Source organism: Apium graveolens, chromosome 6, assembly GCF_009905375.1.
Source record: "Apium graveolens cultivar Ventura chromosome 6, ASM990537v1, whole genome shotgun sequence".
NCBI classification, from domain to species: domain Eukaryota; kingdom Viridiplantae; phylum Streptophyta; class Magnoliopsida; order Apiales; family Apiaceae; genus Apium; species Apium graveolens.
In genome coordinates, this window is record NC_133652.1 from 80,407,257 (window position 1) to 80,551,435 (window position 144,179).

Below are 144,179 nucleotides of genomic sequence, written 5' to 3' on the forward strand. Positions count from 1 at the left end.
TACAACAGCTTTCTTTCCAAGGAAGAACCAAAGAAGGTAGAAGAAGCTTTGTTGGATCCTGATTGGATTTTAGCTATGCCGGAGGAGCTAAACCAATTTGAAAGGAATAATGTATGGAAGCTGGTGCCCAAGCCTAAAAGAAAGATTCCAATAGACACTAAATGGGTATTCAGAAACAAGATGGATGAGAATGGCATAGTAGTCAGGAACAAAGCCAAATTAGTTGCTAAAGGCTATTGTCAACAAGAAGGAATAGATTTTAATGAAACGTTTGCTCCTGTTGCAAGACTTGAAGCCATCAGAATCTTCTTAGCTATGCAGCCCATGCCAATTTCAAGGTCTATCAAATGAATGTCAAAAGTGCCTTTCTGAATGGAGATTTGGAGGAGGAAGTCTATGTCAGTCAACCTCCTGGTTTTGAAGATCCAAATTTTCCAGAACATGTCTATTATCTTTTGAAAGCACTTTATGGATTGAAGCAAGCACCTAGAGCCTGGTATGACACCTGATCAAAGTTCCTTTTGGAAAATCATTTCACAAGAGGTACTGTAGATAAAACTTTATTATTTAGAAATGTAAATGGCTCTAGTATACTTGTTCAAATTTATGTAGATGACATTATTTTTGGCTCTACAGATGAGACACTTTGTAAAAAGTTTTCCAAATTGATGCAAAGTAAGTATGAAATGAGTATGATGGGAGAACTAACTTACTTTCTTGGTTTGCAAGTTAAGCAAGTTAGTGATGGAATATTCATTAGTCAAACTAAATATATTTTTGATCTTTTAAAGAAGTTTGATCTAATGGATTGCACATCTGCAAAAACTCCCATGGCCACTACAACTAAACTTGAATTAAACACTACTAAAAAGTCTGTGGATATTTCAAGTTATAGGGGCATGGTTGGCTCACTTCTGTACTTAACAGCTAGTAGGCCAGATATAATGTTTGCTACATGTTTATGTGCTAGATTTCAGGCTGATCCTAGAGAATCTCACTTAGTAGCTATTAAGAGAATTTTCAGATATCCCAAAGGAATACCAAAACTTGGCATTTGGTACCCTAGAGATTCTGGTTTTGATCTAACTAGTTATTCAGATGCAGATTATGCAGGTTATAGAATTGATAGAAAAAGTACAACAAGAACCTGTCAATTTCTAGGAAACAAGCTTGTGTCATGGTTCAGTAAAAAGTAAAATTCAGTTTCTACTTCTACAGCTAAGTTGAATACATTGATGCTGGCAGTTGCTGTGCACAGATTTTATGGATGAAAAATCAATTGCTAAATTATGGTCTGCAAGTTGAAACGATTCCTATTTTATGTGATAACACAAGTGCAATTTCCATCACTGAAAATCCAGGACAACATTCAAGGATAAAGCACATAGACATCAAGTACCATTTCATAAGAGAACATGTAATGAATGGTACTGTGGAACTACATTTTGTGCCAAGTGAGAAGCAACTTGCGGATATTTTTACCAAACCACTAGATGAATACACCTTTTCAAGGTTGGTAAGTGAATTAGGTATGCTCAATTATTCTTAAATCTTTATGAGATAATTTGCAAGTTGTAATGCATCCAAAAATTTAATTTATTTTTCAGTCGTGGATGAAATTTTGGCTAAGTCAACATTTACATCTCGACAAATGATCGTTATCCATCGAGTTTGATCATCCGTAGGTATACAATTTGCTAATAAAAATAAATTATTTTTCTGGAATATTTTATGACTCGACGGATAACAGTTTATCCTCATCCGTCGAATTGTCTTAATCTTAGCCGTTAATTCCCTGAACATTATCCATCGAGTATACTTACAGTTTGTAAGCATAACACGACGGATAATGGGTGGAATTTTTATAGTTTATTTTTAAACGGCTATTTTAGGCAATTTTCATTGGTTACTTTATTTTACTTTATTATTTTTAACAGTTATTTTTGAGATAGTATAAAAGCTTATTTCAGTTCCATTGCTTTTATTTTATCATTATTAAATCAACTGCTCAAATTTCTTTCTCTTTCAAAGCACTTACTCTTTCTCTTCAAGCTCTTATTCTCTAACAATGGCGCCCGTTGTCAAGATTATGTCTCAAACTGGGTTTATTTATGAGAAGAACAATTTCACTGCACTAGTAAGCAAGGGGATTCAGCAATCTGGTGACTATCACAAGATGATGGACTTTGTGAAGAATTGCAAGCTTAGCTATGCCATGCTGGAATCACCCAAAATCTTTTGTGAAGTTGTTGAAGAGATGTGGACCACTGCTACATACAACTCAACAGATAAGACAATCACACTCACTCATTAAAGGTAAGGAATTCTGTATCAATAGTGATGTTATAAAAGCATGTTTCAAGATTCCTGATAACACTGTGACCTCACCACACACTGACACTGACATAATCAATATGCTTAATTCCATGAACTATGCTCTTTCTACTTCTAAGTTAAGTGACATTAGGAGATTGGGTATTAGGAAAGAATGGAGTTTTATGTGTGATGTAGTGACAAAGGTCTTTTCAGGCAAAATCAGTAATTTTGATTCAGTCAATATCTCCATGCTTAACATGCTAGTTACAGATAAGTTCTATAATTTTAGTGACCTTGTTTTATTTGAGTTGGGATTCAAACAAGGAGAGTTAAATAAGAGAGGTAAGAATGTGTAATATGCTAGATTCTTTATGATGTTAGCTAACCACCTCTCTGAGGGAATTATGCTTGAGAACCCTAACAACAAATTAGATTGTTGGGTTCAAGAGAGAAGGATCATTGCAAATTTGAACAGGGCCAATCATCACAAGGAGGTGCCACTGTTCTATTTCCCTACAATGGAAGCACCTCAGGTAAGTGAGGTAAGTTCATCTATCCCTGCTATTCCAACCCCACAAGTTTGTTTGAGTTCCAGTGTAACTATGGCAACTGTGTCAATGACCCAACAGTTGCCTACCCAAGCTACCAAACCAGCAAAAATTTCTAAATCCAAATCAAAGAAAAACCCCTCTGGTATCTCTCAAAAGATGCCAGTTACAAAATCCACCAAAACCAAAGAAGGGAGTGTGCAAGTGGGTAAGGCAGGTGAGGGAGGGGGTAAAAATAAAAGAAACCTTAAGGATAAGGATGGAGAGTTGAGTGGTTCCCAGCCTAGCCACACTGCAGTTTCCCAACAAACTGTAGTGCTTAAAAAGGATAAAAGCTCATTTCTAGCGGCATCCTCCCAAAAGGATGTAGCTATTGAACAAAGATCTCAACCAAGAGCACAGGTCAAGAGGGTTAGGGACACAAGCTCACCCCAAACTTATGCTAGAAAGAAGAAATCTAAAACCCTTGGGGATGCACAGGGTACACACATTGTGCAAACTGGTGCTAAAAACACAGTCACCTTACCTTCACAAATTCAGTTTGATGTGGCTCCAATAAATGTGGAGTCACAGCCAAAATCTCTAGTAATAGAAGCACCTCAAACACCAAACTCACCCATAAACTCCCTGGATGTGGATATGATAAACACATCAATTCCTGATTCCCCTTCTTTAACTTTATTGGGGAAGCCAAAATCTAGTGCAAGTGAGCATCATCTTTTAGATGATTTGTTGGCTCACTTGCCAATTCTTTCAGGAACTGTTGAATCATCTGTGCCCAAAATATCATCAATCAGCACAGAGTCCACAATATTTTCTATTCCAAGTTCATTCATTTCTACTCTCTCGATGGATATTGCTCATCCGTCGAGGAGTGACTGTATCCCGACGGATAAGCTTAACAGCAGTTATCCGTCGGTTAGCAAAATCACTAAACCGATGGATATTCCTTATCCGTCAAGTGTCTCTGCACCACCTCAAACTTCATTTATTTCAAGTGCTGAAGAATTAGTGGTTGTATAGTCACTATTAGAGAATAGTGTTTTGAGTGAGAGTCTGGGTTGCTCCCAGGAAAAAAGAGAGGAAATGAGTGAAACTATGCAATCCATTTCTTCAGGAATGGCAAAAGAGAGTGAGAGGAGTCCCACCTTAGATGGTGAAGGTGAGGGTGTGAAGGTGGGGAGCCAGGGTGAGACCCTGATGCAACAAAAGAGAGAAAACGAGAGAAATGTAGGTACTTGGAGCTATAAGGATGGATGTCATTGCTAGTGAGTCAATGAATGTCCAGGATGCAGACAGGGAGGGACTATCTCAGCAACCTCAAGCTGTTATAGATTCCACCTCCCTTGATGCTGAGGCATTTACTCACCCTGTTCCAGCTTATCAACTTCTAGCTGAACAGGGCAATGACAATGTAGAAAGGATGCTCAATCTGGTGCATACCACACAGTCTATGCTAAGAGCTAAGGATGCCATCACAGCTTTGCCCTCTACAGCTGGTGATGTGGATTATGAGACTAGTGGTTCAGCTGATTTCTTTGGTGATGGAAGTGGGGATAGTGAAGATGAAGCAATGGACATAGGGGGAGAAGTAGGTTCAAGTTCAAGATCAGGTATGCCATCATGGGCATTTTCTAAGCATTGTGATGAGCACTACTTCAAGACAACCCTGATCCAACTAATCAATCAGACAAATATTGCTCTTCAAACCACTACAAATGCCAGCACCAACATGTTAGGGATGTAAACACCATCAAAGGTGATATTGAAGAGATGAAGAAGGCCATTTCAGACAAGATGGATTCTAAGCTTCCAGAAGCTACAATGCTTGACATCAAGAGGAAAATAAGGAAAAATTCTGATCTTACAACCAAGATAGATTCCTTGGATATAAGAATGTCAGCTATGGAAGCATTTTTAACAGCCATTCATCTTCATCAAGCCCAAAAGACATATTTGCTTCAAAAACTGGTGGTTGCTCAAACCTCCTCCTCTACTCAACTTGATGATAACAAAAAGGGGGAGAAAAGACCAAGTGAGGGGGAGAGGCTTCAAATTCAAATCAGTAAAGTAATTGTGCCTTTAATTACTATCTCAAAGCCACCAGTTACAGAAAGTATAGATCTGATAAATGCAGCAGCAGCCAACATTAGAGCAGCTGAAATGAAGCAGTTGAAACCAATCAACTGGGAGAAGATTGATGAGGATATACAAAGGAATTTTGGGCTAGTAAAGGATCCAGAAAAGTCAGCCATCCATCACTCTCAAATCAAGCAGTTTTGTGAATGAGATGAGCATGAACTATCTGGAAAGGGGACAGCCATCCTGCATCAAATGTCCAAAGGCTGAAATAATTCTGAAACCAAGGGTGAACTATCCAAAATCATCATTGAAGAACCCTTTGGATACTGTGTATGAGACACCTAAGCCTGATGAGAAGAAACTTCTGTCAAGGTCAATTACCTTCTACAGGGATCTAGCTGATTCAGCTTTAAAAAGAAGAATTGCTATATTTTTCAGGAATGGGAAAGAAATCTATGTGGTGGCTGGACATCCTCAATTTGCTCAAGCAAAGAGAGAAGAAAAGGCAAGATTGAAGCAAGAAAAGAAGCAAGCTATTCTAGATGCCAAAAAGGCTAAGTAAAAGATAGAGCAAACTGCTATCTTGGCCAAGCTACAAGCTGTGAAACCAACACAACAGATTCCTTCTCAGCCATCTGGAATCACTGAATCTCAAGATCCACAGAAGCAAGTTCAACAAGAACAGAAGAAATCTCCAAGAATCAAGGAATTGGCTAAAAGAACCAAAAGGAAACTGCACTTTCTTGATAAGGAATTGGAGAATCAGTTTCCCAAGGAATCCACTCCAACTACAACTCAAGCATCAAAACCCTATGTGGTATTTGAAGATATAAAGGTGGTGGATCCTTACAGGAACATTCATGGTGAACCTATTGTGCCTAAGGATGAACCAATAGAATGGGAGAACATACCAATTCCTGACTTCAATTTGACAATCCTTAACAAGCCAAAGAGAACAAAGTCAAGAGCGGTCAAGAAAGTGAAGTTGTCACCTCTCAAATACAAATCTTTAGTGAAAGCTCAATCTAAAGTCAATAAGGGAGATTACATGTACTTGTGTGACATCAAGGAATTCTCTGATCTAAATGTCTATCTAGATGAACTAGAAGAAGTAAGAGGGATTGATGCATACAAAAACCTACCTGAAAGGTTAGTGTTCAAGTACAAGGGAGGAAATGAGATTCAATGGCCACTTCACAGGATCCTTCAAGAAAGCCAAGCTGTACTGATTAAGGTTTATTCATCTTTCAAGAAGAACTTTGGGTTCAATGTTACTGCAAGAAGATTGGTTCTAAAGAAGATTGAAGAACTAAGGAGTGTTAGAGCTAAAGATACACTCCCCAAGACTCTAATTATCCCTTACATAGGGAGAAGAGTGCATCTAAGGCCCTACTGGCTGATGGAGTTCATGGATGACAAATGAGTGAGAAGATTTTTCAGATTAGAAGACCAATTGAGCATCTCTGGCAATGAGACTCTCTTGGAAATGCAAGAAATGCTAAATCTCTCAGAATCTGATGAACTGGAATTCCACAGGTAGCTCCAAAATCAGATAGAAGAAAACAACAGAAAGCTTGGAAAGAGATCCAGACCTTCAAGGAACTAGATAAATCTGCTCAGGCTAGAGGAGCACCTTGAAAATGACTGTGAGCTAAACTTTGTACATTTTGTTAATCGAAGCACTTTACGGTTTTATTTATCTACTTTCAAAGTTGTATTTTTAGAGTGTTTTGTTATCATCAAGTATCTCTTAATTTATGGCTACAATTCTAGTAGACATAAATTGGGGGAGATTGTTGTGTATATGTTGTGAACTTGATGATTTCATTAACAAAACACCTTGGTAGGTTTTACTTAGTGAAAATGTAGCACTCGATGGATAAGGATTATAGTCCCGACGGATGACTCAATATAATCCCGACGGATGATGATTTATTATCCATCGAGTGAGTAGCTTATGTAACAATAAGTCTGTAGCACTTTTCTGCATACACATTATTTAGAATCTGTAGTAGTACTTAAGTCATGTTGACTTTAACTAGATATGCAGAATAGGTTGTTTATTGTACATAGATGATGTCTTGTAATTTTGCATAAATGAAATGAAGTCTAGTGCATGATTGCTACCCGACGGATAAACAACAATGAATTCGACGGATGATCAACAACCCGACGGATGATCATTAACTCGACAGATGATCTTGAACCCGACGGATAAAGAATTCAAATATCTGTTGACAGTGACAACACAGTCACATGCGTCGAGTGTATGCAAATGGAATGTGGTAGCCTATTCAACCAAGTTTTCGAGAACAAAGAAGCATTGCCATTTCCATGCTATTATGAAGATATTCAAAGATGTTGGAATAGAGTAATGAAGTAGCATTGTAATAGACTCGATAGGTTTTGTTTTATTATCTTGTCTTATTGCTTTGTAATCTTGGTGATATATAAACCAAGAAGCAGCAAATAGAACAACTAACCAACTAAGAAACTAAGCAACCAAGAGAGAAACATTTGTAAGCTGAATTCTCAGTATTTCTCTGTATTCTTAGTTGTTCATTTGTAAGCAGCTGTGAGCTTTTTGCACAAAGAGTTCTCTCGATATATATTATATATCTCTGGTGGAATCATTCAAATCCACCAGAAAGTTTTTAAATACTCTTATTTTTAATTACTTGTGTTTTGATTCATTTCAAGTGATTATTCCGCATTCTGCTAATCAATTCACACTGATATATATAATTGAGTTAGGACAATTTTTATTCAAGAAAAAGTTTCAAGAATTCCATTCAACCCCCTTCTGTAATTCTTGTTATATTGTTAAGGGACCAACAGTTCCTAAACATTCTTGGAAATTTCTCCAAAATCTTGAATTGAATCGTGGATCTCGATCAGATACAATAGACACGGGAACTCCATGACGAACTACTATCTCCTTCAAATACATGTGAACTAACTTGTCTAATGAAAATCTCTCATTAATAGGCAGAAAATGAGCCGACTTGGTTAGTCTGTCTACTATAACCCAAATAGCGTCGTGGTTCGCTTTCATCCTTGGTAATCCAACTATAAAATCTATAGCAATATGCTCCCACTTCCACTCCAGAATCTCTAATGGTTGCAATAATCCACTTGGTCGTTGATGCTTCGCTTTAATTCTCTGACAGGTATAACATTTTCTAACCCATTCCGCAATTTCTCTTTTCATATCTAGCCACCAATAGTACTCTTTTAAATCTCTGTACAACTTGGTACTCCCTGGATGGATTGAATACTTAAAATTATGAGTTTCTTCTAGAATTTCATTCTTCAACTCTATCACTGGTGGAATCCAAATTCTGAAAGAAAATTTGAGAATACCTTGAGCATCTTTCTGAGTGCATAACTCTTCTTCTACTAAACGATTGATATCCTGGTCCATTATTTCCTCTTGACATTTCTTTATCTTTTCTAACAACTCTGGCTGAAAAATCATATTATACATCTCTGCTTCTGTAGGCTTACAAATCCTGACTTCCAATTCCAACTTCTGAAATTCCTTATATAACTCTTCTAGTACTGTCAACACATTCAATCTCTCCTTCCTGCTTAACGTGTCTACCACTACATTTGCTTTTCCCGGGTGATAGCATGCAATCATAGTCCTTGATCAACTCCAACCATCTTCGTTGTCTCATTTTAAGTTCATTCTGTGTGAATTTTTATTTCAAACTCTTATGGTCCGTATAAATCTCACATCTTTCTCCATATAGATAATGTCTTCAAATCTTCAGGGCGAATACCATTGCTGCTAGTTCCAAGTCATGAGTAGGATACTTCTGCTCATGAGGTTTCAGTTGTCTAGACGCATGTGCAATAACTTTATCGTGTTGCATCAAAACACAACCTAATCCCTTATGAGAAGCAGCACTATAGATTACCTGGAAGTGATAAAACAGGTGTCGTGATGAATCTCTTCTTCAACTCATGAAAACTTTATTCACATTTCTCGTTCCATATAAATTCTCATTTTTCCTAGTAAGCTTTGTTAGAGGTGTCGCAATCTTCCAGAAATCTTGAACAAATCTTCGATAATATCCTGCCAATCCTTAAAAAATTCTTACTTCTATTGGTGTTTTTGGCTTTTCCCAATTCATAATAGCTTCAAGTTGGGTCCACTTTGATCCCTTTGTTACTGACTATGTGTCCTAAGAATTGAACTTCCTATAACCAAAACTCACACTTTGAAAACTTAGCATACAACTTCTCTTTTCTCAAAATTCCCAAAGATATCCTTAAGTGCTCCACATGGTCTTCTGTTGACTTCGAGTAAATCAAAATATCATCTATAAAAACAATTACAAACTTGTCCAAATATTCCTTAAAAATTATGTTCATCAAATCTATAAATGTTGATGGGGCATTGTTCAATCCAAAAGACATCACTAAGAATTCATATTGACCGTACCTTATTTTGAAAGCTGTCTTCGGTACGTTTCAGGTTTAATCTTCAGTTGGTGATATCCGAATCTCAGATCAATCTTGGAAAAATATTTTGGTCCTTTTAGTTGATCAAAAAAATTGTCGATTCGAGGTAATGGATACTTGTTCTTGATAGTAAGCTTGTTGAGCTCCCGATAGTCGATATATAATCTCATGCTTCCATCCTTCTTCTTGACAAATAACATCAGTGTATCCCATCGGGACACATTGGGTCTAATCACTCCTTTTTCTAGCAACTCTTGCAATTGCTTTGCTAACTCCTTCATTTCAACTGGCGCCATTCTGTACGGAGCCTTGGACACTGGTTTCGTTCCATGTGCTAAGTCAATAGCAAACTCAATTTCTCCATCTGGAGGAAGTCCTGGTAACTCATCAGGGAACACTTCTGGAAATTCATTGACTACTGGAATATCTTCAATTTTTGCTGGCTCATGACTTCTATCTATTATATATGCCATATAATGCTCGCACCCTTGTCGTAGTAACTTTTTATCTTGAATCATCGTCAAGAACTTCTTTACTTGCCTCTGACCTCTAAACGTTACCACTTTCTCATCCGGCCTCTTCAAAATTATCTTCTTGTTACGATAGTCTATCTGAGCATCATGCTTAGATAGTCAGTCCATTTCTAGAATAACGTCAAATTCTCCTAACTTAAATAGTATCAAATCAGCACAAAACTTGTTGCCAGAAATCTCAATCTCATAATCAGTACACACTTGGTTAACAGATACACGCTCTTGATTTGCTAATTCTACAATCATAATCTCATTTAACAATTCAATTAGGAAATTCAACTTATCAATAAAATCTTGAGAAATGAATGATCGAGTTGTTCCCGAATCTACTAATACTTTAGCACATAATGAATTCACAGTAAGCGTAACTGTCACAACATCCGTATCCTGAATAGCATCCTTCACCGACATATCATAAACTCTAGCTCTCGGAGGCTCAGTCACCATTGGTGTAGATCCCATGATTCTCAGTGCATTACTGACTAGAACTGGTGTTTTACAATCCCTTGCTATATGTCCTGGCTTTCCACACTTGAAACATGTAAATCCAATTGCTGGAACCTTGCCTTCCTGATTCCTGGGAGGTTTATCCTTATTGGCTTGCTCTCTGGCTGGTTGATTCTGGCACTCCCTTTAATAGTGCCCCTTCTGGTTGCATCTGTATATACCACATTCAACTTATTACAAACTCCTCTGTGTTTCTTTCTACATACTTGACATTCTGGTAAAGCTAGCCTTTGTTGATTCGGCTGATTTCCAATGGTTGGATGGTTTCCTTGTCCTCCTTTTCCCACATTTAGCTTCTTGAAGTTAAAATTCCTTCTCGCCCGAAACTTTCCTTTCTTCTAATTAAAATTTGGAAACTTCCATGCTTGCGTTTGTCCTTCACTTCCTTCAAACTTCCTTTTCTTACTCTCCTTCTCCTTCTGTGACATTTCACTTTCTGTCTCCGCAATCATAGCTTTCTGTACTACTCCTGTATACGTATCCAACTCAAATATAACTACCTTCCCTCTGGTCTATGGCTTAAGACCTTGCTGGAATTGCTTGGCTTTCTTCCTGTCAGTATCTATATATGATGGTCAAACCTGGATAATTCTTCAAACTTTCATAGTCTGCTACTGACATATTCCCCTTTTTTAACTCTAAAAACTTTAATTTCATTTGATCCTGAACAAACTGAGGAAAATACTTCTCTAAGAACAACTCCTTGAATCTATCCCAAGCAATAACATCCGCACCTTCCAATGTCTTAACAGTTTCTCACCAATATGTGGTTTCATTATTCAATTAATTACTTGCAAACTCTATTTTCTGCTCCTCTCTCACCTTGACTAAAGCAAATGACTTCTCAATCTCCTTCAACCAAACTCTTGCTTCAATTGGATTTAAAGAACCTTTGAACTCCGGTGGATTCACCTCCTGAAAACTCTTAAAAGTTAGCTGGGGATTAGCATGTCTCTGCTGTTGTTGAGTTAGGTTAATAGATTGTTGAGCCAAGATCAGAAGAATCTGGGCTACAGTTGTATCTATAGGACCTGGATTTGCATTCTGGTTATTGTTGTCTTGGTTGTTGTTGTTTGTTTCTTCATTCTGGGTGGTAAAACTGGTATTTCTTCTGGGAGGCATCTTCTGTAAAGAATCATATAACTTATTTAGCTTTTTAATCAAATCTTTTTTACAAAAAAAATTATAAAACAGAAGTATTTCTTTTTAAAAATATTTTCAATTGTTGAACTAAGTAAATTGCATGCTTATTTACAGAATGTAAATAATCAAGGGAAAGGGTACATGTTATCACAAGAGTTTATAACTGGTGCAGTAAACAAAGTATGATAAAAACAGTTACAGTAATATAAATGACAATGCTGGAAAAAGGAAAGGTACATATATATATGTGCGTGTGTGTGTGTGTCAAAGTTTGGTGGTACAAGCGTGAAAATGATTCAACAAAAACAAAAGGGTACAACAAGCCTACACACTAGTCAGCAAGTCTAGTATATATATACACACAAACCAAAAATATGTTGATACACACTACAGACTAATATACATATAACAATTGTCACAGCAGCTCTGTCATCTAGCTCCATGGAAACTCTAGTCCTCCAAGCCTCGCAAGCTCCTCTAACATCTCTATGGCCCACTCCAAAAGAGCACCTGGGGCCGCATACTCACAAGTAGCTCCATGTAGTCTAGCCTCAGCTACCCTTCGGGTCACAGGAATCTCACTCCGAAGCTCCCTTGCACTCCTGTCAACATCTATGGTCTTCACAATGAGCTGTAGCTCCTGAATCTGTGCCAAAAGCGTCTCTCGCTCCAAAAAAAGAGCCTCAAACTGACGGTATAGAACATGACGGGGAGTAAACTGAAAAGATGAACCCATAACTGAATATCCGGTAGAGTCGGAACCAGCAGGTGGGGGTTCTCCAATAGTTGGTCTCACATCAGGGGGTGGCGGAATAGCTCGAAGAGGTGCAGCTGTCACAACGGGAGATAGTATGGCTAACACTGGTGGAAGATCAGGGTGTGGATCAGATCTAGGTGGAGATGATGATCCTCAAACCGAAGGCTCTGAATAATAGGATATGTCATCGCTGCTATCTGAAAACCAATATCGCAAGATAAGATTCTCAAATCACAACACTAATTATAATAAAAATCTACTATACCGCCGCACTCAACCTCTCGATGTCCTAACTTTCTATTGCTCATTCCTAATCCTAACCCTCTACCTATCTTTGTTTGGTGGAGATTTTTGAATTCCAATCGCGATAATTTAGGCTTGTGGCAATGACTTATAACATGTAGCTCTGATACCAAACCTGTGATGCCCTCCAAACTTGGGTCAGAAGTTTGGGGTTCACAAAACATACACATACAATATATAAACCTGTTTTCACGGATCGCAACAGGTTAAAGTATAAACACAAGCCCCTACCATAATTACATTACATCGTACCAAATCTCAACTAGTTTAACTTACATCTGACTAACAAACATTATTACAAACTTCCAAACTCAAACTAAAATAAAAGTCTCTAGCTAGCTCGATCCAACTCAACCTGGAATCCTAGCTCGCACACTGTTCTTGGGATCCTCGCTACCAATAACTTCTTTCTTAACTGGAAAATAACATAAACAGAATCGCAAGAGTGAGCTAACTAGCTCAGCAAGTCACAATGACAATAATAAGATTAAACAATGACCAAATAAAATGATTTAAAAGGATCAAGTTCTCATTAAGCAATGATTAAAATTAAATATTCACCTTTATATTAAAAACCAAGGTTAGGCTGCTAATCAATCACGCTCTAACCCCGAGCAAGGCACAAAGCTCTGCTCTATATACTGGATCCAAGGCACATATTGGCCTAATACGAACATGAATCTGGTATGACCACGAATCTGGTCCACATTAAGAATACTATCCAATTTTATAATTACAAAAAAATAAACAAATGTAATTCAATAAATAGAATCATAAGCAACAGTGAAAAGATATTTGTCTCAAGCATAGGGTAATTCTTGGGCACCATAAAGGTATAACTAGGTATTATAGAAGGTATGAAGGTTTGTACGTTAAACAAATCCATTTCGGTAATCGATATATGATATACATATATATATGGTTCGTATCTGGGAACAATCAATGGTTTACAAAGAATAAGGCTTACGGCTCAAAGATCAATTGTGGTGATCAAGATTCAATGAAAAGTAATTTAAAACACTTACAATATAAAACAGAACTATTCTGAATATATATCACAAGAAAGTTCAGAGATACTTGCCTTATCTCAACTGACTTCTCTTTCATTTGCACTCGTCTATCAGTTCTATTAACTGACCACTTGCTTTCCCTTTCTATGCCTCACTTCCTCTGCCAGACATTACAAATATCTATCGATACTTATTCTCATCTTATTTCACGTAGACGTTATAAGATTCTATATACCCTTCGTTTCACCCAAATCCGACTTACGGATTGAAAGTTATGACGAAAACCGTCAAACAATGAATATACAGGCATATAACACATCAATTAGATTACACATAGCACATAGCACATAAGGTATTCGATAAAAATAACTTTTCAAACAATGTTCGGAGTTAAAATTATTTTTCGGGTATTTAATACGAAATTTTTTTGAACATTTTTCGGAATTAAAACAAGTAAAAGAATCATTTTATAAATATATAACAAGGTTCGAATACCCGAATCTGACTTTAAAATCACTTAATAATAATTAATCGAGCCTTGAACATAATTTAAAATAATATTTTAAAGCTCGAAACTATTTTTCAGAATTTTTAAATTAAACGAAATAATTAAATCTAATTAAATAATTAATTAAAACTAATTAATAACTAATTAAATCAATTTATCAATTAATATTTAAATTAATTGACCAATTAAATAATTAAATATTAACTAAAATAATTAATTAATTTTGATTTATTTTTAAATTAAAAATAATTTTTGGAATTAAAATAATAATTTTTGAAATTTTTAAATATTAAAATCAATTTTCTGAAATTAAAATAAATAGTAAATATAATTTTTGAAAATTTTGGAAACAGGAATCCTCTTTTTTCAAAGTTTGCAAACTATAGGGATCTCTTTGTAATGTTTTTTACAAATATGGGGGCAAAGTAGTAATTTACCACCGTCCCCCTCCTCTCGCCGGCGGTCGCCATTAACGGCGACCCCGAGCTTTTCCAGCCACATGTAATACTGCACAGAATCACACCAAATTAACAGGACATGTTCTTCTCGATACCAGATACACATTTGCACGATTATCTTCGACAAACAACAGGGATTTTGATTGAAAAATCCGATCAAAATTTCGCCGCCAGCGAGTTTCAAAACTCCGGCGAGCTCGAACCCGTTATCCTTCGGTCTCCAAACTAGTACCAATCGATTCCTCTTTAAATGATCTATTTACTGGTATAAATCAATTCAACTAATAACCCTTAAATCAAAAACACCCAAATTCAATTAAGCACAATTATAAACCCTAATTTTAATTATCTAGAATCAAACCCAATTTTGAACATGTTATTGAACTCCAAATCACTATTATGATATACGAAAATGTTCATAATTCAACCCTCTATAACATGCAAGCATCAACTCATACAAACAACATCAAACTCAAAAATTCCTCATTTAATTCAAATTAATTCGAATTTAAATAAAATCCCAAAAATTATCCTGTGATTTCTGCAGTGGTATGGGTTTTGGAAATGGATTCTACTTGACAAGACCTTCATTTTGGTTACTCGTACGCTCCAATCTGAGTTCGCCAACGCCTTTGTTTGATGGTCTGATTATGAAGAACACCTTGAATAATTACGTTTTCACTGGATAATTATCTGTTTTTACTGGTTAGTTATGTTTATCTGTACAAAATAAAATACGGTAAGGGCTATTTATATTTACTGAATATTGGTATCCCGTTGAATCATATCAGATATAAATATAGATTACTTAATCGTTAAGTATTAATAAAACTGATCCAATTCGGTACCGGTTTTAGGATAATTATCAAAACCGGGCTTTTTGCAAATACGGTCTTGGTCAGCGCTTTGGTTACACGAATTACGAGATGATAATATAATAGTTTAATAAAATTATCATGTTTCTCGAAAATACGGATTTTATCGGTTTACCGAAACAAAAATAGTATCGTAAAATTTGTACCGGGAACTGTACAGATAAAATCGTACTCCGGATCAAAAAAGTCAAACTACGGAAAATGCTCGGAATAATCAAATTAGGTTAGAAAGGAGTTTTCTGGAGACTTCCGGTTAGTAAAAAAGTAAAAATATTTGAAGTTGGACGATTCCCTATTATTCAAAATGATTTATAATTAATCTGAAAAATAATTTATTAAATTTATAAATCCTTTATCAAATCATATAACAAAATATAAATTACTAGAAAATATTGAAATTATCTATACTTTATTTTTAACATGTAAAAGATAAAATTTTCAAGTTTCACCATATATAAACACCCAAACACAGACACCAATTAACAGATAACACAGACACCAATTAACAGATAATTCACCAAAATTCATATTTTGGTGATAAGGGAAATCAGTCAGGCAGAAGATCTCAGATCACAAGTTACTGTAACTGCTGACATGAAGCTTAAAGGAAAAGAGAAGATAGGAGACAAGTCAAAGATTTTAAAGTCCAAAGCCAAAGCTGTTGCAAAGAAGAAAACAATATCTAAGGAAACTAAATCTCAAATGCTAATAGATCCAATCTATACAGTAGTTCAGGCTTATGATACTGAATAAAAATGTGAAGAAGAAGAAATCATCCAAGATCACCAAAGAAGGAAGATTTATGGAGCTTTATAAGCTGAAGAACAGGAATTAACCGCTGACATTGCTCAAGTTAAAGAAACAGTTCAGAAGGAAGAGTAAAGTCTGATATTCACTGAAGAAAGATTGAATATGCATACTTGATTCCTGCATTTAGATAGTGTTGACATCATCAATTGGAACTTGTTTATATTTCCATAATGAAGGAGATTGTTAGGAGCAATTGATGATATCAAGCAGAAATCATCAGAAGTTCACATCAGAACTTATATCAACGGATGATGATAACATCGACGGATGATGATATCGACAGATAATGATATGGACGGATGATTATATCAACGGATGATGTAATCAGTATTTCTCAAATCAGTTGATCTTCGATAAGGAAAAGGAAACAGGAACTCAAGGCGGTGATGGACTTTATCTCAGAGGTATTGTATAGGATTCCTTGTTATTTATATAATAGGATTCCTTATACATTATGTAGTTGTGCTCTATATAAAGCACATATTAGGTTTATGTTATATGTATTACGATATTGTTATATCTTTCGCATAACCTAGCAGCTCTCAAGGATATTTGTTCATCCTTTCGAGAGAGTACGTTTGTAATAAGTTTTTATCAATTAAAAAAAATTGTTGATTCTGTTGAAGCTTTATCGAATTGATTGTATTAACTGTATTCACCCCCTCTACAGTTGATTAAGGGCCTAACAAGAACGTCTGAATCAAACACTTTTGAAGAGAGCTAAGTGCATGCTCTCTAATGCTGGACTAATTAGAAGATTCTGAGCAGAAGCGGTTAGTTCAACGTGTTATTTGATATATAGTGGACCTCACACAGGTATTCATCTCAAAACTCATATTGAAAAATGGTTTAGTAAGCCTTCTGATTACTCCAATTTAATAGTTTTGGTTGTACTATTTATTATCATGTAAATGAGGGTAAATTATAGCCACGAGCTAAAAAGGGAGTATTTGTTGTCTATGGGGACGGGTTAAAGGTTATAGAATTTGGTTTCCATATGAAAATAGGGTCATGCTGAGTAAAATTGTAGTCTTTGATAAAAAATTTATGTTTAACTCTATTGTGAAATCTCCTGTTATTTTAGAAAGTGGTGGTGTTGGGAAACAGGTGGAGCAGGGAATCACCCAATATGAGAGTGAAACACAACAAGAAGTTCAATTATCACAATCAGAATTAAAATCATCAGTTTCATCATTACCAATATTGAATCAGCACAGTTTGGCTCTTGATCGATCGAGGAGAGCTATTTTTGTGGTGCCTCCAAAAAAATATGGTTTTGAAGATGTGGTGGCATATGTACTACAAATTGCTGAAGAGGTGGATCTTAGCTCTGATGAGCCATCCACTTACAAAGAAGTAGTTACATGTACTGAGTCTAAAAAATAATTTGCTGCAATGGGAGATAAAATGGAGTCATTTCAGAAGAATAAGACTTGGGAATTAGTCAAACAGCCTCGAGACAAAAAAAATGTCACTTGTAAATAGGTCTACAAAAAGAGGGAAGGAGAAACATATGTTGAGGGTATCAAAAATAAAGCTCAAATAGTAGCTCGAGGGTTCACTCAAAAGAGGGAACATACTACAATGAGATTTTTTCACTAGTGGTCAGACACACTTCCATCAGAGTGCTACTAGCAATAGTTGCACATCAAAATTTAGAGTTTGAACAACTTGACGTGAAGACATCTTTTCTGCATGGAGAGATGGAAGAGGAGATATCCATGACTCAACCAAATGATTTTCAGTTTCCTGGTACAGAAGAATATGTTTACAAGTTGTTAAAGTCCTTGTATGGACTAAAGCAGTCTCCGAGACAGTGGTACAAGAAATTCGACTGCTATATGATAGGTATTGGCTACCCAAGGAGTTCGTATAATTGATGTGTTAATTATAGTAAGATAGTAAATGGTTCTTTGATTATCTGGTCCTGTATGTAGATGATATATTGATAGCGGCAGAGAACAAATCTAATCTTCAGAAGTTGAAGGGTCTCCCTAGTGCTAAGTTTGAAATGAAATATTTGAGCGCGGCTCGGAAAATTCTGGGAATTGAGATTATAGGGATAGAAGCAAAATAAGACTCTTCTTGTCACAAAAGGGATACATTTAGAAGAAGGTTTGGCATGTCTGCAGCAAAACCCATAAATACTCCAAGTGCTGTAAATGTACATCTTTTTGTCACTTATGCCCTAAGTCTATTAAAGAGAAGGAGTACATGTCTCGAGTTCCCTATGCTAGTGCCGTAGGAAGCTTGATGTATATAATGGTCTGCACTAGTTCTGATCTTGTACAATCTATCAGTGTTGTTAGTAGGTTTATGGGTGATCCAGGTAAGGAGCATTGACAAGCTGTGAAGAGGGTTTTTCGGTACTTAAAAGGTACGTCTGATGTTGGTCTTATTTATGGAAGTGATACATAGTATTTGTGACATGGTTTTCAGACTCTGATTTTGCTGAAGATGTTGACAGTTAAAGATCTATGATTGGTTATGCTTTCACTCTAGGTGGTTCAGTTGTCAATTGTAAAGCTCCTTTATAATTTACGGTGACTTTTCTACTACTAAAGAAGAATACATGGCATTAACATAAACAACAAAAGAAGGAATTTGGTTGAAAGGTTTGGTCAGTAATTTGGGTCTACATCATGATCAGGCTATATTATAATGTGACAGTCTCAATGCAATCTGTTTATCCAAGGATCAAGTCCATCATGAACGGACTAAGCACATAGATGTAAGATATCATTTTTGAAGAAGTGAGAAGAGAATTTAGGTGAACAAAGTGGGCACTGCTGATTACCCAGTTGATACGCTCACCAATCTGGTTCCACATAGCAAGTTTCAACATTGTTTCAACTTGCTAAATGTTTGGAGTTCTTGATTGCACCTTTAGTGCAAAATCTGAGGCATGAGAGTTTTTCTGGTACATTTGGCATTCTTATGGTGCATCTAGTACATATATTTTTGTGAGAGGATTCAAGTGAAGGTGGAGATTTGTTTGAATATGTCTTGAATCGGTGAATGCCCCAAAGTTGGGATTTCGGGGGTCTCCCTTTACTGGGCTTTTCCCTAACCACCTAGATTTACATCTGGCATTATTATGGTGCATCTTGTACATCTGTTTTTGTGAGAGGATTCAAGTCAAGGTGGAGATTTGTTAGAATATATCTTGAATCGGTGAATGCCCCAAAAGCTGGGACTTGGGGCGTTTCGTTTTACTGGGATTTTCTGTAACCGCCTTGATAGTATTATATAAACTCTCTAAGGCATAAACTAAATGTATACTGTAATTTGTATCCTCAGGATCAATAAAACTTTTTTTCCTACCTATTTATGTTCTCTCTTTACATTTATTATAATTTTTCTTACTTTTGTTATAATAACTGTTGACGGAGGAATTTGGGAGCAACAAAGTTTGAGGTTCGTAGCCAGAAATAAGATCTGTGATGCTGGTTCTTCGTTAGAAAATGTGAACAGTAATCGTCGGATTTTATGAACAGTGTTCATCGAGAAGTGTGAACAGTGTTTGGTGGTGGTGATTATTGGTGGCTGAGTTTGCTTAGAGTTAGTGGTGGCTCCTTTGCGCTCTCGATCTGACCCCTTGCAATTTGCCTACGTATCCCTATTTATAAGGAAACAAGCCAACGTAGTTCTTGGGGAACAACAAACCTAATGGGCTTAGATCTCTTGTCCCGAGGCCCAGTAGGAAACCTACTAGAAATCGTCTTCTACTAGCTTTAGGAATGTCCGCCGATGAGGCCCAACCATAAAGGCCCAAGGCTCGTCCACGGCTTCGAGATTACACGGATAAGGCATATCCCTGGCCAAGGATAACCCTCCGCTACCAGCTGTTTCTCTAGTCCATGGACGCAGGTATAGCCGTGGTTCACCCCAAATGTTGGACGCAACCTTGTCCCCCGGATAAGGAGCCCCTACTAGATTACATGACAAGTGATCCCAAGCTTTTGGGTGTAAAGTGCAGGATACTCTGAAGTCTCCCAACGAGGACACCCGTTGACTACAGAGATAGAGCTCCCAAAGCACACACCAGAATTTACCCCAAATCCCCAATAAGGAAACTCACTGACTATAGGAAGAGGCCTTCCGTCTAGGCATACCCCTGGAAGTCTCTGACCACGGACACCCCCTTTATGTGGTTGCATTACACAAATGAGTTCTTCAATAGAGTACCTGCAGCAAATATGTTAATAATAATCATCTTCATCTTCTTTGAATCCTCCAGAAAACCTGTCCAAATAACTAAGCTAATATCTCATCAAGCCATACTTAGGGAGCGCCCTACTACTAACATCTGCTCAAGGAATCTTCTTAAAATCTTCTTACAAAATAGGGTGCGCCTTCCACTTCTCATGAGGGTGTGCCCTTTAATATCCCTGGTTTACATTCAATTAACAGCCTCTTTACTTATCTCACACATAGGGCGCGCATTTCCTTATTTAAAGGGCGCACCTAATCTCTTGTCATAAAGGTAGCTTACCTTGGTTTATCCTTAATTATAGGCATTTATATATCAATTTTGACCACATTATCTGATTTTGACCCAAATAGGGTTTATACCAGATTTCAGGCATAACAACTACCCCCCAAATTCCATATGCTATTATAAATGGGATTGGAATTTTTACCTGTCTTTATCAGGATTTGTATAAACTCATGTACCATTAATATTATTTTACAGGGAACGCCTTCAATAAGGCACGCCTTGGAATATATCATTATCTTATTCAAAATTCAGATTTCCACAATAATCAAAGAGGGTGCGCCTTCACGAGGACGCGTCTTTATAATTTTGAACGGTTTTTAAAATGGTTCCCCTTATTTCTCGGGAATCATGATCGACGTGATGGAAGTGATTGACGGTTCATTACATGCCCTTTCATCTATAAATACCAGTCATAATCAGTTTTTTTACTTTTTACTTTATTCTCTCTCTTACTTTACCTTTCTTCCTAAAACCACCATACCGGCGGGACTGTTTTTTCTCAGAATCAGCCTTCTCTGTTATCATTTCCCAAACCTTTTCCCGTCAATCTCATTGTCAACTAAAAAGGTACATAAAACTTTTGTCCTTTTCAAGTTTTATTGAGTAGATCATAGTGCATGTAGTTAAATTCTGTTCATCTTTTATTCTTGATATATATGATAAAATGGGGTGTATATTTGTGTATGTATATCCGTATATATTCAAATTCTATAAGTTAGATCCATAATTAATAGGTTATGAATTCAAATTTGTGTTTCTAAGAATTTCAATCGTTATTGTTCCATTCCCAATTTAGATCCACGACGAATTTATCGTATTGTAAAATTTGCTTAAGGCGAGCCAACAACTTAGGGCGCGTCCTCCCGTTTATCTGGGGCACCCATCCCACTTTATTATCAATAGTGTATTTAGATTCTAAACTTTAGACATACCTTCCCGGTTAATGCGCGCCTTATTCATTAATCCTTCAGTATTTTAACGTTTAATCCTTATAACAGAATGCATGGGTCTTATCCTTGTCAGGGTGTGCCTTCTTAGCGTAGGGCGCACCTTCTTAGCGTAGGGCGCGCCTTTGAAGATTATTAAGATAGCCTAAATCAACATGCGTAATTTCTGAATGGGGGCATTCTATCTTCTCAAGGCATGCCTTCCACTATTTGTTTTTCATATTTTCTTCTCCCTTTTTCTGAATTGGACGCGCCCTCAATATTTTTTGCTTTTCTTTTGACAGCTAGAAGACGAGGGCGCGTTTTCTCCTTTTCACCCTTTCAAGGAATTTCTCTCAAACCTCGGAATTTACTCTCCTCCTAATACTTATTTCAAACCTCAACCTCCAAACGCTCACTACACTCCTGAGTTTTTAAACCGGGTGGCGCGTTTGTTCAAAATTCCAAAGAAGGCAACTTAATGGAAAATTCTTCAAACAGTTCCTCCAAAGACAACATCCCTTTATCCCGGAGACATGGAAAACAAAAATTGGTTCAAAAAGAGAGATCCCTTGCTCCTGTTGAGACAGAATTTGATGACGATGATTGGCTGGAGTCTTTAAACGCAAACAGATATAGGAGTATAGAGATTGGGGTCAACGTTGGTGCAGGCCCATCCAAAGTCCTTTATAGGGTGATTTACTCCAGTCCATCTTAAGGCACGCCTACTTCCCCTAACTCAGAGGGCGCGCCTGAGGAGAACTTATCACCTCTTCGTGATGAAATGAATTTTTTCAATGAGGATACCCTCCAGTTATGTGCCTCTCCAGCCCCTTCACCCACGCCATTTGTTCACTGGGAAGTTTCTGATAGTGAATTAGATTTTTACAGGAGTAAGTATGAAGTTTGCACAGAGGCCGTGAAGAAACGTTTCAGAAAGGAACAAGGGAACCTATTCTGTGTGGGGCTTTCATCTAATTGTTCAGATGAACAATTAGAATGGGTAATGGAGTATTATGATATGGAAGGGATATGGGTGCGCCCTCTGAGCATGATGTTCCCCCATCTCTTCAACTATGGCAGGAATTTTAGAATTCCAAGGATGTTTACCAGTCCAAAGCCAGTATCCTTAGGTGTGGGCGTGCCTCTCCATCCCTACTTGAGGGATGTGATTGAGCTATATGATTTGCCCCCTCTCCAACTATCCCCCAATAGTTACAAGCTTGTCCTAGCTCTGTACATCATGTACATGGACTTGGGATTCCCTACCCCTACCATGGAGGAAGTTAATCACTTCTTCAGTCTATGAAAATCTGATCATGGCTACTACTATCTGGTGGTAGACAAACAACATAACAAGAAGGGCTTCTCATCAGGCAAAGTCAGCCACGAGAAAAGATGGAAGGAGAACTTTTTCTATTTGTATGACGTTCCCAGAGTCAAAATCCAGTTAAACACAGATCCAAGTAAGGGCGCGCCCTACTTACTTTTCTTTATTTCCAACTTTTTTTCTTTTTCTCATTTTGTTCTTCCCTTCTGCACCAGAAAAATCTTTTATGTGGGAACTTGAGGGCGCGCCCAAATAAAAGGCGGAAGCCATACTCAAGATTGTTGCAGATAGATAGAATTTGAAGACACTCGTCACAGAGTCCAACCTAATCCGAGTTGGTATTCTATCTGATCGTGTTGGGACCAAGAGTAGATACACAGAGTTTAGGAAAGGCGTTCCTATTACTCATGTTGTAAAAATTGACAGTGATGAGGAAGAAGATGAAGAACATGAAGATAGTACCGCTTAAAGTGAACCCCCATTAGGTTTGAACAACTGATAGTATGTGTGAGGGCACGCCTTCCTGTTAGGACGTGCCCTATCTATATTTTATCTTGCTATCACCTTAGCTTCTTTATTCGTATATTGCACATTATACTTTATTCTCTTTGCATTTATCTTTACCTGCTGCTTCTACTTTTGTATATCATAACCACATGTATTTCCTTTTTTAACAATTTTAATCTGATTTGGGCGAGCCTCATATATTAGACGCGCCCTTTACTATTTTTACTAATCCCTTTAACATTTTTTATTGCAGAAATGGCTCCTCCTAGAATTCCCAAATCTTTCAGGGTGAGCCATGTGACAAATCTAAACCCAAGGCAACAAAGAAAGATGCTCCAAAAGTTCAACCATCAATTCCTGCTCCTCCCTCAGTTCTCCAACCCAGTCTTGTCAAAAGGACGTTGGTAGATTTATGTTAGGGCGAAAATATGCGCTAAAATTCACGCAAGTATACGCGTTCACAAGTAGTATAAGATATAAATCAGATTCGTTCCCACAGAGACTGGTTTATGTTAAGTTCAATTTATGCACCTATGCAACAATGTATGGTTATCGCTCAATGCTAAGATAAATAACAAATTGGGTTTTGATTAAACTAAGAATTAAACTAACAATTATAACTAAGAGAACAAGAATGGTTGAATTAATATATATGACAAACATGGGATCCTAACTTCATTAAATACTTTATTCAATAGCCTTTTTGTTCTTAACCTTAGCATGTAATGGTGATGACACTAATCAGATAACACGAAACTAGTAAATGCCAACTTTCATTGTACGAATACCCTACTACCAAGCATCCACAAAAGAGATAGAAGTTGAATATATACCATTTATGCTTAGTCCTTATATGTCTATAAGAATTGAAAACATAACGGTTTAATGCACAAGTTATCTATCGTGATTACATAGGGCAAGTAAGATGGTTAAAATTACCTACAAATCATGCATAACAAATACATGAACATATGCTAGCATGACAAGTTCTAAACCTCTATATTCACTATTGCTTCAATAGAGATTAACACGCTATCTTATATGTTAGCTACGCACATAAGACGAATAAGCACAACCAATACTAGGTTATCATAAAATCACCACACACTAAGGTATCGAAACAAATTAACTAAAGAAATCCATAATTAAATCCGCTAGAACCCCACTATAACGATTATTTCATAATCAAACTCATCGTCACCATGGGTTCCAATGAAAGCATGATAATAAACAATTAAGAGTGCTAGGCTTCAAAGACAAATCGAAAACAAGCATCCAAGTATCAACTATATTGAAAAAAATAAGAGTCTTCTTCTCCGTAGCCTTCTCGTGCTCTTTAGGTCTTCTTATTGCTCTCCCAGGCCTCCTTGTTGTTAAAAACATCTTTTTATGGATATATATAGGCTCCAGGATGACCAGGACTCTCAAAATCTTCAATTTCGACTAAAATCAGGATTCTGGGGCAGAAACCGGGCGCGGCCGCGCTGACATTCTGGAATTTTTCTGACAAATCTTGTTTTGGCCATATCTTGAGTTCTGCTTGTCAGAATTAGGCGATTCAACTGCCCACGCGAAGGTAATGAGATTCTCTTCAACTTGAGAATAGCCTAGGCTTCCAATTCTGATCTTTTTCAGGATAATTCTTTAAAAAGCTTCTTTCTTCCGTTAACTGATGCCTGAAATGCAATAACACAAAAACACATTAAAAATACCAACAACTTGAGTCCAAAACACCAACTTGAGCCTGTAATGAAGCATTTCAAGTAGATATAAACTCCACTTATCACACCCCCAAACTTGAATCGATGCTTGTCCTCAAGATAAACAGACTCAAAACTACAAAACAAACCTAAAGCATAAATGCAACTACGTGAATGCAACTAAATGACAATGCAATCGATCCCCTCAGAATAACCATAACCAATCAAAAAGCAATGCCTCTAAGAATGAAATGACTTAAAATAGAGCTCGAATAAATCCCACAAACCAACTCACAAACCAAAAACGTGCGTGTGTTGATGCTTAACGGATTTACCCTCGACACTAGATCAATAATCATAACTTATCTGCCATCAAAACAATCACAAGTTTATAACTAAAATAGACATTAAACGCATATTGACTCATAACACCTTCATTCTACTAGAGTTATTCAAGGATTCACGCTATTATTGAACACATAACAAAGATGCTTACTTGACCATGCAATGAATGAGGTCCCAAAAGACTTATGCAATAATACCCATGTAGCGAGCGTTAGGTTAGTGGATCCCAGACTATAAAAGCCTTAGGTCACTAGGCACAAAGTCCCCTAGAACTTAATAACTCGAGTATTAAAGAGCTCACTCTTGATCAATTATGCATAAACACATACCTTTTTTTCTTTTTTTCTTTTTTCTTTTTTTTTCTTTTTTTTCAACAATTTCTGAATGAGTGCGTTTCACTCCATCTCATTCAACCCTAGGCTACTCATAAAACTATGAGCCGGCTACTAGCCATTTGACGCCTAGCCTTACAACAACTAGAAATAAAATCCAAGTTTTTCTCCAGATAAAAAAAATCAGTGTTTTTACGTCATTACGAGAATATCACAAATTCTAAATATAACCAAGTGATTAAATCTCAACAAAAAACAAGTATGATCATGATCTAGATCAAAAGCAACCCAATAAGACTTTGTGAAATTTTTTGTTTCTGGCATGCAAATCAATTCATTAAGACTTAAACATCTCTCTATTCGTCATCACCACACTCAAATCAACATCAACCAATCAATCAGAAATAGTTCATCTTAAGGGATCATGCTAAATATGCATGCAAATGCAACTACATGAAATCATATAAAAAATAAATATATATATCCTATATGAACAATCATGCAACACTACGAATGAAATACAACTATATGCAACATGAATCTATATGAACTCACACACAAACTAAACCTTACATTATCACCCCCAAACTTAAAATTTTCAATGTCCTCATTGAAGGCAATAATAAGGATTTCAGGCAAACCTAGTTGTCAGAAAGATCACCCTCTTCGGGTGGAGGATCAGGTGGCCAATCAACCTCGACATCAGTGACTCGAGAAATAGTACCGAGAGCATGTGTCAAATCCGCAGCAAAATGACGGTAAATGTCGTGCATGGCCTCCAAACTCCTAGTCAATCGCATGTGCTTCCCATCACCAACACCAGTCCTATCAACTGCCTGGTGCGCATGACAAGAACCCTCAATAGGCACTAGAGGATCCGTTCAGCTACCCTCTACATCATCAAAAATATATCCCAAGCCCTTGTCATGGGGTGCACCTAAGAATGCATAACTCAAGTGACCTGGTAGTGGGTTGAGCTCAAGTGTGGGAGCATCTTCAATAGATGGCTCGAGACGCTCCAGAGAAATTTCCAGCTCTGCTAACCCAAGAGAATCAAATGGCATATCCAACTTCCTCTTCTATAAAGGTGCATTCAAAACATGCAGTTGCCCTGCTCCTTCTTCAGCTTCAATAACGGATTCCCCTATTAAAGCTTTCTCTAAGGTATTTGACTTTGGCAATTGTTCAAGCTCCGAATTCATGACAGAGTCGACCCACTCTACTTTAAAGCACTCCTCTTTAGTTGTGGGTAACTTTATTGCCTTGAACACATTAAAAGTGACCTTTTGATCATGAATCTTCATCGTAAGCTCTCCTTTTTGCACATCGATCATAGTTCGGCCTGTAGCCAAGAATGGTCTTCCCAAGATGATGGGAATCTTCTTATCTTCCTCAAAATCAAGAATTACAAAGTCAGCAGGAAAGATAAGTTTATCCATCTTGACCAACGCATCCTCCAAAATGCCTCATGGATATGTAATAGAACGATCGGCCAACTACAAGGACATATATGTCGGCTTCGGATCAGGTAGACCCAACTTTTTGAAGATAGACAACGACATCAGATTGATGCTAGCTCCCAAATCACATAAACACTTGTGAAACGATAAGTTTCCGATGGTGCAAGGAATAGTGAAGCTTTCAGGATCCTTAAGCTTCGGAGGCAACTTTTGTTACAGCACAACACTGCATTCCTCCGTTAGAGAAATGGTCTATAAGTCATCGAGCTTCACTTTCCGAGAGAGAATACCTTTCATAAACCTCGCATAGCTAGGCATCTGTTCAAGAGCTTCAGCGAAAGGTATGTTGATATGAAGTTTCTTGAACACCTCCAGAAACTTCTCAAACTGCTTATCTAGCTTCTGCTTCTGCAGCCTTTTAAGAAAAGGAGGTGGAGGATAGACATGTTTCTCCCCTATATTACCCTCAGGAGGAGTGTGCTCAACAGTAGTCTTCCTTGGTTCCAATTCTGCTTCCTTCTGCACATCTTCCTCAGCTAAAACTTCTGATTCTGGAACTTGAGATTTTTCAGGGCTTGCAAGCTTCCCAGACCTCAATGTAATTGCCTTAACCTGCTCTTCGACTTCCCTCTTGCCCGTAACTTCTATATCACTAGAAAGTGTTCCCGGTAGTCGATTCAATAAGGCATTAGCAATTTGTCCTATCTGGTTCTCCAGAGTCTTGATAGAAACAGCCTGGCTTTGGCATATAAGAGCCTGGCTTTTGCACATAAGCCCCAACTCCTCCAATTCAGATTTTTCATTCGAAGATTGACTTGCATCATGAGTTTTTTGTTGAAGTTAGAGTTATTGTCTTGGTGTAAATTGTTGCTGAAAACCAGGAGGATTAAATTGATTGGATCCAAATTGTTGATAAGGCTATTTTACCGCATTCTGATTGTTGCTCCAGTTGAAGTTAGGATGATTCCAGTTGTCAAGATGATAAGTTTCTGGAACTGGTTGCTGTGATCTCTGAAAGTTGCTCACAAACTGAGCTGATTCACTAGATATATCGCATTGCTCCGTCGCATGCGAACCTGCACATAGCTCAAAAATACTGGTTATCTGATTAACACCATAGTTAGCCAGAGAATCGATCTTTATAGACAACTCCTTTAGTTGAGCAGTAATAGCCGTAGTTGTATCCACTTGAAGAACTCCTGCTACCTTGCCCTATGGCAATCTTTGTGTTGGATACTGATATTCATTAGCAGCCATCAGTTCAATTAGATCATAAGCTTCCTCATAGCTCTTTGCCCATAATGCTCCACCTGATGCTGCATCAAGCATAGGTCTGGATTGTGCTCCCAAACCATTATAAAAATAATTGATGATCATCCAATCAGGCATTCCATGATGAGGACACTTCCTAAGCATTTCCTTGTAGCGCTCCCAAGCTTCACACAAAGATTCTCCCGTTTGTTGCATAAATTGAGTAAGAGAATTCCTGATTGCATCTGTCTTTGCCATAGGGAAGAATTTTGTGAGAAACTTTTGATTAAGATCTTCCCAAGTAGTAATCGAACCAGCTGGTAGAGAGTGTAACCAGCTCTTAGCTTTCTCCCTCAAAGAGAATGGGAATAGTCTCAGCTTCACAGCATCTTCAGAAATACCGTTGAACTTAAAGGTGTCACAGATCTCAATAAAATCCCTAATGTGCATATTGGGATCTTCAGTTGGAGAACCCCCAAACTGGATTGAATTCTGCACCTATTGAATTATGCCAGGCTTGATCTCAAAGGTATTAGTTGTGATAGCTGGCCTGACAATGCTAGATTGAATGTCATTGATCTTGGGTTGAGAGAATTCCATCAAGGCTTTTGTTCGTGCTGCTGGATCACCCATTATTATGAGTACCTGAAACACAACAAGTAATCATGAAAGTAAAAGAGTCCGAGTCAGTGAATTTTAACGACCACTGATGACAAGCACATAAACTAAAAATTAACACCGAGTCCCCGGCAGCGGCGCCAAAAACTTGTTAGGGAGAAAAGATGCGTTAAAATTCATGCAAGTATATGTGTTCGCAAGTAGTATAAGATATAAATCAGATTCGTTCCCACAGAGACTAGTTTAGTTTAGTTCGCAAGTAGTATAAGAGATAAAAGTTGAATAGACACCAATTATGCTTAGTTCTTATATGTTTATAAGAATTGAAAATATAACGGTTTAATGCACAAGTTATCTATCGTGATTATATAGGGCAAGTACGATGGTTAAAATTACCTACAAATCATGCATAACAAATACATAAACCTATGCTAGCATGGCAAGTTCTAAACCTCTATATTCATTGTCGCTTCAATAGAGATTAACACGCTATCTTATATGTTAGCTACGCACATAAGATGAATAATCACAACCAACACTATGTTATCATAAAATCACCACACACTAAGGTATCGAAATAAATTAACTAAAGAAATCCATAATTAAATCCGTTAGAACCCCACGATAACGATTAGTTCATAATCGAACTCATCTTCACCATGGGTTCCAATGAAAGCATGAGAATAAACAATATAAGAGTGTTAGGGTTTAAAGACAAATCGAAAACAAGCATCCAAGTATCAACTATATTGAAGAAAATAAGAGTCTTTTTCTCTGTAGCCTTCTCGTGCTCTCTAGGTCTTCTTATTGCTCTCCCAGGCCTCCTTGTTGTTAAAAACGTCTTTTTATGGGTATATATAGGCTCCAGGATGACCAGGACTCTCAAAATCTTCAATTTCGACTAAAATCAGGATTCTCGGGCAGAAATCGGGCGCGGTCGCGCGGCCTTCGGGCGCGGCCTTCGGGCGCGGCCGCGCTGACATTCTGGAATTTTTCTGATAAATCTTGTTTTGGCCATATCTTGAGTTCTGCTCGTCAGTATTAGGCGATTCAACTGCCCACGTGAAGCTAACGAGATTCTCTACAACTTTAGAATAGCCTAGGCTTCCAATTTTGATCTTTTTTTAGGATAATTCTTTGAAAAGCTTTTTTCTTCCTTTAACTGATGCCTGAAATGCAATAACACAAAAACACATAAAAAATACCAACAACTTGAGTCCAAAACACCAGCTTGAGCCTGTAATGAAGCATTCCAAGTAGATATAAAATCCAATTATCAATTTAACCGAGCAACAGGGCGCGTCCAAGAAGCTTCGAGCGGAGGGCGCGCCGTCCTACTCTTCTTCCACACTTAACACGCTTGGTCCTGTAGGATCCCTTTATGTGTCTGATAAAGAGGTTGGGAAGTGGCAGGAAATGAGCCTGGAAGAATCAATCAGAACTTCAGTCAAAGCCTCCTGCCAGCTCGTGGTCCACTCTGCTCAAGCTGTGGACATATTTTTAGAGGAGAGGGCGAGCCTGGAGAGGCTCTAAGAAGATAATAACATTCTCCATAATACTCTTAAGAACAAAGATTTCATTCACTCCAAGGACATCAAGGCCAAGGACTCTGAGATTTCCTTTCTCAAAACTGAAGTTGCAAACTTGACTTCTCAGCTTGACATAGCCAACCAGAAAGCTGAATTTCTCCGTACAGAGTTGGCTGAGGCAAAAGCGAGGGTGGAGTACCTTGAAGATCAGGAGAAGAATGGTTGGATGGAGGAGAGGAGAATGATAACAGATGATGCCTTTGCCAATGGTTTCCACTTCTACAGGATTGGGTTTGTAGCGAATGATCTTGAGTATATCTTCGAGAAATTTGGTGAAGAAATTGTTGCTGAAATGGCAGAGTTTAAGAGGGAGTTTTCCAAAGAGATTCGAGAGAAGAGGGTTGAGCTTAGCCTAGATGAGGAAGAAGGCGCACCCATTGATGAATACACCAAGGACGCGCCTGAGGTTGATCCCTCAGTTCCTCTCCAATCGATTCCTCCAACTGGTGACTCTCAGGGTGCGCCCTGATTTATTGCTATGTTTAAATTTCATTTGAAGTGAATCCTTTAATACTTGAGGAGTCAGCCCTCTTTTGATGATGTGGAAAGTTGTAAGACTAAATACTTTGCTACTTCTCATTTTGCATTATGATAATTAACTGGGCTTTACTCCTTTTTATTATATTTTTTTTTACAGTTATGCCCTTTAATAAGTATATAGGGGCAAAAACTTATGTTTGCAAGCAAAAAATTCTAAGTACCATATGTAGGGGGCACCTTCGTGGTTAAGGCGCGCCTTATAGCTTTATAGTTTATAGAACTCCTCTCCGTAAGGCATGTGCCATCATAAATAACAAATATTGGGTTTATAAGTAATCTTTGTGATGGAAATTTTCCAAGATAAATATGTCAAGGCGCATCTACCGTTAGGGCGCGCCTTATAATGCTTTATTGTGACAATCTCATGCTTTTTCATTTTTGTTCTGACAAGATTTTCTAAGTATAGAATCTTGAGGTGCTTCCTACTATAAAAGCGCGTCTTGATATCTTGACCATAGGTTAACTTAGAACATAATATTTTTTCAAAGTCAATTTAGAAAGGTAAGCCTCCTTATTTTCCCAAATCACATTGATGTCACTATTCTGTTTTATCTTATAGTTCTAACTCTGGATTTTGGTCAGAATGTTAGATCATGGTGCATTTTCTTTTAGGGCGCGCCTCCAACCCCAGTAGATATTTAATTTAAGATTCTTTCCAACCTCTAATATAGAGGGGCGTCCCTTAGTATATATATATGGAATTCAACTGTTATAAATGAAATATCACATCATAGATATCTTTTTCTTGTGTAGTATAAATAACTTTTTCCAAATTATCTTCGTTACGGTTCTTCCATATCAGGGCGCGCCCTATCTTTTTAAGAGCATAAATACCCAACAATTAAAAAATTGAAGCAACTATTCTCTTTTATTGATAATACGCTCTAGTGTGAAAATTACACCAGTCCCATGGCTACTATGCTCTATGGGGAAATTATTTGAAATTTTATCATTCAACTAGTTCTAAGGTTCATAGTCATATATACTACCTCTTAGGCTGGGAGGTTTTTATTTTCTACTAGTCTATTACATAAAAATCAATTATAGAAATGAGGGGACCAAGGTTGCACCCTACTGATAATAGTTTCGCAAGTGCTCTGCATTCCATACTCGAGGGATGAGTTTTTCATCTAAGACTTCCAAGCGATAAGTTCCCCTCCAAAGTATAGATTTGACCCTGTATGATCCTGCCCAATTGGCTCCAAGCACCCCGTGCTAAGTTATCTTAATATTTGGCATGACTTTTCGCAACATAAGATCTCCTACCTTATGGGGCACAGACTTCACTTTTTTATTGAAATACCTTGCAATTCTCTGCTAATATGCAACAAGTTTCAACTGAGAATTCATTTTAGCTTCATCCAGCAAATCCAAGTGGAGCCTTTGATTAACCTCTGCATCTTCCTCGATGAACAAATCCCTTCGCAATAATCCAGCTCCCTCTTCCATAGGAATCATAGCTTCATATCCAAAGATTAACATAAAAGGGGACTCGCCCGTAGTCGACCTCGGAGATGTGTTATACGACCAAAGAACCATTGGCATTTGCTCCGGCCAACCTCCCTTCTTTTCTTCTAGCTTGGCCTTCAGAGTATGTTTAATGATCTTCTTGATGGCCTCCGTCTGGCCATTACTTAAAGGGTGATAGACTGCGGCGAAATCCTTCTTGATGTTCAAGTATTCACAAAGCTTTCTCAATTTTTTACTGTCAAACTGCTTTCCATTGTCAGATATGAGCTTGTATGGAATACCAAATCTGCAAACTATAAAATTGAAGATGAAATCTTTGATTTTCTTAGTTGTGATTGTGGCCAATGGCATAGCTTATGTCGACTTCATAAAGTAATCAATAGCTACGACGACATATTTCACACCCCCCATTGGCCTTGGGGAGTACTCCAATAAGGTCAATCCTCCACATAGAAAATGCTAGGGACTTGAAAATGAAGTTATGGACGTTGCTGGGGCGTTTGAATAGTTAGCAAATCGTTGGCAACGATCACATGCCCTGAAAAATTTGAAGGCATCTTCTTTTATGGTTGGCTAATAATATCCTTGTCTAAGTACTTTCAATGCCAACGATCCACCCCCCGAGTGATTGCCATAAATTCCTTCGTGTACTTCTATAAGAATATAATTTTCTTCCTCCGGATCTACACATCATAACAGCGGTTGATTAAACCCTCTCTTATATAGCACCCCATTATACTCAACGTATTTCGCAGCCTGATAACGAAGGCATCGAGCCTGTAGCTTGTCCTCCGGCAAAGTTTCTGCCTGGATATAGTTATAAATAGGTGTCATCCAAGTATCCGGCGAGAGCTCTTCCATCTGAAGCACACTTATTTCTGGGATACTAGGAATTTACTGAATTCCTAAGGGAATTTGTCCTAGCGACACGATGTCCATCTGTGAGCCCATTTTTGCCAAGGCATCTGCATTGCCATTTTCTTCTCTCAGCATGGCTTCCAGCTTGGCGCTTCCAAACCTTCGAAGCAAGCGTTGCACACATCTCATATACAATTCAGTTTGAGGGCCTCGGGCCTGGAATTCTCCATTAACCTGATTTACTACCAACTCTGAGTCACTTCGAGCTATCAAATTCACAACTCCCACTTCCAAAGCTATCTTCTAGCCATTTTTTAATGCTTCATACTCAACATCATTGTTTGTGACATAAAACTTGAAGTGAATGGCACTCATTAGACGATGTCCCTCTGGGGTAATCAAAATAATCTCGGCTCATGCTCCGTTATTATTCGCAGCCTCATCGACATGCAAAACCCACCAAGTGTAACACCCCCAGATCCGGGGTCGGGGATCCGGGTCGTCACGGTCTTTCTTTCCACAATATCACTTAACTTAATTAATGATAATTAACCTCATGCTGTGACCCCACACTAACACACACCACAACACGTTATAGTCTCAGAGATGAAATTGAAATAAGTACAAGTCCTTGAATCCATAATTTAAAAGTTATTACAACCCAAAATGATTACTTGATAATTTTACAGTTAATTGCCATTATCTGCCACAAGTTATAATTATACATAATTGATTCCCAAAATTAGAATACCTGATCTACAAATATATCTACCTCTGTAGCTATAGCAGCTACGATATCAACGGGAAGACGCGGGACGCTTCCCACGCGCTTGCGCTGGGTCTGCTTGAGTATGTCCATCTTTCCTAACTGTTGTTGTGTGATGAAGAAATGAATCAAGAGTGAGCATTACAGCTCGCAAGATAATATATAGTGTAAACAATAATGCAAGTATCTAACTGGATAACTTACTAGAATTCTTTTATCAAGTGTAAGGTAATTACATACTGGATATAAGCTTAAAGGAAGATGAAGTTACCAATTACTTCACTATACTTATACCATTTTTGAAAACTACTTGAACTACCACTGTTCAAAGTATAATAAGTTTTCGAAAGTTCATCCCATAGATGAGACCACAAGTTAAGACTTGAATAGATTCAATCTTTGAAATATTATTGAATGAAATGAAGTTACGAGATACTTTATTTAGTCCCGATATATATATCCACATATATATGTCTTATACATTTCCTGAAAACCTCTGTCATGTAAAGTATGAACAGAGTTTGTAATATCCAATGCATTTTGGAAAGAAAAGAATTTTGGCATAAACCCGATATCTTGCTGATCAGGCAAAGATACCAATAAGTAACCTTTTCTACTAGTAGATGGATGAATCCCCCACTGGTCATCACCCTCGCCTCATTAGGACCTTGTGCTGGACCACCACCCGGCCTCTTACGCATTGATGGGCTGCCACCCAGCCACTTACACTTTGATAGACCGTATCCCGGCCTGTCGCTTATGCCGACTCAATTAGATGGACTTACTTCCCGAACGTTGGGTAATTAATCAATTCATTTACCAAAACAGCAACCTTGTTGCGAATATAAAATACACCACGGAGCCGAATCCCTCGGGTTTTGAGCGAGTATTTAAATCCCCTTTGAAAGGAGGATCTTAAATATAAAATGAGTTTTGGGATCCGCCCTAACTTTTAAAATCATTTTGAAGACTCGAAAACATTTTTAAGAATGTTTGGAGTAATGCTGATTTAATAAAATAAATCAGTCCCAATATATTAGAAAATATCTGAATATTATTATTTAAATATATTCCCATAAAGAATAATCTTTATAAAAATAATTGAAGTAGAAGTTTTAAAACTCATACTTGAAATGAATATTAAATAACCAAAGATATACTTATACGAAAGTACGATCTTTATTTGAATAATCGAAAATAAGTTTGATTATCGAAACATTATTCTTTAATAAAATAAAGAATATTATTTAGTAAATAAGCGGAGTCATAAGTCCTCGAATGAATATTCAAAATAATATTCCTTAAATAAAATAAACCAAGTCATAAGTCCTCGAATGAATATTCAAAGTAATATTCATTAATAAAAATAAAGTTATCGAATAAACCTTATTCGATTAAAAGTTTTGAAAACTATATATATATATATATAATAAATATATATAATATACTCGGGAACATCGACTCCCGGTTTTAGAAAATGTTCACCTTTGTGTCCCCTATACTAAGGGTATACTCAACTACTTATATTACTTTAGCATATGTATTATGCAATTATGCAATTATAAGCATTGGAATCAACAGATAGATATCAAGATTACGAAACAGACATGCATATAAACCATATCAGCATGCTCCAATATATCGCAAGATTTGCTAATTAACCATCATGCATCTATCACAAGATAATGCATATACATGTATACATCACAACAACAGTATAACGGGTAGAAAACTTGCCTGAGCGACTGGAGGTGATAAAAGGCTTGGGATGAGTCTGGTAACCTATAAATAACATATAAGTTGGAATTAAACCAAAGTCGCTTATGAATCTATACTTTAACCAATTACACCCTAACGTTCGCTTTTGCGCTTAACGATTCACTTAAGTCGCTCTAGTACCCTTGGCTCCACCATTTTTAATAAATTAACCATTAAGAGTTTTAAGGCGATTCTTTTGCGAGTACCCTACCAACTGTCTAACCCACTTTACATAATTATTTCATAATCCAATTAGTCATTTAAGGGCCTTAACCAAGGTTTCAAAGTAAGGCGAGGGGTAATGGTTCGGTCGCAAAACGCCGTTACTTAAAACGGTCGTTTCTCCTAAACCGTACATCGGATTCAAGCGAACCACATATCAAAACGAAGCTCTTAACATGAAATATCTAATAATGGAAATGGTAAAAACCTAACAGTGAGTTCACGGGTCCTGATGTTAAGAACAAAAACAGTCTAAAGTAAATCAGGCATTACGACGACTATGTTTACGCGATTACCAAATTTTATACTACTCCAAATCAATCCTCAATCAATCCACAATCATTACTACAACCAAAATCCATCCATACACTACTAGAACAGCCCTAACATCTCAAGATTTCCAATTTATACTACTTCTCAATCATGAACTAAGAGCTTACTTAAGTTCATTAACTACTAATCAAGATTTACAATTCCAAAAACATCACAAAACCAACCAATCTCTAAATACACAATAATCATGCCTCTAATGAACTATACTACTCATAACAAGCTCTTAAAATTCAATAATTATGCTAGGTTAAGAGATTATACCTTCCTTGTGAGTAGGAGTAACTAATGAGCTTGAAACAACCTTGGAAAATCCTTACTAAAGCTTTATCTAAACAAAAACACAAGATCAAAATTTCAAGTTCTTGAAAACACTATTCACTCTCTTATTCCATGAATTATAGGAAGAGATTGTGAAGGAATTTTAAGCTTAGACTTATAGGATATCTTTATCTATATACAAGGAACCTTAAATAATTACCTCACTAATTAACAAGGCTTGGAACTTGCATTTGAGTTTTTCTTTCTTTGAAAAGGAGACGAAGCCGAGAGCTTCTTCTTGAATAATGAAAGTCAATTTTGTGTTTTGTGTTATGAATTGTTTTGCTTGGTTGTTTTTCTTTGGTTTTGATTAATTAACCTTTTAACCATGGTAAATTTTGTGTGGTTTATAATCAACCAACACTTCCTTCCCTTTTTGGTCATGCTTATGTCATCTTCCTATATCATCTTCCCACACTTGTCCTCTTCTTGTTGGTGTGATGACATCATTATCACTAACCTATTTGATTAGCTCCTAATTACTTGGCTAATGACCGCTGATCTGTTATACGGTTCGCTTAACTTTCGTTCTCGTTTATCGTTTGAGGGATCATACCCGGGATCTTATTACTTGGGTTCCCCTAAACCTTTCTCAATATTTTATATTCCTTTTATGATCCTCTCTTATAATCCTTGAATTAAAATCCTTTTAATCATGTTACCTTATACTCAATTCTTTCGGTATCTGGTGGATTTTCGGGAAAAAATCAAAGTGTTCGAATTTGGATTCTGACGATCTTTACATACACTTATATACCATATAGAGTACTAATAAGATCTCAGAATAACAATAAAAGAACCTCTACAAAGTGTGTCATGAAAAGTTTTCTTATTCAGCATGATCAGTAAAATCACTATTCATAAGGGTTACAAAAAGTCCAAAATTTTTGGGGTTATTACAGTCTCCCCTCCTAAAAAGGATTCCGTCCCGGAATTAGATAGAAAAGAATAGGGATACTCTCTTAGCATTGCACTTTCTAACTATCCAGTAAATTTTCCCACATTGTGGTTCTATCATCAAACTCTGACTAGTTTGATAACCCTTCTCCTAAGCACTTGTTCCTTTTCAATCTATAACCTTTCCCGGCTGCTCCATATAGGTTACATATGGTTACATGTCTATGCGCTTATATGCCCCTATTTGTCTGGCATCCGGATTACAGTTCCTTAACATCGATACGGGGAACACGTTATGAACTTGCTACAGGTTCGGGGGTGGGGCTAGCTCATATGCTAACTTCCCAATACGTCTTAATATCTCCAAGGGTCCAACAATTCGTGGGCTTAGCTTTCCTTTCTTTCTGAACCTCATCCATCCTTTCCAAGGGATACCTTTAATATTACTAGGTCCCCTATTTTATACTCTTTGTCCTTTTGAGTCAAATTAGCATACCTCTTTTATCCATCCTAGGGTTGCTGCCATCCGTCTTCTGATTAGATCCACTATGTCTTTGGTCCATTGGACCACTTCGGGTCCGAGCATCTTGTGCTCTATAACTTCATCCTAACATAAGGGAGATCGACATTGTCTTCCCTCAAGGATTTCATAAGGTGATATCTCGATAATGACATATGATCTATTGTCGTAAGAAAACTCAATCCGTGCTAATTGACCATTCTAAATTCTTTCAAGTCTATTGCACAGACCCTCATCATAGCTTCTAGTACTATAGGTTTTGCTTCTCAATACTCCATCTTTTCTTGTTCGTAGTCATTACTATCTTCTGTACATAATACTACACTGGTATTCTATAACCTTTTAATAACCACGTCAACCTTAGTATCACGAACGTGTTAGATTCGGAATACCACCGCACTGATACTACTCTTTTCTAGCTGCTTCTATCTTTGAAAGCTTGATCCATCGTATAGAAGTAAAAGAATTTATTGAGAGATCACCATAATCATGAACACTTGTTATATCGCACAGTTAGTACAGAAGGTGGCCACCCTTTAGTAATTGACAAGCAATTAAACAACATGTGGTATCCTACTAGGCTTCTATCACACAGATAGATAGTCATTCGGCAATACCTCCCCTTTTGGAAGGGTTTTTCTTCTCAGCTTATACAAAATGAAAAGGAGAGAAAAAACGAATTAAAGAGAATTGTATATGAAAAAAAAATACTGCCACAAATATCTGGCTTAGAATCTACCTCTGAACTATAGAGGTTTGTCATAGGAGAACAAAACATATGTGTGTATATATCAACATCAAGTATTAATAACATCGCAATTCACGTGCTTAAATATTTTTGCTATTCCGTCCATCATTGTAACACCCCCAAATCCGGGGTCGGGGATCCGGGTTGTCACGAGTTCCATTTCCCTTAATAACACCCAATCTTAATAATTAATTGACTACTCTGTACTGTGACCCCGTAATAAACACACACACCACACGTTATAGTCTCAGAGATGAACATCCAAAAATAATCACAATTCATTTTATTCCACAATTATCTGCCAATACACCTTAAAAGGTTTTCTGAATAAAATTTACATTTTCTTTGCCATTATTACAATTCATAAATATACATAAATCTGGTACATCAAAAGTTGAAGCCTAGCCTATTGGTAGTTCCTACCTCAGCTACAGCGACATCAATGCCCATAGGAAGCTGCAAAATGTTTCCTATCCGCTCGCGGATTGGGAGCTTGGTCCTGTTCATCTTGTCTATCTGATGTTGTGTGATGGAAGAAGAAAGCAAGGGTGAGCAACAAGCCCACCAAAATAATATGTGTATAATGATTAACAATATATGAGCCTTCTCATAGTACTCATGAAAGTCTTGGTCAAAAGAAATGAACCAAGTTTGATATTTTAATGCGATGAAGTCGCAAAATATTTAGTATATATACATATATACTTTTCAAAATATTAGAAGTCCTCTTCCATGCATAATATACACAAAGTCCCAGTGTATAACTGTATAAAAAAATATCGTTGCAAGGTTATCTCATATATCTAACCTTCTCTCAACGTTTTTCTGAAAATCTTTGTCATTCATAAGACAATTATTAATTAGATATAAGTTTAAAAGATGAAGTTACAAGATACCCCAATATACTTATATCTTTCCCAAATACTACTTGAACTACCACCGTTCAAGTTATAATCAGTTTCAAAAGTTCATCACATAGATGAGACTACAAGACAAGATTTGAATAGATTCAATCTTTGAATATCATTATAAATAATGAAGTTACGAGATACTTCATTAAGTCCCGACATATATATACACCTATATATATATACATTTCCTGAAAACCTCTGTCATGTAAAGTATGAACAGAATTGCAATATCCAATAAATTTGGAAAGGAAAGAATTTTGGCATAAACCTGATATCTTGCAGATCAGGCAAAGATACCAATAAGTAACCTTTTCTACTAGTAGATGGACGAATTCCCCACTGGTCATCACCCTGGTCGCAATAGGACCTTATGCTGGACTGCCACTCAGCCACTTATGCATTTGATGGACTCCCACTGAGCCACTTACACTATCATGGACGCCCACTGAGCCTATGTTGCTTATGCCGACTCAATAGATGGACTTACTTCCTGAACGTTGGGTAAGTAATCAATTCATTTACCAAAACTGCAACCTCGTTGCGAATATAAAATACACCACAGAGCCGGATCCCTCAGGTTTTGAGCGAGTATTTAAATCCCCTTTAAAAGGAAGATCTTAAATATAAAAATGAGTATTGGGATACGCTCTAACTATTAAAGATCATTTTGAAGACTCGAAAACACTTTAAAGAGTGTTTGGAGTAAAGCTGATTTAATGAAGTAAATCAGTCCCAATATATTTAGAAAATATCTGAATATTATTATTTAAATAATATTACCATAAAGAATAATCTTTATACAAATAATTGAAGTAGAAGTTGGAAAACTTATACTCGAATGAATAGCAAATAATCAAAGATATACTTATACGAAAGTAATATCTTTATTTGAATAATAAAAAATAAGTTTGATTATCGACACCTTATTCTTTAATACAATAAAGAATATTATTAAGTAATAAGCGGACTCATAATACCTCGAATGAATACTATAAATAATATTCATAAAATAAAGGAGTCATACATCCTCAAATGAATATCCAAGTAATATTCAATAATAATATAAACTGAGTCATAAGCCCTCGAATGAATATTCAAATAATATTCAAATAATAAAATGAACTGAGTCATAAGCCCTCGAATGAATACTCGAATTAATATTCAATTAAGTAAAATAAAGGTATCGAATAAACCTTATTCGATCAATAGTTTTAAAAACTATAACCATATATATATATAAATATATGTATATATATATATAATATACTCGGGAACATCGACTCCCGGTTTAGAAATATGTTCACCTTTTATCCCCTATACTAAGGGTATACGCAACTACTTGCTTATTTCTAGCATAGGTATTATGCAACTACAAGCATTAAAATCAACAGATAGATAACCAGATTATGAAACAGACATGCATATATACCATATCAGCATGCTCCAATATATCGCAAAATTTGCTAATAACAATCATGCACTATCACAAGATAATGCATATACACATATACATCACCACAATAGTATAACGGGTAGAAAACTTGCCTGAGCGACTGGGGGTTACGAATGGCTCGGGACGAGTCTGGTAACCTATAAACAACAAGTAAGTTGGAATTAAACCAAAGTCACTTGTAAATCTATACTCTAACCAACTCAGACTCTAACGCTCGTTTTGCGCTTACTGATTCTCTTAAGTCACTCGAGTACCCTCGGCTCCACCATTTTTAATAAATTAACCATTACGAGTTTTAAAGCGATTCCTTCGCGAGTGTCTTACCAACTGCCTAACACTCTTACCATAATTATTTCATACATTAATTAACCCTTTTTGGTCTTTAACCTATGTTTCAAAGTAAGGCGAGGGGAAATGTTTCGTTCGCGAAACGCCGTTACTTGAAACGGTCGTTTCTCCTAAACCGTGCATCGGAATCGAACGAACTACATATCAAAACGAAGCTCGTAACACGAGCAATCTAGACATGGCAATGGTCATAATCTAGCAGGGGGTTCTCGGGTCCTAATGTTATGCACAAAAACAGTCTAAAGAATACCGGACGTTACGACGGCTATGTTTACGTGATTTCCCAAATTTAAACCATTCAAAACCAACCACAATTCAACCCCAAATCAATCATACAACCAACATCCCTCCAAACCACATCATAACAGCCCCAACAAATCCACATTAACCATTTATACTTATTCCCCACATGAACTAAAAGCTTTACTTAGGTTCTTTAACTAATTATCAAGATTTACAACTCCAACAATACCACAAAACCAACTAATCTCTACAACTCAACCAAACTTCAAACAATCAAGCATCATGCTTCACATATACTATATCAATCATATTCAATCCTAATTACTCAAAACTAAAGCTAGGGTTTGTAGTTTATACCTTCCTTGGAGAGTGGAGAATCAAGAGAATGGCTTGGAATCACCCTTAAAGTCCTTATCCAAGCTTAATCTAAACAAAACTTCAAGAACACAAATTTTAGTTCTTGAAAAACACTATTCACCATCTTCTTTCATGATTTATAGAAAAAGATTGGCTTGGAATTAGAAGCTTAAACTTATAGGAAGTATGTAACTATCCATGGGGAAGCTTAGATAATTACCTTGCTAAATAGTAAGTGGTGGAGCTTGGATCTTCATTTTTTAAGAAAGAAGCCGAGAGCATGAAGAAGAAAGAGAGATTTTTGTGTTTTGCTTTGTTTTGCTTTTGGTTGGTTGATTTGGTTTTGTTTTTGTTTTAGTTAATTACCTAATTAACCTTGGACTTTGTGTGGTTCTCATTCAACCACACCTCCTTCCTTCCCATGTCATGCTTGTGTCATCCTCATGATGTCATCCTCCCCTCCTTGTCCTCTTCTCATTGGTTGGGTGACATCATCCTCTCTAATCCCTTTGATTAACTTCCTAATTGTTTGCCTAATGACCGCTGATCTATTATACGGTTCGCTTAACTTTCATTTTCGTTTATCGTTTGAGGGATCATACCCGGGATCTTATTACTTAGGTTCCCTTAACCTTTCTCAATACATTATATTCCTTTTTATGATCCTCTATTATAATCCTTTAATTTAAATCCTTTTATCCTGTTACCTTATACTCAATTCTTTCCGTATCTATTGAATTTCCGGGAAAAATCAAAGTGTTCGGATTTGAATTCTGACGATCTTTATATACACTTATATCCCATATAAAGTACTAATAAAATCTCAGAATATCCATATCAGAACCCCTACATAGTGTGGCATGAAAAGTTTTCTCATTCAGCAAAAACACTATTCATAAGGGTTTCAAAATTTCCCAAAAATTGGGGTTATTACAGTCTTCCCTCCTTAAAAGGATTCCGTCCCGGAATCAGATAGAAAATGAATAGGGATACTTTCTTAGCATTACACTTTCTAATTCTCAAGTAAATTTTCCCACATTGTGGTTCTTCCATCAAACTCTGAATAGTTTGATAACCCTTCTCCTAAGCACTTGTTCCGTTTTCAATCTATAACCCTTCCTGGTTGCTCCATATAGGTTACGTCTGGTTGCATGTATATGCGCTCATATGCCCCTATTTATCTGGCATCCGAATTACACTTCCTTAACATTGATACGTGAAACACGTTATGACTTGCTACATGTTTTGGGGTAAGGCTAGCTCATATGCTAACTTCCCAATACTTCTTAATATATCCAAGGGTCCGACAAATTGTGGACTTAACTTTCCTTTCTTTTCGAATCTCATCAATCCTTTCCAAGGGTTTCCGAGGGGATACCTTTAACAACACTAGGTCCCCTACTTCCTATTCTTTGTCCTTTCGTGTCAAATCAACATACTTTTTATGTCCATCTTGGGCTACTACCAGCCGTCCTCTGATTAGATCTATTATATCCTTGGTCCTTTGGACCACTACTGGTCTGAGCATCTCGCGCTTTACAACTTCATCCTAACATAAGGGAGATCGACATTATCTTCCCTCAAGGATCTCATAAGGCGACATCTCGATAATGACATATGATCTATTGTCGTAAGAAACTCAATCCGTGTTAAGTGATCATTCCAATTTCTTTCAAGTCTATTGCACAGACTCTCATTATAACTTTTAGCATTAGAGCTTTTGCTTCTCAATACCCATTCTTTTCTAGTTCGTAATCGCTACTACCTTTCGTTCCTAATATTATACTGGTTATACTTCTGCTCGTTAGCATTCTATAACCTTTTAATAACCACGTCAACCTTAGTATCACGAATGTGTTTCCATTCCGAATACTACCACAACTTTATTACTCCTTTTTCAGCTGTTTCTATTTCCCAAAGTTTGATCAATCATATAGAAGTAAAACAATTTATTGAGAGATCACTATGATCATGAACACTTGTTATATCGCATAGTTAGTACAGAAGGTGGCCAGCCTTTAGTACTTGACAAGCAATTAAACAATAGATGGTATCCTACTAGGCTTCTATCACACAGATAGATAGTCATTCGGCAATACCTCCCCTTCTGGAAGGGTTGTTCTTCTCAGCTTACATGAAATGAAAAGGAGAAAAAAGAACGAATTGAAGAGAATTGTATATACGTAAAAAAAAATTTATTGCCACAAAATATCTGGCTTGGAATCTACCTCTGAATTATAGAGGTTTGTCATAGGAGAACAAAATATATGTGTATATATATCAACATCAAGTATTATCGCATCGCATTTTGCATGCTTAAATATTTTTGCTATTCCGTCCATCATTCTATGGACCCATGCTCTTCCTCGAGCTTATACACAATCACCTTTGAAACTCCCTCGATATCGAAAATCGAATCTGGGATCTCATTCTAGACATCATCGTTACTTGAATTCTATGCTTGCACCGTAACCTTCCTCGTATAATAATACGACTCTCTATTGATAAGAAAGAATAAATATTCAATAGGTAGATACTCTACTTAATTAGTCTATCAATGATAACTTATACACTACCACGACCCGTTTAGTGGTACTCAATCTCAACATCCTTTCCAATACAACTCTCACGGTTGTAACCAGCTCATTACTCGCAGAATCATTGCTGCATTACTATGGTCCACTACTGACCTACTGTCGTCATTCACGTTCCATGAAATCTTAATATCTAACCATACGGAGTCCATACATGTCGTATCAAATCCTTCTAAGGAGGTAACATAATCACCATTTCTGATTCATGAAGAACACTCCTGATCCTGACATACATACATGACATGAAGCAGATAAAATTACAGAAGAGTTTCAATCAAAGCAACGATAACAGGTTAATACCATTCTAAATCATATGCCTTAAATAGAAGACTTAACTCCAAGGTTCGTCTAGTCCTTTTTGAAACATGGTCCTGGCTTATCTCAAGATAGTATCTTCTGATATAGATAGCCCGCTCATGGCGATTACACGAATTAAACCTTTACCAACTACTATTACGGTTGGGTATTGCACAGTCATCAGAAGGAATGTCAATCTTCCAAACCATAATACAACCTTTACGGCTTCAACCATCATCATTGTATTCCTTTGGCACAAGCGCCTATAATTAACCTCTTACCTTTAAAGTGTCGGCCACCTCTTTGGCCTTTCCTGATAGTAAAATTTCCTTACAGTCAATGTCATTTTAACCACCTTCAAATAAATTTTCTACCTCAATTCAATCACAGCTTATGTGAAGATGTTTTCCTTAAAATCTGATGAGTAAAAAAAAATCACCATTTTTTTCATAAGTTATTGCCTCAGTCTTTAGAGGTTAATCACTGTCACGACTGACTCTCAATTATACTTAGAACATCTTTTATCTTAAGTCCTAATTGCCCTGAACAACTTTGACCATTACTGGTTCGATCCATACTTTCTCGTGGTTTAACACGTGCCCACCTGGCATTATTATAATTACGCCATATTTCCTTTATCAAAATTTCTATTCTCAAGAACTTTGAATATTACCTTTCTCCTTGTAAAACCTTTAAGGTTATCCTTGAATCGTTCCTCCTGTATTCCCTGGATACAGGGCATATCAAAATACCATTTACTAATACTAGAACCATTGTCTATATACTTCTGAAAATTTCTCCACTGATTCTTAAAGGTTGTTATTACCTTAATCCTTTCCAATTCATACTGTCAAGACTCATACTATCCTTATTAAGGGTGAAATGCCAACCTTTATGCATTCCCCTAGGATTCATTTTAAGTTACCGATGTTCTATCCTTAATTCCACCTTTAAAAAGGTACTTGCATCCTTCCATGGATAAATCAAGTCTTATATCCTTGATAGATTATCTTAATCAATCATTCCCACCTCGATAGTTTATGCCTAATTTTACAATAACATCTGTATTCCAAATGAGGTCAATCAATATGGCCTCCAAAAGATAACAACGGTTATCCGCTTGTCTTGCCTAATTTGATAACGATAACAAGGATGTTCTGGAAGATATTGGTCGTGTTCAACGTGAACCTCTTCTTAATAATTCCTTATTTACTTTTGTTGTTTACCTCAATAGTCACCTCAATGTTGGGATATCTTTCATACCTGGCGTCTCCCTTTCTGGGTATCAAGCCACCGGTCTTACACTTCACATTCTTGAAGGTCACTTCCTTCATCCAATTTTCCTAATTTCTTACTTCCTTGTCTCCTCAGTCTATCCGCGTCTCATTATTTATCCTTCGAACTATTTAAAGGTTTCCTCGAATCCTCCCAACTACAGGGGATAAAATATATGTATCTCTTACTCCTTCGATCATCAATTTTAACTCATGGTGAATCACCCTCATCCTGACGATTACATACTTTTCTATTTCTATTGCTACGAGTCTTGAGGGTTTCCTCATACCCAACTTCCTTATCATTCCTCAAACTCTATTGCCGTTATATTCCTTTCCACTTCAATTTCTTTTTATTTTCCTTTCTCTTATCATTATTTCATGAACCAACACAACATAAGCATTGATTTCAAACATCCCGTCATTCTGGATTCGTGTCCTCAGAACGAATCTTGACAACTTTTACAACTTAGATTCATAATTCATCATACTCTTCTGCCTTTGTTCTGGCTCTAAAGCTTTTACACTATTTCCATAACCTTGGGAATTACTTTCCCGAAAACAATTGACTGAACTATAATCAGTTTATTATAATCTCTGGCTCCATGCCTTTCTTGGTCTTTCACCAGTGGGTGGCCTCTCTCTTAGAAGGGTAAGTGACAAAAACAGTCTTTTGTGATTCGTCCATCATTTAGAATCTCAAATGATTCCTATATTTCCTTTAGCCAGGCTCTTGCCTCGACTAGGTCAACCTATTCCTTGGAACTCTGAGAGCTTAGAGACTTAAAGGTCCTGAAAGAATTTCTCACCGCATTGTTTCCTCAGGGTGGTGGTTGGGGATAATAGTCTAAGTCCTTTTTAGACAGGTCCATGAATTGCCGTATAGGAGTACCGTCTCGGGTCTCCTTTCCTTACTCGACTTTCTGTTTCCTTAGTATGAAATGTTTCAACCTTCTCCCATAATCGGGGTTATCTTATACATTAAAAACCTTGTTTTCCACTTCATTATGTTATGGGTTCCTTCTATCTTGATGGCGTCCTCCCTGACTATCACATTCAGGGTTTGCCCTAAATCTTATTCCTTGAACTATGACTTTCATCTAAGATCTCATCTTTAAGCTCTTAAACATTTGGAACCCAAATTCTATAGGAATACCTCATTATTCCCTTATCATCTCTCTCGGTATTAATCTCATATCTATTTGTTGGCTCTCTGCCTTCATTCATCACTTTTACTGGCACAATATGTTCTTTTCCAATAATTCGGGATGTATTGCAATCTCAAACAGCTTTTCGATACCGGCTCCGGTTACCTTCACTTCTATTTCCATTTTCTCAAAATCTCTTATAAACTCCCCAAAAGACATTATCATCTTGAGTCTCTCCTTTTTACTAAGGGTATCAGCCACAACATTGGCTTTCCCCCAAATGATAGGGAATCTCATAATCGTAATCCTTGATTAGCTCTAACCACCTTTTCTGGCGCATGTTGAGCTCTTTCTACGCGAAAATGCACTAGAGCACTTATGGCTTGTGTAAATCTCGCACTTCTCTCAATACAAGTAGTGCCTCCAATCTTTAGGGCAAAACTATTGCCACGAGCCTAAGCTCATGGATGGGGACATCGAATTTTATACTTCCTTAATTGTCTTGACGCGTACGCGATTACCTTGTTGTGCTGTATATGAAGCACCCTAATTCCTTATGCGAAGCGTCACTACATTTCACAAAATCTCATTTTCCATCTGGCAACGCCAACATAGGGAACGTCACCAACCTTTGCTTCGGTTCTTAAAAGTTGTTCTCGCATTTCTCTGTCCATTCGAACTTCTCAGTCTTACGAGTAAGCCGCGTTAAAGGGGCTACTATCTTTACAAACTTGAACGAACCTCCGGTAGTGACCGACCAATCCTACCTCTGGTAGTCGACCTAACCATGGTCATCAATTCCTCAGTGGTCCTTTATTCATTCTTGTCAGGATCCTTCACGGGATCCTCCTCATCAACAATCCCTTCTAGGACAACATCCTCAACCGCTACATCCTCAATATCAACATCATCCGGTCCTGCGTTAGGACACTCTATCGGATCCACAATCCCATCTCCAATTAGTAATAAAACATCATCGCGTTGATGTTCCTCAACCTCAGGGTTCGGAGTCCCGCTACGATATACGATAACGAACTACGCTTCTATCGCTACATTTATAAGGGTTCCCATAAGGGTTTTAACTGTCAGTACTACGTTAGGTAGTCCGACTATGAACTTGGCAAGAGTTCTTATTATCTTAGTGAACTTATTATCTTAACGTCACATCATCCCTGAGGTTTATAATGCTTAGCTCTGATACCACTTCTGTAACACCCCCAAATCCGGGGTCGGGGATCCGGGTTGTCACGAGTTCCATTTCCCTTGATAACACCCAATCTTAATAATTAATTGACTACTCTGTACTGTGACCCCATAACAAACACACACACCACACGTTATAGTCTCAGAGATGAACATCCAAAAATAATCACAATTCATTTTATTCCACAATTATCTGCCAATACACCTTAAAAGGTTTTCTGAATAAAATTTACATTTTCTTTGCTATTATTACAATTCATAAATATACATAAATCTGGTACATCAAAAGTTGAAGCCTAGCCTATTGGTAGTTCCTACCTCAGCTACAGCGACATCAATGCCCATAGGAAGCTGCAGAACGTTTCCTATCCGCTCGCGGATTGGGAGCTTGGTCATGTTCATCTTGTCTATCTGATGTTGTGTGATGGAAGAAGAAAGCAAGGGTGAGCAACAAGCCCACCAAAATAATATGTGTATAATGATTAACAATATATGAGCCTTCTCATAGTACTCATGAAAGTCTTGGTCAAAAGAAATGAACCAAGTTTGATATTTTAATGCGATAAAGTCGCAAAATATTTAGTATATATATATATACTTTTCAAAATATTAGAAGTCCTCTTCCATGCATAATATACACAAAGTCCTAGTGTATAACTGTATAAAAAAATATCGTTGCAAGGTTATCTCATATATCTAACCTTGTCTCAACGTTTTTCTGAAAATCTTTGTCATTCATAAGACAATTATTAATTAGATATAAGTTTAAAAGATGAAGTTACAAGATACCCCAATATACTTATATCTTTCCCAAATACTACTTGAACTACCATCGTTCAAGTTATAATCAGTTTCAAAAGTTCATCACATAGATGAGACTATAAGATAAGATTTGAATAGATTCAATCTTTGAATATCATTATAAATAATGAAGTTACGAGATACTTCATTAAGTCCCGACATATATATACACCTATATATATATACATTTCCTGAAAACCTCTGTCATGTAAAGTATGAACATAATTGCAATATCCAATAAATTTGGAAAGGAAAGAATTTTGGCATAAACCTGATATCTTGCTGATCAGGCAAAGATACCAATAAGTAACCTTTTCTACTAGTAGATGGACGAATTCCCCACTGGTCATCACCTTGGTCGCAATAGGACCTTATGCCGGACTGCCACTCAGCCACTTATGCATTTGATGGACTCCCACTGAGCCACTTACACTATCATGGACGCCCACTAAGCCTATGTTGCTTATGCCGACTCAATAGATGGACTTACTTCCCGAACGTTGGGTAAGTAATCAATTCATTTACCAAAACTGCAACCTTGTTGTGAATATAAAATACACCACAGAGCCGGATCCCTCAGGTTTTGAGCGAGTATTTAAATCCCCTTTAAAAGGAAGATCTTAAATATAAAAATGAGTTTTGGGATCCGCTCTAACTTTTAAAGATCATTTTGAAGACTCGAAAACACTTTAAAGAGTGTTTGGAGTAAAGCTGATTTAATGAAGTAAATCAGTCCCAATATATTTAGAAAATGTCTGAATATTATTATTTAAATAATATTCCCATAAAGAATAATCTTTATACAAATAATTGAAGTAGAAGTTGGAAAACTTATACTCGAATGAATAGCAAATAATCAAAGATATACTTATATGAAAGTAATATCTTTATTTGAATAATCAAAAATAAGTTTGATTATCGACACCTTATTCTTTAATACAATAAAGAATATTATTAAGTAATAAGCGGAGTCATAATACCTCGAATGAATACTATAAATAATATTCATAAAATAAAGGAGTCATACATCCTCAAATGAATATCCAAGTAATATTCAATAATAATATAAACTGAGTCATAAGCCCTCGAATGAATATTCAAATAATATTAGATAATAAAATGAACTGAGTCATAAGCCCTCGAATGAATATTCGAATTAATATTCAATTAAGTAAAATAAAGGTATCGAATAAACCTTATTCGATCAATAGTTTTAAAAACTATAACCATATATATATATATAAATATATGTATATATATATATAATATACTCGGGAACATCGACTCCCGTTTAGAAATATGTTCACCTTTTATCCCCTATACTAAGGGTATACGCAACTACTTGCTTATTTCTAGCATAGGTATTATGCAACTATAAGCATTGAAATCAACAGATAGATAACCAGATTACGAAACAGACATGCATATATACCATATCAGCATGCTCCAATATATCGCAAAATTTGCTAATAACAATCATGCACTATCACAAGATAATGCATATACACATATACATCACCACAACAGTATAACAGGTAGAAAACTTGCCTGAGCGACTGGGGGTTACGAATGGCTCGGGACGAGTCTGCTAACCTATAAACAAGTAAGTTGGAATTAAACCAAAGTCACTTGTAAATCTATACTCTAACCAACTCAGACTCTAACGATCGTTTTGTGCTTACTGATTCTCTTAAGTCACTCGAGTACCCTCGGCTCCACCATTTTTAATAAATTAACCATTACGAGTTTTAAAGCGATTCCTTTGCGAGTGTCTTACCAACTGCCTAAACTCTTACCATAATTGTTTCATACATTAATTAACCCTTTTTGGTCTTTAACCTATGTTTCAAAGTAAGGCGAGGGGAAATGTTTCGTTCGCGAAACGCCGTTACTTGAAACGGTCATTTCTCCTAAACCGTGCATCGGAATCGAACGAACTACATATCAAAACGAAGCTCGTAACACGAGCTATCTATACATGGCAATGGTCATAATCTGGCAGGGGGTTCTCGGGTCCTAATGTTATGCACAAAAACAGTCTAAAGAAAACCGGAGGTTACGACGGCTATGTTTACGTGATTTCCCAAATTTAAACCATTCAAAACCAACCACAATTCAACCCCAAATCAATCATACAACCAACATCCCTCCAAACCACATCATAACAGCCCCAACAAATCCACATTAACCATTTATACTTATTCCCCACATGAACTAAAAGCTTTACTTAGGTTCTTTAACTAATTATCAAGATTTACAACTCCAACAATACCACAAAACCAACTAATCTCTACAACTCAACCAAACTTCAAACAATCAAGCATCATGCTTCACATATACTATATCAATCATATTCAATCCTAATTACTCAAAACTAAAGCTAGGGTTTGTAGTTTATACCTTCCTTGGAGAGTGGAGAATCTAGAGAATGGCTTGGAATCACCCTTAAAGTCCTTATCCAAGCTTAATCTAAACAAAATTTCAAGAACACAAATTTTAGTTCTTGAAAAACACTATTCACCATCTTCTTTCATGATTTATAGAAAAAGATTGGCTTGGAATTAGAAGCTTAAACTTATAGGAAGTATGTAACTATCTATGGGGAAGCTTAGATAATTACCTTGCTAAATAGTAAGTGGTGGAGCTTGGATCTTCATTTTTTAAGAAAGAAGCCGAGAGCATGAAGAAGAAAGAGAGATTTTTGTGTTTTGCTTTGTTTTGCTTTTGGTTGGTTGATTTGGTTTTGTTTTTGTTTTAGTTAATTACCTAATTAACCTTGGACTTTGTGTGGTTCTCATTCAACCACACCTCCTTCCTTCCCATGTCATGCTTGTGTCATCCTCATGATGTCATCCTCCCCTCCTTGTCCTCTTCTCATTGGTTGGGTGACATCATCCTCTCTAATCCCTTTGATTAACTTCCTAATTGTTTGCCTAATGACCGCAGATCTGTTATACGGTTCGCTTAACTTTCGTTTTCGTTTATCGTTTGAGGGATCATACCCGGGATCTTAGTAGTTAGGTTCCCTTAACCTTTCTCAATACATTATATTCCTTTTTATGATCCTCTATTATAATCCTTTAATTTAAATCCTTTTATCCTGTTACCTTATACTCAATTCTTTCCGTATCTATTGGATTTTCGGGAAAAATCAAAGTGTTTGGATTTGGATTCTGACGATCTTTACATACACTTATATCCCATATAAAGTACTAATAAAATCTCAGAATATCCATATCAGAACCCCTACATAGTGTGGCATGAAAAGTTTTCTCATTCAGCAAAAACACTATTCATAAGGGTTTCAAAATTTCCCAAAAATTGGGGTTATTACAATCATTCTATGGACCCATGCTCTTCCTCGAGCCTATAAACAATCACCGTTGAAACTCCCTCGACAGCAAAAATCAAATCTGGGATTTCATTCTAGACATCATTGTTACTAGAATTCTATGCTTGCACCGCAACCTTCATCGTATAGTAATACGACTCTCTATTCATAAGAGGGAATAAATATATAATATGTAAATACTTTACTAGGTAGTCTGTCAATTGATAACTTATATATCAACACGACCCGATTAGTGGTACTCAATCTCAACATCCATTCTAATACAACTCTTACGGTTGTAATCGACTCATTACTCGCAGAATCATTGCTGCATTACTATGGTCCATCGTTCACCTACTGTAGTCATGTGTTTTCCATGAAGTCTTAATAGCTAACCATACGGAGTCCATACCTATCATATCGAAATCTTTTAAGGAGTTAACATAATCACCATTCATGATTCATGAAGAACACTCCTGAACTTGGCGTACATATGACATGAAGCAGATAAAATTTGCAGAAGAGTTTCAATAAAAGCAACGATAGCAGGTTGATACCATCCTCAATCATATGCTTTCAATAGAAGACTTAACTCAAAGGTTTGTTTAGTCCTTTTTAAAACATGGTCCTGGCTTATTCTCAAGATATGACCTTCTAAGATAGATAGCCCGCTTACAGCGATTGCATAAATTAAATCTTTACCAAACTACTATTACGATTGAGTATTGCACAATCATCAGAAGGAATGTCAATCTTCTAAACCATAATACAACCTTCACGGCTTCAACCATCATCACTGTATTCCTCTGGCACGAGCGCCTATAATTATCCTCTTACATTTAAAGTGTCGGCCACCTCTTTGGCCTTTCCTGTTAGTAAAATTTCCTTACAATCAATGTCATTTTGACCACCTCCAAATAAATTTTCTACCTTATTTCAATCATTGCTTATGTAAAAATGCTTTTCTTAAGTCCTTGTGATAATAAAAAAAAAATCACCATTTTTTTCCATAAGTCACTACCTTAGTCTTTAGATGTGAACATTGTCACGACTGACTCTCGATCATGCTTAGGACGTCTCTTACCTTGGGTCCTTCTCGTTTTCACCAATCTCGACCTTCAATGGGTTGATCTATACTTTCTTATGGTTCAACACGTGCCCACCTGTCATTATTATAATTACGTCACATTTCCTTTATCAAAATTTCTATTCTTGAGAACTTTGAATATTACCTTTTTCCTTGTAAAACCTCTAAGGTTATCCTTGAATCGTTCCCCCTGTATTCCCTAGATACAGGGCATATCAAAATACCATTTACTAATACTAGAACCATTGTTTATTTACTCCTGAAAAATTTCTCTACTGATCTTTAAAGGTTGTTGTTACTTTAGTCCTTCGTTCCATACTACCCAACTCATAATGTCCCTATTAAGGGTGAAATGCCAACCTTTATGCATTCCTCTATGTTTCATCTCAAGTTATCGAGGTTCCATCCTTAATTCTACTTTTTTTTAAAAGGTACTTGCATCCTTCCATAGATAAATCAAGTCATGTATCCCTGATAAGGGTGTCTTATTCAATCATTCCCATCTCGATAGTATATGCCTAATTTCACAATAACATCTGTATTCAAAATGAGGTCAATCAATATGGCCTCCAAAAGATAACAATGGTTATCTACTTTTCTTGCCTGATTCAGTAATGATAACAGGGATGTTCTAGAAGATATTGGTCGTGTTCAACGTGAACCTTTTAGTTTTAACTACTCATTTACCTTTTTTATTTATCTCAACAGTCATCTCAACGCTGGGATATCTTGTATGCCTGGCGTCCCCCTTTTTGGGTATCAATTCATATGCGTTACTTACACTTTACATTCCTGAAGGTTACTTCCTTCATCCAATTTTCCTAATTTCTTACTTGCTTGTCTTCTCAGTCCATCCGTGTTTCCTTATTAATCAATCGATCTATCTCAAAGTTTCATCGAATACTGTCAACTTCAAGGGAATTTACTATACGTATCGCTTACGCCTTCAAACCTTGAATTCATCTCATGATCAGTCACCATCGCGCTGATGATGACACACTTCTCTATATTTATTGCAAGGGTTTCTTAGGGTTTCCCATACCTAACTCCCTTATCACTTCTCAACTCTATTTCCTTTATATCCCTTTATACTCCTGCCCTTTTCAGTCTTTTATTTTCATTTCCAATACAACCATTACATGAACCAACACAACATAAGCATTGATTTCAAACATCCCGTCATTCTAGATTCGTGTCCTCAGAACGAATCTTGACAACTTTTACAACTTAGATTCATAATTCATCATACTTGTCCACTTTTGTTCTGGCTCTAAAGCTTTTACACTACCTTCATAACCTTGGGAAGTACTTTCCCGAAAACAATTGTCTGAACTTTAATCAATTTATTATAACCTCTGGCTCCGTGCCTTTCTTGGCCTTTCACTAACGGGCGGCCTCTCTCTTAGGAGGGTAAGTGACAAAAACAGTCTTTTGTAATTCGTCAATCATTTAGAATCTCAAATGATTCATATATTTCCTTTAGCCAGGCTCTTGCCTCGATTGGGTCAACCTGTTCCTTGGAACTCTTAGCGACTTAAAGGTCATGAAAGAATTTCCTACCACATTGTTTCCTCAAGGTGGTGGTTGGGAATAAAAGTATAAGTTTTGTTTAGGCAGGTCCATGAATTGCCCCAAAGGAGTACCGTCCTGGTTCTCCCTATCTTGCTCGACTTCTGTTTTCTCAGTATGAAATGTTTTCTCATCCTCCCCATAATCGGGGTCATCCTACATGTTTTAAATCCTCATTTTCCACTTCATTATGTTATGGGTTCCTTCTATCTTGATGGCGTCCTCCCTGACTATCACATTCAGGGTTTGCCCTAAATCTTATTCCTCGAACTATGGCTTTCACCTAATATCTCGTCCTTAAGCTCTTGAACGTTTGGAACCCAAATTCTGTAGGAATACCTCATTATTTCCTTATCATCTTTCTCGGTATTAATCTCTTCTCTATTTATTGGCTCTCTGCCTTCATTCATCACTTTTTCTTGGCATAATATGATCTTTCCAATAATTCGGGCTGTATTGCAATCTCGAATAGCTTTTCGGTACCGGCTCTGGTTACCTTCACTTCTATTTCCATTTTCTCAAAATCTCTTATCAACTCTCCCAAAGACATTTTCATCTTGAGTCTCTCCTTTATACTAAGGGCATTAACCACCATTTTGGCTTTCCCTGGATGATAAAGAATCTCATAATCATAATCCTTGATTAGCTCTAACCACCTCCTCGGGCACATATTGAGCTCTTTCTGCGTGAAAATGCACTAGAGCACTTATGGCTTGTGTAAATCTCAAACTTCTCTCCATACAAGTAGTACCTCCAATCTTTAGGGCAAAACTATTGCCACGAGCCCAAGCTCATGGGTGGGGATATCGAATTTTACATTCCCTTAGTTGTCTTGACGCGTACGCGATTACCTTGTTGTGTTGTATAAGAAGCACCCTAATTTCTTATGCGAAGCGTCACTACAAATCACAAAATCTCCTTTTTCATCCGGAAACGCCAACATAGGAGTCATCACCAACCTTTGCGTCCATTGTCTCAGACCGAGACCCTAGGTTCAACTCCAGATTTTGGAGGAGCTTTCAGGAATGTGCGGGGACCAAGTTAAATATGAGTACCGCGTACCATCCCCAGACGGATGGACAGAGTGAAAGGACCATCCAGACACTAGAGGATATGTTGAGAGTCTGTGCAATAGACCTTAAAGGAAGTTGGGATGATCACCTGCCGTTGATCGAGTTTTCTTATAACAATAGCTTTCATGCTAGCATCGGAATGCCGCCTTATGAGGCCTTGTACGGAAGAAGGTGTCGATCTCCCTTATACTGGGATGAAGTAGGAGAGCGGAAGATGCTCGGACCCGAAGTGGTCCAAAGGACCAGAGATATAGTGGATCTTATCAGAGGGCGACTTGTAGCAGCCCAAGACAGACAGAAGAAATATGCAGACCTAGCCCGAAAGGACAAGGAATATGAAGTAGGGGACTTAGTACTGTTGAAAGTATCCCCTTGGAAGGGATTAATGAGGTTCGGAAAGAAAGGAAAACTAAGCCCAAGATATATTGGACCTTTTGAGATATTAAGACGGATTGGAAAGTTAGCTTACGAGCTAGCCCTACCCCCTAATTTGCAACAAGTTCATAATGTGTTCCATGTGTCAATGCTAAGGAGGTATCATCGGGATGCCAGACACATAGTGGAGTACGAGCAGGTGGATATGCAGCCAGATCTAACTTACGTGGAGAAGCCAGTAAGGATTATGGATAAGAAGGAGCAGGCGCTTCGGAACAAAGTAATCAAGCTAGTCAGAGTACTATGGCAGAATCATAATGTGGAAGAATCAACTTGGGAACTAGAGAGCACAATGCTAGAAAAGTACCCCCATTTGTTTTCTGTTTGATTCCGGGACGGAATCCTTTTAAGGAGGGGAGACTGTAATAACCCCAAAATTTTTCAACTTTTTGTAACCCTTGTGAATAGTGTTTTAGCTGAATGAGAAAACTTTTCACGCCACACTATATAGGGGTTCTGTTATGGATATTCTGGGATTTTATTAGTACTATATGAAGTATATAAGTGTATGTAAATATCGTCAGAACCCAATTCCGAACACTTTGGTTTTTCCCGGAAATCCACAAGATACGGAGAGAATTGAGTATAAGGTAACAGGATAAAAAGGATTTAAATTAAAGGATTATAATAGAGGATCATAAAAAGGAATATAACGTATTGAGAAAGGTTAAGGGAACCTAAGTAATAAGATCCCGGGTATGATCCTTCAAACGATAAACGAGAACGAAAGTTAAGCGAACCGTACAACAGATCAGCGGTCATTAGGCAAACGATTAAGAAGCTAATCAAAGGGTTTAATGGGAGTGATGTCATCCAACCAATAGAAAGGAGACAAGGAAGGGAGGATGACATCATAAGGGTGACATAAGCATGACATGGAAGAAGGGAGGTGTGGTTGATTAAGGACCACACAAATTCAAGGGCAAGGTGGTAATTTGCTAAATCAAAAACAAAACCAAGCCAACCAAGCTAGCAAATCATTTCATCAAGAATCAAAAAATCAGCCAAGGCATTTGTTCCTCACCTAGCTCTCGGCTTTTCATTTTTTTCAAAGAAAAAAATTTCCAAAATCAAGATCCAAGCATCCTTAATTGGTAAGAAAATTCCCTAACCATCTTTATGCTTAGTTATGGCTATATCATGAGTTTAAGCCATTAATTCTTTCTCTAGCTTCTCCATTTAATCAATGAAGAAGACAATGAATAGTGTTTTCAAGTTTTTAACTTGAACTTTTTCTTGTTTTTCTTGAAGATCCAAGCTTTCCTAAGGCTTCTCCAAGCTTCTTAAGGCTTCCTAGCTCAACCCACCACTTCAAGGAAGGTATACCATTTTCAAACCCTAGGTTCATATATATTATAAGGTGATTTTGATGAGTAGGATGTTATTGTAGTTGTTGTTATGATTAGAGTTTGAGATTTGGAATGGTAGTGAAATGAAATGGTAATTTTGTGGTTTTGATTTAAAGAAACTTAAGAATGATTAAAGTAAAGTTTAAGCATAAGTATGAATGGTTAAATTGAATTGGTTGGGGTTGTTATGATGTGAAAAGGATGGGTGTTTGTTGTGTGTTGGATTTGAGGATGGTTTGTGTTGATTGTGGGTAGTTTAAAAAATGGGAAATCGCGTAAACATAGCCGTCGTAACGTCCGATTTTCTTTGGACTGTTTTTGTGCATAGCATTAGGACCCGAGAACCCCCTGCTAGATTATGACCACTGCCATGTTTAGATAGCTCATGTTACGAGCTTCGTTTTGATATGTAGTTCGTTCAATTCCGATGCACGGTTTAGGAGAAACGACCGTTTCAAGTAACGGCGTTTCGCGAACGAAACTTTTTCCCTCGCCTTACTTTGAAACATAGGTTAAAGACCAAAAAGGGTTAATTAATGTGTGAAACATTTATGGTAAGTGTGTTAGGCAGTTGGTAAGTCATTCGCGAAGGAATCGCTTTAAAACTCGTAAAGGTTAAGTTATTAAAAATGGTGGAGCCGAGGGTACCCGAGTGACTTAAGCGAATCGGTGAGCGCAAAACTAGCATTAGAGTCTAAGTTAGTTAAAGCATAGATTTACAAGTGATTTTGGTTTAATTCCAACTTACTTGTTGTTTATAGGTTACCAGACTCGTCCCGAGCCTTTCTCACCCCCAAGTCGCTCAGGCAAGTTTTCTACCCGTTATACTGTTGTTGTGATGTAAATATATGTATATGCATTATCTTGTGATATTGCATGATTGTTATTAGCAAATTTTGCAATATATTGGAGTATGCTAATATGGTATATATGCATGCCTGTTTCATATTCTTGAAATATATATCTGTTGGTTCAGTTGATAATACCTATGCTAGAGGATAGCGGTATCTTGCATATACCCTTAGTATAGGGACCCAAAGGTGAAAATATTTTCTAAAACCGGGAGTCGAGGATCCCGAGTAGATTTTGTATATATATGGATATGGATATATATATATATATATATTTATATATATATATGGTTATAGTTTTCCAAACTATTAATCGAATAAGGTTTATTCGATAACTTTATTTTAATTAATGAATATTATTTGAATATTCATTCGAGGGCTTATGACTCGTTTATATTATTTATTGAATATTATTTGAATATTCATTCGAGGGCTTATGACTCGTTTATATTATTTATTGAATATTATTTGAATATTCATTCGATGGCTTATGACTCTTTTATATTATTTATTGAATATTATTTGAATATTCATTCGATGGCTTATGACTCTTTTATATTATTTATTGAATATTATTTGAATATTCATTCGAGGGCTTATGACTCAGTTTATATTATTTAATGAATATTATTTGAACATTCATTTGAGGATCTATGACTCCGATTATTTGCTGAAATATATTCTTTATTTTATTAAAGAATAAGGTGTTAATAATCAAACTTATTTTCGATTATTCAAATAAAGATAATACTTTCATATAAGTATATCTTTGGTTATTTAATACTCGTTTCAAGTATAAGTTAATACTTCTACTTCAATTATTTTTATAAAGACTATTCTTTATGGGAATATTATTTAATTAATAATATTCAGATATTTTCTAATATTCTGGGGACTGATTTACTTCATTAAATCAGCCTTACTCCAAACACTCTTTAAAGTGTTTTCGAGTCTTCAAAATGATTTTTAAAAGTCAGAGCGGATCCCAAAACTCATTTTTATATTTAAGATCTTCCTTTTTAAAGGGGATTTAAATACCCGCTCAAAACCTGGGAAATCCGGCTCTGTGGTGTATTTTATATTCGCAACAAGGTTGCAGATTTGGTAAATGAATTGATTACTTGCCCAACGTTCGGGAAGTAAGCCCCTCTCATTGAGTCGGCATAAGCGACAAGCCGAGGTACGGTCTATTATTATGTAAGTGGCTCAGTGGGAGTCCATCAAATGCATAGGTGGCTGAGTGGCAGTCCAGCATAGGTCTTAATTATGACCAGGGTGATGACCAGTGGGGAATTCGTCCATCTGCTAGTAGAAAAGGTTACTTATTGGTATCTTTGCCTGATCAGCGAGATATCGGGTTTATGCCAAAATTCTTTTCCTTTCCAAAATTCATTGGATGTTTCGAACTCTGTTCATACTTCACATAACAGAGGTTCCAGGAAATGTTTTCGGGATATATATATATGTGGATATATATATATATCGGGACTAAATAAAGTATCTCATAACTTTTTTCATTCAATAATATTTCAAAGATTGAATCTATTCAAGTCTTAACTTGTGGTCTCATCTATGGGATGTCTTTCTTAAAACTTATAATACTTTGAACGGTGGCAGTTCAAGTAACTTTATATGATATAAGTGTGATGTAGTATTGGTAACTTCATTCCTTGTTTTTACTTATATCTAGCAAGTAATTATCTTGCATATGATAGAGATTCTAGTAAGTATCCATTTAGATACTTATATTATTGTTATCACTATACATATTATCTTGCGAGCTGTAAGGCTCACTCTTGCGTTATTTCTTCATCACACAACAACAGTTAGGAGAGATGGCCAGACTCCAGCAGACCCAGCGCAAGCGCGTGGGAAGCGTCCCGCGTCTTCCCGCTGATATTGTAGCTGCTATAGCTGCAGAGGTAGATCCATTGTAGTTTAGACCATCTACTTTTGAGAATCCAATTATGTATAATTATAACTTGTGGCAGATAATGGCAATTAACTGTAAATTATCAAGTAATCATTTTGGGTTGTAATAATTTTAAATTGTGGATTCAAAGACTTATACTTATTTCAATTTCATCTCTGAGACTATAACGAGTTGTGGTGTGTGTTAGTGTGGGGTCACAGCATGAGGGTATTTATTATTAATTAAGTAAAGTGATATTGTGGAAAGAAAGACCGTGACAACCCGGATTCCCGACCCCGGATCTGGGGGTGTTACAGAAATGGTATCAGAGCCAAGCGTTATAAACCTCAGAGATGATGCGACGATATAATAATAAACTGACAAAGATAATAAGAACTCTTGCCAAGTTCATGGTCGGACTACTTAAAGTAGTGCTGACAGTTAAAACCCTTACGGGAACCCTTATAAGTATCATGATAGTAACTTAGCTCGTTTAATGTGTAGGCGCCTGAGATGGAGGACCCTGAGATGTACGAGCGTGAGCATGATGAGGCATTGCTGGATGTTGAGGATCAGGAGGAGCCTGAGATGGAGGAGGATGAGGAGGACCCCCCAGAGGAGCCTGAGACGGAGGTCATTGCTGTTTCAGATGGGGAGGACCCCTCAGAGGAGTCAGAGACAGAGGTTATTGCTATTCCAGATGAGGAGGACCCGGATGAGGTCCCAGTAGCTGAGGAGCGTGTTGGATCTATGGTAGTGTATGCTGGTATCCCTTTACCCACACTTCCGGTGGTCAGAGCCCCTACCCCTCCACCACTATCTTGGATTCCTGATGATGACAGCTCAGAGACCCATACTTCCGAGCCTAGGCAGACCGAGGAGGCACCCTCAGCGGCTCCGGATTCACCACCTCTTGACCCTGCCCAGAGGCAGTCTTCGTTAGCTCATGGATATGTTCAGGATGTTTTGAGGACCCGAGTGGCTGTTGCCGAGGCCCGACTGGATGAGGCCAGGAGGGAGTTGGATGCAGAGAGGGCGGGTAGGCGTACCCGAGCTTATGAGACCAGGGCTTCTATACCCCGATCCTTGAGGAGGGAGCTTACGGGGATAGAGCTCACGTCCCGAGCGAGACTCAGATCTCTCCAGGGGGACAGGCATGGTAGGATCTCCAGGCGGCAGGCCGACTATATCTTCCGTCGTGCGATGGAAAGGGTTTGGGAGCTGACCCGCTCCGGTGTGTGATTCAGGATTGATGATGGAATAGTCTAGTTGTCTAGTTAGCCGAGGCCTTAGTAAGAGCCAATTTTCCGGGATAGTTGACTTGTATATAGCATCCCTTTTTCTGACTAGACAGATAGACTCTTGTGTATCACTTTTGGGACAGATGACTGTAGCACTGTTGTACTTTTGACCAGATCAAACTATGTACTTCTCGCATTATGTATATATTTGTTTCCTTTCGGTTCAGTTCCATAGTGACGGGATCACTGTTTTATTATTATATTTACTGCACTTCGTATTAGAACTTTCTTAAAATAATAGAATTGCGATATACGTTCTCCCCATTATAAGAGCTGTGCAAGGCACCATGTTGTATATGATTGTGACCTAACGTTGAATTTTTCCCAAAAATTGTTTTTTTTTTATTATTATCAGAATCATGCCGCCAAGAAAGATTGGAACTAGGGCGAACCCTGGGTCTGAGGACCAGGGAAGCCATAATCAGGACAATAGAAACCAAGATCACAGTGAAGAGGAAGATGAGGATTATGTGGAACAGGATGACTCCCTGTATGAAGAGGAAGAGGAAACATATGATGTTGAGGGATTTGAGATAGAGACTGAAGAAGGAGAAACCGAGGTTGAGCAACCAGTACCAAACCCAGGCATGGATCCCATGGGCCAGTTTATGCAACTCCTAAGACAGAATTTGGAACGTCAACCCAACCCACCCCCTCAAGGAAGTAACAATGCGGTGGCAAACTCTTTCAGGGCTTTTAAGTCCCTTAAGCCCCCTGAGTTCCACGGATCAGCCGACCCAGTTGAGGCAAGGGCATGGTTAAAGGAAATGGAGAAATCTTTTGAGATTTTGAGTATCGATGAGGCACAGAAAACTGTATTTGCTACCTACCTTCTGAAAGGAGAAGCTAACTACTGGTGGGAGGCCAAGAAAAACATGGAGACAGATGCTATTATAACCTGGGAGAGATTTAGTCAGTTGTTTCTGGGAAAGTATTTCCCGAGGTTTATGGAAAACCAGATGGAGCTCAAGTTCTTGGAGCTAAAGCAGAATGATTTGTCTGTAGCAGAGTACGAAGCGAAATTTACTGAATTATCAAGGTTTGTGCCGGAGTTTGTGAGCACTGAGGAAAAGAAAGCTAGGAGGTTTCAGCAGGGACTGAAACCATGGATTCAGAATAGGGTGGCAATCCTTGAGCTTACGGACTATGCCACTCTGGTGCAAAAAGCAACGATTGTAGAAGTTGGAAGTGAGCAGATGCAGAAGGAAAGAGAGAAGAAAGGAATAAAGAGGAAAAGTATGAGCATGGGTGGAGGTTCCGCAGGAAGGAGCTTCCCAACTAGGTTTAATCGAGGAGCAGTGTCCCTGCCAGGAAGGAACACTGGGTTTAAGCGGCCAATGAGTGTGAGTGTGAGCCAGGGCGGCCAGAAGTCAAGAATGTCCTATTCCAACCAGTCTCGACCCCCATTGCCAGCCTGTAACAGATGTGGAAGGAACCACACTGGGGAGTGTAAAGGAAGGCCAGTAACCTGTTTTAAGTGCGGTCGGGAGGGCCACTATTCAACTAGGTGCCCATCATCAACCCCTGCCGTTGTTCCAACCACCAATTGTCATCAGTGTGGACGCCAGGGTCATTGGAAGAAGGATTGCCCAATGAACAAACCAGCAGCTTCGGGAGCAAGCAGGGCTGCTTCTAATAAGCCACCTACTGCGAGGACTTTCAACATGACAGTCCAGGATGCTATGAAAGATTCAGATGTGATAGCAGGTACCCTTTCTCTAAATTCAGTCAGTGCAAATGTTTTATTTGATTCGGGAGCAACTAAATCTTTTATATCAAAGGACTTTGCGCGTAAGTTAAGACTTAAGGCTAAACCCTTGATAGAACCCTTACAAGTAGAAATAGCCAATCATGAAATTATTCCTGTTAACCAGATTCACCCCGCCTGTGAGATAGGCATAGGGGAGCAATCTTTCAGTGTTGATCTGATTCCTTTTAAATTAGGGGAGTTTGATGTGATTTTGGGGATGGACTGGCTATCTAGCAACGATGCTCAGATAGACTGTAAAGGGAAGAAAGTTAAGTTAAATATCCCCGGGAAGAAAGAAGTTATATTTAGAGGAAAGAGGCAGACGCAGAAATTTTTGACTATGGCCCAGGCCAAAAGGATGCTACGAAAAGGAAGTGAGGCCTACCTAGCTTATGTGGTGGACACGCAGAAGGAGGTGCCCAACTTACAAGATATTCCAGTAGTCAACGAATTTGAGGATGTATTCCCCCAAGACCTTCCGGGATTACCACCCGATAGAGTGATTGAATTTGCTATTGAGTTGGCCCCAGGGACGGCGCCAGTTTCAAAAGCACCTTACCGGTTAGCCCCGTTAGAAATGAAGGAATTAGCTATCCAATTGCAGGAACTCTTGGATAAGGGTATGATAAGACCCAGTGTGTCCCCGTGGGGAGCACCAGTTTTATTTGTTAAGAAGAAAGATGGGAGCATGAGGTTGTGCATAGACTATCGAGAGTTGAACAAGCTAACCATAAAGAACAGGTACCCATTACCTAGAATAGACGATCTGTTCGACCAGCTAAAGGATGCTGTTTATTTTTCCAAGATTGACCTGAGAACTGGATATCACCAACTAAAGATTAAACCCGAAGATATTTCCAAGACAGCGTTCCGTACCAGGTATGGGCATTATGAGTTCTTGGTAATGTCCTTTGGATTAACCAACGCCCCAGCAGCTTTCATGGATTTAATGAATAGAGTATTTAAGAAGTACTTGGACAAGTGTGTGATAGTTTTTATCGATGATATTTTGATCTACTCAAGGACTGAGGCAGAACATGCAGAGCATTTGAGGATAGCTCTAGGAATACTCAGAGAGGATCAGTTATATGCCAAATTCTCGAAGTGTGAATTCTGGCGGAATGAAGTACAGTTTTTAGGACATGTGATCAATAAAGAAGGAGTATTGGTCGACCCCTCCAAGATAGAGGCAGTCTCAAATTGGGAAAGGCCAACCACACCCACAGAGGTAAGGAGTTTCATAGGATTGGCCGGCTACTATCGTAGATTTGTGCAGGACTTTGCGAAGATCGCAGCCCCTTTGACACGACTTACTCGTAAGACAGAGAAGTTTGAATGGACGGAGAAATGCGAGAACAGTTTTCAGGAATTAAAGAAAAGGTTGATAACGGCTCCGGTATTGGCATTGCCGGATGGAAAAGGAGATTTTGTGATATATAGTGACGCATCGCACAAAGGATTAGGATGTGTGCTTATGCAGCACGGTAAAGTCATTGCGTATGCGTCGAGACAACTGAAGGAATACGAGGTTAGATATCCTACTCATGACCTTGAGCTCGCAGCAATAGTATTTGCTTTAAAAATTTGGAGGCACTACTTGTATGGAGAGAAGTGCGAGATTTTCACAGACCATAAGAGCCTCAAGTACATATTTACGCAGAAAGAGCTCAACATGCGCCAGAGGAGATGGCTAGAACTAATCAAGGACTATGATTGTGAGATTCTCTATCATCCAGGGAAAGCCAATGTGGTGGCTGATGCCCTTAGTAGAAAGGAAAGACTCAGAATGATAACGACCTCGGAAGAGTTGATAAGGGATTTTGAGAAAATGGAAATAGAGGTAAAGGTAACCGGAACCGGAACTGAAAAGCTTTTTGAGATCTCAATGCAGCCAGAATTATTGGAAAAGATCAGATTGTGCCAAGAGAAAATAATGAATGAAGACAGAAAGTCAATGACTGGAGAGGAGATCCATACTGAGAAAGATGATAAAGGGATAATGAGGTATTCCTACCGAATTTGGGTTCCGAATGTTCAAGAACTCAAAGATGAGATTTTGGATGAAAGCCATAGTTCAAGGTATTCCATTCACCCGGGAAGTACCAAGATGTATAGGGATTTGAAGGAATATTACTGGTGGCCCAACATGAAGAGGGACGTAGCAGAATGGGTGAACAAGTGTTTGACTTGCCAAAGAGTAAAGGCAGAGCACCAGAGACCCAGTGGACTTTTGCGACCCCTGGAGATTCCCGAATGGAAATGGGAACAGATAGCGATGGATTTTGTTGTAGGCTTGCCAAGGACGAAAGCCAATCACGATGCCATTTGGGTAATTATAGACCGATTGACAAAGTCAGCTCATTTCATTCCTATCAATGAGAGATACACAGTCGATAGACTGGTGGACATTTACCTTAAGGAAATAGTGACACGACATGGAGTCCCAGCGTCCATTGTCTCAGACCGAGACCCTAGGTTCAACTCCAGATTTTGGAGGAGCTTTCAGGAATGTGCGGGGACCAAGTTAAATATGAGTACCGCGTACCATCCCCAGACGGATGGACAGAGTGAAAGGACCATCCAGACACTAGAGGATATGTTGAGAGTCTGTGCAATAGACCTTAAAGGAAGTTGGGATGATCACCTGCCGTTGATCGAGTTTTCTTATAACAATAGCTTTCATGCTAGCATCGGAATGCCGCCTTATGAGGCCTTGTACGGAAGAAGGTGTCGATCTCCCTTATACTGGGATGAAGTAGGAGAGCGGAAGATGCTCGGACCCGAAGTGGTCCAAAGGACCAGAGATATAGTGGATCTTATCAGAGGGCGACTTGTAGCAGCCCAAGACAGACAGAAGAAATATGCAGACCTAGCCCGAAAGGACAAGGAATATGAAGTAGGGGACTTAGTACTGTTGAAAGTATCCCCTTGGAAGGGATTAATGAGGTTCGGAAAGAAAGGAAAACTAAGCCCAAGATATATTGGACCTTTTGAGATATTAAGACGGATTGGAAAGTTAGCTTACGAGCTAGCCCTACCCCCTAATTTGCAACAAGTTCATAATGTGTTCCATGTGTCAATGCTAAGGAGGTATCATCGGGATGCCAGACACATAGTGGAGTACGAGCAGGTGGATATGCAGCCAGATCTAACTTACGTGGAGAAGCCAGTAAGGATTATGGATAAGAAGGAGCAGGCGCTTCGGAACAAAGTAATCAAGCTAGTCAGAGTACTATGGCAGAATCATAATGTGGAAGAATCAACTTGGGAACTAGAGAGCACAATGCTAGAAAAGTACCCCCATTTGTTTTCTGTTTGATTCCGGGACGGAATCCTTTTAAGGAGGGGAGACTGTAATAACCCCAAAATTTTTCAACTTTTTGTAACCCTTGTGAATAGTGTTTTAGCTGAATGAGAAAACTTTTCACGCCACACTATATAGGGGTTCTGTTATGGATATTCTGGGATTTTATTAGTACTATATGAAGTATATAAGTGTATGTAAATATCGTCAGAACCCAATTCCGAACACTTTGGTTTTTCCCGGAAATCCACAAGATACGGAGAGAATTGAGTATAAGGTAACAGGATAAAAAGGATTTAAATTAAAGGATTATAATAGAGGATCATAAAAAGGAATATAACGTATTGAGAAAGGTTAAGGGAACCTAAGTAATAAGATCCCGGGTATGATCCTTCAAACGATAAACGAGAACGAAAGTTAAGCGAACCGTACAACAGATCAGCGGTCATTAGGCAAACGATTAAGAAGCTAATCAAAGGGTTTAATGGGAGTGATGTCATCCAACCAATAGAAAGGAGACAAGGAAGGGAGGATGACATCATAAGGGTGACATAAGCATGACATGGAAGAAGGGAGGTGTGGTTGATTAAGGACCACACAAATTCAAGGGCAAGGTGGTAATTTGCTAAATCAAAAACAAAACCAAGCCAACCAAGCTAGCAAATCATTTCATCAAGAATCAAAAAATCAGCCAAGGCATTTGTTCCTCACCTAGCTCTCGGCTTTTCATTTTTTTCAAAGAAAAAAATTTCCAAAATCAAGATCCAAGCATCCTTAATTGGTAAGAAAATTCCCTAACCATCTTTATGCTTAGTTATGGCTATATCATGAGTTTAAGCCATTAATTCTTTCTCTAGCTTCTCCATTTAATCAATGAAGAAGACAATGAATAGTGTTTTCAAGTTTTTAACTTGAACTTTTTCTTGTTTTTCTTGAAGATCCAAGCTTTCCTAAGGCTTCTCCAAGCTTCTTAAGGCTTCCTAGCTCAACCCACCACTTCAAGGAAGGTATACCATTTTCAAACCCTAGGTTCATATATATTATAAGGTGATTTTGATGAGTAGGATGTTATTGTAGTTGTTGTTATGATTAGAGTTTGAGATTTGGAATGGTAGTGAAATGAAATGGTAATTTTGTGGTTTTGATTTAAAGAAACTTAAGAATGATTAAAGTAAAGTTTAAGCATAAGTATGAATGGTTAAATTGAATTGGTTGGGGTTGTTATGATGTGAAAAGGATGGGTGTTTGTTGTGTGTTGGATTTGAGGATGGTTTGTGTTGATTGTGGGTAGTTTAAAAAATGGGAAATCGCGTAAACATAGCCGTCGTAACGTCCGATTTTCTTTGGACTGTTTTTGTGCATAGCATTAGGACCCGAGAACCCCCTGCTAGATTATGACCACTGCCATGTTTAGATAGCTCATGTTACGAGCTTCGTTTTGATATGTAGTTCGTTCAATTCCGATGCACGGTTTAGGAGAAACGACCGTTTCAAGTAACGGCGTTTCGCGAACGAAACTTTTTCCCTCGCCTTACTTTGAAACATAGGTTAAAGACCAAAAAGGGTTAATTAATGTGTGAAACATTTATGGTAAGTGTGTTAGGCAGTTGGTAAGTCATTCGCGAAGGAATCGCTTTAAAACTCGTAAAGGTTAAGTTATTAAAAATGGTGGAGCCGAGGGTACCCGAGTGACTTAAGCGAATCGGTGAGCGCAAAACTAGCATTAGAGTCTAAGTTAGTTAAAGCATAGATTTACAAGTGATTTTGGTTTAATTCCAACTTACTTGTTGTTTATAGGTTACCAGACTCGTCCCGAGCCTTTCTCACCCCCAAGTCGCTCAGGCAAGTTTTCTACCCGTTATACTGTTGTTGTGATGTAAATATATGTATATGCATTATCTTGTGATATTGCATGATTGTTATTAGCAAATTTTGCAATATATTGGAGTATGCTAATATGGTATATATGCATGCCTGTTTCATATTCTTGAAATATATATCTGTTGGTTCAGTTGATAATACCTATGCTAGAGGATAGCGGTATCTTGCATATACCCTTAGTATAGGGACCCAAAGGTGAAAATATTTTCTAAAACCGGGAGTCGAGGATCCCGAGTAGATTTTGTATATATATGGATATGGATATATATATATATATATTTATATATATATATGGTTATAGTTTTCCAAACTATTAATCGAATAAGGTTTATTCGATAACTTTATTTTAATTAATGAATATTATTTGAATATTCATTCGAGGGCTTATGACTCGTTTATATTATTTATTGAATATTATTTGAATATTCATTCGAGGGCTTATGACTCGTTTATATTATTTATTGAATATTATTTGAATATTCATTCGATGGCTTATGACTCTTTTATATTATTTATTGAATATTATTTGAATATTCATTCGATGGCTTATGACTCTTTTATATTATTTATTGAATATTATTTGAATATTCATTCGAGGGCTTATGACTCAGTTTATATTATTTAATGAATATTATTTGAACATTCATTTGAGGATCTATGACTCCGATTATTTGCTGAAATATATTCTTTATTTTATTAAAGAATAAGGTGTTAATAATCAAACTTATTTTCGATTATTCAAATAAAGATAATACTTTCATATAAGTATATCTTTGGTTATTTAATACTCGTTTCAAGTATAAGTTAATACTTCTACTTCAATTATTTTTATAAAGACTATTCTTTATGGGAATATTATTTAATTAATAATATTCAGATATTTTCTAATATTCTGGGGACTGATTTACTTCATTAAATCAGCCTTACTCCAAACACTCTTTAAAGTGTTTTCGAGTCTTCAAAATGATTTTTAAAAGTCAGAGCGGATCCCAAAACTCATTTTTATATTTAAGATCTTCCTTTTTAAAGGGGATTTAAATACCCGCTCAAAACCTGGGAAATCCGGCTCTGTGGTGTATTTTATATTCGCAACAAGGTTGCAGATTTGGTAAATGAATTGATTACTTGCCCAACGTTCGGGAAGTAAGCCCCTCTCATTGAGTCGACATAAGCGACAGGCCGAGGTACGGTCTATTATTGTGTAAGTGGCTCAGTGGGAGTCCATCAAATGCATAGGTGGCTGAGTGGCAGTCCAGCATAGGTCTTAATTATGACCAGGGTGATGACCAGTGGGGAATTCGTCCATCTGCTAGTAGAAAAGGTTACTTATTGGTATCTTTGCCTGATCAGCGAGATATCGGGTTTATGCCAAAATTCTTTTCCTTTCCAAAATTCATTGGATGTTTCGAACTCTGTTCATACTTCACATAACAGAGGTTCCAGGAAATGTTTTCGGGATATATATATATATGTGGATATATATATATATCGGGACTAAATAAAGTATCTCATAACTTTTTTCATTCAATAATATTTCAAAGATTGAATCTATTCAAGTCTTAACTTGTGGTCTCATCTATGGGATGTCTTTCTTAAAACTTATAATACTTTGAACGGTGGCAGTTCAAGTAACTTTATATGATATAAGTGTGATGTAGTATTGGTAACTTCATTCCTTGTTTTTACTTATATGTAGCAAGTAATTATCTTGCATATGATAGAGATTCTAGTAAGTATCCATTTAGATACTTATATTATTGTTATCACTATACATATTATCTTGCGAGCTGTAAGGCTCACTCTTGCGTTATTTCTTCATCACACAACAACAGTTAGGAGAGATGGCCAGACTCCAGCAGACCCAGCGCAAGCGCGTGGGAAGCGTCCCGCGTCTTCCCGCTGATATTGTAGCTGCTATAGCTGCAGAGGTAGATCCATTGTAGTTTAGACCATCTACTTTTGAGAATCCAATTATGTATAATTATAACTTGTGGCAGATAATGGCAATTAACTGTAAATTATCAAGTAATCATTTTGGGTTGTAATAATTTTAAATTGTGGATTCAAAGACTTGTACTTATTTCAATTTCATCTCTGAGACTATAACGAGTTGTGGTGTGTGTTAGTGTGGGGTCACAGCATGAGGGTATTTATTATTAATTAAGTAAAGTGATATTGTGGAAAGAAAGACCGTGACAACCCGGATTCCCGACCCCGGATCTGGGGGTGTTACACTGTGACTCCACACTAACACACACCACAACACGTTATAGTCTCAGAGATGAAATTGAAATAAGTACAAGTCCTTGAATCCACAATTTAAAGGTTATTACAACCCAAAATGATTACTTGATAAGTTTACAGTTAATTGCCATTATCTGCCATAATTTATAATTATACATAATTGATTCCCAAAAGTAGAATGCCTGATCTACAAATAGATCTACCTCTGCAGCTATAGCAGCTACGATATCAACGGGAAGACGCGGGACGCTTCCCACGAGCTTGCGCTGGGTCTGCTTGAGTTTGGCCATCTTTCCTAACTGTTGTTGTGTGATGAAGAAATGAAGCAAGAGTGAGCATTACAGCTCGCAAGATAATATATAGTGTAAACAATAATGCAAGTATCTAACTGGATAACTTACTAGAATTCTTTTATCAAGTGTAAGGTAATTACTTACTGGATATAAGCTTAAAGGAAGATGAAGTTACCAATTACTTCACTATACTTATACCATTTTTGAAAACTACTTGAACTACCACTATTCAAAGTATAATAAGTTTTCGAAAGTTCATCCCTGACCACAAGTTAAGACTTGAATAGATTCAATCTTTGAAATATTATTGAATGAAATGAAGTTACGAGATACTTTATTTAGTCCCAATATATATATCCACATATATATCTCTTATACATTTCCTAGAAACCTCTGTCATGTAAAGTATGAATAGAGTTTGTAATATCCAATGCATTTTGGAAAGAAAAGAATTTTGGCATACACCCGATATCTTGCTGATCAGGAAAAGATACCAATAAGTAACCTTTTCTACTAGTAGATGGATGAATCCCCCACCGGTCATCACCCTGGCCTCATTAGGACCTTGTGCTGGACCGCCATCCGGCCTCTTACGCGTTGATGGGCTGCCACCCAGTCACTTACACTTTGATAGACCGTACCCCGGTCTGTCGCTTATGCCGACTCAATTAGATGGACTTACTTCCCGAACGTTGGGTAAGTAATCAATTCATTTATCAAAACAACAACCTTGTTGCGAATATAAAATACACCACAGAGCCGGATCCCTCAGGTTTTGAGCGAGTATTTAAATCCCCTTTGAATGGAGGATTTTAAATATAAAATGAGTTTTGGGATCCGCCCTAACTTTTAAAATCATTTTGAAGACTCGAAAATATTTTTAAGAATGTTTGGAGTAATGCTGATTTAATAAAATAAATCAGTCCCAATATATTAGAAAATATCTGAATATTATTATTTAAATAATATTCCCATAAAGAATAATCTTTATAAAAATAATTGAAGTAGAAGTTTTAAAACTCATACTTGAAATGAATATTAAATAACCAAAGATATACATATACGAAAGTACGATCTTTATTTGAATACTCGAAAATAAGTTTGATTATCAAAACATTATTCTTTAATAAAATAAAGAATATTATTTAGTAAATAAGCGGAGTCATAAGTCCTCGAATGAATATTCAAAATAATATTCCTTAAATAAAATAAACCGAGTCATAAGACCTCGAATGAATATTCAAAGTAATATTCATTAATCAAAATAAAGTTATCGAATAAACCTTATTCGATTAATAGTTTTGAAAACTATATATATATATAAATATATATAATATACTCGGGAACATCGACTCCCGGTTTTAGAAAATGTTCACCTTTGGGTCCCCTATACTAAGGGTATACTCAACTACTTATATTACTTTAGCATATGTATTATGCAATTATGCAATTATAAGCATTGGAATCAACAGATAGATATCAAGATTACGAAACAGACATGCATATAAACCATATCAGCATGCTCCAATATATTGCAAGATTTGCTAATTAACCATCATGCATCTATCACAAGATAATGCATATACATGTATACATCACAACAACAGTATAACGGGTAGAAAACTTGCCTGAGCGACTGGGGGTGATAAAAGGCTTGGGACGAGTCTGGTAACCTATAAACAACATATAAGTTGGAATTAAACCAAAGGCTCTTATGAATCTATACTTTAACCAATTAGACCGTAACGTTCGCTTTTGCGCTTAACGATTCACTTAAGTCGCTCGAGTACGCTTTGCTCAACAATTTTTAATAAATTAACCATTAAGAGTTTTAAGGCGATTCTTTCGTGAGTACCCTACCAACTGTCTAACCCACTTTACATATTTGTTTCATAATCCAATTAGTCATTTAAGGGCCTTAACCAAGGTTTCAAAGTAAGGCGAGGGGTAATGGTTCGGTCGTGAAACGTCGTTACTTAAAATGGTCGTTTCTCCTAAACCGTACATCGGATTCAAGCGACCACATATCAAAACGAAGCTCGTAACATGAACTATCTAATAATGGCAATGGTCAAAACCTAACAGTGAGTTCACGGGTCCTGATGTTAAGCCTAAAGTAAATCGGGAATTTTGACGGCTATGTTTACGCGATTACCAAATTTTATACTACTCCAAATCAATCCTCAATCAATCCACAATCATTACTACAACCAAAATCCATCCATACACTACTACAACAGCCCCAACATCTCAAGATTTCCAATTTATACTACTTCTCAATCATGAACTAAGAGCTTACTTAAGTTCATTAACTACTAATCAAGATTTACAACTCCAAAAACATCACAAAACCAACCAATCTCTAAATACACAATAATCATGCCTCTCATGAACTATACTACTCATAACAAGCTCTTAACATTCAATAATTATGCTAGGTTAATAGATTATACCTTCCTTGTGAGTAGGAGTAACTAATGAGCTAGAAACAACCTTGGAAAATCCTTACTAAAGCTTTATCTAAACAAAAACACAAGATCAAAATTTCAAGTTCTTGAAAAACACTATTCACTCTCTTCTTCCATGAATTATAGGAAGAGATTGTGAAGGAATTTGAAGCTTAGACTTATAGGATATCTATATCTATGTACAAGGAACCTTAGATAATTACCTCACTAATTAACAAGGCTTGGAACTTGCATTTGAGTTTTTCTTTCTTTGAAAAGGAGATGAAGTCGAGAGCTTCTTCTTGAATAATGGAAGTCAATTTTGTGTTTTGTGTTATGAATTGTTTTGCATGGTTGTTTTGCTTTGGTTTGATTAATTAACCTTTAAACCATGGTAAATTTTGTGTGGTTTATAATCAACCAACACTTCCTTCCCTTTCTGGTCATGCTTATGTCATCTTTCCACACTTGTCCTCTTCTTGTTGGTGTGATGACATCATCATCACTAACCTCTTTTATTAGCTCCTAATTACATGGCTAATGACCGCTGATCTGTTATACGGTTCGCTTAACTTTCGTTCTCGTTTATCATTTGAGGGATCATACCCGGGATCTTATTACTTGGGTTCCCCTAAACCTTTCTCAATATTTTATATTCCTTTTATGATCCTCTCTTATAATCCTTGAATTAAAATCCTTTTAATCATGTTACCTTATACTCAATTCTTTCGGTATCTGGTGAATTTTCGGGAAAAAATCAAAGTGTTCGAATTTGGATTCTAACGATCTTTACATACACTTATATACCATATAGAGTACTAATAAGATCTCAGAATAACAATAAAAGAACCTCTACAAAGTGTGGCATGAAAAGTTTTCTTATTCAGCATAATCAGCAAAATCACTATTCATAAGGGTTACAAAAAGTCCAAAATTTTTGGGGTTATTACACCAAGGGTGTGGGAACTCTTCTCTCACCTCGACAGGGGCATTTCCCTGTGATGAAAGTTCTGCCAACACTATGGCCTTATCATCTACCTTAGAATCGAACTCAAGTATGAAATCGGCCAATGTCTGCCTCTTGATTGATGTGCAAGCACAATATTCCAGATCGAATTGTCCCAACTCTACTGCCCACTTTAGCATCCTCCCTGATGATTTTGGCTTATATAAAATGTGTCTGAGAGGATAAGCGGTGTGGACCTTTATCCGATAAGCCTAAAAGTACGGCCTTAGTTTTCATGCCGCAAGGATAAGGGCATATACAAACTTTTCCATGCTAGTGTATCTAGTTTCCGCATCCAGCAATCTCTTATTCACGTAATATACTGGTGACTAGCGACCCTCTTCCTCTTTTACTAACGCCGCGCTAATGGAATATTCTGAGACTGCCAAGTAAAGAATCAACGTCTCCCCATCTTCGGGCTTTGCCAACATAGGGGGATTTCCCAACTATTCTTTGATTCTTCGAAAAACTTCCTCACAGTCCGAGGTCCATACAAAATCTTTTCCCATGCCCTTAATTACCTTGAAGAACTCCTTACATCTATCTGAAGATTTTGATATAAATCGATTTAATGCCGCAATTCTTCTCGTCAGACTCTGCACTTGCTTAACGCTGGTGGAAGATTTCATATCCAGCAGAGCTCTGATTTTTGTGGGATTTGCTTTGATTCCTCGGTGATTTACCATGAATCCCAGGAATTTCCCTGACTCAACACCAAATACGCATTTTTGAGGATTCAACTTCATCCTATATTTTCTCAGAATATGGAACATCTCTGTAAAATCCGCTATATGATCCTCTGCTTGCTTATATTTCACCAGCATATCATCCACATATACCTCCATTGTCTTCCGGATCTGCTTTTTAAACATCTTATTCACCAACCTTTGGTAAGTTGCTCCGGCATTGATTAGACTGAAAGGCATCCCGATGTAACAGTAGAGACCTCTGTCAGTGATGAAGGAGGTGTGCTCCTGATCAGGTTCATACATAGGAATTTAATTATAGCCGGAGTACGCGTCCATGAAGCTTAGCAAAGCATGTCCGACCATTGCATCAACCAACTGATCAATTCTTGTCAAAGGAAAACTATCCTTCGGGCATGCTTTATTCAGATCGGTAAAATCCACGCATGCTCTAGATCGATATTCAATCGATGGCACATCACTTTTGGATCAATTCCCACCATATCAGAATGGCTCCATGCAAATACATCAAGATTTTCCAAGAGAAATATGGAAAGCCCCTCTTTCAATCTTGGAGGCAACTGAGATCCAATTTTTAGAACTTTACTTGGATTCTTTTCATCGACAGAGATTTCAATTTTTTTTCCGTTGGCCCCATTTTCTCTGTTGGCATTGGTATCTGTGGGTCTAAGTCGAGCTGATTATGATCCTCATCACTTTGCTTGAGAAGGCACATCCTATTGGAGAGGAGCATCAACTTCTTTTCCCAATGAAGGCTCGCACTGTCTAATAGGGGCATCAACTTCTTTCAGATTTGGGATGGTAGAAGGCGCGCCCTGACATACAGGGGCATCAACTTCATTCGGGATTCCTGAAGATAAGGTCGCACCCTCAGAAAGAGAGACATTTACCTTATATACATCTTGTCCAAGACTCTACAAAAAATCAAATCTCCCTTCGAGCCGTTCCTCATTGAAATTTGCTTGGATTATATCATTTGGGGGCTCTTCTTCTTCCAACATCTCAATCATGATAGCTTCTTCTAAGAATAGCGTTACCGAAGGCAATTCAGAGGAGCATTCATTTTCTTGTTCAATATAGTAATGGACCCAAATTTCCTCGATTGGTTGTTCGATACTTCTCTCTCGTTCATCATCTGATGCATCTACGACTTGGTCATCCTTTCTCCAAAAGCCCCTCATAGCTTGCCTATAATATTCTCGAGAATTATATTGAGAGCCCTTTATGCTGCCAACTCCATTCGGGGTTGGAAATTTGATGGTAAGATGGTGGATCGAAGTGACGACCCTCATTTCCCTAAGAAAAGGTCATCCCAGCATCACATTGTGGGATGACTCCTGATTTAGGACCTTGAACTCGAGCATCTTTGTTACGGACAGCGGACTCTCCCCAGGGTGCATGACAATCGAATTGATCCCATGACTCTAACTCCTTCACCAGAAAAATCGTAGACCCAAGAATCCTCCCCTGACATATCTCGATCAGGAAAACCCATCTTCTTAAAGTTGTAGTAAAGGATGTTTGTTGAACTTCCGTTATCTACAAAGGCTCTGTAGACATTTTTAGTCCCGATTTGGAGAGAAATGACCAAGGAATCATTGTGGGGGTGGTGTACCCACCTGTAATCTGCCTCCCTGAAGGTGATATCCATGAATTCTACCTTGAATACTTTGGGTGGCCGAGTATCCACCCTATGGATGTCAATTAATGGTCTAAACCGAGCTTCCCTGGCATATCTTTCCAGGGCTCTATTCTTGCATTCCATCCCAGGATCTCCTCCATATATTGCTCAGATGATGTCATCCCTAAAAAACTTGTTTTCTTCCAGAGTTTCGTTGTTCGGCCTCCGAGGGGTGCGACCTTCTTCTTCCTTTGCTTTGTCGGCGCCACTTTTATGAATCATTACTTCCTTCACTACCCACTCGCCAAGATATCCTTCCTTGATTAGAGTCTCGATTTCATCCTTTAGCTACCGACACTCATGTGTGTTGTATCCGGATGACACGTGGTATCCATAATATTTCTTCTTATCTTTACTTTTCCAAGACAACAGAGCTTCGGGCTTTCTAAAAAGTCTTTTATTCTTGTTTACCTCAATCGATGCAGCCAAAGGGGTGTATCCGCTCGTCCTGTTGTCATAGCTCGAGGGAGGGATCCGCTCCCTCCTTACAGATGTAGCATTCACTTAAATTCGGGCTTCGATTACTACTTCGATATCTAGGGCTCGGAGATTTATCCCTCTTCCTTTCTCTGCCTCTCTGGTTTGATTGCAAAGTCGGTTACACCTATGCCAAAGATTGTTTTATGGCCTTGAATGACTCTTCCAAAGCAAAGACATCTGCCAGAGTAGCCGCATCTTTTCCCTATAGATGTTTCCAGAAATCTGAGCCAACCCTTAGACCTTCTATCAAAAAACTTTTCAAAGCATCATCCGAAGCGCCTCTTACGCTGGTAGACTCAGCGTTGAACCTTTTAAAGTAGGATGTCAAGCTTTCATTCTCTCTTTGTTTGACATTGGCCAGAGTAGTAACAGACGGAGCATATCTCACAGATGCTTAGAACTTGTTCAGGAATAAGGTTTTCATTTGGTCCCATGAAGTGATTACCCCCGGTCCAAACTTTTGAAACCATTGTTGTACGCTTTCCCTGAAAGATGCCGCCAAGAGTCGGCATCAGGCCAAGTCTGGAACTTGATACACGTCCATCTTTATATTAAATCGACCCAAGTATTCCAGCGGATCTGAACTTCCATGGAAACAGAGATCGCTAGTCGTGTTACGATATCCGGCAGGCAACTGAGCCTCTCTTACTACCGCAGAGATTGGCGAAGGAATTTCGACAGTGGTCGTTACTCTCCCTTCCAAGTAATTGAGTAGCTTTTGTGTATATGTTGTGTACTTGATGATTGCATGAACAAAACACCTTGGTAGATTTTACTTAGTGAAATTATGTAGCACTCGACGGATAAGGTTTATAGTCTCGACGGATGACTCAATATAGTCCCGACGGATGATGACTTATTATCCATCGAGTGAGTAGCTTATGTAACAATAAGTCTATAGCACATTTCTGCATACACATTTTTTAGAATCTGTAGTAGTATTTGAATCATGTTGACCTCAGTTAGATATGCAGGATAGGTTGATTAATTATACATAGATGTTGTCTTGTAATTCTGTATAAGTGAAATGAAGTCAAGTGCCTGATTGCTACACGACGGATGAACAAACAATGAATTCGACGGATGATCAACAACCCGACGGATGATCAATAACTCGACGGATGATCATGAACCCGACGGATAAAGAATTCAAATATCTGTTGACAGTGACAACACAGTCACATGCGTCGAGTGGATGCAAATGGAATGTGGTAGCCTATTCAACTGGGTTTTCGAGAACAAAGAAGCATTGCCATTTCCATGCTATTATGAAGATATTCAAAGATGCTGGAATAGAGTAATGAAGTAGCATTGTAATAGAATAGATAATTTTTGTTTTATTATCCTGTCTCATTACTTTGTAATCTTGGTGATATATATAAACTAAGAAGTAGCAACTAGGGAATTATCTAAGATACAAGCAGAGAAACATTTGTAAGCAGAATTCTTAGCATTTCTTTGTATTCTCAATAGTTCAATATTTGTAAGCAACTGTGAGCATTCTTGCACACAGGGTTCTCTCGATATATAATAAATATATCTCTGGTGGAATCATTCAAATCCACCAGAAAGTTTTTAAAGACTCTTATTTTTAATTACTTGTGTTTTGATTCATTTAAGTAACTATTCCGCATTGTGTTAATCAATTCACACTTATAGATATATTCGAGTTAGAACATTTTTATTTCAAGAAAAAGTTTCAAGAATTCCATTCGACCCCCATTCTGTAATTCTTGTCATATTGTTAAGGGACTAACAGCAGCCTCTTCAGATCATCCACATTAAAAGTTCCTATGCCCGGGATAGTCTGCATTTGAGGTTGCGGACCCTGGGGTTGAGGCGGAGGTAGTACTACCTGATCTCCGCCTGGAGAAGCTTGTTTTTGATTAGCATTTTGGGCGTCCCCTTGTCCTCCCCCAGGTATCACTATCACCTCTTGGTTTGGCCCTTGATATCCTTTCGTCTTTTCTCCTTGATTTGGTCTATGGCCTTGAGGACTCTCGCGATCATAGCCCTGGATGTCCACACGACGACCATCATCCCTTGCATAGCTATCTCTTTCAGCACGGTCATAGGTGCGAGTATCCTTATATCCACGATAGTTGTCACGGTGATACCCATCCAAGTACCTGCCTCGGCCTCCGCCTTTTCCCTCCACTGGGGTCTTCTCTAACGGTCACTTCTGTATCCTCGACCATACCGGTCTATCGATCCGCAGAGAAAAGATTCATAATTCATCACACTTTTACAACTTAGATTCATAATTCATCATACGTGTCCACTTTTGTTCTGGCTCTAAAGCTTTTACACTACCTTCATAACCTTGGGAAGTACTTTCCCGAAAACAATTGTCTGAACTTTAATCAATTTATTATAACCTCTGGCTCCGTGCCTTTCTTGGCCTTTCACTAACGGGCGGCCTCTCTCTTAGGAGGGTAAGTGACAAAAACAGTCTTTTGTAATTCGTCAATCATTAGAATCTCAAATGATTCATATATTTCCTTTAGCCAGGCTCTTGCCTCGATTGGGTCAACCTGTTCCTTGGAACTCTTAGCGACTTAAAGGTCATGAAAGAATTTCCTACCACATTGTTTCCTCAAGGTGGTGGTTGGGAATAAAAGTATAAGTTTTGTTTAGGCAGGTCCATGAATTGCCCCAAAGGAGTACCGTCCTGGTTCTCCCTATCTTGCTCGACTCTGTTTTCTCAGTATGAAATGTTTTCTCATCCTCCCCATAATCGGGGTCATCCTACATGTTTTAAATCCTCATTTTCCACTTCATTATGTTATGGGTTCCTTCTATCTGATGGCGTCCTCCCTGACTATCACATTCAGGGTTTGCCCTAAATCTTATTCCTCGAACTATGGCTTTCACCTAATATCTCGTCCTTAAGCTCTTGAACGTTTGGAACCCAAATTCTGTAGGAATACCTCATTATTTCCTTATCATCTTTCTCGGTATTAATCTCTTCTCTATTTATTGGCTCTCTGCCTTCATTCATCACTTTTTCTTGGCATAATATGATCTTTCCAATAATTCGGGCTGTATTGCAATCTCGAATAGCTTTTCGGTACCGGCTCTGGTTACCTTCACTTCTATTTCCATTTCTCAAAATCTCTTATCAACTCTCCCAAAGACATTTTCATCTTGAGTCTCTCCTTTATACTAAGGGCATTAACCACCATTTTGGCTTTCCTGGATGATAAAGAATTCTCATAATCATAATCCTTGATTAGCTCTAACCACCTCCTCGGGCACATATTGAGCTCTTTCTGCGTGAAAATGCACTAGAGCACTTATGGCTTGTGTAAATCTCAAACTTCTCTCCATACAAGTAGTACCTCCAATCTTTAGGGCAAAACTATTGCCACGAGCCCAAGCTCATGGGTGGGGATATCGAATTTTACATTCCCTTAGTTGTCTTGACGCGTACGCGATTACCTTGTTGTGTTGTATAAGAAGCACCCTAATTTCTTATGCGAAGCGTCACTACAAATCACAAAATTTCCTTTTTCATCCGGAAAACGCCAACATAGGAGTCATCACCAACCTTTGCGTCCATTGTCTCAGACCGAGACCCAAGGTTCAACTCCAGATTTTGGAGGAGCTTTCAGGAATGTGCGGGGACCAAGTTAAATATGAGTACCGCGTACCATCCCCAGACGGATGGACAGAGTGAAAGGACCATCCAGACACTAGAGGATATGTTGAGAGTCTGTGCAATAGACCTTAAAGGAAGTTGGGATGATCACCTGCCGTTGATCGAGTTTTCTTATAACAATAGCTTTCATGCTAGCATCGGAATGCCGCCTTATGAGGCCTTGTACGGAAGAAGGTGTCGATCTCCCTTATACTGGGATGAAGTAGGAGAGCGGAAGATGCTCGGACCCGAAGTGGTCCAAAGGACCAAAGATATAGTGGATCTTATCAGAGGGCGACTTGTAGCAGCCCAAGACAGACAGAAGAAATATGCAGACCTAGCCCGAAAGGACAAGGAATATGAAGTAGGGGACTTAGTACTGTTGAAAGTATCCCTTGGAAGGGATTAATGAGGTTCAGAAAGAAAGGAAAACTAAGCCCAAGATACATTGGACCTTTTGAGATATTAAGACGGATTGGAAAGTTAGCTTACGAGCTAGCCCTACCCCCTAATTTGCAACAAGTTCATAATGTGTTCCATGTGTCAATGCTAAGGAGGTATCATCGAGATGCCAGGCACATAGTGGAGTACGAGCAGGTGGATATGCAGCCAGATCTAACTTACGTGGAGAAGCCAGTAAGGATTATGGATAAGAAGGAGCAGGTGCTTCGGAACAAGGTGATCAAGCTAGTCAGAGTACTATGGCAGAATCATAATGTGGAAGAATCGACTTGGGAACTAGAGAGCGCAATGCTAGAAAAGTACCCCCAATTGTTTTCTGTTTGATTCCGGGACGGAATCCTTTTAAGGAGGGGAGACTGTAATAACCCCAAAATTTTTCAACTTTTTGTAACCCTTGTGAATAGTGTTTTAGCTGAATGAGAAAACTTTTCACGCCACACTATGTAGGGGTTCTGTTATGGATATTCTGGGATTTTATTAGTACTATATGAAGTATATAAGTGTATGTAAATATCGTCAGAACCCAATTCCGAACACTTTGGTTTTTTCCGGAAATCCACAAGATACGGAGAGAATTGAGTATAAGGTAACAGGATAAAAAGGATTTAAATTAAAGGATTATAATAGAGGATCATAAAAAGGAATATAACGTATTGAGAAAGGTTAAGGGAACCTAAGTAATAAGATCCCGAGTATGATCCTTCAAACGATAAACGAGAACGAAAGTTAAGCGAACCGTACAACAGATCAGCGGTCATTAGGCAAACGATTAGGAAGCTAATCAAAGGGTTTAATGGGAGTGATGTCATCCAACCAATAGAAAGGAGACAAGGAAGGGAGGATGACATCATAAGGGTGACATAAGCATGACATGGAAGAAGGGAGGTGTGGTTGATTAAGGACCACACAAATTCAAGGGCAAGGTGGTAATTTGCTAAATCAAAAACAAAACCAAGCCAACCAACTAGCAAATCATTTCATCAAAAATCAAAAAAATCAGCCAAGGCATTGTTCTTCATATTAGCTCTCGGCTTTTGCCTTTTTCAAAGAAAAAAATTTCCAAAATCAAGATCCAAGCATCCTTAATTGGTAAGAAAATTCCCTAACCATCTTTATGCTTAGTTATGGCTATATCATGAGTTTAAGCCATTAATTCTTTCTCTAGCTTCTCCATTTAATCAATGAAGAAGACAATGAATAGTGTTTTCAAGTTTTTAACTTGAACTTTTTCTTGTTTTTCTTGAAGATCCAAGCTTTCATAAGGCTTCTCCAAGCTTCTTAAGGCTTCCTAGCTCAACCCACCACTTCAAGGAAGGTATACCATTTTCAAACCCTAGGTTCATATATATTATAAGGTGATTTTGATGAGTAGGATGTTATTGTAGTTGTTGTTATGATTAGAGTTTGAGATTTGGAATGGTAGTGAAATGAAATGGTAATTTTGTGGTTTTGATTTAAAGAAACTTAAGAATGATTAAAGTAAAGTTTAAGCATAAGTATGAATGGTTAAATTGAATTGGTTGGGGTTGTTATGATGTGATAAGGATGGGTGTTTGTTGTGTGTTGGATTTGAGGATGGTTTGTGTTGATTGTGGGTAGTTTAAAAAATGGGAAATCGCGTAAACATAGCCGTCGTAACGTCCGATTTTCTTTGGACTGTTTTTGTGCATAGCATTAGGACCCGAGAACCCCCTGCTAAATTGTGACCACTGCCATGTTTAGATAGCTCATGTTACGAGCTTCGTTTTGATATGTAGTTCGTTCGATTCCGATTTACGGTTTAGGAGAAACGACCGTTTCAAGTAACGGCGTTTCGCGGACGAAACTTTTTCCCTCGCCTTACTTTGAAACATAGGTTAAAGACCAAAAAGGGTTAATTAATGTGTGAAACATTTATGGTAAGTGCGTTAGGCAGTTGGTAAGTCATTCGCGAAGGAATCGCTTTAAAACTCGTAAAGGTTAAGTTATTAAAAATGGTGGAGTCGAGGGTACCCGAGTGACTTAAGCGAATCGGTGAGCGTAAAACTAGCATTAGAGTCTAAGTTAGCTAAAGCATAGATTTACAAGTGATTTTGGTTTAATTCCAACTTACTTGTTGTTTATAGGTTATCAGACTCGTCCCGAGCCTTTCTCACCCCCAAGTCGCTCAGGCAAGTTTTCTACCCGTTATAACTGTTGTTGTGATGTATACACTTGTATATGCATTATCTTGCGATAGATGCATGTTGGTTATTTAGCAAATTCTTGCGATATATTGTAGCATGTGATATGGTATATATGCATGCCTGTTTCATATTCTTGAAATATATATCTGTTGGTTCAGTTGATAATACCTATGCTAGAGGATAGCGGTATCTTGCATATACCCTTAGTATAGGGACCCAAAGGTGAAAATATTTTCTAAAACCGGGAGTCGAGGATCCCGAGTAGATTTTATATGGATATGGATATATATATATATATTTATATATATATATGGTTATAGTTTTCCAAACTATTAATCGAATAAGGTTTATTCGATAACTTTAAACTTCATTTTATTATTGAATATTATTTCGAATATTATTCGAGGGCTTATGACTCTTTTATTTATTTATTTGAATATTATTTGAATATTCATTCGAAGGCTTATGACTCTTTTATATTATTTATTGAATATTATTTGAATATTCATTTGAGGATCTATGACTCCGATTATTTGCTGAAATATATTCTTTATTTTATTAAAGAATAAGATGTCAATAATCAAACTTATTTTCGATTATTCAAATAAAGATAATACTTTCATATAAGTATATCTTTGGTTATTTAATACTCGTTTCAAGTATAAATTTTAATACTTCTACTTCAATTATTTTTATAAAGACTATTCTTTATGGGAATATTATTTAATTAATAATATTCAGATATTTTCTAATATTCTGGGGACTGATTTACTTCATTAAATCAGCCTTACTCCAAACACTCTTTAAAGTGTTTTCGAGTCTTCAAAATGATTTTTAAAAGTCAGAGCGGATCCCAAAACTCATTTTTATATTTAAGATCTTCCTTTTTAAAGGGGATTTAAATACTCGCTCAAAACCTGGGGAATCCGGCTCTGTGGTGTATTTTATATTCGCAACAAGGTTGCAGATTTGGTAAATGAATTGATTACTTGCCCAACGTTCGGGAAGTAAGCCCCTCTCATTGAGTCGGCATAAGCGACAGGCCGGGGTACGGTCTATTATTGTGTAAGTGGCTCAGTGGGAGTCCATCAAATGCATAAGTGGCTGAGTGGCAGTCCAGCATAGGTCTTAATTATGACCAGGGTGATGACCAGTGGGGAATTCGTCCATCTACTAGTAGAAAAGGTTACTTATTGGTATCTTTGCCTGATCAGCGAGATATCGGGTTTATGCCAAAATTCTTTTCCTTTCCAAAATTCATTGGATGTTTCGAACTCTGTTCATACTTCACATAACAGAGGTTCCAGGAAATGTTTTCGGGATATATATATATGTGGATATATATATATATCAGGACTAAATAAAGTATCTCATAACTTTTTCATTCAATAATATTTCAAAGATTGAATCTATTCAAGTCTTAACTTGTGGTCTCATCTATGGGATGTTTTTCTTAAAACTTATAATACTTTGAACGGTGGCAGTTCAAGTAACTTTATATGATATAAGTGTGATGTAGTATTGGTAACTTCATTCCTTGTTTTTACTTATATCTAGCAAGTAATTATCTTGCATATGATAGAGATGCTATTAAGTATCCATTTAGATACTTATATTATTGTTATCACTATACATATTATCTTGCGAGCTGTAAGGCTCACTCTTGCTTTATGTCTTCATCACACAACAACAGTTAGGAGAGATGGCCAGACTCCAGCAGACCCAGCGCAAGCGCGTGGGAAGCGTCCCGCGTCTTCCCGCTGATATTGTAGCTGCTATAGCTGCAGAGGTAGATCCATTGTAGTTTAGACCATCTACTTTTGAGAATCCAATTATGTATAATTATAACTTGTGGCAGATAATGGCAATTAACTGTAAATTATCAAGTAATCATTTTGGGTTGTAATAATTTTAAATTGTGGATTCAAAGACTTGTACTTATTTCAATTTCATCTCTGAGACTATAACGAGTTGTGGTGTGTGTTAGTGTGGGGTCACAGCATGAGGGTATTTATTATTAATTAAGTAAAGTGATATTGTGGAAAGAAAGACCGTGACAACCCGGATTCCCGACCCCGGATCTGGGGGTGTTACAGCAAATTTGGGGATGCTTCTAATAATGAAGAGGATTTGTTGGACATAGGGGGAGATGCAGGTCCTATCTCAAGTACAAACACTCCAATATGGATATTTAGCAAAGACTGTAGTGAGCACCACTACAAATCAACTCTATTCCACATAATCCATCAGACTCAGACAGTTCTTCAAGCTACGACAGATGCCAATACCAAGAGTCTTCTTCAAGCTCAACTTGAGTCTCTTCACCTGCATAAAATCCAATCTGTCAAGCAAAATCAGGATGTGTCTGAGATCAAGATAGAAATTAGTCAAGTCAAAAAGGACATCACTGAAAGATTGGAGTCTACTCTTCCTGACACAACAATGTTAGATATCAACAGGAAACTCAGGAAAAACTCTGATCTCGTTAGCAAGGTGGATTCTTTGGACACTAGGCTAAAGACCCTAGAAACTTCTATCACTCAAATCCAACTCCATCAAGCTCAACAAATACTCCTTCTTCAAAAATTGGTGGCTGCATAAACCTCAAACTCTGCTCAACTTGATGCTAACAAAAAGGGGGAGAAAGTCTCTATCATTACATTTAGTCAAGGGGAGTCAGTTAGTGAGGGGGAGAAAGTACTCAACATTAATGTCAGCAAGGTAATAATTCCAACAATTACTTTCACAAAGCCACCAATGCTAGACAATATTGATTTGATCAAGATAGCAGCAGCTGAATTGGAGTTGAAAGAAAAATGGAAGAAGCTTGATGAGAAAATTAAGAAGAATTTTGGTCCAATTGAGAAACTGATAAAACCTTCTCTCATTTCTCTCAATTGAGACCAATTCCAGCCAATGAAATGAGCTTAGGGAACATGGAAAGGGGTCAACCCTCAGCAAAAAAATCTCCAAAGGCCAATATGATTTTTTAGATAAAGAGAAACTATCCAAAGAAACCAGAAAAAAATCCATTGGACCTAATTTATGAAACTCCCAAGCCTGATGAGAAGAAGCCGCTTGGTAGATCAATTGCCTATCTCAAATATCCTAGAGACTCAGTCTTAAAGAAAAGAATTGCTAAAATCTACAGGAATGGCAAAATGATCTATGTGGTGGCTGAACATCCATAATTTACGGAAGCTAAGAAATAAGAAAAGGTGAGGCTCAAATAACAACAAAGGCAAGATGCCTTAGATGCCCAGAACCAAGCTAAGAAGCCTGTAACCACAGAATCTGTAATGCCTACTGTGACAGCTGAGACTTTGATTGAAGAAATGCAAGAAGAACCAAAGAAGACAAAGAAACCAAGATATAAATGCAGACCAAAGAGGAAGCTGGATTTTAATGAAGATAAGAAAAAATTCATGCCTACCCAATCTACTACTTCAAGTCAACCAACCATGCCCACAATGGAGCAGGCTGAATTCAAGGTTTATTTTGACACAAACTTCCACGGTGAACCCATAATTCCCAAGGATGAACATATAGATTGGGATAACCTTCCACTTCCTAATATAAATATTCCAATCCAAACCAAACCAAGGAAAATAAAGAAGAAAGCAATCAAAAAGGCCAAACCTGTCAAACCTCAATCCAAACCTTAGACAAACCCAAACCTACTGTCAACAAGGAAGATCAACTCTTCATTTGTGATATCAAGGAATTTTCAGACATAAATCTCTATCTGGATGAGCTAGAAGAAGTAAGAGCTATTGATGCTTACAAGCATATTCCAGAGAGATTGGTCTTCAGGTACAAGGGTGGAAGAGAGCTAACTTGGCCTCTGTTAGGGCGGAAAACACGCGCTAATAATACATGCAAGTATACGCGTTCGCAAGTAATATAGAATACTTTCTAGTTCATTCCCACAGAGACTCAGACTAATTATGTTCAATTAACACTTACTCATCAATGTATAATTACTTCTCAATGTCAAGACAATAACACGTAGATTTTGATTAACTAATTATTAACTAGAATTAACTACGAGAATTAAACACTTAATTAACACTTGAATTAACGATATTAAACACACATGAGATCATAAATTCATTATTACTTCCTTCAATAGCTATTGTTATTACCCTTAGCATGTAACAGTGATGAAATTAATCGAACAACATGAAACTGATAAAAGCCAACTTTCGTTATACTAATACCATTCTACCAAACATCCACAATTAAGATAGAAGTTGAATAGTCATCAATTATGTTGAGACCCTATATGTCTACAGAATTTGACAACATAACGATTTAAGCACAAGTTATTCCTTTTGATTACACAGGGCAAGTAAAACGGTTAGAGTTACCCACTAATCATGCATATACATACATAAACCTATGCTAGCATGGCAAGTTCTAAATCTCAAGATCCACCGTCGCTTCACAAGAGATTAACACCCTATCTTATATGTTCGCAACGCACATAAGATGAATAAGCACAAGCAATGTGGCCCCCTCCAAACCCGGGTCAGAAGTTTGGGGTCCATACACACACTGTTTACAACCTGCTTATAACAATAATAAAGATAATAATAATAATAATATGCAGTGACCCTACTTACCAACTACCAAGGATCGCAACAGGTTAAAGTATGCACACAAGCCAAACACACTAATATATTACATACCGATTAAATCCCAACCATTCAAACTCAAACCGAGTATTAAACATATTACAAACTTTTACAAATTTACATTATTCCAAAAGAAGCCTACTAGCTCAGCTTCAACAGCCTTAATCCCTAGCTCTCGCACTGGACTGGGGATCCTTGCTACCAACTGGTTCCTTTTTAACTGGAAAAAGTATAAACAACATCACACAAATGAGCTAACTAGCTCAGCAAGTCACAATGACAAAACTGAGAATAATGATCATCAAGTGAATATGGTTATGATATCAAGTGAACAATGGATTATGATTTAGAATTGGATACTATATTTTTATTTTAAAACCAAGGTTAGGCTGCTGATCAGTCACGCACTAACCCCGAGCAAAGCACACAGCATTGCTCTAACTACTGGATCCAAGGCACACATTGGCCTAACTTGACCATTATATGGTCTGACCACGAATCTGGTCCACAATTTTATAAAAACAATCCAATTCTAACATAATAACAAAATTAAACAATAATAAACAATAATCAGAATCATTAACAACAGTGAGTGTTTAACAATGAAAGGGTTTCAACCCTTATGTGGATCAACAAGGTACTTTCAAGGCTTGGATGTTGGGTAATGAAAGAATTGGATAACAAAGGAGTCAATGTTTCAGGGTTTCAAGAATTTGGTCTTTCAAAGCATAAGATACCATGGGTTGAGTATATAATAATTCAGTTCAGTGTTTGGTATTTAGTTTGTATGAATTTGTGGAGTAGTATCGTAGATTTGTGGTTCGTGTTTGGGTATACAATAATCAATGGCTTAGAAAGAATATGGTTCATGGCTCAAGAACAATAACTGAAATCAGGGTTTAGGTTTCTGTGGTTCAAAGCACTTGCAATGTCAACAAGACTATCAAGTACTACAATATCTCGAGAAAGTTCAGAACACTTGCCTGATATTAGCTTACTATCCTGTACTCGCTTCCAATCACAATCGTCTTACTCCTCAACTACCTGTTTCCCTTTCCTACGTCTTGCCTCTTCTGCTCACATATTATAAGCATCTATCAATCATCAACTCATAGGATTCTATTCAACACATACTTCTATCTACCCTTCATTTTACCCAAATCTGATTAACGGATTGAAAGTTATGCAATAATCAAGTAAACACCGAATGTATAGACCGATAGTCAATCAACAAGTCACATATAACACATAATACATCACATAATCAATGACAAATCATTTATAAAGAAGTCTCGGGTTATAAATAAGCTTTCGGGTATTTAAAATGATTTTTAAAACATTTTTCGGAATTAAAACGGGTCGTTGGATCAATTTCGGGTTAATAAACAGGGTTCGGCTGGCCAATTCTGGCTCCGAAACAATTTTATAATAATTATCGAGCCTTGGAAATAATTTAGAATAATATTTTAAAGCTCAAAACTATTTTTCGGAATTTTTAAATCATTTTTAAATAATTAAATCTAATTAAATAATTAATTAAAATCAATTAATAATTAATTAAATCAATTATTCAATTAATTTTCGAATTAATTGACCAATTAATCAATTAAAAATTAATTGAAATTAATTAACTAATTAATTCAGATTTATTTTTGAATTAAAAATAATTTTCCGAATTAAAATACTAATTTTTTTAGAATTTTTAGAAATTAAAAATGAATTTTTATAATAAAAATAAATAGGAAATATAATTTTTAAACATTTTATAAACAAGAATCCTATTTTTGAAAACTTTGCAAACTACAGGGACTAAACTTCACCATCTTCAAAACTACAGGGACTAAACTGCAATTTTGCAGTTCCAGTCGCCGAAAAATCGGGGGTGGCCGGAGAAGACGATCCCGGCGTCCTCATCCCACCAACACCTCCAGATCAACACTACACAACACCAGGAACTTGTTCATGCAATCAAAACATTCTAATCATCCCTGTTCTGGCCGGAAATTGGCCAAGAACATCGCTGGTTTCCGGCGAACATCGTAAATCTTTAAAACACAACTCCCTTCGATTCAAGCATCCTCTGTTAACGAGCTATATATCAATCGATTGCAAATTTCATAAGGAACACAACCCACTATAAATCAACAGCTAATAACCCCTGAATCAAAAACCCCCAAATTTCAATTGAAAACATTCATTCGGGTTATAAACCCTAGTTTTAAAATTCGAAAATCAAACTCAAATTTGAACATGTTATTGAACTCCAAATTAGACGTATAATATACCAAAATCATCAGAAAAACAAGCTCTACAACATGCAATCATCAAATCATACAAACAATCATCCGAACAAAAATTCATATTTTTCATAAAAATAATTCGAAAATAAATAAATTTTTAGAAATTAAACCTTTGATTCTGCAGGTGTATGGATTACAGATTCTGATAGAGCTTCTCAAGACCTTCAAATCCAGTACTTGAGCTTTTCAAACAAAGATCAATAACACCTTCAAAAGTTGGTTTGATTCTTGAAACAGTTTATGAATATAGGATTTTTCTCTGTAAAATTATATATTTATTTGTCTGCAAATGATTTTGATACGAAATAAAATACGGTAAAAGGCTATTTATATTTACGGAAAATTAGTATCCCGTTGGATCATTCCGGATATAAAACGGTACGTTTATTTGTAGAAACTGATCCAAACGGTATCGGTTTTCGGGATAATTATCCAAATCAGTACAATTTGTACTGCGGTCTTGGTCTCAGCGCCTGGTTACACGTATTACGAAGTGATAATTGTGATAGTTTAATAAAAAGCTCCCGTTTATCGAAAATACGGGTTTTTATTGATTTACCGAAACGAATACTGTATCAAAAATATTGCGCCGGGACCCGCACAGGACAAACCGTACGCCGGATCGAAAAAGTCGAAACATGGAAAATGCTCGGAATATTACAAATAGGTTAGGAAGGAGTTCTCGGAAGTGTTTCGGGTTCCAAAAACGTAACAACGGTTGACGTCGGTTGGTTCCCGTTTTTATAAAATAGATTTTAAATACTCGAAAAAAGATTTTATAAATTTTATATGATTCATATAAATTCATAAATCAACATAAAAATAGTTAGGAAGATATGACAATTATCTATATTTTATTTTGGACATATAAAAATTGAAATACTCAATTAATACTTTTTTTGAATATTCAAATACAAATAACACTTAACAGTTAATTCAAAGAATAGATACTGAACACACAGAATAGATACTGAACACACATAATAATTATTTAATTAGCAAAAATAATTACACGGTGTATCCCAGATATTACATCCTTCCCTCCTTAAAAGGATTCTGTCCTCAGAATCTCCAAAGAAAACAAATGAGGGTACTTTTCTCTCATATCACTTTCTAATTCCCAGGTTGACTCTTCAACCTTTGGGTTTCTCCATAATACTCTTACTAACTTTACCACTTTATTTCTCAATACTTTCTCTCTCCTCTAGAATCTCTATCGGACTCTCTACATATGAAAAATCTGCCTGAAGCTCTATTGGCTCATATTCTATTACATGCCTGGAGTCTGGATTGTATTTCTTAATCATTGATACGTGAAAGACATTGTGAATGTGCTCCATGTGTGGTGGTAACGCCAACTCATAAGCTACTTTGCCAACGCGCTTTAAAATCCCAAAAGGTCCGACATATCTTGGGCTTAGCTTCCCTTTCTTCCCAAACCTCGTTAGTCCTTTCCATGGTGATACTTTCAATAATACCAATCTCCCTTCTTCAAATTCCATGTTCTTCCTTGACTGGTCTGCATACTTCCTCTTGACGATCTTGTGTGGCTATTAATCTCTTCTGGATAATTTCAACAACTTCCTTTGTCTGCTGTACCAATTCAGGTCCGAGTATTTTGTGTTCTCCTACTTCGTCCGAATATACTGGAGATCTACATTTACGTCCATAAAGGGCTTCATAGGGTGGCATTCCAATGCTGGCGTGATAGCTGTTGTTATAAGCAAACTCTACCAGGGGTAAATGCTCGTCCCAACTTCCTTTGAAATCAATAGCACAAACACGTAACATGTCCTCGATTGTCTGGATCGTTCTTTCACTTTGGCCGTCCGTCTGCGGGTGATAGGCCGTACTCATATTCAATTTTGTTCCTAAACATTCTTGAAAACTCTTCCAAAATCTTGAATTAAATCTTGGATCTCGATCAGATACAATAGACACTAGAACTCCATGACGAACTACAATTTCCTTTAGGTACATATGGACTAACTTGTCGAGCGAAAATCTTTCATTTATAGGCAGAAAATGAGCTGACTTGGTAAGTCTATCCACTATAACCCAAATGGCATCATGATTAGCCCTTGTCCTTGGTAATCCAACTATAAAATCCATGGCAATGTGTTCCCACTTCCATTCTGGAATCTCCAATGGCTGTAGCAATCCGCTTGGTCTCTGATGCTCTGCTTTAACCCTCTGACAGGTATAACATTTGCTAACCCATTCCGCAATTTCCCTCTTCATCTCTGGCCACCAATAATTTTTCTTTAAATCTCTATACATCTTGGTACTTCCTGGATGGATGGAATACCTTGAATTATGTGCCTCCTGTAGAATTTCATTCTTTAACTTTGTCACCGGTGGAATCCAAATTCTAGATGAAAACCTCAGAATACCTTGGTCATCTTTCTGCGTGCATAACTCTTCCCCTACCAAACGATTTATATCTTGATCCATTACATCTTCCTGACATTTCTTTATTTTCTCTAATAATTCCGGTTGGAAAATCATATTGTACACTTTTACTTCCTCAGGCTTGCAAACTCTAATCTCCAATTCCAATTTCTAAAATTCCTTATATATCTCTTCAGGTACGGATAACACATTTAACCTTTCCTTCCGACTTAACGTGTCTGCTACAACATTCGCTTTACCGGGATGATAATTAATCGAGCAATCATAATCCTTGATCAACTCTAAACATCTCCTTTTCCTCATATTAAGTTCCTTCTGGGTAAATATATATTTCAAACTTTTGTGATCCGTATAAATTTCATATTTCTCTCCATACAGATAATGTCTCCAAATCTTCAAAGCAAACACTATGGCTGCTAGTTCCAAATCATGAGTAGGATACTTTTGTTTGTGTGGTTTCAATTGCCTTGACGCATACACAATCACCTTGTCGTGCTGCATAAGAACACATCCTAATCCTTTGTAAGAAGCATCATTATAAATTACGAAATTCCCTTGATCATCTGGAAGTGACAAAACATGTACCGTGATTAATCGTCGCTTCAATTCCTGAAAACTTTCCTCACATTTGTCGTTCCATATAAACTTCTCACTCTTTCATGTAAGCTTTGTTAATGGTGTGGCAATCCTCGAGAAATTTTGAACGAATCGACGATAATATCCCGCCAATCCTAAGAAACTTCTTACCTCAGTGGGTGTTCTCGGTCTCTCCCAATTCGTAATTGCCTCGATCTTTGCCGGGTCCACTTTGATCCCTTCATTACTAACTATGTGTCCTAAGAACTGATCCTCCTGTAACCAAAACTCACACTTCGAGAATTTAGCATACAACTTCTTTTACCTTAAAATCTCCAAAGCTGTCCTTAAATGTTCTGCATGATCCTCTTCTGTCTTTGAATAGATTAAAATATCGTCTATAAATACAATAATGAACTTGTCCAAGTATTCCTTGAAAATTCTGTTTATCAGGTCCATAAATGCTGCCGGGGCGTTGGTCAATCCAAAAGACATTACTAGAAATTCATAATGTCCATACCTTGTTCGAAAAGCTGTCTTTGGTATATCTTCTGGCTTGATCTTCAGTTGATGATATCCCGATCTTAAATCGATCTTGGAGAAATACTTAGCTCCCTTCAATTGGTCAAACAAATTATCAATTCTAGGTAACAGATACTTATTCTTGATTGTAAGCTTGTTGAGCTCCCTATAGTCGATACATAGTCTCATGCTTCCATCTTTCTTCTTGACAAATAATACCGGTGCACCTCATGGGGACATACTGGGTCTGATTACTCCTTTCTCTAACAGCTCTTGCAATTGCTTCGCTAATTCTTTCATTTCAACGGGCGCCATTCTATACGGGGCCTTGGATACTGGTTCTGTTCCGGTGCTAAGTCGATCGCAAATTCAATTTCTCTATCTGGAGGAAGTCCTGGCAATTCGTCGGGAAACACGTCTGGAAATTCATTTGCTACTGGAATATCTTCAAGTTTTGCTAGCTCCTGACTCTTGTCAATCACGTAGGCTATTAAGTGCTTGCATCCTTACCGTAATAACTTCTTAGCTTGAATTATTGTTAAGAATTTCTTTACTTGTTTCTGGCCCTTGAACGTTACTATCTTTTCGTCAGGCGTCTTTACCATTACCTTCTTATTTCGACAATCTATCTGGGCATCGTGCTTAAATAACCAATCCATCCCTAATATAATGTCAAATTCTCCTAACTTAAATGGTATCAAATCTACACAAAACTTACTACCAGAAATCTCAACCTCACAATTCCCACAAACTTGATTCACAGTTACACGTTCTTAGTTTGCTAATTCCACAGTCATTATTTCATTTAAATACTCTACTGGACAATTTAACTTGCCAACAAAATCTTGTGAAACAAACAATCGAGTTGCTCCCGAATCTATTAACACTTTGGCACATAAAGAATTCACATTGAGCATACCTGCCACGATATCTGTATCCTAAATAGCATCCTTCACTGACATGTCCAAAACTCTAGCCCTTGGAGTCTCATTCACTGTTGGGGTAGATCCCATAATCCTCAATGCATTACTGACTGGGGCTGGTGTCTTGCAATCCCTGGCCATATGTCCTGGCTTTCCATATTTGAAGCACGTAAATACAATGGCTGGAACCTTCACTGCTGGATTCCGGATAGTTTGATCCTTATTTGCTGGCTCTCTTACTGGCTGATTTCGGCACTCCCTCGAATAGTGCCCTTTCTGATTACATTTGAAACATACCACGTTCAACTTGTTATAAACTCCCCCATGCTTCTTTCCACAAACTTGACAATCTGGAAAAGTTAATCTCAACTGATTCGGCTGATTCACATTAGCTGGACGGTTGCCCTGGCCTCCGTCTCCTGCATTTTATCTCCTGAAATTAAAATTTCTCCCTGGCTGAAACTTGCCCTTCTTAAAATTTGGAAACTTCCCTGGTTGTGACTGACCCTCACTTCCCTCAACCTTCCTTTTCTTGCTCTCTTTCTCCTTCTGCGACATCTCACTTTCTGTCTCCGCAATCATAGCCTTTTGTACAACTCCTGCATAGGTTTCTAATTCAAAAATAGCTACCTTTCCTCTGATCCATGCCTTCAAGCCTTGCTGGAATCTCTTAGCTTTCTTCCTATCAGTATCAACATACGACGGCACATACCTTGACAATTCCTCAAATTTACTCTCATAATCTGACACCGACATAGTTCCTTGCTTTAACTCTAAAAATTTCAGCTCCATCTGGTCTTGAACAAACTGAGGAAAATATTTTTCTAAAAACAATTCCTTAAACCTTTCCCAAGTAATAACATATGTACCTTCTAATGTCTTCACCATCTCCCACCAATAGGTGGCCTCATTCTTCAAATAGTAACTTGCAAACTCAACCTTCTGCTCCTCTTTCACTTTTACCAAGGCAAATGCCTTCTCTATTTCCTTTAACCACACATTTGCTTCAATTGGCTCTAAGGAACCCTTGAATTCTGGTGGGTTTACTGCCTGAAAAGTTTTGAAAGTTACCTGGGAATTGGTCTGTCTTTGTTGTTGTTGTGCCAGGTGAACTGTTTGTTGGGCCAAGATTTGGAGAATCTGGGCTATTATTGGGTCTATGGGTCCTGGGTTCACATTCTGGTTTGTCTCATCTTGGTTGTTATTGTTGTTATTGTTGGTTTCTTCATTCTGGGTGCGGGTGCAGGTATTTCTTCTGGGAGGCATTTTCTGTAAAGAATCAAACAATTTATTTAGCTTTTGAATCAAATCTTTGCATAAAGGAAAAGTTTTGTAAAACAGAAATATCTCTTTTTGAAAATAGTTGTAACTAAGTAAATTGCATGCTTCTTTACAGAATATAAACAGTTATGGAAAACAGGGTACATGGTATCACAGGGTATAACTGGTGCAATAAATAAGGTAAAGTAAAACAAGTGTGATAAAGTAAATGACAGTGCTGGAAAAGAAAAGGTATTGATATATATAGATCAAAAGTTTTAGGTGGTACAAGCGTAAAAACGCTTCGAAAGTAAAAGCAAAAAGGGTACAACAACCTACTCACTAGTCAACATCGCTAGTCTATAAATACAACTCAAAAGTCTACTGATACACACTACACGCTACTGTACATACTACATAACCATAACAACACTGCTCAGAATCTGTGACTCATGGCAAGTCTGGACCTCCAATCTCCTCAAGCTCCTCTAGAACCCACTTAGCCCACTCCAAAAGGAAATCAGGGGTGATGTCCTCATGTGTAGCCTCAGCAATCCTCACAGCAGCTGCTCTACAAAATGCCTGTAGCCTCTCTCTGAGTCGCCTCTCACCACTCCCAACCTCTCCGGTACGCATGATATGTAGTAACTCCTGAATCTGACCCTGAAGGAATTGCTGCTCCATAAGGCAAGCCTCAAACTGATGATATGGGACAGGATAGGAAGAGAACTGAAAAGGTACTCCTGTAACTGAATGACTAGTAAAGCCTGGATCAGCAGGTGGGGGTCCTCTAACAAGTGGCCTCATGCCTGGAGGTGGAATAGCCTGCAGTGGTACGGGCTGCAACACCGATGGAGGAAGAATAGCCAATGTTGGTGGAATAACAGGACGGGGATCCAATGTTGGTGCTCCAACTGAAGGCTCTGAGTGATCAGCTGATACAGGAATAAAAGAGTCGGCCATCGCTGCTATCTGAAATTATATCACAATATAAGAATCTCGAACCACGACGCGAATTATACTACTACTGGTTATACCGTAACACTCAACCTCTCAACGTTCTATCATTCTATTCCTTACTTCTAATCCTAACCCTCTACCCATTCCCGTCAACCTAGGCTTGTGTTAGTGACTTATAACCTGTAGCTCTGATACCAAACCTGTGGCGCCCTCCAAACCCGGGTCAGAAGTTTGGGGTCCACACACACACTGTTTACAATCTGCTTATAACAATAATAAAGATAATAATAATAATAATATGCAGTGACCCTACTTACCAACTACCACGGATCGCAACAGGTTAAAGTATGCACACAAGCCAAACACACTAATATATTACATACCGATTAAATCCCAACCATTCAAACTCAAACTGAGTATTAAACATATTACAAACTTTTACAAATTTACATTATTCCAAAAGAAGCCTACTAGCTCAGCTTCAACAGCCTTAATCCCTAGCTCTCGCACTGGACTGGGGATCCTTGCTACCAACTGGTTCCTTTTTAACTGGAAAGAGTATAAACAATATCACACAAATGAGCTAACTAGCTCAGCAAGTCACAATGACAAAACTGGGAATAATGATCATCAAGTGAATATGGTTATGATATCAAGTGAACAATGGATTATGATTTAGAATTGGATACTATATTTTTATTTTAAAACCAAGGTTAGGCTGCTGATCAGTCACGCACTAACCCCGAGCAAAGCACACAGCATTGCTCTAACTACTGGATCCAAGGCACACATTGGCCTAACTTGACCATTATATGGTCTGACCACGAATCTGGTCCACAATTTTATAAAAACAATCCAATTCTAACATAATAACAAAATTAAACAATAATAAACAATAATCAGAAGCATTAACAACAGTGAGTGTTTAACAATGAAAGGGTTTCAACCCTTGTGTGGATCAACAAGGTACTTTCAAGGCTTGGATGTTGGGTAATGAAAGAATTGGATAACAAAGGAGTCAATGTTTCAGGGTTTCAAGAATTTGGTCTTTCAAAGCATAAGATACCATGGGTTGAGTATATAATAATTTAGTTCAGTGTTTGGTATTTAGTTTGTATGAATTTATGGAGTAGTATCGTAAATTTGTGGTTCGTGTTTGGGTATATAATAATCAATGGCTTAGAAAGAATATGGTTCATGGCTCAAGAACAATAACTGAAATCAGGGTTTAGATTTGTGCGCTTCAAAGCACTTGCAATGTCAACAAGACTATCAAGTACTACAATATCTCGAGAAAGTTCAGAACACTTGCCTGATATTAGCTTACTATCCTGTACTCGCTTCCAATCACAATCGTCTTTACTCCTCAACTACCTGTTTCCCTTTCCTACGTCTTGCCTCTTCTGCTCACATATTATAAGCATCTATCAATCATCAACTCATAGGATTCTATTCAACACATACTTCTATCTACCCTTCGTTTTACCCAAATCCGATTAACGGATTGAAAGTTATGCAATAATCAAGTAAACACCGAATGTATAGACCGATAGTCAATCAACAAGTCACATATAACACATAATACATCACATAATCAATGACAAATCATTTATAAAGAAGTCTCGGGTTATAAATAGGCTTTCGGGTATTTAAAATGATTTTTAAAACATTTTTCGGAATTAAAACGGGTCGTTGGATCAATTTCGGGTTAATAAACAGGGTTCGGCTGGCCAATTCTGGCTCCGAAACAATTTTATAATAATTATCGAGCCTTGGAAATAATTTAGAATAATATTTTAAAGCTCGAAACTATTTTTCGGAATTTTTAAATCATTTTTAAATAATTAAATCTAATTAAATAATTAATTAAAATCAATTAATAATTAATTAAATCAATTAATCAATTAATTTTCGAATTAATTGACCAATTAATCAATTAAAAATTAATTGAAATTAATTAACTAATTAATTCAGATTTATTTTTGAATTAAAATACTAATTATTTTAGAATTTTCAGAAATTAAAAATGAATTTTTATAATAAAAATAAATAGGAAATATGATTTTTAAACATTTTATAAACAGGAATCCTATTTTTGAAAACTTTGCAAACTACAGGGACTAAACTTCACCATCTTCAAAATTACAGGGACTAAACTGCAATTTTGCGGTTCCAGTCGCCGGAAAATCGGGGGTGGCCAGAGAAGACGATCCCGGCGTCCTCACCCCACCAACACCTCCAGATCAACACTACACAACACCAGGAACTTGTTCATGCAATCAAAACATTCTAATCATCCCTGTTCTGGCCGGAAATTGGCCAAGAACATCGCCGGTTTCCGGCGAACATCGTAAATCTTTAAAACACAACTCCCTTCGATTCAAGCATCCTCGGTTAACGAGCTATATATCAATCGATTGCAAATTTCATAAGGAACACAACCCACTATAAATCAACAGCTAATAACCCCTGAATCAAAAACCCCCAAAATTCAATTGAAAACATTCATACGGGTTATAAACCCTAATTTTAAAATTCGAAAATCAAACTCAAATTTGAACATGTTATTGAACTCCAAATCAGACGTATAATATACCAAAATCATCAGGAAAACAAGCTCTACAACATGCAATCATCAAATCATACAAACAATCATCCGAACAAAAATTCATATTTTTCATAAAAATAATTCAAAAATAAATAATTTTTTAGAAATTAAACCTTTGATTCTGCAGGTGTATAGATTACAGATTCTGATAGAGCTTCTCAAGACCTTCAAATCCAGTACTCGAGCTTTTCAAACAAAGATCAATAACACCTTCAAAAGTTGGTTTGATTCTTGAAACAGTTTATGAATATAGGAATTTTCTCTGTAAAATTATATATTTATCTGTCTGCAATTGATTTTGATACGAAATAAAATACGGTAAAAGGCTATTTATATTTACGGAAAATTAGTATCCCGTTGGATCATTCCGGATATAAAACGGTACATTTATTTGTAAAAACTGATCCAAACGGTATCGGTTTCCGAGATAATTATCCAAATCAGTACAATTTGTACTGCGGTCTTGGTCTCAGCACTTGGTTACACGTATTACGAAGTGATAATTGTGATAGTTTAATAAAAAGCTCCCGTTTATCGAAAATACGGGTTTTTATTGATTTACCGAAACGAATACTGTATCGAAAATATTGCGCCGGGACCCGCGCAGGACAAACCGTACGCCGGATCAAAAAAGTCGAAACATGGAAAATGCTCGGAATATTACAATTCGGTTAGGAAGGAGTTCTCGGAAGAGTTTCGGGTTCCAAAAACGTAACAAGGTTGACGTCGGTTGGTTCCCGTTTTTATAAAATAGATTTTAAATACTCGGAAAAAGATTTTATAAATTTCATATGATTCATATAAATTCATAAATCAACATAAAAATAGTTAGGAAGATATGACAATTATCTATAATTTATTTTGGACATAAAAATTAAAATACTCAATTAATACTATTTTTGAATATTCAAATACAAATAACACTTAACAGTTAATTCACATAATAGATATTGAACACACATAATAATTATTTAATTAGCAAAAATAATTACACGGTGTATCCCAGATATTACAACCAATACTAGATATCATACAATCCTCACACACTAAGGTATTAAACAACTAACTAAATAATTCCATAGTAAATCTGTTACGACCCCATGATCACGATTAGCCCATGATTGAACTCATCGTCACCTTGGGTTCATATGAAAACATGATAATAACAAACGAGAATAATTAATAAAACTACTTATATTAAACTAGAGTACGTCACAAGAGTAAATAGGTTCACAGTAAAGAAAACTAGCATCCACTGTTACAACGAATAAAAGAATCACAAGAAAATATGCTTCCTCTTCGTTGCGATGTGCTAAAATGGTCTTCTTCCTAATCTCCTTGCTCCTCGATTAATACCACGATTCAACACACGTGAAACGCCTCTGAAAACTACTTATATAGAAGCCCTACAAAACCCAGCTATCTCAGAAGTTGGAAGTTCAGCCGAACCAGGAGTCTAAAAATCAGAATTAAAATTTACGCCCCTGAGCGGCTGCTCAGCAATCCTGAGCGGGCGCCCAGCTTCCTGAGCGGTCGCTCAGCTAGGCTGAGCGGGCGCCCAACACCTTTCTGGAAAATTCATTTTTCTGCTCCCGTTCTTCGCTGCATTCTGCTCTTAACTTCCCACTTGCAAAACCAAGCACATACTAAGGCTTATTCTTGATGAAATCTCCCCACAAATGCAAGTAATACCCTGAAATGCACAAACACTATAAAAACGCATCAAATACACAAAATACTTGATTTCAAGACATCAATTCAAGCCATTATAAGACATTTTAAGTGGTATAAAATGCCAGTTATCACACCCCCAAACTTAAATCGATGCTTGTCCTCAAGCGTCACAGACTTAAAAACAAAACAAAAACATGCATGAATGCAATCTATATGAAATGCAGCGATCCCCCTCACTATGACCAAACCAACCAACTTACGACATCTCAAAAAATGTAATTAGGCGAATAAATATCAATCAAATCATGCAATCTAACATACAGCCAGAAACATGGTGTGTGCGGATGCTTAACAGATATGCTTCGAAACTAGATCAATTATCATAACTCGACCATCCTCAAGGAAATCACATGATTATACGAAGAATAAATTTCTTGGCACAAAATGACTTATAACACTTCAAGATTACTGGAGCTTATTACGGAATCATGCTTTTTATGTAACACACAAACAAATGTTTATTTGACCGTGCAATGAGTGAGGTCCACAAAAGACTTATGCAATGGCATCCATTTAGCGAGCGTTAGGTTAGCGGATCCCAGACTATAAAAGCCTTAGGTCACTAGGCACAAAGTCCCCTAAGAACTTAATAACTCGAATACCAAAGAGCCCACTCATGATCAATTATGCATTACTCTTTTTTTTCCTTTTTCTAAGTTTTTTTCTTCTTCTAAGTTTTTTTCTTATTTTTTTTTCAAATTTCTGAGCAAGTGCGTTTCGCTCCATCTTGCTCAACCCTAGACTACTCGCATAAAAATACGAGCCGGCTACTAGCCATTTGATGCCTAGCCACAATTAGCAATGAATTCCAAAATTTTACTCCAAGTGGTTCTTTTCATGCCTTTTATCATTAAGAACCTATTTTAAATTCTAAGCATTATCACTAGATTAACCTCAACAACCATCAAACCATGACAACAATCTAGTCCTTAAGCATTCTCTAAGACTTAGTGAAATTACAAGTGTTTCTAGCATGCATTTCAACCTACAAGACTCAACATCACTTTAATGCTATCACTACACTCGCATCAATATCACAAATTAATTGAAAAAGGGATCATGGTATATGCATGAGCTACATGATAAATCCAACTATATAAAAAACTATATGGCAAAAATATGCAATTATATGAACTAAACTATCATGAATATGCAACTACATGACACACACACAAAATATTTCTTAACTACCACCCCCAAACTTAAAATCTTCACTGTCCCCAGTGAAGGTAGTAGAAAGGAACATAGGGTATACCTACTCGGAGAAATCATCATCATCACCCTCAGAGGGTGGAGTATCAGGAGGCGGATACGCAGAGTCCTCACCAAAAACAGGCCACTGGATGTCAGCTCCAAGGCCTCTGAAAGCAGTCCCAAATGCAAGGGTGAGCTCCTGTGTAAACCTGCTCTATGTCTCGTACATAGCATCCATCCTCCTCGACAGCCTCCTATACTGGGCATCAGCCATCCCAGCACCCTCCTGAGCTCTAAAAGAGCCTACCTCATCACGCCCCGGTCTAGCCATTGTAGCACCAGCTGCTGGACGTCCTCCTGGAAGACGATAACCCAGCCCATGCTCCTCGGGCTTTCCACCAGTCCACTCCTGCATCACATTCAGAGTCCCTGAATCAATAGGAGCGGCCGACATCTGCAACTGCTCGTGAGAAGGCCAATGAACTCCCACTGCTCGGCAAAGCTTTGTAACAGTAGATGCATAGGGGATGTTCATGTACTTCGCTCCCCTTAAAAACTTCAGAATTCCCTGGTAGATGAATTCAGCAAGGTCCACATAATACTCCTCATTCAAAATACCCCATAACAGCTGTGCTCGCTTAACTGTAATCTCTTGTGCATGTGAAGTAGGCAGAATATTAGCACAAATAAAGGCATTCCATGCACGGGCATACCTATTCATCGCAATCGCCGGAAAAGAACGATACTCGTTAGTCCCAGTCTTGAACTTCCAAACCGTGCCCGACCGACAGAGAGTAACACAAATCAAATCCAAGTCAAAATCTTCAGCATTCTTCTCATTCCAATTCTCCTCTGCGGGCTTCCGCTGTCGCTGCCCAATCACACGGCGAATCGCCTCAAGATGATAATCCACTGTTAGCCCACGCACAACAGAAAACGCATTCTTTTCCGCCTTTGCGTTCGCATAGAACTCGCGAACCACGCTCATCGGAACCACCTCCGGTGACTCACAGAAAGAAATCCACCCCATTTCAGCAATCATCGGCAACAACTCACCATCCCTCCCCGATGGTAAGAATCCCCTCTCCTTCAAAATTGGCTTACCCAGAAGCCTAGTATACTCCTCCTCTGCAGCCCTATCAAACAAACAAGGTCTCACAGCAGTACCCCTCGAAGAGTCAGCAGTAGGAACAGTGTTCCTATAGTCACAAATCATGGGTTGCCTCCCAAGAAGCGCTTCTTTTTCGTCATTAGCTTGACGTAGGGTACCTCGCTCAAGTTGACAATAAAACGGCACTAACCACTTCCCAGTTTGCCGTGTCCCCATAGTAATGCTTCAAACGCTGACCATTAACCTTGAATGCTTGGCCCGGATCATTCTCAAAAATCTCCACCGCTCCATGTGGAAACACAGTTTTGACAATAAAAGGTCCAGACCACATTGATTTCAACTTCCCAGGAAAAAGTCGGAGATGAGAGTTGAATAAAAGAACTTGCTGCCCCGACACAAATGATTTAGGATATAGCTTCCTGTTGTGCTACCTTTTCACTTTTTCCTTGTACATTTTATTGTTCTCGTATGCTTGGAGTCGAAATTCGTCAAATTCATTTAACTGAAGCATTCGCTTCTTCCCAGCTGCATCTAGATCAAGGTTCAACTTCTTCAACGCCCAATAAGCCTTATGCTTAAGCTCCACAGGTAAATGATATCCCTTACCTTAAACAAGTTGAAACGGGGACATCCCAAGTGGAGTCTTGTATGCTGTTCTGTAAGCCCAAACAAATTCATCGAGCTTTAAAGACCAATCCTTCCTTAACGGACAAACAACCTTCTCTAAAATATGCTTGATCTCTCTATTAGACACTTCCTCTTGACCATTCATTTGCGGATGATAGGCAGTAGCAACACGATGATTCACATTGTAGCGTTGCATCATAGAAGTGAACTTACAGTTGCAGAAATGCGACCCCTCATCACTTATGATTACTCGTGGCATTCTAAACCTTGTGAAAATCTGCTTATGAAGAAAATTCAACACTACCTTTGCATCATTCGTCGGTAGAGCCTTGACTTCTACCCATTTTGAGACATAATTGACTGCTAGCAAGATGTACTGATTATTACAGGATGAGACAAATGGTCCCATGAAATCGATTCCCCAAACATCAAAGACCTCGACTTCAAGCATCACATTTAACGACATCTCATCCTTCCTCGTAAGATTCCCCACTCTTTGGCAACGATCACACCTTAATACGAACTGATGAGCATCCTTAAACAAAGTAGGCCAGAAAAAACCTGCTTGCAGAATACGAGCTGCTGTCTTTTCACCACTATAATATCCACCATAAACTGTGGAATGGCAGTCTCGTAATATCCCCTCCGTCTCACAGAATGGGATACATCTCCTGATGATCTGGTCAGCTCCTTGTCTAAACAAATACAGTTCATCCCATATGTACCACTTCACCTCATACAGAAACTTCTTTTTTTGAGCTGTATTCATATTAGGAGGCATTATATTACTGACAAGATAGTTCACAATATCTGCGAACCATGGCTCTTCCTCCCGAACTGCGAACAACTGCTCATCCGAAAAAGATTCGTTGATCAATGTCTTATCATGTGAAGTAGAATCGGGATTCTCCAATCTAGAGAGATGGTCAGCTACTTGATTCTCAGTACCTTTTCGATCCTTGATTTCTAACTCAAATTCCTGTAGAAAGAGCACCCAACGAATAAGTCTAGGCTTCGAATCCTTCTTGGAAACCAAATAGCGAATGCCCGCATGATCAGTGAACACTGTCACCTTTGTCCCAAGTAGATAAGATCGAAATTTTTCGAAACCAAAGACTATAGCCAAGAGCTCCTTCTCAGTAGTAATGTAATTCATTTGAGCTCCATTAAGAGTCTTACTAGCATAGTAGATCACATGAAAAAGATTATTCTCGCGCTGCCCAAGAACTGCTCCCACCGCATAATCACTCGTATCGTACATTATCTCAAAAGGCTCTGTCCAATCAGGTGTCGTAATAACTGGTGCAGTTATCAAACTCTTTTTAAGAGTCTCGAATGCCGCCAAGCATTTATCATCAAATTTGAAAGGCACATCCTTCTCGAGCAAGTTGCACAACGGATTTGATATCTTCGAGAAGTCCTTGATGAAACGCCGATAAAAACCCGCATGACCAAGAAAACTACGGATTCCTTTCATAGAAATAGGTGGCGGAAGATTCTCAATGACGCCCACCTTGGCTTTACCCACCTCAAGACCCTTGCTAGAGACTTTATTCCCAAGAATAATGCCTTCGCGCACCATAAAGTGACATTTTTCCCAATTTAGCACCAAATTCATTTCCACACACCTTTTGAGCACCGCACGAAGATTATTCAAACATTCATCATACGAATGTCCAAAGACGGAGAAGTCGTCCATAAACACCTCGACATTATTTCCAATCATATCAGAGAATATAGCCATCATACATCTCTGAAAAGTGGCAGGTGCGCCACATAAGCCATACGAAACTCTGCGGAAAACAAACATGCCAAATGGACAAGTGAAGGTAGTCTTTTCTTGATCCTCTGGTGCAATGCAAATCTGATTATACCCCGAATATGAAAGAGATGTGTCCTAAGTCCAATCATGTATGATGATTTATGAATAACTTTTATGTAATCTGTTTTAATTTCATTGATATTAATAAAAGACTTGTTTTGGTTTTATTGTGGGCTTTATCTATTTAAGTGTTTAAATAAGATATACCATAGTTTAGAATGAAGCTTTTTATGGATTATGATGAGATCATAATAATGAGACCAAAAAGATGATAACTCTAAACTTAAATATTTCCTAGTCGTAGAATTACTAACTGGTAATTAGTAATCCGTAAAGATCGGTACATACTATGCTTGCTTCATTATGAAGGATGTCTGTTCTCATAGACATTTGTGTGGTGACACTATAACTAGTATGTAGGTGCTTATTATAGAATAAGTTCACTGAACATGACTCACACAGCTGAACAACTGATGGAGTTCACTCACATGTCAGCAGTTGTTCACATAGTGATAGTTGTACAAGTATCCTTAAACTTGAGGTCATCATAGTCATCTTGTGTACACTGAACTATGCTTTGGTTTAGTTCTTAGTCTCCAGGGACAATTATAAGGGCTCTAATGGGTATAGGAATTTATACACGAAGATAGTGTATGATCAATAAAGGATCTACCCCTTCCAGTGAAGGAAGAGAATGTTCAATGCTGATCCACTTATGCTAGTTCAGGAATCTCTGGCCAGAGTGAATGAAATTAGAAAGGAGTTTCTAATTTACATTAAATAGAACTAAGCATAGTGAATGGGAAAGCAAATTATTAAATAAGATAGGCTTGACACAAGTTCCATGCCTTGTATTTAATCGTGACATTGCAGGGTAGAAGGAATTGATTGTACGGTAACTACTCACTGAATAGGTTCTTGGTATTCTAAGCAGTGAATTCGTATTATCCGGATACTCGCGATATGCTGAGAAGTATCCCTCACGATGTAGAATAAATATGATTAATTTTTTAATTAATCATATTTAATGAATTAGAGAATTTATATAAATAATGATAAAATAGTTTTATTATTATTTATTTCTACTACCGGCTTAATATTGAACCTACAGGGTCACACCATAAAAAAGAATAATTTAATGGTGGAGGAATTAATTAATAATGGCTGGTAATTATTTATTTGTGAAATAAATAATTAATTAGCAGATTTAATAATTGATTAAATGAGATTTAATTAATTCTTAATATTATTAATTAAGAATTTAATTTTGGAAATTAAATCAAGTGAGAGAATTATTTTTTTAAAGTGTTTAGAAAAGGGATTAATGATTAAAAGGTGTTTTAATTACTAGTTAATTGGTTAATAAGAATAATCAATTAAAGGGTTAATAATAATAATATTTTATGGAAAATTTGCAGCTGAAAATTTTGCATATAAATATACTATTATAAACCCTATTTGCCACAACCCCAAATAATTAACCCTAATTCTAAAGTAGAACAAGAGGGAGGCAACTAATTCTCTCAACCTCTTCCTCCTCCATCACATTGTACTCTTGGTGGATACCGGTGGAGTGCTTCACACTTGAGGAGCAGCTGCTAGGGATTTCCGTTCATCGTTCTTGGATCACTATTAAAGACCTCCATCTTTCCATTAACGTAAAGCTTCTTAAGGTAAACATACTGAACTACGAATTAAATATTATTTTTCGCATGGATCCTGCGGAGGGTTTTGGTTTTTTTTTTAAGATTTAAATTTACATTTTGTTGCGTTTATGTGCTAAAAACCCTTCATTGGCATCAGAGTTACTTGCGAAAAGTTTTTAATTCTTTTATGTGTTTAACTGTTTTTGATATATGAGCATGTACGTGATTCGCCATGATTTGATGTTGATATAATATGCTTATATATGTATGGTTTTGAATATATGATATTCATGTGAGTTGTATAATTATAAGATGATTATGTAATCTGTATATATACTAATATATATGATTTATGTTTGTTCTAATTATGAGAATCATATTAGATACGGATTCTGAATTGGCTACTGCAGATTTGCTGAAATCTGGGCCTGGTGTCCGATTTACGCAAACCAATACCCTATTTCATAGGTAAACGAGCGTCTGAACAAAACTGATAACTAAAGCTATCAACCACTCGTCTGTAAGGCATTTGATGTCGTTTACTTCCCCGTAAACAGTGATTCTTGTTTTTCTGATTTGATTCTGATTTTTCTGATTTTTGTCATATTTTTTTTTATGACTAGATCATGGATAATATGATATGTTAAGATCAGATTATGTGTTTTAACATGCTTTTATGTGTTGTATGATCATGGTGGATGGTTATGGACTTTCGACCTTAGTGTAATGGTTTTGGTTTTGGTTTTAAATACGACTTGCATGTCGTCAATCTTTGTAATCATAAATCTCGAATGTAACTCGAGTTATTCTTGTAAGTTCATTAGATTAGTTTTACTTTCAATCTATGTAATGTAATTGAAGACTCAAGAAGGCTATCCAATGGAGGTGATACAAAGAAGAAGATGAGGCATGTATTTAGCAAAAAAAAAGAAGACAAGGCATACAAGAAGTCTAAACAAAGAAGAAGACTTATGTAATAAGTAGTTGTATTTATTTCCATCACCATATTAGATTGACCTTGATCTTTATCACGAGCTTGATAAAGATCACATAGGATGGAGCCATAACCAAACACATTTACTTTATTGCACTTTACATTTACTTGTTTATTTAATTTTATATATGAGATATATGCCTATGTTTACCATGCGATGATAGATTTAGGTGAACTTAAATCAATATAAGGCGTGCTCTAAAAAATCTAGAATAGGAATTGTTTCTTGCCTTAACAATAATATTATGAATAAAATCATGAGATTCTTGTGTTTATGAAACGCGTAATTAAATATGAATTTTCAATATTGAGAGAAAGGATGATTCTGTCAAAAGTATATTTCTATCTGTAAGAAAGGGGTATTAAGTGACGCCTCTTGACAATGCTCCCCCCGATCTGGGAATCATCTGATTATCGATTATTGATTTGAAATATTTAATTTAAAAAGAAGAATCTCTTTATAATATGATTATGATTGTAACATAATATAATCCCTCTAAAATTAAATAATATCAGGTAGTAATTGGCCAATGACACAACGGGCTTGTGTCGGTCATAGCCTTCTAACATGGTAGAAAGTTGTTCTTATTTTTAAATCATTGTCGTTTCGTGCTACAGCCGAGGGCATTGATTTCAAAATAAGAAATACTTGTCTATTACATAGAGATGTGTACATTGAATTAGAATCTAAAGGTTGTTACGTGCTAGAGCCGTGGGCCATTGGAGACTGATTCAATTGTACGAAATGTTGGTTAGACTTGACTTAAAATATTGAGTTTGTCGTGCTACAGCCGTGACTCAATTATTCAAGATGTTAGCCCACGCACAACAGAAAACCCATTCTTTTCCGCCTTTGCGTTCACATAGAACTCGCGAACCACGCTCATCGGAACCGCCTCCGGTGACTCACAGAAAGAAATCCACCCCATTTCAGCAATCATCGGCAACAACTCACCATCCCTCCCCTATGGTAAGAATCCCCTCTCCTTCAAAATCGGCTTACCCAGAAGCCTAGTATACTCCTCCTCTGCAGCCCTATCAAACAAACAAGGTCTCACAGCAGTACCCCTCGAAGAGTCAGCAGTAGGAAAAGTGTTCCTATAGTCACAAATCATGGGTTGCCTCCCAAGAAGCGCTTCTTTTTCGTCATTAGCTTGACGTAGGGTACCTCGCTCAAGTTGACAATAAAACGGCACTAACCACTTCCCGGTTTGCCGTGTCCCCATAGTAATGCTTCAAACGCTGACCATTAACCTTGAATGCTTGGCCCGGATCATTCTCAAAAATCTCCACCGCTCCATGTGGAAACACAGTTTTGACAATAAAAGGTCCAGACCACATTGATTTCAACTTCCCAGGAAAAAGTCGGAGATGAGAGTTGAATAAAAGAACTTGCTGCCCCGACACAAATGATTTAGGATATAGCTTCCTGTTGTGCTACCTTTTCACTTTTTCCTTGTACATTTTATTGTTCTCGTATGCTTGGAGTCGAAATTCGTCAAATTCATTTAACTGAAGCATTCGCTTCTTCCCAGCTGCATCTAGATCAAGTTCAACTTCTTCAACGCCCAATAAGCCTTATGCTCAAGCTCCACAGGTAAATGATATCCCTTACCATAAACAAGTTGAAACGGGGACATCCCAAGTGGAGTCTTGTATGCTGTTCTGTAAGCCCAAACAAATTCATCGAGCTTTAAAGACCAATCCTTCCTTAACGGACAAACAACCTTCTCTAAAATATGCTTGATCTCTCTATTAGACACTTCCTCTTGACCATTCATTTGCGGATGATAGGCAGTAGCAACACGATGATTCACATTGTAGCGTTGCATCATAGAAGTGAACTTACAGTTGCAGAAATGCGACCCCTCATCACTTATGATTACTCGTGGCATTCTAAACCTTGTGAAAATCTGCTTATGAAGAAAATTCAACACTACCTTTGCATCATTCGTCGGTAGAGCCTTGACTTCTACCCATTTTGAGACATAATTGACTGCTAGCAAGATGTACTAATTATTACAGGATGAGACAAATGGTCCCATGAAATCGATTCCCCAAACATCAAAGACCTCGACTTCAAGCATCACATTTAATGACATCTCATCCTTCCTCGTAAGATTCCCCACTCTTTGGCAACGATCACACCTTAATACGAACTGATGAGCATCCTTAAACAAAGTAGGCCAGAAAAAACCTGCTTGCAGAATACGAGCTGCTGTCTTTTCACCACTATAATATCCACCATAAACTGTGGAATGGCAGTCTCGTAATATCCCCTCCGTCTCACAGAATGGGATACATCTCCTGATGATCTGGTCAGCTCCTTGTCTAAACAAATACAGTTCATCCCATATGTACCACTTCACCTCATACAGAAACTTCTTTTTTTGAGCTGTATTCATATTAGGAGGCATTATATTACTGACAAGATAGTTCACAATATCTGCGAACCATGGCTCTTCCTCCCGAACTGCGAACAACTGCTCATCCGAAAAAGATTCGTTGATCAATGTCTTATCATGTGAAGTAGAATCGGGATTCTCCAATCTAGAGAGATGGTCAGCTACTTGATTCTCAGTACCTTTTCGATCCTTGATTTCTAACTCAAATTCCTGTAGAAAGAGCACCCAACGAATAAGTCTAGGCTTCGAATCCTTCTTGGAAACCAAATAGCGAATGCCCGCATGATCAGTGAACACTGTCACCTTTGTCCCAAGTAGATAAGATCGAAATTTTTCGAAACCAAAGACTATAGCCAAGAGCTCCTTCTCAGTAGTGATGTAATTCATTTGAGCTCCATTAAGAGTCTTACTAGCATAGTAGATCACATGAAAAAGATTATTCTCGCGCTGCCCAAGAACTGCTCCCACCGCATAATCACTCATATCGTACATTATCTCAAAAGGCTCTGTCCAATCAGGTGTCGTAATAACTGGTGCAGTTATCAAACTCTTTTTAAGAGTCTCGAATACCGCCAAACATTTATCATCAAATTTGAAAGGCACATCCTTCTCGAGCAAGTTGCACAACGGATTTGATATCTTCGAGAAGTCCTTGATGAAACGCCGATAAAAACCCGCATGACCAAGAAAACTACGGATTCCTTTCATAGAAATAGGTGGCGGAAGATTCTCAATGACGCCCACCTTGGTTTTACCCACCTCAAGACCCTTGCTAGAGACTTTATTCCCAAGAATAATGCCTTCGCGCACCATAAAGTGACATTTTTCCCAATTTAGCACCAAATTCATTTCCACACACCTTTTGAGCACCGCACGAAGATTATTCAAACATTCATCATACGAATGTCCAAAGACGGAGAAGTCATCCATAAACACCTTGACATTATTTCCAATCATATCAGAGAATATAGCCATCATACATCTCTGAAAAGTGGCAGGTGCGCCACATAAGCCATACGAAACTCTGCGGAAAACAAACATGCCAAATGGACAAGTGAAGGTAGTCTTTTCTTGATCCTCTGGTGCAATGCAAATCTGATTATACCCCGAATATGAAAGAGATGTGTCCTAAGTCCAATCATGTATGATGATTTATGAATAACTTTTATGTAATCTGTTTTAATTTCATTGATATTAATAAAAGACTTGTTTTGGTTTTATTGTGGGCTTTATCTATTTAAGTGTTTAAATAAGATATACCATAGTTTAGAATGAAGCTTTTTATGGATTATGATGAGATCATAATAATGAGACCTAAAAGATGATAACTCTAAACTTAAATATTTCCTAGTCGTAGAATTACTAACTGGTAATTAGTAATCCGTAAAGATCGGTACATACTATGCTTGCTTCATTATGAAGGATGTCTGTTCTCATAGACATTTGTGTGGTGACACTATAACTAGTATGTAGGTGCTTATTATAGAATAAGTTCACTGAACATGACTCACACAGCTGAACAACTGATGGAGTTCACTCACGTATCAGCAGTTGTTCACATAGTGATAGTTGTACAAGTATCCTTAAACTTGAGGTCATCATAGTCATCTTGTGTACACTGAACTATGCTTTGGTTTAGTTCTTAGTCTCCAGGGACAATTATAAGGGCTCTAATGGGTATAGGAATTTATACACGAAGATAGTGTATGATCAATAAAGAATCTACCCCTTCCAGTGAAGGAAGAGAACGTTCAATGCTGATCCACTTATGCTAGTTCAGGAATCTCTGGCCAGAGTGAATGAAATTAGAAAGGAGTTTCTAATTTACATTACATAGAACTAAGCATAGTGAATGGGAAAGCAAATTATTAAATAAGATAGGCTTGACACAAGTTCCATGCCTTGTATTTAATCGTGACATTGCAGGGTAGAAGGAATTGATTGTACGGTAACTACTCACTGAATAGGTTCTTGGTATTCTAAGCAGTGAATTCGTATTATCCGGATACTCGCGATATGCTGAGAAGTATCCCTCACGATGTAGAATAAATATGATTAATTTTTTAATTAATCATATTTAATGAATTAGAGAATTTATATAAATAATGATAAAATAGTTTTATTATTATTTATTTCTACTACCGGCTTAATATTGAACCTACAGGGTCACACCATAAAAAAGAATAATTTAATGGTGGAGGAATTAATTAATAATGGCTGGTAATTATTTAGTTGTGAAATAAATAATTAATTAGCAGATTTAATAATTGATTAAATGAGATTTAATTAATTTTTAATATTATTAATTAAGAATTTAATTTTGGAAATTAAATCAAGTGAGAGAATTATTTTTTTAAAGTGTTTAGAAAAGGGATTAATGATTAAAAGGTGTTTTAATTACTAGTTAATTGGTTAATAAGAATAATCAATTAAAGGGTTAATAATAATAATATTTTATGGAAAATTTGCAGCTGAAAATTTTGCATATAAATATACTATTATAAACCCTATTTGCCACAACCCCAAATAATTAACCCTAATTCTAAAGTAGAACAAGAGGGAGGCAACTAATTCTCTCAACCTCTTCCTCCTCCATCACATTGTACTCTTGGTGGATACCGGTGGAGTGCTTCACACTTGAGGAGCAGCTGCTAGGGATTTCCGTTCATCGTTCTTGGATCACTATTAAAGACCTCCATCTTTCCATTAACGTAAAGCTTCTTAAGGTAAACATACTGAACTACGAATTGAATATTATTTTTCGCATGGATCCTGCGGAGGGTTTTGTTTTTTTTTTAAGATTTAAATTTACATTTTGTTGCGTTTATGTGCTAAAAACCCTTCATTGGCATCAGAGTTACTTGCGAAAAGTTTTTAATTCGTTTATGAGAATCATATTAGATACGGATTCTGAATTGGCTACTGCAGATTTGCTGAAATCTGGGCCTGGTGTCCGATTTACGCAAACCAATACCCTATTTCATAGGTAAACGAGCGTCTGAACAAAACTGATAACTAAAGCTATCAACCACTCGTCTGTAAGGCATTTGACGTCGTTTACTTCCCCGTAAACAGTGATTCTTGTTTTTCTGATTTGATTCTGATTTTTCTGATTTTTGTCATATTTTTTTTATGACTAGATCATGGATAATATGATATGTTAAGATCAGATTATGTGTTTTAACATGCTTTTATGTGTTGTATGAGCATGGTGGATGGTTATGGACTTTCGACCTTAGTGTAATGGTTTTGGTTTTGGTTTTAAATACGACTTGCATGTCGTCAATCTTTGTAATCATAAATCTCGAATGTAACTCGAGTTATTCTTGTAAGTTCATTAGATTAGTTTTACTTTCAATCTATGTAATGTAATTGAAGACTCAAGAAGGCTATCCAATGGAGGTGATACAAAGAAGAAGATGAGGCATGTATTTAGCAAAAAAAAAGAAGACAAGGCATACAAGAAGTCTAAACAAAGAAGAAGACTTATGTAATAAGTAGTTGTATTTATTTCCATCACCATATTAGATTGACCTTGATCTTTATCACGAGCTTGATAAAGATCACATAGGATGGAGCCATAACCAAACACATTTACTTTATTGCACTTTACATTTACTTGTTTATTTAATTTTATATATGAGATATATGCCTATGTTTACCATGCGATGATAGATTTAGGTGAACTTAAATCAATATAAGGCGTGCTCTAAAAAATCTAGAATAGGAATCGTTTCTTGCCTTAACAATAATATTATGAATAAAATCATGAGATTCTTGTGTTTATGAAACGCGTAATTAAATATGAATTTTCAATATTGAGAGAAAGGATGATTCTGTCAAAAGTATATTTCTATCTGTAAGAAAGGGGTATTAAGTGACGCCTCTTGACAATGCTCCCCCCGATCTGGGAATCATCTGATTATCGATTATTGATTTGAAATATTTAATTTAAAAAGAAGAATCTCTTTATAATATGATTATGATTGTAACATAATATAATCCCTCTAAAATTAAATAATATCAGGTAGTAATTGGCCAATGACACAACGGGCTTGTGTCGGTCATAGCCTTCTAACATGGTAGAAAGTTGTTCTTATTTTTAAATCATTGTCGTTTCGTGCTACAGCCGAGGGCATTGATTTCGAAATAAGAAATACTTGTCTATTACATAGAGATGTGTACATTGAATTAGAATCTAAAGGTTGTTACGTGCTAGAGCCGTAGACCGTTGGAGACTGATTCAATTGTACGAAATGTTGGTTAGACTTGACTTAAAATATTGAGTTTGTCGTGCTACAGCCGTGACTCAATTATTCAAGATGCTAAAGTTTTATTAGGGAATAACATAAGATGTAATTGACAAGAGTTGTCTGCCTATTGAACATCACATAATGTTTCGTGCTACAGCCGAGGCTGTGTGATGGAATGTAGGATCCCTATTCCCACTAGCATTATGAATGCTTAATTTTCACTTAGGGGTTGTATAAATTAGATAAACTAGTGGGAGCCACTTATGAATAAAGACCCGATTCATATAGTGTCTTGAAATGAAATTAAATATTTGCTAAGTGTTGTTATGTGTTCATCATTTACAGATTTACTATATTCGTTATGTCTTTTGCACTATCACTCCGGAGTATACTAGATGCTCACAAGTTGACTGGTCCTAATTTTGCTGACTGGCTTCGAAACTTGAGAATTGTTCTCAGGGTTGAGAAGCTGGAATATGTGCTTGACTCACCTAAGCCTACTGAACCTGCTAGCGATGTACATAATGATGAACATGTTGTATATCATAAGTGGATAGATGATGCAAATGTTGCTCAATGCATCGTGCTAGCTTCCATGAACATTGAGCTACATAAGCAACATGAGCATATGGATGCTCACACTATCCTTATGCATCTACAAGAGTTGTATGATGTGGCAGGGAGGACAGCTCGATATGAGATATCGAAGGAACTGTTCGGTTGTAGGATGTCTGAGGGATCATCTGTCAATGACCATGTACTTAAGATGATCAATTTGATTGAACGTCTTGGACAACTTGGTTTGCCATGGATGGGGAGCTGAGCCAAGACTTGGTCTTGCAATCACTTCCGAGTTCGTTCTCGCAGTTTGTTGTGAACTTTCACATGTATAAGCTGGATGTCAGCCTGCCTGAACTCCACAACATGTTGAAGACTGCAGAATCGAATTTTCCCCCTAAGAAGAGTTCTGTTCTTCTAATTGGTGAAGGTTCCAATCCTAAGAAAAGGAAGAAGAACCCTTCCAAGAAGAAGAAAGTAGGTGAGAAAAAGCCGGTTCCACCAAAAGCTGAAGACCCCAAGAGCAAAGCTGTTTACTTTCACTGTAATAAGGTGGGGCACTGGAAGAGGAACTGCAAGGTTTACCTTGCAGAATTGAAAAAGAAGAAGGGTAGTGAGACTACCGCTTCTGATTCAGGTTTGTTCATGATCGAAGTTAATATGTCACGAAGTCAAATTTCTACTTCGGTATTAGATACCGCCTGTGGTTCTCATATTTGCAATTCGTTGCAGGGACTAAGGAGAAGTAGGACTCTTGAAGAAGAGGAGGTGATTCTACGAATGGGAAATGGAGCAAGAGTTGCTGCTGAAGCTGTAGGATCATTTCATTTACTTATGCCTACGGGCAAGACTATTATTCTAAATAATTGTTATTTTGTTCCCTCGATTGTGAGGAATATTATTTCTATTCCATGTTAGACTTGGCTGGATTTACGTTTGTTATTCAGAATAATAAATGTTTAATTCTTAGAGATAACGTTCTTTATGGAAGTGGTATTTTAAACAATGGTATGTATGTATGTGACGTAGAGCATAATTTACTACAAATTGAACATACTAATAAAAGAAAAAGGGATGATGAAAATCTCACTTTCTTGTGGCAATGCGGACTTGGTCATATTAGTGAAAATAGACTGCGGACATTGCATAAGGAAGGGTTACTTGACCCCTTTGATTTTGAATCATATCCTACATGCGAGTCTTGTCTATTGGGTAAAATGACCAAATCTCCATTTAGTGGACATGGAGAGAGGGCCGCAGATATGCTAGGATTGGTACATACAGATGTATGTCGACCAATGTCTACGCAAGCCATGGGTGGATTTTCATACTTCATTGTTTTTATAGATGATCGATATAGATTCAGATATGTGTATTTGATGAAACACAAGTCTGAAGCCTTTGAAAAGTTCAAAGAATATAAGTATGAAGTGGAGAAACAAACCAAACATAGCCAAACATAGTATTATAACTCTTCGATCAGATCGAGGTGATGAATACTTGAATGGAGAGTTTCTAGCTTATCTCAAAGAAAATGGTATAGTCTCCCAGTGGACTCCTCCATATACTCCACAGTTTAATGGGGTATCTGAAAGGAGAAATCGAACTTTGTTAGACCTGGTTTGGTCCATGATGAGCTATGCGAATCTTCCAGTATTCCTGTGGGGTTATGCATTGGAAACCTCAATATATTTACTGAATAAGGTGACTTCCAAATCTGTTCCTCAAACTCCATATGAGATATGGAAAGAAAGGAAACCGAGTCTTAAACACGTTAAGATTTGGGGATGTCCAGCTTATGTCAAGAAAGTTGACCCAGATAAGCTGGAATCTTGATCTGTAAAATGTAATTTTATGGGATATCTTAAAGAGACTTTAGGGTATTACTTTTACATCAATCATCGGGTGTTTGTCTCCAGACATGCTACCTTCTTGGAAAAGCAGTTTATCCTTGAAGGAAACAGTGGGAGCAAAATTGAACTTGATGAAGTTCAAGAAGCACAAACTACTACGGATCAAATGGAAACACCTGTTCAGACTGAACAACCTTCTGTGAAACAGGCCATTCGTAGGTCAGGGAGAGTGTCTCGCCAACCTGAGAGGTATTATGGCCTTGTCATTGAGAATGACAATGAGTTGTCAATCATTGATGATGACGACCCTGTGACCTATAATGAGGCTATGAGTAGTGTTGACTCAGAGAAATGGAATAATGCCATGAAATCCGAAATGGAATCTATGTATACCAACCAAGTATGGACTCTGGTTGAGGCGCCTGAAGGTGTTAAGCCTATTGGGTGCAAGTGGGTATACAAAAGAAAGATTGGAGCAGATGGGCAAGTGGAGACCAATAAGGCCAGGCTCGTGGCAAAAGGATTCAGACAAAGGCAAGGGATTGACTTTGATGAAACTTTTTTGCCTGTAGCCCTGTTAAAATCAATTCAGATTTTGCTTACGATTGCTTCTTACTACGACTATGAGATCTGGCAAATGGACGTGAAAACGGCCTTCCTCAATGGGAAACTTGAAGATGAAGTGTATATGACACAGCCAGAGGGTTTTCTTTCCAAGGGAAATGAACACCTAGTGTGTAAACTGCTGTGAAACATATATGGTTTAAAGCAAGCTTCTCGTAGATGGAACATCCATTTTGATGAGACAATCAAAGAGTTTGGTTTTATCAAAAACATAGATGAACCATGTGTCTACAAAAAGGTTAGTGAGAGCGCGATAACATTTCTTGTATTGTATTGAAAGAGGAGACGTCATGAGAGTTGAGACACATAACAACGTAGCAGACCCACTCACAAAGCCACTTTCTCAAAGTCACTTTGATCGTCATAAAGACAAGATGGGTATTAGATACCAGAGTGATTGGCTTTAGTACAAGTGGGAGATTGAAAGAGATGTGTCCTAAGTCCAATCATGTATAATGATTTAGGAATAACTTTTATGTAATCTGTTTTAATTTCATTGATATTAATAAAAGACTTGTTTTGGTTTTATTGCGGGCTTTATCTATTTAAGTGTTTAAAGAAGATATACCATAGTTTAGAGTAAAGCTTTTTATGGATTATGATAAGATCATAATAACGAGACCTAAAAGATGATAACTCTTAACTTAAATATTTCCTGGTCGTAGGATTACTAACTGGTAATTAGTAATCTGCAAAGATCGGTACATACTATGCTTGCTTCATTATGAAGGATGTCTGTTCTCATAGACATTTGTGTGGTGACACTATAGCTAGTATGTAGGTGCTTATTATAGAATAAGTTCACTGAACATGACTCACACAGCTAAACAACTGATGGAGTTCACTCACGTGTCAGCAGTTGTTCACATAGTCATAGTTGTACAAGTATCCTTAGACTTGAGGTCATCATAGTCATCTTGTGTACACTGAACTATGCTTTGGTTTAGTTCTTAGTCTCCAGGGACAATTATAAGGGCTCTACTGGGTATAGAAATTTGTACACGAAGATAGTGTATGATCAATAAAGGATCTACCCCTTCCAGTGAAGGAAGAGAATGTTCAATACTGATCCACTTATGCTAGTTCAATCTCTGGCCAGAGTGAATGAAATTAGAAAGGAGTTTCTAATTTACATTAAATAGAACTAAGCATAGTGAATGCAAAAGCAAATGATTAAATAAGATAGGCTTGACAAAAGTTCCATGCCTTGTATTTAATCGTGACATTGCAGGTAGAAGGAATTGATTGTACGGTAACTACTCACTGAATAGGTTCTTGGTATTCTAAGCAGTGAATTCGTATTATCCGGATAGTCGCGATATGCTGAGAAGTATCCCTCACGATATAGAATAAATATGATTAATTTATTAATTAATCATATTTAATGAATTAGAGAATTTATATAAATAATGATAAAATAGTTTTATTATTATTTATTTCTACTACCGGCTTAATATTGAACCTACAGGGTTACACCATAAAAGAGAATGATTTAATGGTGGAGGAATTAATTAATAATGGCTGGTAATTATTTATTTGTGAAATAAATAATTAATTAGCAGATTTAATAATTGATTAAATGAGATTTAATTAATTCTTAATATTATTAATTAAGAATTTAATTTTGGAAATTAAATCAAGTGAGAGAATTATTTTTCTAAAGTGTTTAGAAAAGGGATTAATGATTAAAAGGTGTTTTAATTATTAGTTAATTGGTTAATAAGAATAGTCAATTAAAGGGTTAATAATAATAATATTTTATGGAAAATTTTCAGCTGAAAATTTTGCCTATAAATATACTATTATAAACCCTATTTGCCTCAACCCCAAATAATTAACCCTAATTCTAAAGTAGAACAAGAGGGAGGCAACTAATTCTCTCAACCTCTTCCTCCTCCATCACATTGTACTCTTGATGGATAACGGTGGAGTGTCTCACACTTGAGGAGCAGCAGCTAGGGATTTCTGTTCATCGTTCTTGGATCGCTATTAAAGACCTCCATCTTTCCATTAATGTAAAGCTTCTTAAGGTAAACATACTGAACTACGAATTAAATATTATTTTTTGCATGGATCCTGCAGAGGGTTTCGGTTTTTTTTTAAGATTTAAATTTACATTTTCGTTGCGTTTATGTGCTAAAAACCCTTCAGAATAGCCATCCAGAAGACAATAATACTCATGACCAGCAAACCTGTCAAGCATCTGATCAATAAATGGAAGAGGGAAGTGATCCTTCCTCGTGGCTTTGTTCAACTTCCTGTAGTCCATGCATACCCTCCATCCTGTGACTGTTCGAGTGAGGATGAGCTCATTCTTCTCATTTGCTACCACAGTAATACCTCCTTTCTTAGGTACACATTGCACGGGGCTCACCCAAGAACTGTCAGAAATAGGATATATGATTCCTGCATCCAGCCACTTCAGAATTTCTTTTCTTCACCACTTCTTTCATAATAGGATTCAGTCGTCGCTGTTGCTCAACAGTTGGCTTACTACCTTCTTCTAACAGAATTTTATGCATGTAGTACGAAGGGTTGATCCCTTTGATATCTGCTATAGTCCATCCAATAGCCGATTTGAATTCTCTCAAAATCCTCAAGAGCTTGTCCTCCTCACTACCTGAAAGGTCAGACGCAATAATAACAGGTAAAGTAGATGCATCACCTAAAAATGCATACCTCAGATGTTCAGGCAATGGTTTAAGCTCCAAAGTAGGTGCTTCCTCAATAGATGGTTTGAGCTTTCCTTCATCATTTTTGAGGTCAGAAGTACCAAGAGATTCAAATGGCATGTCTAGCTTTCGCCTCCAAGGAGAAGCATTTAGATATTGTAGTTGCTCATTTCCATCCTCATCATCACCGTCAAAGTCCCCCACTAAGGCTTTCTCTAATGCGTCAGACATTAGCATATGATCAAGTTCTAAAGTAACCGTAAAGTCAATCAAATCCACCTTTAAGCACTCATCGTCTTCTGTAGGGAATTTCATCACTTTGAACACATTGAATGTCACATCCTGATCCTGCACCCGCATAGTAAGTTCTCCTTTCTGCACATCTATCAAGGTACGGCCTGTAGCCAAGAAAGGTCTCCCCAAAATTATGGGAATCTTCTTATCTTCCTCGAAATCCAGAATAACAAAGTCTGCAAGAAAGAAGAGCTTATCCACCTTTACTAGCACATCCTCCACTATGCCTCGTGGGTATGTAATAGAACGATCAGCCAATTGTAGAGACATGTAGGTGGGCTTTGGATCAGGCAAATTCAACTTTTTGAAGATAGACAACGACATCAGATTGATGCTTGCTCCCAAATCGCACAGGCACTTGTCAAAAGACAACTTGCCAATGGTGCAAGAAATGGTGAAGCTACTTGGATCTTTAAGCTTTGGAGGTAATTTCTGTTGCAGTACGGCACTGCACTCTTCCGTTAGAGCAACAGTCTCAAGGTCATCCAGTTTCACCTTCCTTGAAAGAATACTCTTCATAAATTTCGCATAACTAGGCATTTGCTCCAAAGCCTCAGCGAAAGGTATGTTGATGTGAAGTTTCTTGAACACCTCTAGAAACTTACCAAACTGCTTATCTAGTTTTTGTTGTTGCAATCTCTTAGGGAAAGGTGGTGGAGGATAGAGCTGTTTCTTCCCTGTATTACCCTCAGGTAGAGTGTGTTCAACAGTAGTCTTCCTTGGTTCCGCTGCTTTCTCCTTTTGCTTCTCTTCTTCGCCAACTTCAGCTTCTCCGTCTTTTGCTTTTTCAGCATCAGCAACTTTTCCAGACCTTAAGGTAATAGCCTTGACTTGCTATTTAACTTCCTTTCTGCCTGGCACTTCAGTATCACTGGGAAGTGTGCCAGGTTGATGATTGAGCACTGCATTGGCTATTTGACCGATTTGATTTTCCAAGGTCTTGATAGAAACAACCTGACTTTTGCACAACAGCTTGAGTTCCTCGAAATCAGCACTAGAAGGTGGAGTTGCACCTCCTTGTTGAGGATATGATTGCCTTTGAGCATAATACTGTGGTTGCTGGAATCCAGGTGGATTAAACTGTTTACTTACGCCTTGCTGATATGGTTGCTGGATAGCATTTTGATTATTGCTCCAGCTGAAATTGGGATGATTTCTGTTGTTAGGATGATAGGTAGCTGGCACAGGCTGCTGCGGTCGCTGATAATTGTTCACATACTGAACAAATTCATTGACAAGAGAAAACTGATCCATTGCATAAGAACCTGCACAAAGTTCACAGACCATAGCTATCTGATTTACTCCATAGGTGGCTAGAGAATCAACCTTCAAAGACAGCGCTTGGAGCTGCTGTAATAGCTATAGCTGCATCAACTTCTAGAATACCCGCTACCTTCCCAGGCATCATCCTTTGAGTTGGGTTTTGATGCTCATTTGCAGCCATAGTCTCAATAAGATTATAAGCCTCAGTATAGCTTTTGGCCCACAAGGTGCCTCCAGCTGCTGCATCGAGCATGGACCGAGATTGGGCCCCCAAACCATTATATAAACCAGTGATCACCATCCAATCAGGCATACCATGATGTGGACACTTTCTCAACATCTCCTTGTAGCGCTCCCAAGCTTCACATATAGATTCTGTAGGTTGCTGCGCAAACTGAGTAAGAGCACTCCTCATAGCTGCAGTCTTCGCCATTGGATAGAACTTTACCAGAAACTTTTGCTCAAGATCTTGCCAAGTAGTGATGGACCCAGCTGGTTCAGAATTTACCAGTCCTTAGCTTTATCCCTTAGAGAGAATGGGAAAAGCCTCAGCTTGATAGCCTCATCAGTCACACCATTATATTTGAAGGTACTACAGATCTCGACAAAATTCCTGATGTGCATGTTGGGGTCTTCAGTAGCAGCACCTCCGAAAGAAACAGAATTCTGCACCATCTGAATAGTGCCCGGCTTGATTTCAAAAGTGTTAGCCTGAATAGCCGGATGAAGGATGCTTGACTGAATGTCATCAATTTTAGGCCGAGAAAAGTCCATAAGAGCTGGATCTGCCGGAACTATACGATCACCCATGATTACTGGTTCTTTCTGCTCGCTCTCGTTATCCGAATCTTCAAAATCTATCTTCTCCGAAATATCAAGAACTTCGTCCATCTCCTCAGCCGTATCTAAAGTCCTCTTTCTAGTACGAGAACGTGTTTGCATAAACGCTCGCTAAAGTACCTTAAACACAACCGGAAACAATAAGTAACACGTCTTAATCAATGAGTCCTAATGACCACTGATGGTAAGTATATAAACTAAACAAATACTCCGAGTCCCCGGCAGCGGCGCCAAAAACTTGTTAGGGCGGAAAACACGCGCTAATAATACACACAAGTATACGCGTTCGCAAGTAATATAGAATACTTTCTAGTTCGTTCCCACAGAGACTCAGACTAATTATGTTCAATTAACATTTACTCATCAATGTATAATTACTTCTCAATGTCAAGACAATAACACGTAGATTTTGATTAACTAATTATCAACTAGAATTAACTACGAGAATTAAACACTTAATTAACACTTGAATTAACGATATTAAACACACATGAGATCATAACTTCATTATTACTTCCTTAATAGCTATTGTTATTACCCTTAGCATATAACAGTGATGAAATTAATTGAACAACATGAAACTGATAAAAGCCAACTTTCGTTGTCTAATACCATTCTACCAAACATCCACAATTAAGATAGAAGTTGAATAGTCATCAATTATGTTGAGACCCTATATGTCTACAAAATATAACGATTTAAGCACAAGTTATTCCTTTTGATTACACAGGGTAAGTAAAACGGTTAGAGTTACCCACTAAACATGCATCTACATACATGAACCTATGCTAGCATGGCAAGTTCTAAATCTCAAGATCCACCATCGCTTCACAAGAGATTAACACCCTATCTTATATGTTCGCGACACACATAAGACGAATAAGCACAAAAAATACTAGATATCATACAATCATCACACACTAAGGTATTAAACAACTAACTAAAGAATTTTATAGTAAATCTGTTACGACCCCATGATCACGATTAGCCCATGATTGAACTCATCGTCACCATGGGTTCATATGAAAACATGATAATATCACACGAGAATAATTAATAAAACTACTTATATTAAACCAGAGTACGTCACAAGAGTAAATAGGTTCAAAGCAAAGAAAACTAGCATCCACTGTTACAACGAATAAAAGAATCACAAGAAAATATACTTCCTCTTCGTTGCGATGTGCTAAAACGGTCTTCTTCCTTATCTCCTTGCTCCTCGATTAATACCATGATTCAACACACGTGAAACGTCTCTGAAAACTACTTATATAGAAGCCCTACAAAACCCAACTATCTCAGAAGTTAGAAGTCTAGCCAAACTTGGAGTCTAAAAATCAGAATTAAAATTTACGCCCCTGAGCAGCCGCTCAGCAATCCTGAGCGGGCGCCCATCTTCCTGAGCGGGCGCCCGACACCTTTCTAGAAAATTCATGTTTTTGCTCCCGTTCTTCGCTGCATTCTACTCCTAACTTCCCACTTGCAATGCCAAGCACATACTAAGGCTTATTCTTGATGAAATCTCCCCACAAATGCAAGTAATACCCTGAAATGCACAAACACTAGAAAAACGCATCAAATACACAAAATACTTGATTTCAAGACATCAATTCAAGCCATTATAAGACGTTCTAAGTGGTATAAAATGCCATTTATCTTCCTCTTCACAGAATTCTCAATGAAGGCTATTCTGCTCTAGTAAAGATTTTCTCCTCAATAAAGAAGAACTTTAGATTCAACATTATTGCCAATAAGATGGTACTGAATAAAATTCAGGAGATAAGGAATAGCTGGAGAGGACCAAATGCACTCCCAAGAGTCCTAACAATTCCAAACATAGGAAATAGTGTGTATTTGAAGCCTTACTGGTTGATGGAGTTCAAAGATGAGAAATACACCAAAAGATTCTTCAGATTAGAATATTAGCTAAAAATTTCAAGCAATGAAACTCTCATGGAGATGCAAGAAATGCTGGATCAGACAAATGTAGATGAATCTGAATTCTACAGGAAACTTGTAATAACCCCTAAAATTTTCAACTTTTTGTAACCCTTGTGAATAGTGTTTTTGCTGAATGAGAAAACTTTTCATGCCACACTATGTAGGGGTTCTGTTATTGATCTTCTGGGATATTATTAGTACTCTATGTGGTATATAAGTGTATGTAAAGATCGTCAGAATCCAATTTCCGAACACTTGGATTTTTCCCGGAAATCTACTAGATACGGAAAGGATTGAGTATAAGGTAACAGGATAAAAAGGATTTAAATTAAAGGATTATAATAGAGGATCATAAAAAGGAATATAATGTATTGAGAAAGGTTAAGGGAACCTAAGTAATAAGATCCCGGGTATGATCCTTCAAACGATAAACGAGAACGAAAGTTAAGCGAACCGTATAACAGATCAGCGGTCATTAGGCAAACGATTAGGAAGTTAAGCAAAGGGATTAGAGGGAGTGATGTCACCCAACCAATGAGAGGAGGACAAGGAGGGAAAGATGACATCACAACATGACATAGGCATGACATGGGAAGGAAGGAGGTGTGGTTGAATGAGAACCACACAAATTCAAGGGCAACAAGGTAATTAACTAAATCAAACACAAAAACAAGTCAACCAAGCCAAGCAAAATCATTTTTCATCAAAATCAAAAAGAAACCAAGGCATTGTTCATCTTTTGCTCTCGGCTTTTTAGCTTTTTAAAGGGCAAGAATTTCAAAATCAAGATCCAAGCCTCCTAAATTGGTGAGTTAATTCCCTAATCATCTTCATGCTTAGTTAGGGCTATATCATGAGTTTAAGCCATCAATTCCTTCTCCATCTTCTTTATTTAATCAAAGAAGAAGACTATGAATAGTGTTTTCAAGTTTTTAACTTGAAATTTTTCTTGTTTTCCTTGAAGATCCAAGCATTCCTAAGACTTCTCAAAGCTTCTTAAGGCTTCCTAGCTCCTCCCACCACTTCAAGGAAGGTATATCATCTCCAAACCCTAGATTCCTATGTATTATAAGATGATTTTGATTAGTAGGGTGATATTGTAGCTTGATGTTGTGATTTAGAGTTTGGGATTTGAAATGGTATTGAATTGGAATGGTAAATGTTGTTATTTTGATTAAAAGAACTTAAGTATGGTTAAAGTTAAGCTTAGGCATAAGTATGAATATTAAAATTGAATTGGTTGGGGTTGTTATGATGTGATAAGGATGGATGTTGGTTGTATGTTGGATTTGAGGTTGAATTGGGTTGGTTTTGAATGGTTTAAAATTGGGAAATCGCGTAAACATAGCCATCGTAATGTCCGATTTTCTTTAGACTATTTTTGTGCATAACATTAGGACCCGAGAACCCCCTGCTAGATTATGACCATTGCCATGTTTGGATAGCTCATGTTACGAGCTTCGTTTTGATATGTAGTTCGTTCGATTCCGATGCACGGTTTAGGAGAAACGACCGTTTCATGTAACGGCGTTTCGCGAATGAAACTTTTCCCCTCGCCTTACTTTGAAACATAGGTTAAAGACCAAAAAGGGTTAATTAATGTATGAAACATTTATGGTAAGTGTGTTAGGCAGTTGGTAAGACACTCGCGAAGGAATCGCCTTAAAACTCGTAAAGGTTAAATTATTAAAAATGGTGGAGCCGAGGGTACTCGAGTGACTTAAGAGAATCAGTAAGTGCAGAATAAGCGTTAGAGTCTAAGTTAGTTAAAGTATAGATTTACAAGTGACTTTGGTTTAATTCCAACTTACTTGTTGTTTATAGGTTACCAAACTCGTCCCGAGCCTTTTATCACCCCAAGTCGCTCAGGCAAGTTTTCTATCCGTTATACTGTTGTTGTGATGTATTTGTGTATATGCATGATCTTGCGTTAAATGCATATTTGTTATAGCAGATTCTTGCGATATATTGTAGCATGTTATATGGTACATATGCATGCCTGTTTCGTATTCTTGCCATATATATCTGTTGGTTCAGTTGATAATACCTATGCTAGAGGATAGCAGTAATTTGCATATACCCTTAGTATAGGGACCCAAAGGTGAAAATATTTTCTAAAACCGGGAGTCAAGGATCCCGAGTAGATTTTGTATATATGGATATAAATATAAATATATATATATACTTATATATATATATATGGTCATAGTTTTCAAAACTATTATTCGAATAAGGTTTATTCGATAACTTTAACTTTATTTTATTATTGAATATTATTTCGAATATTATTCGAAGGCTTATGACTCCTTTATATTAAATGAATATTATTTTGAATATATTCATTCGAAGGCTTATGACTCCTTTATATTAAATGAATATTATTTTGAATATTCATTCGAGGGCTTATGACTCAGTTTATATTATTTAATGAATATTATTTGAATATTCATTTGAGGATCTATGACTCCGATTATTTGCTGATATATATTCTTTATTTTATTAAAGAATAAGGTGTCAATAATCAAACTTATTTTCGATTATCCAATTAAAGATAGTACTTTCATATAAGTATATCTTTGGTTATTTAATACTCGTTTCAAGTATAAGTTTTAATACTTCTACTTCAATTATTTTTATAAAGATTATTCTTTATGGGAATATTATTTAAATAATAATATTCAGACATTTTCTAAATATTCTGGGGACTGATTTACTTCATTAAATCAGCTTTACTCCAAACACTCTTTAAAGTGTTTTCGAGTCTTCAAAATGATTTTTAAAAGTTAGAGCGGATCCCAAAACTCATTTTTTATATTTAAGATCTTCCTTTTTAAGGGGATTTAAATACTCGCTCAAAACCTGAGGGATCCGGCTCTGTGGTGTATTTTATATTCGCAACACGGTTGTAGTTTTGGTAAATGAATTGATTACTTACCCAACGTTCGGGAAGTAAGTCCATCTATTGAGTCGGCATAAGCAACATGAGCTCAGTGGGCATCCATGATAGTGTAAGTAGCTCAGTGGGAGTCCATCAAATGCATAAGTGGCTGAGTGGCAGTCCAGCATAAGGTCCTATTACGACCAGGGTGATGACCAGTGGGGAATTCGTCCATCTACTAGTAGAAAATGTTACTTATGGGTATCTTTGCCTGATCAGCAAGATATCTGGTTTATGCCAAATTCTTTTCCTTTCCAAATTTATTGGATATTGCAATTCTGTTTATACTTTATATGACAGAGGTTTTCAGGAAATTGTATAAAGAAGATGTATATGTGGATATATATATATATATATATCAGAACTTAATGAAGTATATCATGACTTCATTTCCTTTAATAAAATTTCAAAGATTTAATCTATTCAAATCTTGTCTAGTAGTCTCATCTATCTGATGAACTGTTGAAAGCTCATTATACTTTGAACAGTGGTAGTTCAAGCAGCTTTTTAAATGATATAAGTATAGTGAAGTATTTGGTAACTTCATCCCTTATTTTTACTTATATCTAGTAAGTAATTATCTTACGCATGATAAAAGATTCTAGTAAGTATCCATTTAGATACTTATATTATTGTTATCACTATATATTATCTTGCGAGCTGTAAGGCTCACTCTTGCTTTATTTCTTCATCACACAACAACAGTTAGGAAAGATGGCCAGACTCCAGCAGACCCAGCGCAAGCGCGTGGGAAGCATCCCGCGTCTTCCCGATGATGTTGTAGCTGCTATAGCTGCAGAGGTAGATCTATTGGTAGATCAGGCACTCTACTTTTGAGAATCAAATTATGTATAATTATAACGTGTGGCAGATAATGGCAATTAACTGTAAATTATCAAGTAATCATTTTGGGTTGTAATAACTTTTAAATTGTGGATTCAAAGACTTGTACTTATTTCAATTTCATCTCTGAGACTATAACGGGTTGTGGTGTGTGTTAGTGTGGGGTCACAGCATAAGGTTATTTATTATTAATTAAGTGAAGTGATATTATGGAAAGAAAGACCGTGACGACCCGGATCCCCGACCCCGGATCTGGGGGGTGTTACAGAAATGGTATCAGAGCTAAGCGTTATAAACCTCAGAGATGATGCGTCAATATAATAACAAACTCACAAAGATAATAAGAACTCTTGCCAAGTTCATGGTCGGACTACTTAAAGTAGTGCTGACAGTTAAAACCCTTACGGGAACCCTTATAAGTATCATGATAGTAACTTAGCTCGTTTAATGTGTAGGCGCCTGAGATAGAGGACCCTGAGATGTTCGAGCGTGAGCATGATGAGGCACTGCTAGATGTTGAGGATCAGGAGGAGCCTGAGATGGAGGAGGATGATGAGGACCCCTCAGAGGAGTCAGAGACGGAGGTCATTGCTATTTCAGATGAGGAGGACCCCTCAGAGGAGTCAGAGATAGAGGTTATTGCTATTCCAGATGAGGAGGACCCAGATGAGGTCCCAGTAGCTGAGGAGCGTGTTGGACTTATGGTAGTGTATGCTGGTACCCCTTTACCCACACTTCCGATGGTAAGAGCCCCTACCCCTCCACGACTATCTTGGATTCCCGATGATGACAGCTCAGAGACCCATACTTCCGAGCCTAGGCAGACCGAAGAGGCACCCTCAGCGGCTCCGGATTCACCACCTCTTGACCCTGCCCACAGGCAGTCTTCGTTAGCACATGGATATGTTCAGGATGTTCTGAGGACCCGAGTGGCTATTGCCGAGGGCCGACTGGATGAGGCCAGGAGGGAGTTGGATGCAGAGAGGGCGGGTAGGCGTACCCGAGCTTATGAGACTAGGGCTTCTATACCCCGATCCTTGAGGAGGGAGCTTACGGGGATAGAGCTCACATCCCGAGCGAGGCTCAGATCGCTCCAGGGGGACAGGCATGGTAGGATCTCCAGGCGGCAGGCCGACTATATCTTCCGTCGTGCGATGGAAAGGGTATGGGAGCTGACCCGCTCCGGTGTATGATTCAGGACTAACGATGGAATAGTCTAGTTGTCTAGTTAGCCGAGGCCTTAGTAAGAGCCAATTTTCCGGGATAGTTGACTTGTATATAGCATCCCTTTTTCTGACTAGACAGATAGACTCTTGTGTATCACTTTTGGGACAGATGACTGTAGCACTGTTGTACTTTTGACCAGATCAAACTATGTATTTCTCGCATTATGTATATATTTGTTTCCTTTGGTTCAGTTCATTAGTGACGGGATCACTATTTTTATCATTATTATTACTGCACTTCGTATTAGAACTTTCTTAAAATAATAGAATTGCGATATACGTTCTCCCCATTATAAGAGCTGTGCAAGGCACAATGTTGTATATGATTGTGACCTAACGTTGAATTTCCCAATAAATTTTTTTATTATCAGAATCATGCCGCCAAGAAAGATTGGAACTAGGGCGAACCCTGGATCTGAGGACCAGGGAAGCCATAACCAGGATGATAGAAACCAGGAACACAGTGAAGAGGAAGATGAGGATTATGTGGAACAGGATGACTCCCTGTATGAAGAGGAAGAGGAAACATATGATGTTGAGGGATTTGAGATAGAGGCTGAAGAAGGAGAAACCGAGGTTGAGCAACCAGTACCAAACCCAGGCATGGATCCCATGGGCCAGTTCATGCAACTCCTAAGGCAGAATTTGGAACGTCAACCCAACCCACCCCCTCAAGGAAATAATAATACTGTGGCAAACTCTTTCAGGGCTTTTAAGTCCCTTAAGCCCCCTGAGTTCCACGGATCAGCCGACCCAGTTGAGGCAAGGGCATGGTTAAAGGAAATGGAGAAATCTTTTGAGATTTTGAGTACCGATGAGGCACAGAAGACTGTATTTGCTACCTACCTTCTGAAAGGAGAAGCTAACTACTGGTGGGAGGCCAAGAAAAACATGGAGACAGATGCTATTATAACCTGGGAGAGATTTAGTCAGCTGTTTCTGGGAAAGTATTTCCCGAGGTTTATGGAAAACCAGATGGAGCTCAAGTTCTTGGAGCTAAAGCAGAATAACTTGTCTGTAGCAGAGTACGAAGCGAAATTTACTGAGTTATCAAGGTTTGTGCCGGAGTTTGTGAGCACCGAGGAAAAGAAAGCTAGGAGGTTTCAGCAGGGACTGAAACCGTGGATTCAGAATAGGGTGGCAATCCTTGAGCTTACGGACTATGCCACTCTGGTGCAAAAGGCAACGATTGTAGAAGTCGGAAGTGAACAGATGCAGAAGGAAAGAGAGAAGAAAGGAATAAAGAGGAAAAGTATGAGCATGGGTGGAGGTTCCGCAGGAAGAAGCTTCCCAACTAGATTTAATCGAGAAGCAGTGTCCCTACCAAGAAGGAACACTGGGTTTAAGCGGCCAATGAGTGTGAGCGTGAGCCAGGGCGGCCAGAAGTCAAGAATGTCCTATCCCAACCAGTCTCGACCCCCATTGCCAGCCTGTAACATATGTGGAAGGAATCACACTGGGGAGTGTAAAGGAAAGCCAGTAACCTGCTTTAAGTGCGGTCGGGAAGGCCACTATTCAACTAAGTGCCCATTATCAACCCCTGCCGTTATTCCAACCACCACTTGTCATCAGTGTGGACGCCCGGGTCATTGGAAGGGGGAATGCCCAATGAACAAACCAGCAGCTTCGGGAGCAAGCAGGGCTGCTTCTAATAAGCCACCTACTGCAAGGACTTTCAACATGACGGTCTAGGATGCTATGAAAGATTCAGATGTGATAGCAGGTACCCTTTCTCTAAATTCAGTCAGTGCAAACGTTTTATTTGATTCGGGAGCAACTAAATCTTTTATATCAAAGGACCTTGCGCGTAAGTTAAGACTTAAGGCTGAACCCTTGATAGAACCCTTACAAGTAGAAATAGCCAATCATGAAATTATTCCTGTTAACCAGATTCACCCCGCCTGTGAGATAGGCATAAGGGAGCAATCTTTTAGTGTTGATCTGATTCCTTTTAAATTAGGGGAGTTTGATGTAATTTTGGGAATGGACTGGCTATCTAGCAATGATGCTCAGATAGACTGTAAAGGGAAGAAAGTTAAGCTAAATGTCCCAGGGAAGAAAGAAGTTATATTTAGAGGAAAGAGGCAGACGCAGAAATTTTTGACCATGACCCAGGCTAAAAGGATGCTACGAAAAGGAAATGAGGCCTACCTAGCCTATGTGGTGGACACGCAGAAGGAGGTGCCCAACTTACAAGATATTCCAGTAGTCAACGAATTTGAAGATGTATTCCCACAAGACCTTCCGGGATTACCACCCGATAGAGTGATTGAATTTGCTATTGAGTTGGCCCCAGGGACGGCGCCAGTTTCAAAAGCACCTTACCGGTTAGCCCCGTTAAAAATGAAGGAATTAGCTATCCAATTGCAGGAACTCTTGGATAAGGGTATGATAAGACCCAGTGTGTCTCCATGGGGAGCACCAGTTTTATTTGTTAAGAAGAAAGATGGGAGCATGAGGCTGTGCATAGGCTATCGAGAGTTGAATAAGCTAACCATAAAGAACAGGTACCCATTACCTAGAATAGACGATCTGTTCGACCAGCTAAAGGATGCTGTTTATTTTTCCAAGATCGACCTGAGAACTGGATACCACCAACTAAAGATTAAACCCGAAGATATTTCCAAGACAGCGTTCCGTACCAGGTATGGGCATTATGAGTTGTTGGTAATGTCCTTTGGATTAACCAACGCCCCAGCGGCTTTCATGGATTTAATGAATAGAGTATTTAAGAAGTACTTGGATAAATGTGTGATAGTTTTTATCGATGATATTTTGATCTACTCAAGGACTGAGACAGAACATGCAGAGCATTTGACGATAGCTCTAGGAATACTCAGAGAGGAGCAGTTGTATGCCAAATTCTCGAAGTGTGAATTCTGGCGGAATGAAGTACAGTTTTTAGGACATGTGATCAATAAAGAAGGAGTATTGGTCGACCCCTCCAAGATAGAGGCGGTCTCAAATTGGGAAAGGCCAACCACACCCACAGAGGTAAGGAGTTTTATAGGATTGGCCGGCTACTATCGTAGATTTGTACAGGACTTTGCGAAGATCGCAGCCCCTTTGACACGACTTACTCGTAAGACAGAGAAGTTTGAATGGACGGAGAAATGCGAGAACAGTTTTCAGGAATTAAAGAAAAGGTTGATAACGGCTCCGGTATTGGCATTGCCGGACGGAAAAGGAGATTTTGTGATATATAGTGACGCGTCGCACAAAGGACTAGGGTGTGTGCTTATGCAGCACGGTAAAGTGATTGCGTATGCGTCGAGACAACTGAAGGAATACGAGGTTAGATATCCTACTCATGACCTTGAGCTCGCGGCAATAGTATTTGCCTTAAAAATTTGGAGGCACTACTTGTATGGAGAGAAGTGCGAGATTTTCACAGACCATAAGAGCCTCAAGTACATATTTACGCAGAAAGAGCTCAACATGCGCCAGAGGAGATGGTTAGAACTAATCAAGGACTATGATTATGAGATTCTCTATCATCCAGGGAAAGCCAATGTGGTGGCTGATGCCCTTAGTAGAAAGGAAAGACTCAGAATGATAACGACTTCGGAAGAATTGATAAGGGATTTTGAGAAAATGGAAATAGAAGTAAAGGTAACCGAAACCGGAACTGAAAAGCTTTTTGAGATCTCAATGCAGCCAGAGTTATTGGAAAAGATCAGATTGTGCCAGGATAAAATAATGAATGAAGGCAGAGAGTCAATGACTGGAGAGGAGATCCATACTGAGAAAGATGATAAAGGGATAATGAGGTACTCCTACCGAATTTGGGTTCCGAATGTTCAAGAGCTTAAAGATGAGATATTGGATGAAAGCCATAGTTCAAGGTATTCCATTCACCCGGGAAGTACCAAGATGTATAGGGATTTGAAGGAATATTACTGGTGGCCCAACATGAAGAGGGACGTAGCAGAATGGGTAAGCAAATGTTTAACTTGCCAAAGGGTAAAGGCAGAGCACCAGAGACCCAGTGGACTCTTACGACCCCTGGAGATTCCCGAATGGAAATGGGAACAGATAGCGATGGATTTTGTTGTAGGATTGCCAAGGACGAAAGCCAATCACGACGCCATTTGGGTAATTATAGACCGACTGACAAAGTCAGCTCATTTCATTCCTATCAATGAGAGATACATAGTCGATAGACTGGTGGACATTTACCTTAAGGAAATAGTAACGCGACATGGAGTCCCAGCGTCCATTGTCTCAGACCGAGACCCCAGGTTCAACTCCATATTTTGGAGGAGCTTTCAGGAATGTGCGGGGACCAAGTTAAATATGAGTACCGCGTACCATCCCCAGATGGATGGGCAGAGTGAAAGGACCATCCAGACACTAGAGGATATGTTGAGAGTCTGTGCAATAGACATTAAAGGGAGTTGGGATGATCACTTGCCGTTGATCGAGTTTTCTTATAACAATAGCTTTCATGCTAGCATCGGAATGCCGCCTTATGAGGCCCTGTACGGAAGAAGGTGTCGATCTCCCTTATACTGGGATGAAGTAGGAGAGCGGAAGATGCTCGGACCCGAAGTGGTCCAAAGGACCAAAGATATAGTGGATCTTATCAGAGGGCGACTTGTAGCAGCCCAAGACAGACAGAAGAAATATGCAGACCTAGCCCGAAAGGACAAGGAATATGAAGTAGGGGACTTAGTACTGCTAAAGGTATCCCATTGGAAGGGATTAATGAGGTTCGGAAGGAAAGGAAAACTAAGCCCAAGATACATTGGACCTTTTGAGATATTAAGACGGATTGGAAAGTTAGCTTACGAGCTAGCCTTACCCCCTAACTTGCAACAAGTTCATAATGTGTTCCATGTATCAATGCTAAGGAAGTATCATCGGGATGCCAGACATATAGTGGAGTACGAGCAGGTGGATATGCAGCCAGATCTAACTTACGTGGAGAATCCAGTAAGGATTATAGATAAGAAGGAGCAGGTGCTTCGGAACAAAGTGATCAAGCTAGTCAGAGTACTATGGCAGAATCATAATGTGGAAGAATCAACTTGGGAACTAGAGAGCGCAATGCTAGAAAAGTACCCCCATTTGTTTTCTGTTTGATTCCGGGACGGAATCCTTTTAAGGAGGGGAGACTGTAATAACCCCCAAAATTTTCAACTTTTTGTAACCCTTGTGAATAGTGTTTTTGCTGAATGAGAAAACTTTTCATGCCACACTATGTAGGGGTTCTGTTATTGATCTTCTGGGATATTATTAGTACTCTATGTGGTATATAAGTGTATGTAAAGATCGTCAGAATCCAATTTCCGAACACTTGGATTTTTCCCGGAAATCCACTCGATACGGAAAGGATTGAGTATAAGGTAACAGGATAAAAAGGATTTAAATTAAAGGATTATAATAGAGGATCATAAAAAGGAATATAATGTATTGAGAAAGGTTAAGGGAACCTAAGTAATAAGATCCCGGGTATGATCCTTCAAACGATAAACGAGAACGAAAGTTAAGCGAACCGTATAACAGATCAGCGGTCATTAGGAAAACGATTAGGAAGTTAAGCAAAGGGATTAGAGGGAGTGATGTCACCCAACCAATGAGAGGAGGACAAGGAGGGAAAGATGACATCACAACATGACATAGGCATGACATGAGAAGGAAGGAGGTGTGGTTGAATGAGAACCACACAAATTCAAGGGCAACAAGGTAATTAACTAAATCAAACACAAAAACAAGTCAACCAAGCCAAGCAAAATCATTTTTCATCAAAATCAAAAAGAAACCAAGGCATTGTTCATCTTTTGCTCTCGGCTTTTTAGCTTTTTAAAGGGCAAGAATTTCAAAATCAAGATCCAAGCCTCCTAAATTGGTGAGTTAATTCCCTAATCATCTTCATGCTTAGTTAGGGCTATATCATGAGTTTAAGCCATCAATTCCTTCTCCATCTTCTTCATTTAATCAAAGAAGAAGACTATGAATAGTGTTTTCAAGTTTTTAACTTGAATTTTTTCTTGTTTTCCTTGAAGATCCAAGCATTCCTAAGACTTCTCAAAGCTTCTTAAGGCTTCCTAGCTCCTCCCACCACTTCAAGGAAGGTATATCATCTCCAAACCCTAGATTCCTATGTATTATAAGATGATTTTGATTAGTAGGGTGATATTGTAGCTTGATGTTGTGATTTAGAGTTTGGGATTTGAAATGGTATTGAATTGGAATGGTAAATGTTGTTGTTTTGATTAAAAGAACTTAAGTATGGTTAAAGTTAAGCTTAGGCATAAGTATGAATGTTAAAATTGAATTGGTTGGGGTTGTTATGATGTGATAAGGATGGATATTGGTTGTATGTTGGATTTGAGGTTGAATTGGGTTGGTTTTGAATGGTTTAAAATTGGGAAATCGCGTAAACATAGCCGTCGTAACGTCCGATTTTCTTTAGACTGTTTTTGTGCATAACATTAGGAACCGAGAACCCCCTGCTAGATTATGACCATTGCCGTGTTTATATAACTCATGTTACGAGCTTCGTTTTGATATGTAGTTCGTTCGATTCCGATGCACGGTTTAGGAGAAACGACCGTTTCATGTAACGGCGTTTCGCGAACGAAACGTTTCCCCTCGCCTTACTTTGAAACATAGGTTAAAGACCAAAAAGGGTTAATTAATGTATGAAACATTTATGGTAAGTGTGTTAGGCAGTTGGTAAGACACTCGCGAAGGAATCGCCTTAAAACTCGTAAAGGTTAAATTATTAAAAATGGTGGAGCCGAGGGTACTCGAGTGACTTAAGAGAATCAGTAAGCGCAGAATAAGCGTTAGAGTCTAAGTTAGTTAAAGTATAGATTTACAAGTGACTTTGGTTTAATTCCAACTTACTTGTTGTTTATAGGTTACCAAACTCGTCCCGAGCCTTTTATCACCCCAAGTCGCTCAGGCAAGTTTTCTATCTGTTATACTGTTGTTGTGATGTATTTGTGTATATGCATGATCTTGCGTTAAATGCATATTTGTTATAGCAGATTCTTGCGATATATTGTAGCATGTTATATGGTACATATGCATGCCTGTTTCGTATTCTTGCCATATATATCTGTTGGTTCAGTTGATAATACCTATGCTAGAGGATAGCAGTAATTTGCATATACCCTTAGTATAGGGACCCAAAGGTGAAAATATTTTCTAAAACCGGGAGTCAAGGATCCCGAGTAGATTTTGTATATATGGATATAAATATATATATATATACTTATATATATATATATATGGTCATAGTTTTCAAAACTATTAATCGAATAAGGTTTATTCGATAACTTTAACTTTATTTTATTATTGAATATTATTTCGAATATTATTCGAAGGCTTATGACTCCTTTATATTAAATGAATATTATTTTGAATATTCATTCGAGGGCTTATGACTCAGTTTATATTATTTAATGAATATTATTTGAATATTCATTTGAGGATCTATGACTCCGATTATTTGCTGAGATATATTCTTTATTTTATTAAAGAATAAGGTGTCAATAATCAAACTTATTTTCGATTATTCAATTAAAGATAGTACTTTCATATAAGTATATCTTTGGTTATTTAATACTCGTTTCAAGTATAAGTTTTAATACTTCTACTTCAATTATTTTTATAAAGATTATTCTTTATGGGAATATTATTTAAATAATAATATTCAGACATTTTCTAAATATTCTGGGGACTGATTTACTTCATTAAATCAGTTTTACTCCAAACACTCTTTAAAGTGTTTTCGAGTCTTCAAAATGATTTTTAAAAGTTAGAGCGGATCCCAAAACTCATTTTTTATATTTAAGATCTTCCTTTTTAAGGGGATTTAAATACTCGCTCAAAACCTAAGGGATCCGGCTCTGTGGTGTATTTTATATTCGCAACACGGTTGCAGTTTTGGTAAATGAATTGATTACTTACCCAACGTTCGGGAAGTAAGTCCATCTATTGAGTCGGCATAAGCAACATGGGCTCAGTGGGCGTCCATGATAGTGTAAGTGGCTCAGTGGGAGTCCATCAAATGCATAAGTGGCTGAGTGGCAGTCCAGCATAAGGTCCTATTACGACCAGGGTGATGACCAGTGGGGAATTCGTCCATCTACTAGTAGAAAAGGTTACTTATGGGTATCTTTGCCTGATCAGCAAGATATCTGGTTTATGCCAAATTCTTTTCCTTTCCAAATTTATTGGATATTGCAATTCTGTTCATAATTTACATGACAGAGGTTTTCAGGAAATTGTATAAAGAAGATGTATATGTGGATATATATATATATATATATATATATCAGAACTTAGTGAAGTATATCATGACTTCATTTCCTTTAATAAAATTTCAAAGATTTAATCTATTCAAATCTTGTCTTGTAGTCTCATCTATCTAATGAACTGTTGAAAGCTCAGTATACTTTGAACAGTGGTAGTTCAAGCAGCTTTTTAAATGATATAAGTATAATGAAGTATTTGGTAACTTCATCCCTTGTTTTTACTTATATCTAGTAAGTAATTATCTTACGCATGATAAAAGATTCTAGTAAGTATCCATTTAGATACTTATATTATTGTTATCACTATATATTATCTTGCGAGCTGTAAGGCTCACTCTTGCTTTATTTCTTCATCACACAACAACAGTTAGGAAAGATGGCCAGACTCCAGCAGACCCAGCGCAAGCGCGTGGGAAGCGTCCCGCGTCTTCCCGATGATGTTGTAGCTGCTATAGCTGCAGAGGTAGATCTATTGGTAGATCAGGCACTCTACTTTTGAGAATCAAATTATGTATAATTATAACGTGTGGCAGATAATGGCAATTAACTGTAAATTATCAAGTAATCATTTTGGGTTGTAATAACTTTTAAATTATGGATTCAAAGACTTGTACTTATTTCAATTTCATCTCTGAGACTATAACGGGTTGTGGTGTGTGTTAGTGTGGGGTCACAGCATAAGGTTATTTATTATTAATTAAGTGAAGTGATATTATGGAAAGAAAGACCGTGACGACCCGGATCCCCGACCCCGGATCTGGGGGGTGTTACAACACTTCAATACCAGATTGAAGAGAATAATGATAAATTGGGAAAAAAGTTCAGACAGTCAAGGAAATAAGTTACATTTGCTCAGTCTATAGGAGCACCTTGAGAATGGCTTGTAAGATTTTCTATAAACCTTCCTCTGTATGATTTTCAATAAAATGTAGCACTTGTTAATTTCTATAAATCAGTCTGTATTCATAAGGTGTTTTGTTATCATCAAGTTTCTCTTAATTTGTGCCTACAATTCTGGTAGACATAAATTGGGGGAGATTGTTAGGAATCTGTTGTGTACTTGATGATAAGTTAAACAAAATATCTTAGTAGATTTAATTTAGTGTATTTTTTAGCTTTCAATGGATGATCACTTTAACATCCATTGAGAGAGTAGGCTATGAATCGATAAGTCTTGTAACACATTTCTGCATTGTACATACCTTAAAGAGTCTAGAAGTTGTAAGATATTCTAAGTCATGTTGAATACTAGTTTAATATACAAAATAGGTTGGCTAATTGTAAATATTATATGCCTTGTAATTTTGCATAAGTGAAATAGAGTTAACTGCTATGAAAGACTTTCAACAGATGATTTTACAAGGCTTCAATGGATGACTCAAGTCACACTCAACGGATGATTCAATGAAGCTTTGACGGAAGATCCAACACAGTCTCAACGGATGATCCAATGAAGTTTCAACGGATATTTAAATTCAAATAACAGTTGATAGTGACTTGACAGTCACATGGATTGATTAGATGCAAATGGAATGTGGCAGCCTATTTGCAGTTTTAGAAAACAAAGAAGCATTTTCGTTTCCATGCTAATTTGAAGTTATTCAAAGATGCTGGATAGAGAAATGAATAAGCATGCAATTAAACTAAGAAATATTTTGTCTTATTTGTTTGTCTTTTTATCATGTAACTTGGTGATATATAAACCAAGGGTAGCAAGTAGAACATTATCGAAGTTAGTAAGCAATTACCAGAGAAATAGATAAAGCTATATCTGTAAAGAATTTCTTTGTTCTTTGTAAGTTCAACTTGTAAGCAGCTGTGTGTAAATCTTGCATCACAGATTTCTCGAATTTATATATCTCTGGTGGAAAAGTTCAATCCACCAGAAAGTTTTAAATACTTGTATTTGATTACTTTGTATTTGATTTCTTCAATACCTTTATTTCGCACTTTAGCTAAATCAAACACAGTTATGTATTCAAAGTAAAACAGTTCTTAAAATCCAAAAAGTAGCCAGAATTACATTCAACCCCCCTTCTGTAATTCTTTTTTAGATTATTTGGAAATAACATAGGACAACATCCTTTATGCCTTCCTCCATTAGGATGTAATATCATTCAGTGAACTGAGTCACGACTTCACAGGCCTCTCATATTTTTTATTATCTCATACTTTATTTTGACTTTCCATTTTCTTGAGAAATCAACACTAAGTCTCCACAGACTTTGAGGTTCTTGACCTCTGAGTTTTAGCTAAGCCAAGTCCGGCCACCGAGGCATCATATTCATCTTCGTCATTCTTCGTTTGAGAAATTTAATGTGAATACATAATTTATCATTAAACCATCAGGACTTCTACTTCCTTTTATTTTGAATATTTCATGAAGATCCAAATAGTACTTGAGTATCCTCTCTCTTCCTTGTTTACATGTTTCCTTGTACTCATGGGTATCGCTTCCTGCCCCCGACTTCTTGGTTGTTAATGATACATTCAACCACGAAGTTCTCCAAGGCTTGAATCTTAGTCATTATTCGGGGTTTATACCATATTCACTAGGCTTAGTTATCCACTTAATCAATCTTCCACTAGTCTCATTATGCCTCTCGAGGGCTAGTTTTTTAAGATCTAATCTAGGACACCCAGTATTACATGGGTAATTTCCTCATGTCATAGTCTTGACTAATGCGAACTTCTCAATACTAGAGTTTGTCACACAAAACTTCGCTTCTCATAGTAGATAGGTTTCTATACCTTTATATCTTTCCTCAAAGGGATCACTCTTATATACATACCGAGAATACGATGCATAGATTCACACTTCTCTAGGTTTTGGCATTACCAGTTGTGGTGTTGCGTTCTTTTGCTTCCTCAATTCCTCAAATACTGATTGGCTTCTATCAGTTCATATTAATTCCTTTACCTTCTTCAATATCACAAAGAAAGACAAGCACTTGTCACTGCATTTAGAGATCAACCTTCCCAATGTCATACTTTTCCGTTAATTTCTACATGTCCTTTATGAAACGTGGGGGTCAATGTCATGCAGCTTGAATCTTATCAAGATTGGCCTTGATTTACCTCACTAAGATTATGAGACCTACAATTTTTTTTGTCTTACCTCAAAGGCACACCTTGGAGGATTTAACATCATCTTGTGGTGCCTCAACACTTCAAATGCCTCTAAGAGGTGTTCTACATATTCTCCTTGTCAAGGCTCTTATTTATACTATATCATAAACTCTCATGGTCTTTCAATAGTTTTCTAACTCTTGTTATCTGTTTTCTCAAGACAAAAACAACAAAAAGATACATAATATCACGAAGTTAGTGAAGAGTGGTACTTTAGGAATGTCTTCCTTATTACCAGCTTTTTTTTATGGTTGTTTGCCTATCAAGGGCAAAGTTCTACTTCTCTTGCTTCACCGTTTTCCCAATAGGATCGATGTTGGGTATGCATGTAATCAACTCAGGACTAATCCCAGGAATATTAACCGTTGTCCATGCAAACACAACGATATTCTTTTGTTAGAGAATAATTAATATGCCTCTCAAAGGGTTCTTGGATCGAAGCTCCAGCATAGTGATCCTATCTAGTTTTTCAGGTTACAAAGTGAAAAAAATTAAATCCTATGTTTGCATTCCTTACTAATCATTGGTATCTCGAACTTTCATGCATTCTATTAAGAGGACTTGCCCCCCGATTTTTTTTGGCCCTTAACGCGGCTACATAACATCTCTTAGCCATTCTACGATCTCCTTTTCTTTTACAACTTCATTCCATGTAGAAAAATTTGATCTTGACGTGATGATTAAAGGTTGTGGCCTTAAAGGCATGTAGTCCGGTCCTTTTAAGATTATCATTCTATGTGGAAGTTCAGCATTTGTGTGGCCTCTCAGGGGTCTTGTATTATAATCATGGGAAATTGTATCGGCCCTTCCACCTTGAATTTGACTTCATTGAATTCAT

The 144,179-nt window shown here is 37.5% G+C and overlaps 1 protein-coding gene and 2 non-coding genes across 3 annotated transcripts; 2 read left to right on the forward strand and 1 right to left on the reverse strand.

Annotated features, from left to right (window-relative positions):
* Positions 1-28,808: 28,808 nt before the first annotated feature.
* Positions 28,809-28,915, forward strand: LOC141669908 (small nucleolar RNA R71). The gene has a single exon (XR_012554155.1). It is a non-coding gene; the product is annotated as a small nucleolar RNA R71 (small nucleolar RNA).
* A 3,821-nt stretch (positions 28,916-32,736) lies between these two features.
* On the reverse strand, positions 32,737-76,616 carry LOC141665262 (uncharacterized). The gene is made up of 4 exons (XM_074471243.1): positions 76,293-76,616; positions 75,744-75,983; positions 33,788-34,050; positions 32,737-33,175 (listed from the first exon to the last, which is right to left on the reverse strand). The coding sequence occupies exons 1-4, from the start codon at positions 76,614-76,616 to the stop codon at positions 32,737-32,739; spliced, it is 1,266 nt and encodes a 421-aa protein (XP_074327344.1).
* Positions 76,617-124,465: 47,849 nt separating this feature from the next.
* LOC141669505 (small nucleolar RNA R71) lies at positions 124,466-124,572 on the forward strand. The gene has a single exon (XR_012553785.1). It is a non-coding gene; the product is annotated as a small nucleolar RNA R71 (small nucleolar RNA).
* The last annotated feature ends 19,607 nt before the right edge of the window (positions 124,573-144,179 follow it).

Coding starts and splice junctions, on each gene's coding strand:
- LOC141665262 (XM_074471243.1), bottom strand. CDS start 76,616: ATGGAGGTATATGTGGATGATATGCTGGTGAAATATAAGCAAGCAGAG. Junction 75,984..76,292: donor GATGTAAGGAGTTCTTCAAG/GTAATTAAGGGC, acceptor CCGTACTTTTAG/GCTTATCGGATAAAGGTCCA. Junction 33,176..33,787: donor CAAATTCCCTTAGGAATTCA/GTAAATTCCTAG, acceptor TATAGTTTGCAG/ATTTGGTATTCCATACAAGC.